Here is a 130,690-nt window from a genome sequence, read left to right on the forward strand (position 1 = left end):
AGACTCTTGTGGAATGATCGCCTCGTCTACTTAGTAAAGACTTTGGACCCTTTCTTGGGGTAGAATGTAAGTTTCTTGAGGGCAGGGACTACTACGTCTATAACCAGTGTTTGAAACACAACAGTTACTTGATCTTGTGCCTGTAGCCTGATTGATTAGACCCTTTATGGACTGGGGAGCTTCCTTACCCACAAGCCCCAGTACTGATCCTTCCTTAGCTCAGCCCTGGGCAGTTTACTTTGGCCCAAAGGACCACACCCTGAAAGACCAAAGCCGGTACAATGAAAGACTTTTAGCTGTACCACACCTTTAGTCCCATCCCTGGACTACCTGGGATTGTTTTCTTTTAAAATTGGTGTCTTTTGTTAGCACATGCAATCATTTCCCCATACATCCCTTCCCCACTTCCCTACCTATTGAGCAACCTTCTATAATTATGAATTTAAAAGAAGGGACCAGGGAAGAAACCAAAATTCTGACCCTGTCTGATCATACAGTCACTCTGCAGATGCTGGGCACATAGTAAGTACTTAATAAATACTTGTTCACTGATTGATTCCATCTCCACATTCCCCCATCTCTATCATGAAGAGAGAAAGTTACATTTTCTCAATTTTCTTCCCTGGCCAGGTTTAATCATCATAATTATATTGGGTTCAATTTTGGCTTTTTTTTTTCTGTTGGGATCATTGGTTAATTTTTTTCTTTGTTTCTATTGAATTGAAGAAGAAATTGTTATAGACACAGGGCCTGAAAAGAGTGCTTTTCCTTCAATCATTATTAGCTTTTTATCAGCTGCATATATTCAATCATTGTCCTGAAATTCTCTCTCTCTCTCTCTCTCTCTCTCTCTCTCTCTCTCTCTCTCTGTCTCTCTCTCAACACACACACACACACACACACACACACACACACACACACATTTAGTTGTTTCAGTTTTCCACTGCTAAAGAAAACCAGTCCATTTTTTTTTCTTCTGAAATATTGCAAATTCCAAGCCAATGAGTCCAAATGACTTTTGTTAGATTCCAGGAAAGAAAGATAGCCATGGTATTTTTCATGGGGAAAGGGTAAGGACAGAATCCTTATTCTTCCTGAAAGACTCAATGTCCCAGAACAAGGATCTGATCCAACATTTATTATTTCTAGAATACTACAAATTTCCACAGGACTTTTGAGGTTATTTCCCAAAATGCTTCTATGATGTCATGAAGGATCCTATCTTACTAGTCTAAGAAGCAGCCTGAATTCTAAGTAGGGTGTCAGAAAATTTGTACCCTACTTTCAGTTCTCAGTGTTGTCTGCATAATCTTTGGCAAGAACATTTTCCTCATCAGTAAAATGAAGCACAGGAAAAGATCTCAGGTGCCTTCCAACTTTGGTCCTATGATCATTTTGTTGCTTGGAAAATCACTACCTAAAGGTCAAGTGGCTTGTCCAAAGTGACTTAGCCAGTTGCAGGTAGAGCAGGTGGATGGACTTGTATATCCTGACTTCCTGAACTATAGTCCAGTACAGAGACTTGCTCTTACCATACACGCTGGTGGAAGTGTCTTTTTATCTAATTTCCTTTTTGGTTGTTGTTGTTCTTTTCTTTTCTTTTCTTTTCTTTTCTTTTCTTTCTTTCTTTATTTACTATGCAAACCTTCTCTGCTCCATTCAACAATGCAATTTTGCAAACTTTGTTTAAGGGTTTACTATTTCCAGATATTATGTTAAGATGGGGGATGCAGAGACAAAAAAAGAAACATTTCTGATTCTAAAGGAACCTACCTTCTGTGAAGGGGTGATACAAAGTCAAAACAAAAGAGATTCCAAAGGCTCCCAAAGTTACCTCAAGAAATCAGGGTGGGGAACAGGAAAAGCCTGATCCTTTGGGATGAGAGTACCAGACTGAATTCAAAAGTTTTCTTAAGAGGTGGAGATGAGGAGAGACTGCAATTTAGACTGAGGGTTATAGTCCTGGGCATCTGGAGAGAGGAAATAGAATGTTGTAAATAGGAGACAATATAGTTTGGGCTGAAATAAATTAAAGAATCAAAGATTCTCTGGAAGTCCCTTTATTATCTTTCAAATACCCAGCAATCACACATTTCCTAAGTAAGTCTTCATAGCATCCAAAAAGCTGGATAATATTTGGAAAGAATGAAAGAGAGTTGTGGCTTTTTGAATGAAATCTGTGATGGGTAGGGGAAGACTAATGTGGTGAGGGAGGGGGAATAGTAGGGATTTTACCTTCTAACTCAGGTGGAAGAAGCTGGACCCTCAGACTCGAGTTGTAATTCAGCGAGGGGGTTCCTCAGAGAGAGCACTGGATAAGATCTCCGGAAATACCCAAGTTCAAATCCAACCTCAGACACTTATTAGCTATGTAAGTAACCTCTGCCTCAGTTTCCTTCTGGCTGAATAATGATAGCACCTTCCTCCTTTGGGCTGATCAAATTCTGTATGTGAAACAGTGTGCAAAACTCACAATAGTAAAGAGGCAACATGGTATAGTTGAGAGATGATAGTTCAAGTCCTGGCAGTTGAATGACTTTGATAATGTCATCTCCTCTCTGTACAATGCTTTGTACAACTTAAAGCACTATATAGATTCTGGATGTTGTTTTGGTTGTTGTTACTCGTACCCCAAACCTTGACCAGATTGCAACCTCATACGTTTTAGGAAATGGTTTTTGAGAATGGCTCTGCAGGCTGATTTTAGAAAAACCTGGAAAAGTCTTACATGGACTGATGCTAAGTGAAGTGAGCAGGAACAAGAGAACGCTGTACAAAGGAACAACAAGATTATGTGATGATCAATGTGATGGATGTGATTCTTTTCAACAATGAGATGATTCAAGGCAATTCCAATAGACTCATGATGGAGAGAGCCATCTGCATCCAGAGAGAGGACAATGGAGAATGAATATGGATCAGAACATAACATTTTCACCATTTTTTGTTGTTTCGTTGTTTTCTTTCTTTGTGTTTTCCCCCCTTTGACATAATTTTTCTTGTGATGATGTGAAGAGTTGCACATGTTTAACCTATGTTGGATTGCTGGCTATCTAGGGGAGGAGAACGGAGAGGGAGAAAAATTTGGAATACAAGGTTTTGCAAAGGTGAATGCTGGAAACAGCTTTGTGCATGACCTGATGCCTGAGGAACTTCTTAAAGGAAGAGAGAGGCCATGGAGGTAGAGGTAAGGTAATGCATGCCAGGTGTGGGGGATAGACTAAAGCAAAGGCAAAGAAATGGGACCAAACTCCTGTCATAAACAAATCCAACCTCCTCAGTTTGTGCATGAGGAAATGGAGATCCAGGGAAATTAAATGATCTAAAGTTACACCAGGTAGCAAGAGTCAGAGCTGAGATTCAGACCCTTGTCTTCTGACTCCAGGGTCAGTTTCATCTCATTGTACCATATGTGATATATCATCTGTCACTAGGTCCATTTATGAAGCCTTTCTGTTTCTTTCTTTCTTTCTTTCTTTCTTTCTTTCTTTCTTTCTTTCTTTCTTTCTTTCTTTCTTTCTTTCTTTCTTTCTTTCTTTCTTTCTTTCTTTCTTTCTTTCTTTCTTCCTTTCTTTCTCTTTCTTTCTCTATCTCTATTCCTTCCTCCCTCCTTCCTTTCCTTCCTTCTTTCCTTCCTTTCTTCCTCCCTTCCCTCCTTCTTTCTTTCCTTTTTTCTTTCCTTCCTTCTAACAATCAGTTGTTCAAGTTCACACAGGATGAAGCTTTTCTAAGCTGAAAAAACTTACCAGAGCTTGGATTCTACTGAAAAAGCTAGAATGGCCTCCAAGTCAGATGAACCATGGGAAGTGATGGAAAGAAAGGAGGGAAAATTATTGAGAGGTTCAGTCAATTCATGAACAAGCACTTGTTAAGCACCTACTAGGTACCAGGAACACAATATATATGTGCTAGGTGCTGGGGACAGACAGACACACACACACACAGACACACACCACACACACACACACTCTCCCCAAAATGGGATGTTTCATCTCTCAGGAAACTGTGTGTCTATCCAGAGAGACAACTAGCAAAATTATAATAGAGATTGAAACTATGGTTGCATTGCCACAGGAAATTCCCGGATGAGGAAACCCTTTACTTTCCCCACAATTTGTAGTCTTAGGGAGTTAATTTAGACATGTGACTCACCTACGGTCACATAGCCATGAGCTTGACTAGGAGTCAGGACTTTCTGATTTCAAGGCCAGCCTTCTAGGCTAGCCACAATACCCTCTCTCTCTCTCTCTCTCTCTCTCTCTCTCTCTCTCTCTCTCTCTCTCTCTCTCTCTCTCTCTCTCTCTCGTCTGATCTTCTCATTTAACGGTTGAGAAAACTAGAATAGAGAATAGAGAGGTGAGCTGCTTTTCCTGAGGCCACAGAAGTAGCAAGGGGGGAGGAGGAAACTGTCATTTGGACCTAAGTCTTCTGACTCTCAAAACCAAGGCTTTTTCAATGATGTTACATTTCCTTTCTTTCCCATGAACCTCCCCAAAATGATAATGGGTTATGTTATGACTAATTAGCTAATTGATTTGTCATTTGTCTGGAAGATATGCTCCCCAAAGAGCATGCTATTAGTGCTCCTTCCTGACAATGCTCACAATTGTTGACACCATGTGCCTGAATTTTACAGTTTGGTGCTTAAATGGGTGACTTGGGCTAAGTGACTGAGTTGCTTTCTGTATGAGATGCCCCTCCTCCATCGGGTTCAATAATAAAGTGAGAAAGGGGAGTGCATACAGATTGCCCCATTTAATTAGTTTGAGGCTATGTGTTTATCCATCTTGATTCCCACAATTCAACAAATAGCTATAACTAGCAATTCTGGTACCCTAGAAAAAAATCAGTTAGGGGATTGGAAGAAGGGGGGAATCAAAAAGAAATTAGATGGAGTCATGCTGGGAATAGAGACCTCTCATCTGGCTAAGAATCTGTTCCCACACCTGGCCAATAGTCTTCAAATCCCCAACACCTAAAAGGAGGTAGAAAATAGAGAGAATTATGGGGGATATAGCTGGGGTGGAGGGAAGATAGGACCGTCAAGGTTACAAGATCAGAAACTGAAAAGAGATTTCAGGGATCATCTGGTCCAGGACTTTTTAAACTTTCCCATTCATAATTCCTTTTCACCAGAGAAATTTTCACATGACCCTGAGTATATAGGTTTGTAAAACAGGTATACAAATCAAACATTTACTGATAATAAATCATAATTCTGTGGCCTCCACATTCAGTTATGAGATCCTCTATGAGATTTCGAATCACAGTTTAAGAAGCCGAGATTTAGTCTAACCCTCTTATTTAAGAGTTGAGGAAATTGAGGCTTTAAGTGTTTAAGACTGAAGGTTATTATACATTATACATTATACATTATACAAGTAATAAAGTAGGTGAGAGGATCATAGATTTAGAACAGGAAGGGACCTTATAGCCATAGGATCAAGCTCTTTCCTTTTACATCTGAGGAAATAAACTAAGGCTTGCTCAGGGAAAGTGTTTGAGGCAGAATTTGAACCCATCCATCCATCTATTTATTATCCATCCACCCAAATATCTACCCATTCATCTATTTCTTTATCCATCCATACATCCATTTACCTATCTATGCATCCATTATCTATCTATCTATCTATCTATCCATCCATCCATCTATCTACCCACCTATCTATTTTCCATCTTATTAATCATTCTTTGATTGCAGGCATAGGATTCTGAGCGCTTGCTCTGTCATTACAGCACACAACTCCAAATTCAGGGCTCTTTTCCTTGCACCCTGTTGCCTGCTTAGAAAAGGGGATGCCCAGAGTCAACCTAGTCAACCTATTACTCCCGCTTATCTCAAGGCTACTTCAGCTCCTGTTTGATCTATGCTCTGGCTTATTTACAGCCAAGAAAAAGGTCACTCAAATCTGAAAGGTCCCTCTTGAGACCAAAATTAGACAAAATTAAGTCTTTCTCTGTGAATGGTTGTAGAGGGCTGAAACTATTGAATCAATGCACTGAGGTCAAGACTGCTGAGCACTTGAGGCTAATTGCGGATTGGACAATACCCTATGGGCATATGCTTGGAAAATGGTCCTTTCCACTATCCGTACTGACTCAATGATTGGTGTATAGGGGATGGTAGGAGGGACTTGGGGGTGGAGTAAGATGAGCTAGGGACACACTCCTGGCGGTAGAGAAGGGAAAGGTGGTTGCAGAGATTCTACTTCCATCTTGTTCAATCCTGAATCTGGGGACCAAGAATAAAGACGGAGGACTTTTGCTTATCCTGACTCAGGCTGATTCTGGGGCATCCTGGGTGCTAGGGTGGGAACTGAGGACCCTAACTTCACCGAAGAAGTCTCTGGTGACCAGGAAATAGGGTGAGTATTTAAATAGACAAACAAGGAACTTAACTTTGTTAAGGGCTAAACTAGTATCCTTTTCTAGCTGCAATGGGGCAGATATTAGGAAAAGATTTTCCCCCAGCCCCAGCCCTACCCCGAACCCACCCCAAAGGAGATCTGCAGGAAGCATACTCAGACTGATAAAAAGACAGGGCATATTTGATGGATTCCTGGATATATTAGAACGTATGTCCCCTTGGTTCTTTGAGGAAGAAGAGATAAACCTAAATAATTGGAAAATTGTAGGAGATCAACTTTGCGAATATCATAATGGTAATGGTTCCAAGTTACTTTCCAAAGAAACACTATATATATACACAACATAATACAATTGGCCTTAAAAAATCCTGCAAGTTATAAAAAAAAAGAAAAGTTTTCAGAATGGCCAGATGCGGAAGTATGAGGAAAATGAGGAGGACAAAGGAGGGATTAAAAGCAACATTACCAGAGGGCATGGGTAGTTAAGTGAGGATGAAGGGTGGGGTGAAGGGCAATGATTCTGGCTCTCACAAAGCAGCTTCAACCCCACCTACACTGGAACTGGTTCTTGACACTCCCCCATTAACTTCACCTTCCAGGAGGGAGGGGAGAGGAGTAGTAGGAGGAGCTGTAATACCACCAGCACCTCCCCCCCCCCAAAAAAAATCACCTCCTCCTATGACTAGATTGCAAAAGGTAGTACTTAAAGCCAGGGAAGAAGGCCAGAATTTAAGTGATTTGCAACTGGAAATGTATCCAGTGATTCAAAAGTTTGACTTTTCAGGTCAAGAAAGTAGAAGACACGCTCCTTTTGATATAGAAATCCTCAAAGACCTGAAAAAGGCTTGCACCCTTTATGGGGCTACATCAGCTTATGTTAAGATGTTATTACAGAATTTGGCTTATGAAGTCTTAACCCCTAGGGACTGGGAATCTATAGCAAGGACATGCTTAGAACCTGGACAAAACTTGTTGTGGCTTTCTGAATATAGTGAGCTCTGTAGGATACAAGCCCAACAAAATAGGCATAGTGGACTTAATCCTCCAATCACCTGTGACCAGCTAACAGGTGTAGGTTCTTATGCAGAAATTTCAGTACAGATTAATTACTCCATAGCATCATATGAGCAAATTGTTGCTAATGCTATCAAAGCATGGGCTTCTCTCCTCAATAAAAACATAAGGGTGAGGCCTTCACAAAAATAACACAAGGGCCAAAAGAACCCTTTGCTGATTTTGTGGGATGTTTGCAGACAGCTATCACAAGAACTAATGGAGAAAATGCAGTAACAGACATTTTGATAAGGCAACTTGCTAAAGAAAATGCTAATGAGGTTTGTAGAAGAATTATACTAGGACTGTGCAAGGATGCTCCTTTAGAGGAGCTCATAAAACGCTGTGCCACTGTGGGCACAAATGCTTTTTATAGCCAGGCTATGATGCAGACTTCCCAAGATCCAAACATGGGAAGACAGGGTCCCTTTTGGAAAGGGACTTCCAGAGAGACTTATCAATGCTTTCAGTGTAGTAAAGTAGGGCACCTGAAAGCTCATGTTGGCATAGAAACAGAGTGAGAAAACAGGGTGGGAGAACAAGACCCAATACCTCATGTCTAAAATGCAACAGAGGCTTCCATTGGGCCTCAGAATATAGACTGATTCAGGGAAACTGGATGAGGGCCCCATGACAAAAAACACTTGGGACATGATGGCAGCCGATGCTACACCCAAAGAGTGCCTAGAAGTCCAATACCCAGACATGACCAATCAGCCAGGAAGCCATCTGATGGGAGAAGGGAATTATACAATCAACTGGCCAGAAAGCAACCTGATGGGAGAAAGGGATTACAATTGGAGAGAATAGAGTTGTATGCAGCTGGGACAACTGAAATACCCCCTGGAGAGATGAGATCTGTTCCTCTCCAGCCTATGGATCCCTTGCCTCCAGGCACAGTAGGCTTGACCATTTCACCTCCTGAAAGTGCTTACAAAACAGTGTCCATCCACACACTGATGTGGGAAACTGGGGAATGTATAGATAATATCCCAATCACTAATACAGGTAGATAATGTGTGACTTAACATCCAGGAGAAGTAGTAGCATCAGGTTTACTCATACAGAATCCTAATAAGCAACCTGGTGATAGTCACCCAGATTCTGACTCCAGACCACAAAATCCAGGAATTTACTGGACAGCAGCTGTAACAGCTGACCGACCTATGCTCACGATCTATATAAATGGCATACCATTAGAGGATTGGTAGACACACGTGCAAATTATACAGTCATTAGAGTGTCAACTGGCCCAGTCAATGGCCAAAGATTAAGGCAGACACCTACATGTCTGGCGTATGAGGATCAATAGCAGCTGAAGTTAGTGCTGCCCCTTTGAGATGGATTTTTGAAGGTGAAACAGGAGTTTTTCTCCTTTTATAGTTGAAAAAAATCCCCATCAATCTGTGGGGAATAGACATTTTACAACAATTAGGATTTAAAATGAGTACTTTGGTTGTTTAGGCATGGCTGCTGTTGAAGGCCTGCCAACATTTACACCAGTGTGGATAGAACAGTGGCCCTTAGGAAGTGATAAAATTCAGGCCTTATTAAATATAATACAGGAGCAACTTGACCAAGGACACTTACAATCTTCTCTAAGTCCTTGGAATTCCCTAGGATTTGTTATTAGAAAGAAATCTGGAAAATGGAGGATACTCACTGATTTAAGAAAGGTAAATGAACAGATGGAAACTATGGGAACTCTTCAGCCTGGGCTTCCATCTCCTACTCAATTGCCTAGAGAATGGCCTCTTTGGGTTATAGACATTAAGGATTATTTCTATTCTATCCCTCTGGATAAGGAGGATATGAAAAGATTTGCCTTTTCAGGCTCCAGTGTTAACTCAACTGAGCCTTATAAATGATATGAATGGACAGTTTTGCCACAGGAAGTGAAAAACAGCCCTACTATGTGTCAAATGTATGTTGCTGCTGCTCTTGCTCCAATAAGAAAAGCATTTCCAAAAGTTATGCTATTACATTATATGGATGATATATCAGGATGTGCACCTGAGGAACAAATGCTAAAAGCATGTCTACAAAAGACCATAGAAACACTAAGATACTACAAATTGTACATAGCTCCAGAAAAAATTCAAAGACATGCTCCTTTTCAGTATTTAGGATATGAAGTATATCCTAAGGTGCTTACAGTACAAAAACTTTCCTTAAGAACAGAGAAGCTAAACACCTTAAATGACTTTAAGAAATTGATAGACGATATCCAATGGATGTGTCCAGTGTTAGGCTTGACTACCTACAATTGCAACCATTATATGATATTTTAAGGGGAGACAGTGCTTTAAATTCACCATATCAGTTTACAAAAGAAGCTCAAGAGGCTTTGAGAGAAGTTGAACTGACTTTATCCAATGTGGTTGAAAGAGTTACTCAAAAACCTTGGAAATATCAGTTTTTGCTACTTACAAGAGACACCCACAGCAGTCCTTCATCAGGGAGATAGTGTGATAGAGTGGGTGAACCTCCCGGCACAACCAGAACAAAGCCTTACTCCTTACCTAGTGCTTGTGGCTAGAATTGTATTAAAGGCCATTAAGGGAGCAGTACAATTATCTGGGATAAGACCTGACAAGATATACACCTTTTATACTAATGCACAAATTAATGTATGCTGTGAAACCATTCCAGAGTGGCAAATTTTATTGGCCACGGCTCCAAATTTTGCACACGGGTCTCCATTAAAGATAACCAGACTATGACATAGTTGGCAATGGATTCTTAAAGAAAAGGTTTCTAAAGTTCCTCTTAAAGGACCAACTATCTTTACAGATGCATCCAAACATAATATTTGTGCTGTATAATCTCGTGACTTAACTATAAAGAGAATAGTTAAAACTCCTTTTCAGTCCACTCAGCAGAATGAATTGTATGCGATCATTCTAGCTCTTACTTATTATCCAGGAGATATAAATGTAATATCTGATTCGGCCTATTCAGTAGGTGTGGTACAAAGAATTGCCACAGCCCAATTAAAATCTGTAGCCTCTAATATATATCAGCTCTTCAAGGAACTTTAAGAGCAAGTGAGAAAGCATCCAGGTAAGGTTTATATCTTGCATGTCCACTCTCACAGTAGACTTCCACGTCCAATTTTTGATGGTAATTCAAAGGCAGATAGCCTTCTAACTATGCTAGCCAATAGTCCTTTATTTCAAGAAGCCCAAGAATCTCATTTTAAATATCATCAGGCTGCTCGAGCTTTACGTTTACAATTTGGAATAACAAGAGAGGAAGCAAGGAGCATAGTAAAAGCTGTACAGCCTGCCTTCCTTTCCATGCTCCTACACTGCCTCCATGGAAAAATCCTCATGGTTTGAGACCCAATGAAATTTGGCAAATGGATGTGACCCATTATAAATCTTTTGGTCATCTGTCTTTTATCCATGTTGTAGTAGACAGTTTTTCAGGATTCACTTTTGTGATACCAGCAGCAAAAGAGACAGCCCAAGTGGTCACTGAATTCCTTATACAAGCATCTGTAATTATGGGTGTGCCACAAGCCATAAAAACAGACAATGGACCTGCATATACTTCTTGCACACTTTTGTGCAAAGTATAAAATTTTACACACCACTGGCATACCCTTTAATCCTCAAGGACAGGCAATAGTAAAGAGGAGAAACAGAGAAATTAATTTGCTCCTCCAAAAACAAAAGAAAGGGGGAGCCACAGGTAACCCTAGAGAACTTCTAAATCTAGCTCTTTATACTATTGATTTCTTGATTTTTGACCAAGATGTGCTAGCTCCGGCAGACAGGTTTCATAACCCACCAGAAGGGCAGTGTCCAGTGCGAGCAGCTCCACTACCTTTAGATAATTGCCAGGTGATGTGGAGAGACCCAGAAAGTGATGAATGGAAGGGACCAGATAGGTTAACTGAGTAGGGGAGAGGGTTTGCTTGTATTTCCACAGGTGGAGAAGGAATCAGATGGGTGCCAATGAGCCGTATTCACCTCGTCCATTGGAGAGAGACGGAGCAGATCCTTGAAACAAAAGAGAAGACCCAAGAAACATCGGGTGGTTCGATTGCTGATTGTGCCCACTGCTGAATGAACATGACAGTTATGGTGTTTGACTCATGGACATCAAAAATTGTTGGACTTCAAAACCCTTAAGAATCATTGGATTCTCTGAGACATGATAAGATTGTTGTAGGACTTCATAACTCTCAGGAATCATTGGATTCTCTGAGAAAGGATAAGATTGTTGTAGGACCTCAGAACCCTCAGGAATCATTGGAATCCCTGAGACATGATAAGATTGTTGTAGGACTTGAAAACCCTCAGGAATCACTGGAATCCCTGAGACATGAAAAGACTGTTGTAGGATTTGAAAACTCTCAGGAATCATTGGATTCTCTAAGAGATGATAAGACTGTTGTAGGATTTGAAAACCTTCAGGAATCATTGGATTTTCTGAGAAATGATAAGACTGTTGCAGGACTTCAAAATCTGCTGGGATCATTGGATTCCCTAACACATAAAAAGACTGTTGCAGGATTTCAAAAACTTGTGGGGATCATTGGATTCCCAGACATGTGAAGCAATAGGCAATAGATTGGTTTTGGACTATCTCTTGGCTGCTGAAGAAACTGTATGTTTGACTGTTTTACATACCCTCCTTCTAGGACTTCTGGAAATCTCTTACAATACCATATTGATTTATATTATTTGTTATATCACTATTTGCATGTACAATACATGTTTGTTACACCACATCAAACCTGCACTGGTTGTGGGGAGAGTCATCACTAATAGCCTCTGTGTTATTGCTGTGTGCTCGTGTAATACCTCTAATGCTGATGGGTTTGTGCATACCTGTTTCTCATAAGAGCCTTCAGCCCAGAAACCTGCTAGCAATCCCACTTCCCTTTGGTGCTTTTCATCTCCTTTCCTGAGAAATCAGGGAGGGTGTGATCCCCTCCTTTTTGGTGTTTTCACCTCTTTTCCTGAGAAGTCAGGGATGGCGTGACTACCTGTGTTCTAAAACAAAAGAAAACAGGAGATGTAGAGGGCTGAAACTATTGAATCAAGGCACTGAGGTCAGGACTTCCAGGCACTTGAGGCTAACTACCAATTGGACAATACCCTATGGGCATATGCTTGGAAAATGGTCTTTTCCACTATCTGTACTGGTTCAATGATTGGTGTATAGAGGATGGTAGGAGGGACTAGGGGGTGGAGTAAGACAAGCGAGGGACATACTCTTGGCGGTAGATGAGGGAAAGGTGGTTGCGGAGATTCTGCTTCCATCCTGTTCAATCCTGCCTCTGGGGACCGAGAATAAAGACTGAGGACTTTTGCTTATCCTAACTCCGGCTGATTCTGGGGCATCCTGGGTGCTAGCATGGTCATTACAAATAGTGTCCTGGGACTCCTGAGCCAGTTCACCCAAATTAACTGTTGCTAACTCCAGTCTAAATACAACAGGTAAAAAACTATCTTGGCTAAAGGTAGTACAGTAGCTAAAGTGCCCATCCTGGAATCAGGAAGACCTGAGTTTAATCTGACCTCAGAGACTTACCAATTGTGTGAACACTAAGCAAGTCATTTCATCCAGTTAACCTCAGTTTCCTCATGAGTTGGAGAGGGAAATAGTAAGTTACTCCAGTATTTTTGCAAAAACGAAAAAAAAAAAAACATTCAGATGGATCACTAAAAGTCAGATACTACTCAAATAACCAAAAATTACTGCTCCACACTCTAGAATAGATGTGCAGTCTACAATTTGATTTCTGTGCATTTACAAGAATTTCCTTCTGAATACATCCTTGGACTCTTATTGAAAATGATAGAATTAATCAGATAGTTGTTTCAGCATGATACAAGACTTGGCCAATATTCTTGTCTCCACTACTTTTACTGACCTAAATCTTAACCATTCATTCATTCAAACCATTTATTAATTATCTACCATCTTCAGAGTACTGAGCTAGGTGCCAGGGGTAGGGTGGGGGAGATGAGAGAAATAAAAAAAATATTAATTCATAGTCCCTGTTCTAATAGAATTTATATTCCAGTAGAGAGATAGAACATCTATGAGTGATTTTAATACAACATAATACAATTCAGTAAGGGAAGAACTGTTTGTTTTTTTTTTGGGGGAGGGCCAAGAAAGAATAGGGGATTTAGAGCCAGATGATCTTGTTTCCATTGCCAGGTCCAACAACCAGAAGCTATGTGACTTTGAGACTCCATAATCTGGATTCACCTTCCCTTTCTAGACTTTATGTATTCTATATTCCAAGTGTATAAATCGCTTCAATTTTCTATATCTCACTATCCTTATTTATAAAATGAGGAGGGAGGGTTCACCTAGATTTCCTCTAAAGTGCTTTTTAATACAAAGTCTATGATGCCATGATCCAATAGAAGTGAAGTCTAATAAAGTAGCAGAGAAGAATTAAGGAGGGCTTTGTGGACCAGATAGCATTTGAAGTGGGCTTTGAGGCATGAGGAGATTTTTTGAAATTCTACTTCATAAATAATATTTGAATTTTGAACACTATGCCCAAGGCTCTACATATATGAATAAGAACAGTGAAAAGATGGACACGCTAATCTCAAAGCAAAAACAAGGACAATCACAAAGACTTTAGAGAGGATTTCCACAATGGTGGGAGAGAAGAGACTCAGGAAGTAGGGAAGAGTACAAAGAAAGGGGTGAAAGCAAGAGAACTTGGGGGAACATGAACATGCTTGGAGGAGAAAAATTAGTACTAATGAATTCCTACTTGAATACAAAATGCATAAAGTGGACAACATAAAATCAGTCTGGAAAAATAGTAAAATGGCATCAGATTATAGTCTTGAATCCTAGGTAGAGTTGAATTTTAGTCTACAGACAATAAGAAGCCACTGAGGATATGTGAATGGAAGGTGAATCTGATAGCATATTAAAGGCTGTTTTAGAGGGAAAAGATACCGGGAGTGGGAAGCTCCCCAGCAGTCTATTATTGGTTTTCAAACTGGTGGTGATGAGAAATTCAACAAGGTTTTAATAACATCCCAGAATCTTAAGTTTTATGGTCCTTAGAGGTCAAGAAATCTCCAAATATTTTAAACCATTTTGTGTGTTCATGTCACAGGTCCCTTTGGTGGTAGATAGGGTGAAGGTTATGGACCCCTTCTCAGAAAATTTTTTCTAAATAAAATAAAATGCATACAAAGGAAACAACAAAATGTTTTTTAGAAGTTAATGGATTTGGGGCAGCTAGTTGGCATAGTGACCCTGAAGTCAGAAGGACCTGAGTTCAAATCTGGCCACAGACACTTGTGTGATCCTGGGCAAGTCATTTAACCCCAGTGGCCTCGGGGGGAGGGGGGGGGAAGTTCATGGATCTCAGGTTTAAGAACTCCTAACTTAGATTTAAAAGAGATCTCAGAAGGTATCTCATTTTTTAGATGAGAAAAACAAAAATTTGAGAACTTCATTAGTTTGCCCTAAGTCACACGAGGGAGTAAAAGTCAGAATTCAAATGCGGGCCCTCTCCAACCTGTATTTGGGACAAGCTGGGACAAGCTCTTCATTCCTTCCATGGAGAAATACAAAAGGGAAGGACAGTTAGCATGCTCTGGTCCCTCATTCCAGATAGAAGTGTCTGGGGAATGGCTAGAATGTAAATTTCATAAGACCCGAAGCTTCTTTCCAGCTGCTCGATCATGGTAAATGGCTAATAAGTGCTCAAGGAATTGAAGTGAATTGAATTGAAGTGCTGCTTCTCCCCACGGGGAAACTGCTCATCACCTCAATCCCAGGCTGGAAACACAACATGGCCACTTTTTCCAAGTCGACATGACTGCTCTGGGTGGCCATGATCATCAAGGAAGCAAAGGACCACAAGGGGCATGTGGATGCCATTGCTCTTTCCCCTTTGGGGAGGAGTAGGGGGACACGGTCATGAGTTCTTTATGGTGGCTGGAGACCAACTGTTGGGCTCTTAGTTCCTGTTTGAGGAGAATGAATGGAAGTATAAATTCCACCTGCCACTGTGCACCTGGACTCTGGATTTTAAAACAGAATGGTACTTCATGAAGAGGCACCGAATTGGGAGGCAGAGGGCCTCTGCTCTTTGCTAGTTGTGTGGGCTTGGGCAAATCACGCGATCTCCCTAGACCTCAGTTTCCAAATCTGTAAAGTGAATGGATTTGACTACTGAGATTTTTTCCAGTTCTAGATCAATTATTTTAAATCATGCAAACACCCCTGAACCTCAGTTTCCTCATTTCTAAAATGGGGAGAGTTGACTAGTTGCCCTCTGAGTGGGAGATTGGACTAGCTGCTCTCTGAGATATTTTCCAATTCTAGATCTATTATTCTAAATCATGTAAACACCTCTGAACCTCAGTTTTCTCATTTTGTTTTTATTTTATTTTGCTGAGGTAATTGAGGTTAAGTGACTTGCCCAGGGTCACACATCTAGGAAGTGTTAAGTGTCTGAGTCTAGATTTGAACTCAGGAAGACTTCAGGGCCGGTGCTCTATCCATTGGACCACCTAGCTGTCCCAGTTTCCTCACTTGTAAAATGGGGGGGAGTTGACTAGTTGCCCTCTGAGGTCTTTTCCAGGTTTAGAACTATTATTCAGTATCTCCAGAAGTCAATTTCCTCATCTATAAAGTGGGGAAATTGGACTACTTGCCCTCTGAAGTCCTTTCCAGTTCTAAATCTATTATCTAACCCATGTAAACACTTGTCGATCCAGTTTCCTTATCTATAAAATGAGGAGACTTGATTAGCTGTTCTTTGAAGTCTTTTCCAGTTCTAGATCTATTATTCTAAATCATGTAAACACCTCTGATCCTCAGTTTCCTCCTTTATACAACGGGGAGATTGGACTAGCTGCCCTCTGAGGTCTTTTCCAATTCTAGATCTATTATTCTATATCTCCAGACTCAGTTTCCTCATCTGTAAAATGGGGAGGTTGGACTAGATCACTTCTTGGGATATTCAGGACGAACTCTCGGGGAACAAGGACCGGACCGCTGCCACAGCTCGCGAGTGGGGAGCGATTCCTGCTTCTCAGAGACTCCTAGGGCTTTATTCGATCCTAATCTATCCGTGTAGCTGCCTCCTGGGGAGCAGTGTTCGATAAGAACTCCATACCCTCGGTCGCAAACGCGGGCGCCGGGAGCCCCGCCATCTGCTCCTCGCCGGCCGCCCCCCGATTTACAATCTCGTGCTACTTTAAAGCGAGCGAGCGAGCGAGCGAGCGGGAGCCGGGAAGGGAACAAAAGAGTTGTGGTGCTTCCTTAAAGCCCCTGGCAGGCTGCTTGCTTAATCATACAACTGCCCTTCAGCTATCCACATGGGTGTGCCCTCGCGCTTATGTCCCTCCTTCATCAAAACTGCAAGTAAACTTCCGAGCCCTCACTCCCGGCCCGCACATCCTCCTCGGCCGCGCTCGCTCTCGGCCGCCTTTGTCTCAGCGCCCAGGGCCGCTTCCGACGGGACACGCGATGGACGGCGCGCGGAGCCGGACGCTCTGGGGCTTGTTCTTGGTGCAGCTCAGCCTGGCCCAGATCGGTGAGTGCTTCTGAATGAGAGGAGCGGCGGGGCTGGGTGCTCCGCGCCCGGGGGCGCGGGGGCTGCCGAGCCCGCGGCCGCCGCCCGCTTCGGGAGCCGGGGGTCCCCCTCCTCGGCGGCTGCTGCCGGCGGCTGATCACCCCGGCCTCACCTCCCCCTCACCCGCCGCCTCCCCCCGAGCGCCTTCGCCTAAACTTTGATCCTTTGGCAATAACCTGTGGGAACGGAGAAGTCAGAAGTTTGGGGTTTGCCTCCTCTGAATGAGAGAGCACAAGGCGCTGACAGGGAAACAGTTGTTTTAGAGCTCCGTTGTTTCAAATTCCCTGCTGAAAAGAATTCTCTCTCTCTGTCTCTCTCAATCTCTCTTTCAATCTCTCTTTCTTTCTCTTTTTCTCTCTCAATCTCTCTTTCTCTCTCAACCTGGCTCTCTCTCTTTCTCTCTCAATCTTTTTCTGTCTCTCAATTTCTCTCTTTCTCTCTCTCTCTCTCTCAATCTCTCTTTCTCTCTCTCTGTCTCTCTCAATTTCTTTCTCTCTTTTTCTCTCTCAATCTTTCTGTCTCTCAACCTCTTCTCTCTCTCTCTCTCTCTCTCTCTCTCTCTCTCTCTCTCTCTTTCTCTCTCTCTCTCTCTCTCTCTCTCTCTCTCTCTCTCTCTCTCTCTTCTCTCTCTCTCTCTCTCTCTCTCTCTCTCTCTCTCTCTCTCTCTCTCTCTTTCTCTCTCTTTCTCCTTGTCTCAATCTCTATTTGTCTCTCTTTCTCTGACTCTCTTTCTCTCTGCTCTTTTATTCCTTCTTCTTTTTCTTCTTTTTAAAGATTGGGGGATCTCTGAGAAAGAGATCCCCGAGCCTGGGTATCACTCCATCCCCAGCGGCTCAGACCACATGGTAACGCAACTGACTAACTGTCCTCGTGGAATCCCCTAGCCTGCTTGGAGTTGAGTAAGAAGCCCATTGCCGGGGCTGGGCAGGGCTGGGCAGGGCTGGGCAGGGCTGGGCTGCAGTAGCAGGCTCAGATATGCCCAAGGCAGAAGAAGCTCGAAGTGGTTTTCAGAGAACCCAGTTGAAGACTCCCCATGAAGCCTTCCCTGCCTGCTCATCCCTCCCACCCCACTGATTTTACCTGTCCCCGAATTATTAAATTAGGAAAGGATTTTTGGGGTCTACCAGCTCCCAATAGATTGCATGGAGTCTTGCATTGTTCTCTAACTGGATTAGAGCTTTCAGATTGGGAGGCTTTGTGGAGCCATTCGGTGGAATATTGGCTCACAGAATCAGAATGAGGATTCCCGGAGGACTCAATCACTTCATTTTACAGAAGTGGAAACTTCCCTAGATTTAAAGCTGGAAGAAACCTGAAAAATCACGAAGCCTTCCCCTGTCATTATACAGAAGTGAGGCTCAGAGAGTTAAGTAACTTTAAATCCATACCTTCTGAGTCCCATATTTCTGGTCCCCCCTCACCCCACCCCAAAGAACACATTTTCTCTTGCCTGTTTAATGGAGACTGAGCTTCCTTGGCTCATCCCATATAAAAAGTGGGCACCTCAAGAGTGCTTTAGACAATAGGAGCTTAATACAAGAAATGCTTCAGTTGCCATACACTAAGTGCTTAATAAATGCTTATTGAATTGGCTTTCGCTGGGTTTGACCCAGAAGCTGAGAGTCCTCCGGAGAGACGTGAGAGCATGGTCTGAGTAGGCTGCTGTAAATAATTCCTTCCAGCAACCCATGTCCCTGGGGGAGCTGAAATCTGTTCCTGCCCACTCCCCTTCCCCCACCTCCCCCAACTGTCTATAAGCCCTCGCTCTCAGGAGCTCCTTGGTAGCTTGAGTGAGTGTTTGCGGGAAACTGGAAACAGCCTCACTGCCTCTTCCCGAGCTCCCCAGGAATAGAAATGGTCTGGGGGAGGGGGAAGCAGAGAATCAATCGCCCTGCTCCCGGCTGCCAGTACCGAGAGGCTTGTGGCCATCCCCAGGATGCTGATGTTTCCGCCCGGGCTCTCTAACTTGCCTGGCCGAGCGGGCTCTGGATGGCACATGTACAGGGGACCGAGGACCGGGGAGCAGTCCTGCTGCCCCCTTGGCATGAGGAGGGCCACAGCTTCAGGCTAGCCCTCTCTGGTCGGGGGAGGGAGGGAGGGATGTGGGATGCAGCCCTCCTCCGGGCCGCTCTTCTTTGTCTCTCCTAGCCTCAGTGGATAATTACAGAGCCTCTTGGCTTATCTCTAACTAAATTAATTTCCTCTTTCAAGAAGTGCCAACGGTGTCATTAAACAGAACCCAGCTGAGGATTCAATTCAGGGAGGATGTAGTAAGGACCTTCCCAGCTCTGGGCTGTCCTATAGAACCGGGGAAAACTGCTCTCTTCACAGCAATCTTGGGAGGCAGGTAGCCTGGCACTGGGTGACAAGGGGAAGACAGTTGAGTTCAAATGTCGCCCCAGACCCCAGCGCTGTGGGGGCCTCCAAAGGATGAAACACAGGGTTGGGATCTGAGAACCTTTAAGGCGTTTTCTGAATCTGAAGCTGCTTCCTCATTTCATGAGGAAACCAAATTGGTTAAGTGGCTAGGTGAGCCCCAAAAGGAGAGCCGGGATCTCTTGCACTGGATCCCCAGGTTGTTCTGTTATTTTATACAGTTAAAAATTCTCCTCTGGAGACTTATTGTCTAAGTGGGGAGATGAGATATGTACCCAGCAAGCTGGAGGCAGCGTGGTCCTAGGATTAGAGATCCAGGATTGGAGTAGGGAGGATCCAGATTCAGATCCCACCTCTGAAACTTACTGGTTAGGGACAAGTCAACCTCCCTGAACCTCAATTTCCTTTAAAAAATGAGGAAGCCGCTCCAAAGGATCACTAAAATCCCTTCCAGCTCTAACTCCTCTGCTCTATGATTCATTTAGAGGTTAATTTAACAGTTAGGTAACCAAGCCCTAGATTATGTTGTAGACAAAAATGCCTAAGAATTCAGTGGCCGAATAGATTGGTGGGAGCTGGAGCAAAGTGGATGGAGAAGTGTTTGGGACTCTGGAAAGCTGGGGAGCTCTGGGGAGGGGAGAGAAAAAGAATAGCTCAGTGAATCAGCAAGCATTTTATATCGAGCACCTTCCTATCCAGCGGGCACCGTATGAAAGACGCAAAGACAAATATGAAAGTCCCTTCCCTCAAGGGAAGGAAGGAAACAACATGTTTCTATGGGAGGAAACAATGTGTACATATGTTTAAGTGAATGAAAAAAGCGACACACTATACAAATAGTCTGCACCAATTTCTGGTGGAGATTCATGGGACACGATAGGAAAATGTTCACGTTCACTTTTTTTTTTAATAGCTTTTTATATACAAAACATATCCATGGGTAATTTTTCAACACTGACCCTTGCAAAACCTTTTGTTCCAAATTATCCCCTCCTTCCCTCAACCTCCTCCCCTACATGGCAGGTAGTCCCATACATGTTAAATATGTTAAAATATATGTTAAATGCAATATATCCCATTCACTCTTGACTTGAACTTTGAAGGCATTTAGGACTACTGAGTCAGGGACGAAAAGGAGGTGCATTTTAGGGATGGCGGAGAGCCTGGACAAAGGCATGGATGTAGAGTTTTAGACACCAAGTGCGTCTGGCCTGAAGAGTGTGTGAAGGAGAGGAACAGAGGCAGTTTTATTTTAATGATCAGAGAATGATCCCTTACTTATTTGTAGTTCAGGAAGGTGACTATATTGAATTTCCCAACTGGCTCTAAGGGAATTATTTAATAACTTTGCACAGTTCTAAACTGCAGCTCAAAGCATCTTGAGTCCAATTGTCATTATCTTAAACCCAGGGATATTTATTAAGTACCCACGGTATGCTAAGTCTGGCCAGCAAGACTAAAAATGTCCAGTAACTTGTCTGGAAGCTTGCCTCTTCTCGTATGGGGCTCACCCCTCTTTTTTTCACAGTTCATTTTGGGTGGGGTGATTCACATGATGAAATCAGTAGCTACTTGGTCCCAGTTGTCCTGACTTTCATGTGCTTGTAAAGTTGTTTAGAAGGGGGGTGAAGGCTTGAGGTGAGGTGAGACTGAGGAAAGGAGAAGATAGCAGGAAGAGAAGGAAGGTAGGGGAGAAAAATGGATGGGAAGAACATGGTGAAGGAAAAGAGAATTCTCTTTAAAGAAGGAAACTTGGGAATAGTTGGAAAGGGATAGTGATTGGGGGTAGGGAATAATCAACGGAGAAATAAGGAGGAAGAGTGTGGGTTAGAGAGGAAGAGCTGGGTAGCTTAGATAGGGGCGATGGTTTTAAGGAGAGAGAAAAAGGAACTGGAATAAACATGTAGGAGTAGAATTAGCAGGGCATGTATTTCCAGATTGGTGTTTTAGTTTTGTTTCTGGGGAGATATTATCTTGGATAGTGCTCAGAGTATGGAGAGCCGATATTTTGGGGGAATGATCTCAAAGCCCCAGAGAGTCAATGGATGTTGTTACAATTCTCCTGGATGTCTGGTGCAAAGGATTTTGGGTGATGATCTTTCCTTCTGTGAATAGATGAGGGCGCTGGTACTTCATTCACTCATTTTTTTTTCATTCATTCTATTCACTGAATATTTACTGAGTCATAATTGTGTGCAAGGTCTTATGCTAGGGGTTGTTTTAGATAGGCAAATTTTAATTATGCCCTAGGAGAGGAACTTGCAGAGAAGACTTTTCCTTTCGCAAGCACTTATGAGACACCTATGATGTACAAGGTGCTAGGGCTAGGGATGCTTAGTTTTGGCCCAGACTTGTCATCTCATCGGTGTGGGGAATCTACCTTCACTGTGCAATTACAATAGTCTTGGAGAGATGCCTGGGGACGCTAAGGGATGAAGTCATTTACCCGGGATCATACCGCTATGAATGTCAGAGATGGGACTTCAATTCAATTCTGATATAAGGATTATCCCTTTGGCCACAGCTATGTCATTTCTTGGGGGATATTTAGGAAAAAGAAAAAGAAAAACCTCCCCATTTTAGCACAGGACCTATGATTTCTTCATATAGAGAAATCCAAGGGGAAGAACTCTCCTCTAATAATTTAGTTCATATAGTCATGAGATCTCAGAGAACAGACTGAAGCTTAGGTCTTGATGACTTCAAAGTCTGCCCTTTATCCATGATACTACACGGTCTCTGTATACAACTTAGGAGAGTGACTAATTTTCTCTTCTAGGACAGCTAATGGACTGGCCCTCAGGAGGACCCTGGAAATGGGTTGGAGGGAAATCAGTCTTACTGGGTTCCATTTTTGCCTGCCTGAAGAGCCAGGCTTCAATTTACCCAGATGCCCACAGAATGACTACCTCCACTTCTGTCCAGCTGCCTCCCTGGACTTCTTCACTCTTTGTAGGGGATAAATACAAAAGCTGAAAAGAGGCAGTAGGATTGTGGGCCGTGGAAGGCTGGGACTTCTCTCAGAGTTTTCTGAGGTTGACCAGAGGAAGATTTTGAATGGTTCTGCCACAGAAAATCAGTCAGATCACATGTTTGGGGAAGGAGTGAGTTGTAAACATTAAGCATTCACCGGCTCACCCTGTGGCCCCAACCAGGATAATCCATAAATCCCTTCTCTCTAATCTCTCAAGGAACCAGGGCAGCCTAACTAAGGTAAGAAGTTTTGCTTTCTGAATGTCCGGATCCCAGTGGAATTCCAGATTCTGCCCCTCTCTTTGTTACATGCCGGTTCCCTCTTGGTTTTTGTCAGCAGTGACAGGGAAGGTGGATTTATTTGACACGGACTCACATGGTAGCCCCTCTCCAATCCCTAGTAGAACAACAGAGAGGGGGATGAAACTTTATTTTCTGAGAAGTTGAAAGAGGAGGCGGTATTTCTCTGACTCCAAAGGGATGTTTTAAGGAATTGACCCCCAAACTGGGAAGGTCAGGTGTGAGCTTGACCCCCATTCATTTCTCTCCCTCCAGTGATCATCCATAGAATCTGCCTGAACCTTGCAGTCTCTGTGTGTGGAGGGTGGAGGTTTAGAGAGGGGAACAAGAAGATCAGCCCCAGCTGGATATTTTCAGTTGTTCTTCCTCTTCCTTTTTTTCCCCTTAACCCCCTCTAATACCTCAGAAGGAGAGCAGGACCCATGAAAGAAAGTAGAAACGAGCAGATGGTGCCAGACAATGAGGCGTTTTTGGAGGGACTGTCTTCTGTGTCAGAGAAATTCTGGGACTCTGATCGGCAGGGATGTTCATGACTCAGTTTCCTTTTGTACCTCAGCCTGAATGAGAGGAGGGAAGGGAGTGGGGGAGAGAGAGGATGAATGGAGGAACAAATGAATGAATGAATGAATGCTAGATTAATCATAGGAGTGCTCAGAATGTTACTCATCAGGCCCAGGGCCTGAGTCTTGGAAAAGCTTCATGGAAAACTTTATAGTTCTGGGAGCAGGTTTTAGCAAGCCCTCCCCCAAGTCCCCACTGAAGTTCTCTGAGTTTCAGGAGGTGTTCAAGAGCAACCCTCTCATACACTCATTGTTCAGACAGAGAAGGAAACAGACTTGTCCAAGCTCACCACTCATTAAGGGTGGGGCTGGGACTCAGGGCCTAAAAGTAGAAGGATGAGTCCCACACTTAGTGTGAGTATTTTTATGAGGAGAGAAAGTTCCCTCCAGAGGGAGATATGTAGATATAGCAAGTCTAGCCCCCTCATCTATCACAGGGGAAACTGAGGGGGAAGTGACTCTTCCAAAGTCATGTAGCGAGCAAGGATTTGATGCAGGATGAGGACCCGGGACTATCCTGACTTTAAACTGAGGGACTCCATACTGGCTCTCCCCAAACCTCTGAGGAAGGGCTGGGTCAGGGAGGCGCATCCAGGCTACAGAGAGCAAAGTGACTGCATAGTGCAGTGGATAGAGCTGGACTTGGCAAGTCATTAACTTCTTTTTTCCCTCAGTTTCCCCAACTACAAAGTGGGGAAATCAGCAGCACCTCCCCCTCCCAGAATTGTTGTGAAGATCAAATGAGGCAGAATGTATACAGTACTTAACACAGTAGTTGGCATACAGTAGGAGCTTAACAAATGCTTTTCACAGCCTCCCTTCTAAAATGGAAAGACCACAAGAGTATCCAAATCACAGGCTGGTTAGGAAGATGACTAAGATAGCTCATGTCAAATATTTTGCGAAACTTTAAAACTATAACTAAATAGGAGCCATTATTTTGAGAGGCAGCTAGATAATGCAATAGATAGAGTGCCAAGCTTGGAATTGACTCAGCTTCGGGAGTTCAAATCTAGCCTCAGACCCTTACCAGCTGAGTGACTCTGGGCTTGTCAATTTACTCTGTTTGCCTCAGTTTCCTCTTCTGAAAAAAGAAATAGCAAATCCCTTCGGTATTTTTGTCAAGAAAACCCCAGATGGGTCACAAAAAGTCAGACACAACTGGAAAGACTCAACATTTTTATTATTATTTTTTATGAGAGGGCTTTTTAAAGGAACTCAGTCTCATGCAATATTGCAATCTCCAGGGATGATGGTATGAATATTCCATCCACCTATCCAGATTGCAGCTCCTGTGACTATGTCGATAGTCTTTGGGAGTCCCTGAGGCAGAAGTATGCACCCCTTGGGGCTTCCTTCAGTTTAGCTGGCCTGGTCTTCAATCAATCAATCAATTTCTCAATTAATGATAAACATTTCCTTAGCATGTATTGTCTACGTCTGAGAGGTGCTCCAAAGCTGCTCATGTGGCGGTCCCTGCCTTCAGAGGGCTTCCATTCTATCCCACTCTGCATCCATGATCCCTTGGTGTGCCTAGGGAAGGGGAGCATGGTGGGATTTCCTGGTGTGACACTGAGCAAACAGCCCCTCTCCGATCTCAGCCACTCTTGCTGTAACTTGAGGGAGGTGGTGCTCCATGGCCTTGTGGCTATAAATCCAGCTCCTCTGACATCATGGCATGGTGGCCAGGAGAGTCAGCCTTGGGGTCAGGATGCCCCGGACCCCATTTCTGCCCCTGATTCATTTTACCTGGGCAACTATATCCTATCATTATTTGAATGTATGTGTGTTTCAGAGTCCTGAGCGATTGATCTGTATAAGTAGAGGGGGCTTCCACACCTGAAGTATCCCATTTGGGTGAAATCACAAATCACCCTCACGGGCAAACAGAACAAAACAAAACTCATGACTAAAATCCTTTTTTTAATCAATAAAATAGGAATTAAAATAAACCATACACCACTTTTTACAAGTTCACTGTGAAGAACAAATTTTGTAAAAGTGATGATATGGCAACGTGAGCCAGTCCCTCAATTTGAGCTATTCATTATTATTATATTTTATACATATCATATATAATGTTATTATATATATGTGTATATATGTATTATATACTATTACTTATAAGAGAAATCACCACCAGTCTTTTCTGCTGTTTGGAGCTCTTTGGAACTGGTGTGTGTGAAATGATTGGTCCCATGAAGTCTGTGTGAACTTCTCTTCCTCATGGAACCCCTTGGATACTTATCAAGCATGCATCTGTGGGATGGATCATAATGGGGGGAGTGATCCTGGGCAAGTCACTTAATTCTCTTTGCCTCAGTTTCCTCACCTGTAAAATGAGCCAGAAAAGGTAGTGGCAACCCCCCTCCAGGATCTTTGCCAAGAAAACCCTAAACGATGTCACAGTCACACAACTAAAAATGAATGAACGATAATTCTACTTCTAGGAACCGTTGCCATCGCAATGTGTATTTCTCTGTTCTAAGGGATAGTTGCCCAGTTCCGATTTGCCCCGTGACTGGAACCCGTCTCTTTTGTGGGTGGGAGGGGGAGGGAGAAGGAGTTCTCCCCTCATCAGCAGAAAGAAGGACGGCTAACAGGTGGGAAGGCCGGGCCATGGGAAGCTCATTTCCCTGAGGTTTCAGGGTGATCGGTGGCTGGCTGGATCCCTCTCTTCTAAGACAGAACTCTACCCAGACTTGTGGGCAGCTGGGCTCCTTACAGATGCATCTTCTGCAGCATTTCCGGATGAATCTCAGGGAGGGTGTGGAGAGACTGAGTCATTTAAGGAAGTGATTTGCAAACCGGAGGCTTGCAAAGCCCTTCTAGATTTTGGGGTTTGTCCCAGATGTGCTTCTGGGAAACTCCTTGTACAATCACAGATTCGGGGCCCTTGGAGGCCCTGGAGTGTAACTCCTTCTCTTCACAGACGAGGAAATTGAGACCTAGAGAAGAGAACTTAACAGCTAGTAACCGAACTGGTAATCAAACCCCCGTTCTCTTATTCCAAGACAAGATCTCTTTCCAATTTGTTTTTGGAAAGTAAAGCTGATTGCAAGACTTTCCAGATGAAGGAAACGATTTGTTACCTTTCAATGGAGTCGTTATTTTGAAAATTTATTAACTATTTTTTGGCAAAAGGTACGTTTCACTGGGGCATAGGGATCTGTCCCTTTCTCCTGTTCTTCCTTTATGTTGATCTGTCCGGTGTCTTTGTTTTGAGAACATAATGTGGTGTTCCCCTAAATCCAAACTCCTATCATCTAGATGGTTTTTTTCCCCTATTGTTCTGATCCATCAATGAGAATATAGGGCTTTTTGTTTTTCCACAAATGGAGGTGTGTCTTCCCTTTATGTTGTGTGGCTGGAGAATGGAATTATAGAAATGAAGGGAAGGAAAAACATGTAATTGGAGTTTCCTCAGATGAATAGTTGGGGCAGCTTATTCATTCCAAGCTATGAATGGAAAGGAGTTGGTTCTCTGCTGTGTGGTTTTGGGGGTGGGGAAAGAGCAACCTTTGCAGGTTTTTGTCTATAATTTCATCAGCGGGGACCAGGATGCGAGGCAGAAGTCTCCACTACACCTACACACAAAAGCAGCACTCAATATATGGCTCTTGATTGATTGTTTGAGAATCAGAAGAAATCTTAGTGTTGGAACTCTCATTTTATGGATAAAGAAGCTGATATCCATAGATTGAGTAAAAGCCAAGATCACACAGTTAACAGAGCTGGGATTTGAACTTGGGTCCTTTGGAAGCAGCATGGCCCAGTGCAAAGAATTGTGATTGTGGTTTCTAATCCCCCACCTCTGCAGTTTTTGTCTATAATTTCATGGGCAAATAAGTCACTCTTCCTCTCCGGCCTCCTTTTCCTTGCCTGTAAAATGGATTGGTCTACATACACTCTGAGGCTTCTTTTAGCTTTAAATCTGGGACTCTCTGGTTCCAAATCCACTATTATTATCAGTGCAACATTCATTTCTCATTGGGAGTATTAACCTTCTGGGTCAGGGTTGGAGGGGCAGCTGGCAGACTCAATTCCTCTGTCTTTATATTTGGTCAACATCAAAAGAATTCTTTACTTTTTTTGGGGGGGGCAAGGAAATCGGGGTTAAGTAACTTCCTAGGATCATACATCAAGGAATAGTTAAGCATCTGAAGCTGAATTTGAACTCGGGTCCTCCTGACTCCAGAACCAGCACTCTATCCAGTGCATCATCTAGCTGCCCCAAGAATGCTTACCTTAAAGCTTCTCTAAGATTGTCAGGTCCTGGAACTCCCTCCTGGATGAGACTGACAGGTGAGGGAAGGAAAGCTTTGGGACTAATAAAGTTTTGAAAGGAGGTGCTCTTCTCAAAAAATGGAACCTATGGAAGGAAAAGACCCAAGGGTGGGAGAAGAACTTTCTTCTTACTGGCTTCAAATTCCTCATTTTACTGATGAGAAACTTTAATGTCTCTAAAACTATGTCTTTGAGACTTTAATGGGGGACTCTCACTTGTTATTATTTGGGTATTTATCCAGTCTCTTCTATAATCTCCCTGACTTTCATCTTCTTTAGAGAAATTTACGTCTTGTAGGATTTCTGTAGCTACCACAGCCCCTTAGCACAGTGCCTGTATTTAGTTGCTATTTACATTAACTAATTTTCTAAATACATATTTGAGGCATGTGAGAAGTACAATGGATAAAGCATTAGCTCTGGAGTCAGTGAGATCTGAAATCAATCCACCCTCAGATACTTATTGGATGGATGATGCTGAACAAGTCTTCCTCATCTGTAAAATGGGGATAATAATTACACCTTCCTCTCAGGGTTGTTGTGAGGATCTAGTAAGACAATAATTGTTACGTGCTTAGCATCATGCCTAATACATAAATGTTTGCTGTTATTATTTTATTTATTTATTTTTGCTGAAGCAATTGGGGTTAAGTGACTTGCCTAGTGTCACACAGCCTGGAAGTGTCAAGTGTCTGAAGCCAGATTTGAACTCAGGTTCTCCTGACTTCAATACTGGTTCTCTATCCACTGAGCCACCTAACTGCCCCTATTATTTTTAAATGAATAATTTAAATAAATATATTGAACAAAATGGACAGTAAAAACTGAGTGGTAGTACACTTAGATCAGTTTGGAACCTTTTAAATGACTGGGCCCAAAGAATGGTTCTGAATGATTCTGTGCCAATTTGAAAGGCGGTTTCTGCTAGAATGCCCCAGGGATCTATGGTAGGTCTGATGCTGTCTAATATTTTTAGTGGAAACATGGCTGTAGATATGAGGTGACAGCTAGAGGGTGAACACATGTATCAGATAACTGAGTCAGGACCCCCCCCCCCCCAAAAAAAAAGAGATTTTGACAGGCTAGCGCTGTAAAGTTTCATGCTTGGATTTTAAAAAATCAAGTTATTATTGAGAGAAGACTGACTCCACAGCATCTCCTCTGAAAAAAAGATCTTCGTGTGTTTCAGTGGACTGAAACTCATCAGGTGCTAGAGCAACCAAAAAGCTGATGTGGGCTTGATCTTGGCTGATTGTCATAACTTCCAGGAATCAGGTGATATTCCTGTTATAATCTACCTCAGTGAATGTACTGTACTCACTTCTGGGAACCCCGTTTTAGCAAGGTCTTTGTCTGAAGAATTGAAATGTCCATAAAAGGGCAATTGAGAGAGTGAAGGGCCCCAGATCCTTGCCTTTTGCTCATCTAGTGAAAGTACTTGGGACATTTTGCCAGGAGAAGAGAAAATTTGGGGGGGATGTGATGATGTTCTTAAAGTAATAAAGAAATATGACAAAGACCCAGTCTACCTGGTCCCAAGGACAAAACTAGAAACAGTGGATGTGAAAGGACCATTAGGATGGATGATGGATGTAGGATAGATGAACCATACCAATGGGAATATTTAATTAGAAATTGCTTCCTAACCATTGCTCTCTAAAAATAAAATGGGAGGGGCAGCTAGGGGGCACAGTGCATAGAGCACCAGCCTTGAAGTCAGGAGGATCTGAGTTCAAATCTGGTCTCAGACACTTAATACTTCCTAGCTGTGTGACTCTGGGCAAGTCACTTAACCCCAATTGTGAAAGGAAGGAAGAAAAGGAAAGGGAAGGGAAGGAAGGGAAGGAAAAGAAGGAAGAAGGGAGAGAGAGAGAGAGAGAGAGAGAAAGAAAGAGAGAGAGAGAGAGAAGGAAGGAAGGAAGTAAAGAAGGAAGGAAGGAAGGAAGGAAGGAAGGAAAGAAGGAAGGGAAGAAAGAAAGGAAAGAAGGAATGAAAGAAAGAAAGAAAGAAGAAAGAAAGGAAAGAAGGAATGAGAGAAAGAAGGGGCTTCATTACTTTGGAAGATAATGAACCCCTATACTGGAGACCTTCCTTCAGTGGCTGGGTGACCACTTGATTAGTAGGTTGCATGTGATATAGTCAATAAACTCAATGGTGCCCAGTTATCTCAAGGATCAAATATAAAATCATCTCTTGGCAAAACATTTGATTCAAAACCTTCTCTAACCCGGCCACTCCCTCCCTATATTATGCTTCTGGTACTTCATATAATGGAACCCAGAGCAGCAGTAATATAATGACAGAAGGGCTTGGACTCTAAGCTCTCTCTCTCTTGCAATCAGCCCTCTAGAGTCTCCATCACTGGGATTGTCAACAACTCCAAAAGAAGCCTCAGGAAACAAGAGGGAGCCCAACAGCTTCTTCAGGGTAAAATATTTGGCTCTAAATAAACATGATGACTCAAATTCTAGTCCAATCTTCCTGGGTGGTGGGTGAAAAACCTTATCATTCTAGACATCTCCCGCTTTGTCAGACTTATCAAACCTCAGGAAACATATGACAGGGGCTGGAGAAAGCCCACAGAGAGCCAACTTCAAGGCTATGGAGATAAAAAGACAAACTTATTTGGAGTCTTCAATCTGAAAACAAAAAGAAAGAGATAAAAATCACAGAAAATATAGATCAAATGAAAAGAAATGTGTTCACCAGATCCCAGAATTCTATTGTATTCATTCATTCACATCAGAATACCAGAACTCAGAGTCCAAGGCCTGCCCAAATAAGCATCTTCTTTCATCAAATCAAGTCAACAAACATTTATTAAGCACCTTATAGTTGCCAGACACTTAATTAAGGTCTGGAAAAACAGTTCATGCTCTGAAGCAGCCCACATTCTAATGAAGGAGGAAATATGCAAATTTGTGTAAACAAGATATATACAGGAGAAATTGTAGAGAAAAAAAAGTTTTCTAACCAAGAGAAGCAAAAACAGTCTCTGTTCTTCAGAAGCCCACATTCTAATGAAAGAGAAAATATGCAAACTGTACAAATAAGATATATACAAGAGAAATTGTAGACGTAAATGCTTCCTAACAATAAGGACTATTCAAAAATGAAATGGGGTTTCTTGAGACATAGATAGAAGATGGTAATATTAAGGCTTCTAGTAGAAGGTGAGATCTTAGCTGGGAATTGAAGGAAACCAGAAAAGCCAGGAGGTGAAGAGGAGGAAGAGTGTTCCATTCATGAATAAATCAGTGAAAAATAACCTCTTTATGCCTTAAATTTCCTCATCTCTACAATGAGAGGGGTTAGCTTCCAAGATCTTTTATCTGTGTTCTTAATCTATGATCCTTTGAAAGGGCAAGAAGCTGGGACTGGTTATTTGGGTTGGGATCTGTCAAGTGTTGGGAATGGCTCCCAGACTTGAGCTGTGATTCCCCTCCATAATCCTAGAGTGACTTCTGTTTCCCTTCCTTTGCCATTCTAGTCAGTCAGTCAACAGTAATTTTAAAGTGCTTACTATGTACTAAGTACTGGGTATACAGAAAAGAAAAAAAAAATTCTAATCCTAAAGGCAAGGGTCAGAAAGATTTAGGATGTGAAGCAGAAAAAACGAGATCCTCTGTCCCTTTTCTGACCTCTTTCTAGGCACCCACCCAAAGTTCTTAGCGGAATACAGTCCATCCTGGGTGTGCCCATTTCATGCCCTTTGGGGATCTGCTGACTGGAGGTTCAAATGGTCACCTCATGAGCTCAGTTCGTGTTTCTGGTTCAAAGTCCCAGCTTCTGCTGAAGGAAACTAGGGATCACACCCAAGTACCACCAGCTGTTCACACTGGGCCTTCATGGAAAGTTGTATGGTGTGGGAGGAAAGGGGAATCTCTGAATTACTGGATAGCCCAAGAGCAATACGAATATAGAATCAGAAGGCATGGGTTTGAAGCTCATGATACCAGTAGAGGCCCTTGGAGAGATTCCATTGTGTTGGTGTGGGAAGAGAACAACAGAATAGAAAATACTAAATTTGTGCCAAATAAATGTAAAGGAAGTTGGGTAGTTGGGAAGCTCTAACAATGTGGGGCATCAGCGGGTACCATTTGAACTGGACCTTGAATGGAACTAAGAGATAAAAGAAGTAAGAAGATTCTTAGAGTCTATTCTAAGTAGGAGGGACAGTCATCAACGCAAAGACAAGAAGGAGATAGACTACAGAATTCAGAGAACATAAAAGTTGGTCAGTTTTGGCTGGAGTGTATGATGGGAAATAAATCTGGGAATATAGAATAGGGGCAAATTGTGAAGAGCTTGAATGTCAAACAAATGAGTTTCCATTTTCTCCTAGAGGGGGTAATGAACCATTGGGCTTCTTAAGAAGAGGTCTGTTTAATTTGCTTAAATTAAAGCATTGTGCTTCATTGGGCCTTAGGAATTATCTCTAGGCTTCAGTTTTTTTGTCTGCAGATTTAGAAGGAAGAACCAGGTGACCTCCAAGGTCTTATCTGGACCTAAGACCTATTTCTACAACCTCATCTCTACTATCTACTATTCTTACTTACTTTTGGAACATTATTTAGACTTACTTTAGCATATGACAAGACTTCTCTGGCCTCTGTTTGCTTCTCTGTAAATTGAGGTGTTTAGACTCAATGATTCCTAAGGTCCATTCCAGCTGTAATAATCTAAAGATCAGCTTCCTCATCTATAAATTGAGAAGATGGGACTATGTTAGTTCAGGACTTTAAGTTCATATCGTGTACATCCCTAGTTATTTATACCTTGATTCCTTCATTAGAATATAAACTCCTTGAAGGCAAGAGTGATTTTGTCCTTTCTTTCTCTCCCAAGCACTTAGCATAATACCTGGTTTTAATAATAAGTGCTTTAAAAATGAATTTAATAAGTGCTTAATAATCGCTTATTGACTGACATATTGGTCATGTGATCCTGGGAGTGTTTGTTTCAGTATCCCTTTCAACGATCCAAAACATTTGCTATGAAGGATGATGATTTTTTCTAGTGTGAAAACCTAGAGGAAATTATTGTGAGACACAGCAATTAATACAGTTAAGATGAGAAACAGGGTATCTATCCTGAATCTAATCAGGAAATTTTCAGATCTTCCTTCTTCATCATTTTCTCCCAACTGTAAACCACAGAAAAATGAAATTATATGGAGAAACACTGATTTTGGAATTCAAATCCTATTTCTTCTGCTTACTACTTGTATGTCCATGGGAAAATTACCTCATCTGCCTGGGTCTCGGTTTCCTCCTCTGTAAACTGAGAGGATTGGAATTCATGCTGTCTAACCTCTCCTCCATCTCTGAATCCTATGATTTTGTGTTTTACCCATGGAGGAGTAAGACAGGGGTTGATAGAAGCATAATTAGCTAATGTCAGTGTTGAGCTTTGAAGATGAAAGAGTTATGAACATATTAATTAGGGCTCTTATCTGGACCTGCAACCTCCTATTTTCAGTCCTCTCTTGACCTCCCAAGTTTGCATAGAGATTTCAGGTCATGAATTAGTCCTACCAGGTACTATTGGCAAAGGATAGGTTCTTCACTCTAACCATGGGTAGAATCCTGGAATTGTAGTCAGGAAGACTCATCTTCCTGAGTTCAAATCTGACCTCTGTTAACTTCCTAATTATGGATCTGGAGTAAGTCACTTTACCCCATTTGCCTCAGTTTCTCTTCTGTAAAACGCATAATGAACTGGAGAAGGGAATGGCAAACCATTTCAGCATAATCCCCCCACTTTCCCAAAAACAGCCAGACCACGACTGAAACAACTGGACAACAAAAACAAATCAGTTCACATGTTCCATCCATCTCTAATTATTATGGCCAAGGCATGAGCCGAAAAGATAAAAGGAGGAAAGGGGTGTGAATGCTTCCCCTTAGCTAGATTACTAGAGATCTTAGATTAAAGACTGGTCACTATGGTTCTCTTAGGGTTTTATCATCTTCTTGTGAAAAACACTGATATAATAATGCCAGTTTTCTCTGGCATGTGGCTATCAGTAGTCATAGGACCCTGGTAAGAAGATAGAGTGGATAGAATGCTAGAGTTGGAATCTGGAAGACCCTTGTTCTTGAATCCCTTACCAATACTAGCTGTGTGATCCTGAGCAAATCACTTAGTTTTCTCAATTGTAAAATTTGTAAAATTAAGAAAATAATAGCACCTCTATCACTGGGTTGTTGTGAGTAACAAATATGGTATTTGTAAAACTCTTTGCTGATCTTAAAGGGTTATATGTTAGCTATTATTCATGTTGATAATACTATTTTCCAAGAATATTATCTCCTCATTGTACACGGTGACCACAAGATTATATGATGATCAATTCTGATGCAAGTGACTGTTTCCAACAATGAGATAATTCAAATCAGTTCCAATAATCTTGTGATGAAGAGAGCCATCTGCACCTGGAGAGAAGACTGTGGGAACTGACTGTGGACCACAACATAGCATTTTCACTCTTTCTGTTGTAGTTTGCTTGCTTTTGTTTTCTTTCTCAGTTTTTTTTCCTTCTTGATCTGATTTTTCTTGTGTAGCAGATAACTATAAATATGTATACACATATTGGATTTAACATATGATTTAACATATATTTTAACATATTTAACATGTATTGGATTATCTGCCATCTAGGGGAGGGGTAGGGGGAAGAAGGGGAAAATTTGGAACCAACATTTTGCAAGGATCAATGTTGAAAAATTACCCATGCATATGTTTTGTAAATAAAAAGCTTTAATAAAAAGAATATTATCTCCTAACCAGACAATAAGTTCCTTGAGGATATGGATTATTTCTTATATCTCTTACATTTCCCTTAGGATCCAACCCAGTAAGTTCTTTAAAAAATATTATTCATTCTACACTGATTGGTTCCTATGCCTTTTTCTCTATGAAAGCTGGCCCCAGGACCAATGAGCTAATGCGTGTGAAATGCATAGATGTTGTGTAATGAGGGTGATAATGATTGTGGTGGTGATGATAATAATAATAATAATGCCTTACATTTCTATAGATCTTTCCCATACATTACTTCAGTTGACCCTCACAATAATCCTGTGAGACATACAGGACAACTATTATTATCTCCAAATTTATGATGAGAAAATTTACTTTCAAGACAGTTGTCATCTTGCCTACGGTCCCAGAGCTAGTAAGTGTCAGAATAAGTACTAGAGTCCAAGTAGGCTTTATTCTCCTCCTCATCCTCATTATTACTTGTCAGGCCATATGCCAGTATGGTGTGATGGAAAGGGTATAGTAATCCTACCCCTCATGGCAGCCTTCAGCTACATCTTTCCTTCACATAATCAGACCGTCTATAAATCACTGAAATGATATTCTTTGGGGAACATATACACTGATTCCCATGATACCCCTTTCCTCCCTAACATTCTCATTGTGGGTAAAGACTCAAAAGCTCACAGATCTAGAAATGAAAATAACCCCAAATCCACCTAGTTCACACCTCCCCTCATTTACAGACAAGATCTATGGTCATACAACCTTAGACTATAAATTTATATTTTTATTGACTATAAAACATTTGAATTTGAACTCAGATCTTCTCCCTTCACTGTACCAAGAAGGCTCAGCATTTAGAATCCAAAGTCCTGACACTCTAGGCCAATGGATCTAAACTTAAAAAAAAAATTGATTACTATATTTCAATATAATTGGTTTTCTTTGCAATCCTATTTTATTCTTTATTTACTTATCCATTTAAAAAGCATTATATCAAGAAAGCTTCACCAGATTGCCAGAAAGACCCATGACATAAAAAGATTAAGGACCCCTGTGATTTAGGCTAAAGCTTCTTAAACTGTAGGTCACAGCTCCATATGGGATCTCATAACGGACTGTGAAGGTTGCAAAATTATGATTTATTATTGATAAATGTTTGATTTTTGTGTATGTATATTTCTGGGATTGTGTAATAATTTCTCAGGCAAAAAGGAGCCACGAGTGGAAAAAGTTTAAGAAGTCCCATGAGTCTAGCCCAAGGGGAGCAGTGTTATTCATTGAATAAAATCACTAGAGAGAACTGGAAGATTCCTCTGGAAGGCTTTAAAATAAAGGGATAACTTTTTCATGTGTCCAGTATGTTTTAAAAATACCCTTACCTAAAGTTAGTGATAGCACACATGCTGTTTTTCAAAGGTCCTTCTTCATGTTAACCCTTTGCTCTGGGGGAAGGAGCCATTAGAACCTCCCCAATTCTGTGATTCAAAGAGAGACTCTATGCTAAAAAGACCCAGACCCAAACCAGGGTGGGGAAATTGTGACTTTTTCCTAGAGTTTTCAAACTTAAGAGTGTCATTTGGCAGGCACATGCAAGGTGCTGGGAAATCTAAAACTAGATAGTTCCTGCCCCTCAAGGAGCTTACATTCTATAGATTTAGATTCCATGCAGTTTAAAAACAAACAAACAAAAAAAAAAAAAAAAAAAACACAGGCCATATTTTTTCTTCTGGCTTTGTTTTCCCTTTGTCTTTCTTCTGCCATCTTTCTTTTGTCTGTGTGGATGATCTAAGAAATGGTGTCTTCCTGTTTCCTTTAAAAGAACAGCCCGAGAAGTTATATGTTTTGTTAGAGCACTCCCTTTCTAAACTGGGCGTGAAAAGTAAAGAAACCTGTTCATCACTGAGAACCGGAGGGGACTTGGTCATGCTTGGGAAGTCTTCTGGAGACGGTGTTTCCAGTTGCACTAACTTTAGTTCCGGCCATCATCCCTTTGCTCTCTGCTGGCAGTCAGCAAGAAGAGCCGTCCATGTGGGTCCCTCCCCTGAGCATGTCAAGAGCAGCCCTCTCGTTTTTTGTTTTTTGTTTTTTTAATAAGTGCTGCCAGACAATCACTAGCCTTTGTCACCCAAAGAATAGGAAAGAGCTCCTCTGTCTCTCTTTGTTTTCTCTTTCCTTATGGAGTAATGACTTGGCCAGTGAAAATCAACAGCCCGTTTTGTAGCTGGCAGACATCCTCTCTTTAAGAAAACAAAAAGCTTTAGAAGATAAAACTCCATGTTTTTTTTTTTTTTTAAATTTATTTGTTTTAATGAGCCTCCCAGGCACTCTTGGCCTAGCTGGAGCTACTGAGTTCGGGGTTGTCTCAGAGGCAGAGAATTAGAAATGTGGGGTTGAGTTTCCGGAGAGCACATTTTTCCGTCCACTTCTAACGTGATTCCTTAGAGTCTGGACAAAGGGAGTGGGAATGAGGATCGCTGGAAGGGGGAAAGGGATGGATGCTTCTCTAATCAGTTCAGAGCAGGCTGCTATTGCACCAGGGTCCCAACTGATCTCCTCCTAGATTTCCACTCTCCCTTACTCCCCTCCTCTCCCACCAGTCACTTTGTGTTGTCAAACCATGATTTAGGACTCGAGGGTTCCTATTCTATATTGTCTTCTATTATACTTCTTAAGTGGATTACTGCCCATAAGATCATAGGAAAAGAGATGGAACCCTTTCAAGCCCCTTACTTTACAGATAAATAAACTGAGGCTCAGAGAAATGATTCCTCATAGGATCCTAAACTGATTCTGCCGTACAGTTAAATCGCCTGCTGATGCATCCTGGAGATTTTCATTCTATTTTTGGGCCAAGCCTTGGCCAATGAGATCATGTTAAATTGAGGAAAGGTTGAAAAATGGGGATGGGGGGAGGGAGAAGGGAAAATTGGCGGGCTGGAGTTGTGACATCCTTATGTGTTTACCCGAGCAACGGTTACCAAGTGTTATAAGCAACTCACGGATGCATCATGAGCCACATTTTTTTTTTAAACTACAGCAGCTGGTAAAAGAAAAAGGGAAAATCCCCTCGAGGTTCTGTCCTTACTTGTTCAATTACAGTAAATCAGCTCCGCTGCCTGTCTGGGCAAATATACTCCTTCCTGCCTCATGAAAAAAAGGGCATGAGAGGAGGGCTCTCAGCCTACAGCAGGTCTCAGGGTGAGGGATGGTGCCACCTGTGACTCAGGGTGGCAGAAGCAGAACTCTGGGAGTGGAAGGGACTTCAGGGCTCCTCAAGTCCAGCCCTTGTGTTTTACAGATGGGGAAGCTGAGGCTCAGGGAATTTCAGTGACTTGTAATCGATCATGTAGGAAATCCAAGAAAGACAAGATGGTGCAGTGGGAAGTGTGCTGCATTTGGTTCCCGAACTGCTCCCTGTATGACATTGGGCAGCCTCAGTTTCCCACATCTGTAAAATGCAAAGGTTGAATAGGGAATCTCTGAGGTTCCTTATATCTCTAGGTCAAGTCTTGCTATCTTTCACAGAAGAAAAATGGGGCTCAGAACTCAACTGCTCCAGTGATTACTCCGGTGATTTGGGGTAAATGGCCTCACTGTTCTGGGGCTCACAGGATCCCCAACTGAAGAAGAAAAGAAGCTTAAGGGCTTGTATCAGTGGTAGGAGTTGGGCTTCTCAAGGAAAGATCCAGGATCCAACATGGCGAGCATTGCTAAGGTGCCTCAAAAGACAGGGAGGATCCCTTGGGGATCCTGGGTCGCTTTCCCCCAAAGGGAACCTGCTAAAAATGGGGATTATATTACTAACCTCATAAGCTGCTTCATGGCTCCCCCAGCCCCTCCTGGAGATCCTTCCAGGTTTCTGGAGGACTTTCAGCAGCTTCATCTACCTCCCTTCCTGGGCAGGGCTCTGGAGTGCAGCTCGGTGAGTGCAGCTGAGGTTTTTAGTTATAAATTGGGTGTTCCTGAGCTCATGAGTGAACTCCTACCCCCGCCCCCTAATTAGCAAATTCCTTTCATAGCAAGACCCTTTTATAGCTTCTTAATAACCCAAACATCCATCCCCTGGTAAGACGGTTTCAGTTGTTCAGTGTGGTCCTTGCTTTGCTGAGTCCCGATAATGGAAGGTCAATAGTTCCAATGTGTGAGATCAATGGGCATTTTAGAAGAGTGTTTACACTATATTCTACCCCAGTCTGCTGGATAAGTGTGCCAAAGTGCCCTGCTTTGATTGCAATGAACGATGGACAAAGGGCTTTTCACTGAGTGTAGATTCTTTAAAGCAGAGCAAGAGGGTCTTAGTGGACCCTGGCCAGATATGTCCACAAGGGAAAGAATCCTCAGATTCTGAGCTTGAAGAATCATGAGGTTGAGACCCTTGGAGACCCCTCGCCTAAGCCCTCTTTTTTTTTTAAACAAATGGGGAAACTGAAGTCCAGAATATTATAATCAAAAACATAATTTTTATGTAAATAAAAGGTCAAAAAAGAGTACATAAAGGAAATCTACCACCCTGTTGTGACAGAAGCAACAGTATTGCATCTGGAGGCACCAGCCCTAGATTGCTACTTTCTTAAGTGGGTCATTTTTCTTGACCTCAGTTTTCTCATCTGCAAGATTAGGGAGGTATCCTCTCATCCCAGAACCAGAGGACCTGCAGTCTCTGGATCTCCTCTCTTGCTCCTGTGCTTTGGGCTCCCTTCCCTCTTGGGCTTTAAGGTGGGCTACAACGCTTTGATGGTTTGAAGCTTGTCTCGTCCAGAAGGAAGTGGCCAGAGTGCCTGTACCTGCCTTGCATGCAGCTCTCCAAGATCCCCGGGCCTGTTCTCCAGACCCTAGGTCACCACGTAGAGAAGAGCCCATCTGGTATTGCTCAGCAGCTCTTCAAAGGGGGATTGTCTCATCGGCAAAGAATGGCCCTGTTGGCCAAAGCTCGTGGCGGGAGCACAGGCGTTGTTTACAGTAACCCTGTAGGACCCTCTCCGAGGCAATCTCAGCTCCACCGAGATGCTCTTTACAGAAAATGGTCCCTCCTGCACTCTCCCCCTGCCATCCCCGGCCCTCAGTGGCTGCCCGGTTCTCCAAGGGAATGCACCTTTTATAGAGCCGCTAATCACCCAGTGCTCCCCATTCTCCCGCCCTTTTGCTTTTCTCATTTCCCCTTTGTGGGCCTGCCTGCTCCTATCTGATGAATGAAGCCTATTCCTAGCACAAGCCATGCTACGGAAATGGGATCCTCCAAAAGCACAGGGGGGAGGGACTCAGCTGGGCTTGTCTGGCTGGACCGTAACTTAGAAGGAGGGTGGGGGGAGAAGGAGGAGGGAGGATGAGAGGCAGAAGGAGAGAGAGAAAGAGACAGAGAGACAGACAGACAGATAGAGAGACAGAAACAGAGAGAAAGAGACAGAAACAGAGGGAGAGACACAGAGAGAGACAGAGAGAAAGAGACAGAGAGGGAGAAGGAGAGAGAGAGAAAGAGACATAGAGAGAAATAGAGACAGAAAGAGAAAGACAGAGAGAGATAGAGATAGAGACAGAGAGAGAGAGAAAAAAGATAGAAAGACACACAGAGAGAAAGAAAGACACAGAGAAAGAGAAAAAGACAGAGAGAAAGAGACAGAGAGAGAAACACAGAAACAAAGAGAGATACAGAGAGAGACACACTGAGAAACAGAGACAGAGAGATAGAGACAGAGAGACACACAGAGACAGAGAGAGAAAAAAAAAGAGAAAGAGAAAGAGAGGAAGAGAGGGAAAAGAGACAGAGGCACAGAGAGACGGAGACACAGAGAGAGGGAGACAGGGAGAAGAAAAGGAAGAGAAAGAGAAAGAGGGAGAGGGAGAGGAGACTCTCCACAGTCCCCCAGCTATCATCTATCCTGGACTGAGCACAACAGGCCTGTTTCCTACCTGATGCTGAAGGCTGCATCTCTCTTACTGCAAAACAAGATCACTGTAGCTTTCCTAATCACACATGATAGTATTAGCTCATCCTGGGCTTTTAGTCCGTGAGACTGTCAGAATTGTTTCAGACGAACTGCTGTCTCCCTCATCTTGTCCCCATGTTCTAGTGAATCAAACACTGGACTGTGGGTCAGGAACATCTACTAGGTGTATGAGCCTGAGTCAGTGTTTTTACTTTTTTGGCTCAGTCTCCTCGTCTGTACAATGGACATTATACAATCCCTCCCAGGTATATGTTACATCTGGGGGATAATAAGCTAAGCTACATGTGCATTTGACATAATTTATTCTTTGCTATATTATACTGAATGCACTTCCATATTTTCTTATGCTCCAAGATCACAATTCTGAATATCACTTGTCATTTATTCCACTATTGTATTTTTTAACATTATGAGCTGTGTGGCTCCCAGAGCCAAGGCTATATGTGTTGTTTCCCCCCAAATGGATGTGATCATTCCCGATCTTTACCATGAACTCACTGGCGGCTTACTATTCCGGCAAGACAATAGTCTCAGGTTCTTACCAAGCCTAAAGCATGTCGGAGAATGGAATAACTCGGTAGTAAGGTATCCATTGCGAGAGGTTTCCCTTCCATGGAGGATAATTTTATAGAGGAAATTCCTACTTTGGTTTGTGACTCCTTGGGTCAATTCCAATTCTTGGAGTCTCTGGTTCTGTGGTTTCCAGATTAGCAAACACTGATTGTGACTTGGATAGAACAGCTGTTCCTGGTCTTAAGTCATTTCCATTTCCATGGTCCTGGCAATCATATTTCTAATGCTTCTATTAGTAAGGCTGGGCCCAAGGCTGACAAATAGACCTTTTTCCTTGGGTGCACAGAAGGTGAAGTTTTATTCCTACTCAGTCAAGAAAGCCCCATATCCCTTCGCCAGGTTGGCCCTGTCGCAACACCCAAAGGGAATAAATAGGTCTTGATGGACAGTAGGTGACTTGAGTTGACCCCTTGCTCTGGGACTGCTATAGCTTTTTAAGCAGTAGGAGATATAGAATTCAGAGGAATTCCTCTTTTTTTTTTTTTAGCTGATCTCTGATAAGTATCTTTGCAAATGGCAGAAGTGCACAAGACATGAGCGGTTTGGCTAGCTATGAGTTTCCATTCATTTTGAGGAACTTGAAAGGCAAATACAATAGTCTTTCTTCAACAAAGCCCATTGAAAGCTGCTCTCCCGGCCTTTAGACTTCTTGCATGAATGGGCTGTCCTTAGAAGCAGAAAGTTCCATCTGGGCGGTCCCAGCTGAACACAAAACAGGGGGAAAAAAAGAAAAGACTTTTGCATGAGTCGGGGACTTGAGCTGGATGGAAACTCGTCAAAAATGCATTCCCCTGGGCTGGCATTTGAGGCATGCACTGGCTCCTCCGGATGAGCTATCGTGGAAGGAAGAGACGTGAACTACAAATCCACTGTTAGCTCTGAGAACGTCCAATTTAGGCTGATTCCCCAAATCGGCTGGTGGGGATTAAAACAACAAGGGCAGCCCACAAATCCCCCTTTGCCCATGTGCTGCCCTCAGTTATTGGTACAACTTTATATTCTCTTCACTATGGTAGAAAGATCATAGCCTGGGCTTGGTCTCAGAAGAACTGGATTCTAGTCTGTCAGAATATATATCTATATCTATCTATATATGTATGTTTATATATGTATATATACATATATACACACATATGTACACCCCTATATATACACACATATATATACATATACATATATATGTATATATGTATGTATATGTGTGTGAATATATATATACACCAGGCACTGTGCTAAGTGTTAGATATACAAAGAAAGGCCCCCTGGGAGCTCATATTCCTGGTTCCCAAATGTAAAAAGCATATAATTCAGTTCAACATTTACTAAATGTTTATTATGCACAAAGAAAAGTCTTTGTCTCTGAGGACAAAAACAGGGAAGCCTTACATTCCCCGTGGGCCTCTTCAGGGAATTGTGAAAGGAGAATATTGGGATCTTGAGAGCTTTGCACAAACCAGAGCCAGAGGATGGCAGAATACAACTGAAAGGGGAGCAGATTTTAACTGGGAGGTCTAGGGTTCAAATTCTGACTCTGCTAATTATCTGGATGACTTTATGTGAGTCACTTCTCCCCAGCACTTAATTTCCTTATCTGTAAAATCTTTTCCTTTTGGAAGCCTCCAGCGGGGCTTGAAGATCCCTTGTCATTTGGAATCTATGATCATTTTGTCCCTAGGGTCAGGAGCTGATCCACAAAAATATAACCCTAGAGTTCTTTCTACTATTATATGAAACTTTTGGCCTTAGGGTTTGGGGTAACTGTGGGGATGAAAATTTCTTCCAAATAAGAGGGATGCTAAGCTCTATAGGGGCTGGTTCAGTTGCTGACTGCAAGGCTTTCGATAAGTAAAAGCTTTCCTTGGTTCCAGTTTGTGTCTCTGTAAAATGGAGATTATTATACAATAATTGTTGGATGTAAAATGGAGATTTTATGCAATAATTATTTTATATAAAATGGGGATTACGTAGTGCAGTAGATAGAGCACTGGCCCTGGAGTCAGAAGGATGTGAATTCAAATCCAATCTCAGACACTTACTAGCTGTATGATCTTGGGCAAGTCACTGTTTGTCTCAGTTTCCTCAAATGTAAAATGAGCTAGAGAAGGGAAGTATCTTTGTCCAAAAAAAACAAACAAAAAAAAACCAAATGAGGTCACAGAGTTAAGACATGACTGAAAAACAAGTGAACAGCAACAGCTCCAAAGTGTACTTCTTCTATGGGATGATTTAGGAGATTATCTATATGCAGAATTTAAATTGATGTAGACTTTAAGTTACTAATCCAATCAAGAATTGAAAAATTCAATGATTGGGTAAATGCTTATAAAGTACTTATCATCTATATATGATAATCATGAACACACTACCTGCCATGGCAGGTGCTAAATGAAAGTTTACTGATTATTAAATGACATCCAGCATAACTAAATTTGGGGAACAGATCTGGATGTGGTCTTCTGTCAGATCTTCTGACTATAGACTGTGCTCTTTCTATTATATCATATATATTATATTAGACAAAAATATATTATATCTTCCTATTATATATATCTATTATATCTTAAGTGACTTATCCATGGTCTCCAGCTGTTATGTGTTGGGCAAGACTTGAGTCCAAGCCTTCTGTCCCCAAGACTGATGATAATACCCTTATATATATACATCTTTAGAATAAATTGAATTTTTTTAGTAAAAGATTTAAATTTTACCTTGGAATAACTGGCATTCACCCCACCCTTGGTTTCCTCCATTGCTTCCCTGAAGGTAACTCATGGCCAGGAATAGAGAGAGAGGGCACAATTATGGAATAAACTCCTTAATTAATTAGGAGACACAGCTCTGACCAATCATGTAGAAAAGTACTAACCAGAAAGCTTCTTCGTGCCAAGAAGTACACTGTCTGCCTGGGTCTCTGAAATCTAATTTTTTTTGGGTCAAGTTGCCACATCCGGGGTTCATGATCATCAATCTGCTACTCTCAGAAGAACCCCTCAAAAAAGATTGAGAGAGGAAGTTGCTATGAGCTTCCTGATCTCCATGGTGACAAACAACCCTATACATTGTGGTTTTCCCCCAACTGTCTTCCTTGGGGCCTTGGTGTCCAAAAGGCTTTTGACTTCAAAGGCTCCTTCAGAAGTGAGACAATCCCCCTCTCAGCCTGTATCTGGTTGCCTTTCAGGCCCCTCAGCCTGCTGGGGTGAGGGGGTGAATAAAGCTGGTGGTCCCAGGATAGGGGAAGAGCAAAGACTGGGTTACACTTCACACTTGCCAAGGGCACAGCATCCATCCATCCTGTCAGGCTGACCCAGGCTCAAGGTCCTGTAGGTCTGAAAACAATTACTTGGGTAATCCAAATGGAAATACTTGTTTTATTCTATAAAGTAAAAAAAGAAGCAACAAAGAGATTCAGTATTTCCAATTCCAGTCTAATTAGTTGGGGGTAGAGTCTCCAGGAAGACCGGACTTTTTAAGAAATTGGTGGCGGTTTTTTCAGATTATCTGAAGAGATAATATCTCTTAAGAAGGGGGAAGAGGCTCCAGGAGATAAAGGCTCTGTGTAGAGTTATGTGTGGTCATTTACCATACTTATTCAATCTTTAACTTTTGGGGGGGCACTATTCTTATGGATGGAGTGAGTCATACAAGACTCATGGGATGCACCAGCAATCCCGTCCTAGCGTGTGATTTCTCTGCCCCGGCTCAAAAACCATTGCCAGACAATGCATTCTTTCACACAAGTCAGTCATATGGGTTTCCTTCCGGGGGTGAGAAGCAGGGGGACTACTATAAACTCCAGAGGCCTTCTGGGTAGATGGAATGGTGATTGAAGAAGCAGAGTAAAGGCCAGAGCAGATAGATGTTTTCGATTGAAAATGTTTATTCTTTGGAGACATTCTTAGAATCAAAGATTTCAAAACGGTAGGGCTTTGGTCCTAAAATCCTTAATTTATAGATGAGGAAAATGAATTCCAAAGGATTGAGTAATTTACCCAAAGCATCAGGGATGAGATTCTATCCCAAGGATTCAAATCCTGTTTCTATCATTTAAATAAGGGAGTTGATTGAACCAGAAACCCTCTCAGATTTTACTCCCAGCTTCATATTACTTTTAAGGGCAGATAGGTAAATCATCCAGTTGCCCTCAAAGTATGTTATCTTCCTTAGTTTCAGTTCAGCCTCAGATACTTCTTGGTGGTGTGACCTTGGGCAAGTCACTTTACCCTGCTTGCCTCAGTTTCCTCCTTTGTAAAATGAGCGGTAGAAGGAAGTGGCAAACCATTCCACTATCTTTGCCAGGAAAACCTTAAATGGATTTACCAAGAATTGGATATGACTGAACACATACGACTTTACAACTTTAAAGTAAAAACAAGGGAGCTATTATACCCAAATAAAATGAATTCCAAACACCGATCTTCTGAGCAGTAAACAAACATTCACCAAAGTATTGTCTTAAGGGAAAACGACAAGAGAGAATTAGGTATTGTTTTATATTGGAAAGAGCACTGGATACAGAGGAAGAAAGACTAAACTTCAGGTTCTATTTCTAAAACTTGCTACTTGTGTGACATTGGCAAATCAACTTCATCTCTGGAATTTTTGCTCATTCTTGACCACAAATCTAGTGTTCTTGTTAATTAGCCAAGAAAGGAATGCCTTTTTCTATGGATCAGAGGCCAAAGATTTAAGCTTTTTTTTTTTTTTTTGGAAAAAAACAACTTGACCTAAATGTAGTGGAAATCGCCCTGAATCTGGGAAATCCAAGCTCTGGGACATGTTGTTCCTCCCTGTAGAGGGTAAACTCCCTGAGGGCAGATGCTCTTATTTTTATCACTTTCTTCTCAGTGTCTATTAAACTAGAATAAGGTACATAACAGGGACTAAAAATATGCTTGTTGCATGCATAAATGTGTCTCAGCTCTGCCCATGACTTAATACATAAACTTGGGCATGTGTCTCATTTTTCTGGACTAACCTGTTTTCTCTTTGGAAAAAGGGCTGAGCAAGATTACTCCTTATGTCCTTTCCAATTCTAAAGTTTTCAAAAGAAGCAGCTTTGGTTGAATTTGTTTTGCAAACTATACTTTTACTCTGTTTCTTCAACTTATTTTTGGTACAATAACCAACCAAGCTGGGTTCTTATGTTGTGTACTCTTTGGTTCAGGATATGAGCTCAGCAAATTTCATTCAGTCGGGCAACAAGTATTTCTTAAGCACTTATTACATATATGCCAAATGCTAGGCTAATTGCTGTGGATATAGAGACCAACTTCTTAAACTGTGGGTCAAGACCCCATATGAAGGATTGTCACTGAATGTGAGGGTCATGAAATTTGACCCATAAATTAATGTTTAATTTGCATATCTATTTTATAAGGGTCTGTAAAAATTTATCAGGAGAAAGGAATTGTGGGGAAAAGTTTAAGAAGTCCTGATATAAATTGAGAAAAGCTGTAGAATTCGGATTTTTTAAAAAAATGATAAATTATCATAAAAGTGAATATAGACAATTTGAAAATCTTTCTTGTCCTACAGCTCAACCTCCCCTTCCCCCTCCCCCCCAATTTCTCTTCTATAATCTATGGCCTTGGGATCTGGATCCAAATGAACTGAGGTCTGGGGAAATTAAGCTCAATGTCCCCCGTACAGATGTAGCACAGTTGTATCCGAGCTTCTCTTCTAAACCTTAAAGTATTTAGTAATTATTAGTTGTTATTGCTATTGTCAAATAAGCCCCTCAAAAGATCTTTAGCTTCAAACCTCTCAAATATTCCAGGACCTTTTATTGTTTAGAAATGATGCTTATTATCTCTCAAGAAGACGTCGGTTTATTGCTTTTCATTTTTCTGGAAGGAGCTTTGATAATTGTATTAATAAAAGAGGCAAATACATATCAAGATAGTTTTCAACATTCATTTTTTGTAAAATTTTATGCTCTAAATTTTTCTCTGTTCCTCCTTTAACTCTCCCCTCCTCAAGACAGCAAGCAATCTTTGATATAGGTTAAATATGTGCATCCCTTTTAAATATATACCTGTCAAATCATAGAACTTTTAAGGGTTAGAAAGGTCCTTCAAGTCCAACCTTCCACCCACTGTTAGCTTTATCACTATCACTGTGATCTTGGTCAAGTCATAATCATTCTCTTTCTCACTTTTCTCTTTAAAAAAGGACTATATTATATTATATAATAAGTGATATTATGTAATATGGAGATAATATATCAGAGAATCTGCACGGTGATTGGGAGTGGTGGTGAGGGAAAGGGTCTTGTTGCCTCCTCTTTTTATTTATAAGAACCAAAGGACAAAAGTCATGAAAGACAAGGAGGGAAATTCCCTCACTCTAAACTCTCCCCCCACACCTAATTTCTTCCTGACTTACTTTATAGATATATTTTTTATTTGTTTGTTTCTGGACTAAATCTGAGATTTAATTGATCTAGGGAATTCCCAGTGATGAAATTTCCCTTATCCATGATCTCTTACCCTGCTGCCACAGATTGTCACTTGTTCCAAAATTTAGGGTTTTAATGAATCACCTGCTATCACTGAGAGGTTCAGCGTTTCACAACCATTGTGTATCAAAGGTGAGACTTAGCCTCCAAGACTGGGGACATTGTGTTTACTACACCATGCTGTCTCTCACATATATGTTGTAGATGATTTATTTGGAGTGCCATAAATGTTATGAAGCATTCTACCAATAGAAGGCATTCTAATCCCAACCTTTTTTCATCCATAAAGGCAGTATTCTGTCATAGGTGGAATTTTGGGTCTAAATTCATGAAAGACTAGAGTTTAAATATTGGCTCTGAGAGTTGTTAGCTATTGACTTTGGACAAGTCATTTAAACTCTGTTTATCCCTGGAAACTCCCTAGGATTCCTCTAATAAACTGAGAACAGTTATCTGTACTTGATGGGAGTTTTTTTCCTGATGAAATCACAGATCCTTCTCATACATTTCTATACAAAAACAGTTAAAATCACAAAATCATTTGAACCTTATCTTGGTCTATAACTAGTTTCTGCTAAACCATTTTCTAGTTTTTCCAGTAGTCTTTGTCAAATAATAAGTTTTTGTTCCAAAAGCCTGGATCTTTGGGTTTAGTATATAATAGATTACTATGATCATTTATTACTGCATCTTATGAGCCTAATCTGTTCCACTGATCCACCACTCTATTTCTTAGCCAGTTTAGCAGATTGTTTGGATAATTGCCACTTCATGATATAGTTTGAGATCAGGTATATCCAGATAATTTTCTTTTACATTTTTTTTTCATTGTTTATCCTGATACGTCCTTGACTTTTTGTTCTTCTAGATGAATTTTTAGGACTTTTTTCTTGCTATATATAAAATAACTTTTGATAGTTTGACTGAATATATAGTTAATCTAGGTAAAATTTTCATTTTTATTATTTTGGCTTAGTGTATCTATGAACAATTAATATTTTTCCAGTTGTTTAGATCTGACTTTATTTGTATAGAAATTGTTTTGTAGTTATGTTCATATCAGGTGAGTTCAGTTGCATTAAACATAAATAAATTTCTCAAATAGGAATGGGTTACCTAGGGGGAAATAGGCTTCCCTCATTGAGTTCATCAAGCCAAGGCCGGATATTTACCTGCCAAATAAATTATAGGGGGGAATTCTCATTCATGTGCAGGACAGAGAGTTCAGTACTCAGACCCCTGAGGTCTTTTTGGGTTGGAATTCTAGAATTCTGTGGCTATAATTCCACCAGTTAACTTCCCCTTGGCATACATTCAGGATGTATACCAAACTGTGTTTCAGCAAATATTCTTGCTGAACTTTGGGGAGCATGTTATGTCATGCAAATTGGAACTGTTCCAATTGCTGTTCCAATTGCTGAGTTAGGATTCAAAGGCTAACCTTTTGGTGAGCCTGGAGTTCAGGGCAAATGATAAGAAATTTGATGAGATGACAGCTTCATGGACCCTCAAGCTTATTATTTCACATCATCCTTAATGTTACAGGAATTGTTTTCCATCTTTTTCTGACCTGTAACTAGCTTCTTTCCTAAACTATGGGAAATAATGTAGATAAAGGCATGGAGGTGGGAAAGTACGAAGGATATACATACAAGAAAGGTCAAGTTTGGTTTGAGCTTAGAATAATACAAGACAGTGTCTTGGGAAGGGAGGATCTTGGGAAGGTTCCAAATTGGCTAGAATCTTAAACTCCAGGTAGGCAAATCTGACATTTAATCTAAAGACCAAGAAGGGAATCTGTCTGCAGAATTTTGAGCAGAGGAGGGATGCCACCAGATCTGAACTTTAGATTTCAAAAGGATTGCTCAACGATACATTTTCATCAGATATTTTTACCTTGTGCACGGCTTACCTCATTAAGAGAATACATTAAAAAAGTGAAAAGACATTTTGAGACCAAAGTTCTCATTAAAACAGTGGGACACTTTCCAGATATAATCAAAAAAGATGAAAGATTCTAAATTGGTTTATTTTCTTGAAGCTGCATTTCGGGTTCCTTATCCTGACTTCAGAACCAAGCCCATCATCCTTATTTGCTTTTATCAGACAGTGCTGACAAGTTGTTGGGGCCCACAGCCATAATCTGTGTTAATGAGAATTATCTCTGTGGTTATTTAGTGATTTTTGTAAGCACCATCCCCAATCACTCAGAAAGATGAATAAATAAGTGAAAAAAACTTTAATCACTTACTAGGTGAAAAGCACCGTGCTAGCCACTGGCAATAAAAATAGAAAAGCCAAGTAATATCTATTCTCAAAGGGCTTACATTCTAATGGAGGAAAAAATAAATTGTAATAATGGAGATGACAGTAACAAGAACAAGCATTTATGCAGCATTTGAAGGTTTGCAAAGTGCTTTACAAATGTTATCTCATTTGATCCTTAGAAGATAAGTGGTATTATTAAGCCCACTTTACAGGGAAAAAACTGAGGCAAATAAGATGACTTACTCAGCTACTAAGGGTCTGAAGTTAGATTTGAACTCATCTTTCTGAATTTCTATCTAGTAGCTCTTGCTACTGTTTTTGCTGCAAAATAGATGGAAATGCTCCATAGCTATGAGAATATAGAGGCAAATCATATGGGAATATATTTTCTTTCATGTCATTTCAATTAATATTCATATTTCTCTTTCCTAATATTGTCAGTTGAGTAGAGGGAGGGAATAGCTCTTGGTTCTGAATGATCTGGTGAGGAAGCTTAGGGTTGGGTTAGGGTTATCTCTGGGATGAGTTTGGGGGTTGGGCATTACGGATAGCCAGAAGCATGGGAATAATAACTTTCTTCTTCTTTTCCTCCTAATCCTATTGTCTTAACCCAGTATACCTTTCCTGTGAAAAGTAGGAAAGGCAATTGATTGAGGCAGTCGACCAGAATGGTTTCTAACTATAGAATTACCTTCAGCTTTCTCCTCTAGATCAAGGACTGAGTGCTATCTATCTAATTAGTGTCAGGTGTGAACTCAAGTTCAAAATGAAAAACAAACAAAAAAGGATAGAACATAGAGTATCAGGGCTGGGAGAGACTTTGGGGATAGCATCTAATCCAACCTTTAATTTTAGAGATGAGAAAACTGAGCACCAGAGAAAGTAAAAATCTTATATAGTTAGTGTGTAGAGAAGGAAATTTAGCCTAAATTTGGAAAGGGGCTGGAGAGAGGGCTGTTGGAATAGAAAAGACAGAAAATGGACAGAGGAACTTGATATATTTTTCAAAGTAGGTGAAAATCTATGTTTCTGAGCTCAAGTGAGAAGTGCTTCATCCCTGTGGGTGTTTTGTGATTCCCATGCGTTATTTTAATCACTTCACCTTTCTCTGTCTGAGGTTACTCATCTGTAAATTGGGGATAATATGCTACCTGAGGAATAATGAGGTTATTTAATAATTAAGGTTCTTGAAGTCTTCAGAGATTGCGATATAAGATCAAGTATAACAGTATAATTTTCTGCTGCTCGTTGAGACTACAGATTAATTTCTGCAAAACTCCTAAGAAGTCTTGTGTGCATTTCCACATCACACACTAATTACAGAATTTTTTATCTCTTAACATGTCAGCTAGACTTCGGTCTTTTGGTCAGCTATTCTATGGGTCATTTGGCCATAAAAGCAGACCGCTTATCTTGGAAATGCTCAGATCAGTGTTTGATGCCTTCCGTTTTCTAGTAAGGGTTGGGGGGTAATGCCCCTGCAATCTGGCAAATCTGTGCAAAAATTTTTGGCCCTCCCTTCATATCAGAGAAGAAGTCTAAATTTTTTCTTTTTCTTTTATGGGACATTGATATTATACTATACATATATTTTATGCATTTCTGAGTTTCTAAACTTTTTTTTTGTTGTTGACAGCTTGTTGTCAAAATCTCCTCAAATAACCATTTAATTTCTCATGTTATAAAATATCAAAACCACGATGGGGAAAGTCTCAGTGTGAAAGGGATTATTGTAATTGATAGTTGACCAACGTGGTTTCATTCATTCATTCAATGACTGAAATGAAGGTGAATTTTAAAGCTCTGAGTGACTTGTCAAAATCTCACATTTGAAATCAGAACCAGAATTGAAGAATCAAAGAAATGATCTGAAAAGGATTAGAGCGGACATCCAGTTCAATCCCCATATGAATAGAAACTCAGTCTACATCATGCTTGACAAATGGACATTCTTCTCTTCCTCCCTTCTTCCTTTCCTCTTTCCCTTCCTTTCTCATCCCACCTTTCCTTTTCCTCCTTCTCTCCTTTCTCTTTTTCCTCCTTTTCCCCCTTTCCCCTTCTTTTCCCATTCCTGCTTTCTCTTTCCTCTCATTTTTTTCTTCCTCCTTTCTTCCCTTCCTCTTTACCTTCCTTTTCATTCCTCTTTCCCTTTTCTTCCCTTTCTCCTTTCTCCCTCCCTTTTTACCTCTAGAGGCAGCCTTTCCTACTTTTATTTGGCTGTCATTGTTACAAAGTCCTTCTTTGTGTTCAATATAAATTTACCTCTTTGCCTCATTGCTACCTGGCTCTGGGAGTAAGTTTTGGGGCCTGACAGAACAAATCTAATATTTTCTATATGACATATATTCAAATATAGCTTTTGTGCCCCAATCCCCAAGTCTCTTTTCCGGCCCAAAAATCTAATTTTAAGAACTTTTATTATCAAAGTCAAACAAAGCTTCAGAAGACCAGTCTTGGGGCATCCTTCAGGTCTATGCAATAGCTAGGTATCAGGGGTCACTCACTCAGAGGTTTTAAGAACAAGATTGCTTTGCCTTATGTTTTCCTAAAATCAGACCCTATGTGATGGTGCTTTGGGGGGCTTTGCTTGTACTACAGTGGAAAGAGAACTCAGCCATGAATATTCAAGCTATGATTGAGTCCCATATTTCTGTGGGACACTGGGCAAAGCACTGTATCTTGACAAATCTCTGTCTTTTCATCTTTAAAATGGGGATGATAAAATTGGCTCTTCCTCAGAACTGACACTCCATCCCTTGCTTTTTCACTTGATCCCATATAGTTAAAATACTATCAACTTAACCCATGTGTCTAACCCTCTGTTTCTTGGGATCCTTAGTTTCTTTCAAAACTCAGGTCAAGCTTTTACATGAAACCTTTCCCAACCCTGCCTACCTGCCTTGTATTTCGTTGAACTGCCTTGTATTCACTTTATATATATTCTGTATAAACTTGTATATGTACATATTATTTTCATCATTAAGATGTAAGCTTCTTGAGGGCAGGGACTGTTTCACTTTTATCTTTATATCTCTTCAGTATTTAACGCGTCTGGCACATATTAATTATTTATTAAATTCCTGTTAATTATTTAAATGTTTTATAAGCTTTTAAACACTATAGAAATGTATTGCATTTCTATGCATTTTTTTATAAATTTTTTTTAATAAAATGTTGCTAAAATTCAATGTAATATGGTAATGCTATATTATATTAATATGCCATGTTATATTAATATATTATAATAATTACATCATAATAATATATAAATATTATATTGATGTATTCTATTATGTAATTAACATGTATTATATAATTTATAGTAAATGTCAATATAATGTGTTATAAATTAATTTAATATAAATTATAAATTATAGTTTCAAGACTAAGTTAATTTTGATGGCCTAAGATTCTGTAGATTATTATCCTTTAAGTGGGACTAACTAATAAATTGATTTTTCTTCCTTTCCTTTTTCAACCAACAGAACTGAATATTACCTGCAGATTTGCAGGGGTTTATCACGTTGAGAAAAATGGCCGATACAGTATTTCTCGAACAGAGGCTGCTGACCTTTGTAAGGCTTTTAATAGCACCCTTCCTACCCTGGCACAGATGGAGCAAGCATTGAGCGTCGGGTTTGAGACTTGCAGGTAATGATGACTATAATAAAAATATTAATTATGTGTTATTATACCCATTTTATAGATCAGGAAACTAAGCTTCTGAGAAGTGAGGTTGCTTGTCTTAACTCAGGTAGCATATGGCTAGTAAATAGTGGAGGCAGGGCTTTTACCCCCAGTCTTCTGACTTTCAAAGCTCCTTCCAACTGCAAAGGGGGCAGTTTCCCTGAGGGAAAAAAGGGGGTTAGTCATTGGAGGGCTGGCTGTACATGAGGTGTGGGGAGGTTGGGAGGGTCAGAATGACAGCTGGATGGGCATTTTCTTGAAGACTCTGATCCACCTATTAATTTGTCAAAGTAAATTTGAAACTGGTGTGACAACTGGAATTTAGTCGGCTTAGTTTTCTGTGAATCATAGAGAGGGGAGGCCTAGAGAGGCCATCCAGTCACTGCCTGTTCAGGGCTGAAATGCTTCCCAGCTTGCTCCTGCCTTTGAACAGGATCCCAATAGAATTGTTTGAGCCACAAGAAAGCAATAAATAGTAGTGTTTGAGATCGATATGTGGTTCATACTCTAGGATTTGAATGTCAAGAACCCTTTATTTTTCTTCTTGTTTTACCATAAATCTTCCTCTTCCTTCCTTCCTTCTTTCCTTCCTTCCTTCTTCCTTCCCTCTCACCTTCATTCTTTCCCTCCCACCTCTTTCCTACCTTTTTCCTCCCTCCCTCCCTCTCTCCTTTCCTCCTTCCTTCTTTCCCTTGCCTTCTTCCTTCCTTTTCTTTTTTCTTTATTTGTTCCAATCTGGAAAGGAAAACAAAATATCTTTTACAATTTTTTTTTTTTACAAGATACTAAAAACAAAACAAAACGGAACAAAACTCTTCTTAGGCATTAACACAACAAACACCCCTCTCACATATTTTCAAAAGCACCAGGAAGAACCCCCAGAGCATCACTCTTTCACTGTCTCCTCACCAATACCTTTTATTCCCACAAACCTATCTTATCCTGCTTCTCATCAGCAAAACAGTCTCATCTGTGCCTCTGGTCTCGTGGATAGCAGTGTCTGATAGCAGTTAGGGACAGTGCTGACCACAAATGGAAAGTTCTCCATTTTCACTTGAAAGTTTCTATGTAATCTCCTCATCGCCTGCTCTGCAGCTTCCGACATTGGTCCACCGCTTCCCCTTCTTCACACACACACACACACTGCAGAGATCACCATGGAAACTTCAGAAAGTCTCCATGACAGTCAGGATTCTCCAATACTTGGACATCAGGGGGTCAGTTGGGGGACTTGATTAGAGTCCGAGCTTTTAGCTAGCCAGATCACTTTGCATCTCTCAGATTCACTTTCTTTACTGGTAGGAGATGAGGATGGATTAGATACCCTCCAATTTAGATTGGGATTTTGGCCCCACCACTTACTACCTATAGGACATTGTAAATTGCGAGGACCAGGCGGGAAGGTTTCCAAAGTCCTTTGAGCTGTAAACAATCATTATTCCATCTAGATCCCAGACACTGAGCCCCACCTACAGAATGGACTCTGGTTGATTTCCAGTGGGCAGGCTGAGCCTTCTCTGGGATTCTTAAGGGCTTTAAACAGGGCCACTAATAAGTGCTAGAAATCGTGTCTGGCGTGGGCGGTAGAAACACTTTCATATGCTGATGATCCAAGTTCATAAGGAAGTTCTTATTGAAATAACAGGGAGAGTAATAATATTTCCCAGTTATACAGCCTTTCCCAGGAAAAGTAATATGCTCATTATCTCACATGGAGCAAGAAAAAAGCAAAGATTCGGGCATTAGCAGACCAACTGGACCATTTAGTATCTGTGTGACCTTTTGGGACTTCAATTTCCTCATCTGAAAAATGGCTCTAAATCTGTGATTTTTTCATTTTCTTAATAACTCCATGAAGGACAAGTTTATTGCCTTATTATTATTATATAATTTTCATTTTGCAGTTAAGGAAAAAGAGACTAAGATACATTAAGAGATTAAACAAATTGGGAATTCAAACCCTCTGACTCCTACACACTGCCACAAGGGAGATTTGGGGTTCACACAAAACAAGATGGCCCCTAAGGAACAATCCATCTTTTGTCCCACTCACAAATGAGAGGTTGAGTTACAAAATCTATTTCCATAGTTTGGGAATCAGATAGCGGCCACATGACAGATGCCAGAGATAGACCTGGAGTCCCAACCTTCTCTTGCCTGCTCCTCCCTGGTAAATAGCAATTTTCAGATATATAGAACTTATTACCACTAAACGTTCCCCACCCCACCAAGCTGAGGAGACTTCAGAAAAACCAGTTGGTCCATTCAAATGAGGAATTAGTCATAGAATCTCTAGTTGCAACAGACTTTTAATTAGTGCTATGTGTTAAGAGACTTGAAAATCTGTATAAATGCCAGTAGGTTTTGGGGGGTGCAGTACCTGAGGCAGTTTGGCTTTTTGGCATGAAGTTGCTGAAATATGAGAGACGTGATTTTAGCCAGGTTTGCATTTTAGAAATACTGCTGAATGTGAAACTTTTTTTTTTCTTTCCGAGCTCAATTTGATTCAATTGGATTCAGTCAATAATATTAATCAAGTTCTTAGGTATATGATAGAAAAAGCAACAACAACAAAAAAAGGAGCTTACATTCTGTTTCAATCTAGTACAATAGATATTTATCAATCTCTTATTATGTATGAGAGTTAATGTGTCCTCTGAACAGAATACTGGACTCAGAGATGGGAAAACATAATTTTAAGTTAGGTTTCTATGGGTAACTCGATGCCTCAAGAAACTCTCTAAGACTACCCATTAAAGAATAATTTATTTGATTTGCATTTCTTTTATATATTCTTATGTGTATGTTGTGACTCTTCATAGAGAATGAAAGCTCTCTGAAGGCAGGGATGCATTCATTTTTATCTATCACCAGTGTCTTGGATACACTTGGCACCTAGAAGGGGGTTTAGCAAAATGCTTGAAGCAGTTTCTTTATAGGAAGTTCCCTCTACCTATGAAGCACTGACTCTTTATCTTCTTCTCCACTTTTACTCCATAAAATGGAAGGTACTGTGCTAAGCGATAGAGCTAGAAAGACAAAAAGGAGATAGATCTAGCTCTCAAAAAGGTTTCATTAAACTAGGGCAGCATTTCCCTATTAACAGACCACATCTCATTTGTCATTTTGTGGACATCAAGTCTTAGGCCACAGAGCTGGAAGGGATCTTAGAGGCCATCTAGTTCAACTGTCTCATTTTACAGATGAGGAAACTGAGTTTCAGAGAAGTGACTGTTGTCAACCCAGATAGTAGCAGATGCAGGATTAATCTCAGATGTATTTATGATTCAGTTTCCACTCCCCTTCCCATACTAACTTTGAACACATTCAATTTAAGAATAAGACAAAAGTTATTCTTCCTCCCTGCTTACCCCCAGTCTCACTTCTACTTTCCTTGTCACATAAGTTCTCCTCTTGAGAGGCATTGAAAAAAATTATTTTTTTCTTCCATTTCTTCTTCTCCTTCTTTTCGTCTCTCTCCTCTTCCTTTCCCTTCATTTTTTGCTAGTCAATTAGTCCAAAAATTTATTGGGTGCCATAATGTGTCATACATTTTGTACTAAGGATACAAAAAAGCAATACCTCCCTCAAGGAGATTAAATTTACTTGGATTTGGAATATGGAAAGTTCTCTTTTTGTCTCTGAAAATGTAGCTCCTTGTCATTTCTGTGATTGTTTTCATTTAACTAATACTTCAATTTTCAAAGAGATCCATGATCTTATTAGTAGACCTTTACTTTAATAGGACAAATTACAACCCATCTCTACTTGCCTATGTGACTCTGGTCCATGTCCTTCCATAAATTTGCCACCAGGTTTCCAAATATCGTACTGAGAGCCTTCCTTATAATCTTTCAACACTGCCTAAATCTGGACATCTCTTCTCTTCACATAAATAGCCTAGCATTTTTGCTAGTCATACATTTACTTGATTCTCTCTTTTATTCTATTTCTCTCCATAATTCTTTATTTAAAATGTATTGTAACATAACCACATCCAGCTTGAACCATTCTGAAATGCTTTAGGGCTACTTTCAATGAAGAAATAAAGAATAAATAAATAATTTGGTCCAGCACAATTTACTGAGAATGTTCGAACTGTTGGATTGAGAGAGGTACAAAGACAAATTCAAAATGGTCTCAGACCTCAAGTAGCCTTTGATCTCAAGCTATTCTCTGACACTTCATCATAGTCCTAACAGGTAGATAATATTGTCTTCTTCTACAGGTATGGATTCATAGAGGGACATGTCGTAATCCCACGAAAGACACCCAGGTTTCTCTGTGCAGCAAATAACACTGGGGTATATATCCTTGCCTCAAATATGTCTCAATATGACACCTACTGCTTCAATGCCTCAGGTGGGTTGACATTTGTTATTGTTTGTTTGTCATTTCTTATTGCACTGTTTATGTCAATCAAAATTGATATCATAGCTTAGAGAAGACTTACCTGGGTACAAAGTAGGGATGAAGAAAGCACTTGATAATGGGTTAAAGATAAGAGATCTACACTGGCATAAATAGGTAGTTATCAAGAAACTACCATATACAGGGCACTGTATGGAACATATGGTTATTATATAGAATTCAGGTATTTAATTCAGCAAACTTTTATTAAGCACCTACTATGTGCTAGGATTCTAGAAAGAGAAAAGCCCCTAATCTCTTGGAGCTTGCATTCTATTGCAAGATTCCAACATGTAGAGATGAGTACATATTCTATATTGTATAAAATATATTTATTTATATTTAACAATATATTATTTATAATTTATATTTATTTATATATTATAAACTATCACACATGCCTTCCCTGTCTGCTTTCTCAAGGTCTTTGTGAAGTGTCACTGAATGAAGCAACAGCCTCCCTTTTCCCTAATTCTCTCCAGACCCTCAATGCTCATTAAGAAAGGAAGCCTGACTAATGAGGTTCCATTATTGGAGAAGGGAGGGCAGACCTAATTGAATGTCTTTTGAGGTTATCATCCTCACTGTGTGCACACTGCATTGGACCCGAGGAATGCTAAAAACAAACAAATACATTAAACATTCTTTAGAACAGACATGGGAACACCAAGTATGGGTCCATCATTTTGGGGAAGTGATCTTCCCTTCCTCTTAACGTTTTTGAGTTTATCTGCCCTGAATGAAGTCGAGGGTAGCTCCCAGCCCAAATCTGAATGGAGCTTGGAGATTAGAAGCATGGGAACTGCTTTTGCCAAGCCCAAGGATGAATGAGAAGGTATTGAAAAGGCCAGTTTTAGGACAAATTTAGCTACTTTTATGACATGGTCAGAGCAAGGGTCTTGGCTTGAATGTATTATTGATCAGGCCCAATCTAGCATTTATGTTGTACTTTTATCAAATACTTATTGAGCAGAGAAGAAACATTTTGGGGTAAATGACAATAAAAGTCATATAACTGGTAAATATCAGAGGCTCGAAATGAGCTGGGTCTTCCTTTCTGCAGAACAGCCCCCCAAGTCATTGTACCAGGCTACCTTGGCAGGGAAGGCAAGGAAGAGAATAAGCATTTATAGAGCACCTAACTGTCTCATTTAATCCTTCCAATGACACTGTGAAATAGATGCTGTTATTTTCTTATACAGATGAGGAAATTGAGGTAAACAGAGTTATGTGACTTTAGGGTTAGGATCATATAGTTAGTAAGTGTCTGAGGCTGGATTTGAATTCATCTTCCTGAGTTTAGGCTCTCTGAATGACATTAAGGAGCTCTCTTGTTTGATTCTTGTCTTGTCTGCTTCTAAATGTATGGTCCTATGATTTTATCTTTATTTTTCTCCAATTTGAATATTTTTATTGCAGCCTGGATGTTAAATATGTGGATTTTTTTTTTTTACAGAGGAGTGGGAGGGTAGAACTGGAACTATAATTTTTTTTATTAAAGTTTTTTTATTTTCAAAACATATGTATGGGTAATTTTTCAACACTAATCCTTGCAAAATCTTGTGTTCCAATTTTCCCTCTCCTTCTCCCAGGTGGCAAGTAATCCAATATATGTTAAACATGGTAGAAATATATGCTCAATCCAATATATGCGTACATATTTATACAATTATCTTGCTGCATGAGAAAAACCAAATCAAACAGGGGAAAAATAAGAGAAAAAAATGCAAGCAAACAACAACAAAAAATGAAAGCTATGTTATGGTCTACCCTCAGTACCCACAGTTCTCTCTCAGGATGTAGATGGCTCTCATCATCACAAGATCATTGGAACTGTGGATCTATAATTTCATAGGACTATTTTTTATTGTTGTTCAATCATTGAAGTCAAGTCCAACTCTCTATGACCCCTTTGGGGTTTTCTTGGCAAAGATATTGGAATGACTTGCCATTTCCTTCTCTAGATCATTTTACAGATGAGGAAACTAAGGGATTAAGTAATTTTCTGAGGGTCACAGAGCTTATATATATCTGAGGCCAGATTTTCACTGAGGAAGATGCATCTTCCTGACTCCAGGCCCAGCACTTTATTCACTAGCTGCCAACTGACAAAGTTGGAAAATAACTCAGAAGCTTATAGGTAACTCCCAGGGAAAGATCTCTGCTCCAATATAAAGAACCAGCCATTCTGCAGCTCACAGTCTCAGAGAGATTATTATCTAACACACATCTAGGATGTATGTGTAGGATTATTGGGTTTTTTGGTTTGTTTTTAGTTAAATGAGCATTTTTCTATTAGTTGAAAGGCTTCTCCTCTTAAGAAATCCTCAATGGCAGCACGGTAGCCTCATTTACTGTATTTGCTAATATAATAATTGCCTATTTCTCTCCCTCAAGAGGACTAACACTGAATTTATGAAAGCCCTCTTACATGATTAATGATAATAACAAAAACTGCCATTTAGGATTTAGCACTTTAGGAATTACCAGGTATTTCCCCATTTCACCTCTAGAGGAGGGAAATCCATTGGGATTCTCCCCATCTTAAAGATGAGAAAACTCTTCTTAAGAACTTCTTTTGTCTTTAAGTTCCTAATGGTGATCTTTACTTTGAGTTTATTTAAATCAATCTGTTGGTCAAAAAAGCACTGCCTTCTATGTATCAGCCACTAAGGAGACAATGGCAAAAATGAAGATCTCTGAATTCAAGTCTCTTAAATTCTAAAATATCTTGTGAAACAGAAAATAGATGAGTAAATATATATATATATATTAATATTTATTTATAATATATAAATATAAATCAAATATATTTATGTAGATATATAAAGTTATAAATATATTATACATTCATTTATTAAGTGCCACTATGTGCAAAACACGATGTTAGATGCTGGGAATATGAAGATAAAAAACAAACTGTTCTTGCCCTCCCAGGACTTGTATTTTATCAAGGGAAATTTGTGAAGTATGTATAAAACAAATACAGTATAATTTTTTGAGGGGAAGGTATAAGAATGTCAATTAATCAGTTCGTTAACAAGTATTTGTTTATTAAGTACTTACTATATGCTAAGGATTGTGATAAAGCTTAGGGATAGAAAAGTAAAATTGAAATAAACCCTACCCTCATGGAATTTACAATCGAATAGTTGTCATGGTAAGTGAATTTACGTAGAAGGTTAGTCATTTCAGGCCTCCTCTGGAAAATGGGAAGGAAAACTCCAAACAAGGAGAAAGAGAAGTGAGTTTTGAAATATTGGTCCTTCCAACTATGATACTGAAGACTGATGATTGAGAATGCTACTTAATCTCCTGATGGAGAAGTGATAGACTCAAGATGCAGAATGAGAGTTTTGGGTGTGGACCATGTGGGTATTTTTTCCCCTTGACTATTAGTTCTTAGAAGCATTTTCTTTGTCCTTAAAATAGGAGAGGCTGATGAGTGAGAAGAAAAGGGAAATAGGAATAAAACTCTCACCTTCCCTCCCCAAAAGAAAAGAGAACAGAAACAAGACCAGAAGGTGTACATAAATAGGAAAGCTTTGAAAATGATCTAGTAAATTTACAGAATACTTATAAAAAGCACTCTATGTAATAGAAATTTTAAGTTTCAGATACAATCCTTTCCTGTTATAGAAATATACTGAACTGTGACATATTTAACATGTATAGGACTGCTTGCCATCTGAAGGAGGGGGGTGGAAAGAGGGAGGGGAAAAGTCAGAACAGAAGTGAGTGCAAGGGATAATGTTGTAAAAAATTACCCAGGCATGGGTTCTGTCAATAAAAAGTTATAATTATTAAAAAGAAGAAGTATATTGAGAAGTTTGTTTCATTTGGAATTTGTTAGATTCAGAGTAAAACAAATACATGAAAGGAAAATGAACAAAAATAATCTTTGATGTCTCTATAGCACTATGCTGTGAAGTCCCAGGTTTTGTTGCCAGGATACTGAGAAATGTTCAAGATGTCAACTAAACACAAAAACATGTTGACTCTTGGCACTGAAAGGAACCAAAAGTCGGCATGAAATAATCAAATACCAAAAGCCAGAAGAAAAAAATCCATGTGGATCTAATGTCCATTAACAGCTTCAAATAAGAACATGACTCCTTATATTTTCAAGCTCTTGTCAAGTCTTTAGATGGTCTGAGAATTTTGAGCTAATGTGATGTTCTTTTCTTCAATATTCTTGGATTTTCCCATTTTAGTTGAAGAAAGGAATGTGATACAGTGGAAATTGAGTTAGAATCTCTGACTCCATTTGAATCGCTACCTCACTTTTAATTTAACCTGTGAATTATACTCATTTTCACCATATATTTCTGTCCCTATGAAAGAATTTTGGCAAAATATTCTCTTTCATAATATATGTGTTGCTGTGTGCATGTATTTGTGGTATGGCATGTTTTCCTATGAGTATTTGGGAGGTAGAGAAACCTGGGAAATAAGTGATGACAACAGGCTTTACATATCTGTGGTAAAAGGACAAAACCAGACAAGTTCTTCTTTTGGGAAATTTCTTAGTTATATTTATTTTTTCTTCTGTAAAATGGGAATGGGCTAACTAGATGATTTCTAAGATCTCTTCCATTTCTAAGATCCCATCTGAGGTGGAGAGAAAAGGACAGGTGGGTTGGAAAGTCCAGATTAAGAATCATATTGGGAAGGGTAGGGAGATCATCAAATTCTAGGGCAAAAGAGTAAGGAATGATGAAAACATTGTCTTAGTTTATTTTTTAAAATGGGACTAGCTCTTGACTAATTTCAATGAAATTAACCCTTTACATTGTTCTTCTTCCTCACAGCCCCACAGGACAAGGAGGATTGCTCATCTGTCACAGATATACCGAGTATATTTGAAGGACAAATCACCATAGGTATTCTTTCCCTCTAATTTTTATTATATGTTCTTATTGTAAGAGGAGTGGAGATCAAAAGTCCTGCCTGTTTTCAGTACTATGTTAAAATAACAGGGCCAGTTCAGAGGCAATGGTTTATTATGCTCACACTATCATTTTTGTCTTTCTATATGGATTTTGGAGTGACCTAATTTGTCTTACTTGGAGAAGGAACCTATTAGAATCCCTGCCAGAACTTTATGGGAGGGTTGGGGGAACCAACTCTGGTTTTTGATCTTTGGGATTTGAATCCAGGTCTTCCTGATTTTGAGGCTGACTTGTATAAATATGGGGATAAATAGACATATGTGTATATATATATATATACATACATATATATATATATACATATACATATGTATGTATGCAGTGTCCATTCTATAGACCCATCCCCATACACACATGGATAATATGTATTTATAAATATTCTCAATCAATGTGTATTCAAAAGCATGTTAACATATATACACGTATTACATACATACACACATATATATTTGTAAAACTTATATTGTATGTATATATGTATATATATATAAAGGCATATATTTATATACAGATTTATGTAGATGCAATATTTCATAATAGAAGAGGAAGGAATAATTTCCAATTCTATCTCTGACATTTACTGGTTGTGTGAACAAATAACATTAACATGTGTGTTTTGAAGGCAACTCCATTAGGATGTTTTTATTACATCCAAAATGGATTACAATCTTTTTTGCTGGAGGGAATTCATATGTAGGGAGTTCTCTATTCTAACAACATCACAATCAGTGTAGATGTTCAGATGCACACCTGAATAAATCTTTATGTGTACATAGATACAAAACGCATATTATGTATGTATATACAAATAGCTACAAAAATACACATAGTATCTTTGGGGTCTAAACAGCTACTTTTCTACTACCAGATGAATATTTCGATGTGATTCCTAGTCTCATAGTGAATATATCCCAGCAGTGTCTGTATTGGATAAGAATGTCTTTACTACTTAAAACTTTTCCCCAAACTTGGGTAATCAGCGGGGTGAATTCCCAGCCATAATGGTACTTTCCCTCTCCTTCAGGCATTGTAAACCCCGATGGAACTCGCTATACCAAGAAAGGAGAATATCGGACAAATCCTGAAGATATCAACCCCACCTACAATACAGACGATGATGGGAGCAGTGGATCTGCGGGTGAGAGGAGCACCATGGGAGGCTCCACCATCATTCAGACTACATACGATGATGTAACACCTACTGCCTTCAAGTACCCCAGCTCTGATGGTCATGAAAACTTTCCTTCAATCACCAGTAAGGATATTACATTTCCCTTTTCACTAGTTAGAAAAACCCCAATTTTACTAGTTCCTGGGTAGTTCCTCCAATCCTTCTCAAAACAGGGCACATCATTAGGAAAGACAGAGCATTTTTGATATAATCTTCTTTAGCCAAGATATAATTTAGATATATACCCTAGCTTTCAGAATTTGGGTTTTGTAAGTGAGAAACACAGCATGTGAACCAAAAAGAAAACATGGAAACTCCAAAACACAGTAACATATGAGCAGATATTCATAGTTGCTCTCTACTTTCTCCCACTTTCCTTCCTTCAATGACCAAAATAACATATCACAAATTTCAGAATCGGAAGTGGTCATTTACATGTTGTATTTGCCTAATAGAAGTAAGTGCCTTGAAGGCATCTTGTAATTCATGCCAGCACAGAGCCAGCATATAGCTGATTGTTAACATAGAGTTGATAATTAATAAATGTAGATTGGATTGTGTAAAACTGAATGTAGTCCAAACCAGCTAAAAAAGAAATTCCTTTATAATATCTCTGGCAAGTGGTCATCCAGCTTATGGTAGAAGACTTCTCATGATGGAAGACCTTCTTTCCTTTGGGAAGGCAAGAATTACAATGCGAGGAAACAGTTGCTTTGTACAGTTTTGGCCCGTGGCTTCCTACTCCTTAGCTCTGGTTGTTTTTCCCATGGCCTGATAGGAAAAGTTTCCTCACTGTGTTACAGAATTATTAATGACCATCTCCAAGGAAATAATTGAGAATATGGACCACAAGTGACACAGGTGCTAATGGGAACAGGATGCTCTGGGCAAAGGATGCCCATGAGGTCAGGTTATCAAGGAGAGTTGTTAGGTGTACTGTTCATTTTATACTCTCTCAAGTATTCTAAAATGGATAAAAGGAACTGGAGGAGAAGGTAGGAGGAAAAAGAGGAGGAAAAGGAGGAGGAGAAAGAGGAAGAGAAGGAGGAGGAGAAAATCAATTAATATTTATATAGTAATTCAAGGTTTGCAAAGCACTTTACAAATAGTATTTCTTTTTATTCTCACAATAACCCTGGAAAGTAATTGCTATTAAATTAGACTTATCATTTATTATTAGGTGAAAGAATAGCAAGTAAGATGATAACTAAAATTTAAGAACCAGCTCTCCTGGTTCTTCCTGTTTTCCTGAATCAGAAGAGGGCAATTAGAATGGGGAAGCTTGTTGAAAGTGACATGGAAGAATTGACTGAAGAAACTTGGAAGATTTCATTTGGAGACAATTTAGGAGAGATATGGCAGGAAGTATTCAAGGGGTTGCCTTGTGAAAGGATTAAGCTTATCTGTTTAGCCACAGAGAGCAGGAAAAGGAGCAGTATGGGAAAGTTAAAATGAGGTAGGGGGAACTTGCTAACCATTAATGAAAGCCTGTCCCCCCAGTCTTAAAGTAAAAATGCATGACCACTTATCAAGGATACCATAGAAGGGGTACATGTCCAGCTCAACTGACCCAGAACTCGCTTACTTCCAAGTCTCAGATTTTGTGAATTAGAGATAAAGTAATCCACTTACTTAAAGAAACTTAAGTGACCAGAGTGTATTAAGATCCAAAATATTCGAAAAGACAGGGTCATCTGGATTTACTCAGGATTATATATATATTTTTAAAGGACCTGTTTCAGCAACACTTTAGTTAACTTGAGTGTTAATAACAAACTCTTCAGGATGGAGAGGATGTCTTAAAATAAAATAGTCTACCTGCTGTTTTTGCCTGAATGGGGCAGGATGTGGGGACAGCCTTCTATACTAGTTCTGGTTGCTTATATTACTATCTGATTCTGCAAGAGAGAAGATAAATGGATTCCATCTTGGGTTTTTTTTTTTTTTTCTTCTCTTGGTGCTTTGTGTTGGTTGGGAAATTTTCATCCCTTTCTTTTGTTTTCTTTCCTTTTCATTTGGTTATTTGGGAATCATGATTGCTGATTGGTTGGGATAGTTTCTTAACAAGGAATTATTCAATCTTAAGGGTATCTTTCCTTGGGCATTATGTAGTGGGATTTTTCCTCTTTACTTATACACTTTCTTGTTGAATGCCAATAGCAGGTAGAGTGTGAGAGGTGAGAGTTGGGCCAAACTCTCCAAAGAGGATGATAGAGACTCAATGGTATATGCATTTCTTGGGCAGAGGCCTTTTAAACTTTCTTTGACTCTAACAAATGAGACAGTAGCAATAGCACAGCCTTTGCATTCATACTTGTCTTATGCATGGATTTCTGGGGTTAAGATTTGGTTCTGTCTGAACTTAGGGTATGGGCTATTTTTTCATTGACAGAAATGCCTCATCTCAGTGATGATGGCCAAAATGTTCCAACTCTTCCATGTTTCCTAATATAATTTAGCCTTTTGGAAAATTTACTTCCATGTTTTCCAGTAGGGTTCAGCCTTCTTGAAAATTCATATTTCTTACTAAAGGACAATGAATCTATGCAGAACTTTATTGCTGACAAAAGAAATTAGCAAAACAGATTCTGTAGTGGAAAGCTTATAATTTTTAAGACTCTCAATATCTTACCCATTTCAAGATCTCAAATAATTAAGATCATGGAATTTAGGGATGGAAATGGACCTTGATGCTAATTTAATTTTACAGATGAAGAAACTGAGGCAGAGATATAGCAGAGAAAAAAAGCAGAGGCTATGACTAAATCCACATAGACTATGAGTAGCAAATCAATCCATCCATGAGCTTATATTTAAGGGACATTGTGCTAAATAATACAAGGAGGAAGAAGAGGAAGAGGAGGAGGAGGAGGAGGAAGAGAACAACAAACTGCTTTTGTGTTGTCAACTTTAGTATCAATATCAGGATTAGAACACAGATCCTCTGAATTCAAATGCCCTTTGGGTTTGAATCCTTCCCTTTCTAACACAGGGTCTCATTATGTTTTTCCAGCTCTTGAGAGGATAAGTGACCTCAGTCTCAAACACACAGAGCTGGATTACTGTAAACGTGTTTCCCTAACATACGACAATCCTGGTAAAATATTTACTGTGGGAATTAGGCCAAAATAAAGGCCAAACCAATAACACATGCTTAATGGTAAACATGGGTCTATAGCGTAATGAAGGCACACTTTATTACCCAACCCCAGCCACGTAGGGATGACTTGGCTTCCCAACTCAGGCTTTTTTATCTTTGAGAGAAAAGCAGAAGGGCAGAGGATTAGAAAAACAGAGAAAGCTAGTTAGAAACAGATGAATTGTCACAAAAATGAAACATTATAAATCATATCTTTAAAATCTCTCAAATGTAGGGAAGGAAGCTTTAAGAAGGATTCATTGATCTTTCTGTAAATAAGTTAGCTGAATGATGTCTCAGTAGCTGAAGATAAGAAAGGTGAATTGCTAAAACAAGGAAGAACCCAGGAATGAGTATCATTGAAATGAATTGAGAGGGAGAAGTTCTGGGTTCAAATTTCAGTTCTGCTACTTATTACCTATGTCCTTTCTATACAAGGTTTTAGTTTTGTCAGCTGTAATATTAAGGTCTTGGACTAAATAAACTCCAAGGTTCTGATAGTTGACTTGGTAGGATCCAGCAATGTCAATGATAACTTAAATGGAGACCCCTTCATACCCAGAAAAGTTAAGAATTTGGGCACTTAGTCAATAAAATTATTAAATGCCTACTATGTGCTGCCATTGTGCTAAACTCTGGAGATACAAAAAAGGCATAAACTAGATCCTGCCTTTGAGGAGTTCATAAACTAATGGGACAAAATATGTAAACATATGCCCAAACTAGTACATATAGAATAAATTGGAGGTAATTAATGGAGAAAAGCTATGAGAATTAAGATGGAGGTGAGAACAAAGCTAGAAAGATTTCTTCGTTAGCTCTAGTAAAAATAAAAAAAAATCCTACTTTTTGTACCAGTGTGGAGATTTTCCCAAAGTTCAAGGTTTTCAGAACAATTTCTCTTAGGGCCTGGACAAAAAGCCACACAGGTAGCTAGGTAGTGCAGTGGAAAGAGCACTAGGCTTGGAATCAGGAAGATCTGATTTCAAATCTTGCCTCAGGCACTTATTAGCTGTGTGACCCTGGGCAAGTCACATTATCACTATCTGCCTCGGCAGCAATAATAATAGCATCTACCTCCTAGGGTTGGTATTAAGGTAAAATAAGAAAATATGCATAAATAAAATACTTGGCCAATTTAAAGTGCTATAAAAATGACAGTCATTGTCATTATTAAGGTCTATGGTTTACAAAACCTTTTTCCTTTCTTGTTGCTTTTGACTCTCACAACAAACAATAAAATTGTCCCTATTTCCATAGAAGAGAAAACTGAAGTTCAGAGTGGCAAGATGATTTAATCAAAAACTGAACTGTTAGCAAATCTGATCATCTGATCCCAAATCCAGTGCCCCTTTTACAACAGCCCAGCTGCCTCTCCTCGCTTGCTTTTGTTTTGGTTTATTCCTGATGTACTGTTGGGAGAGGGTCATGATGATCTGGCAGTGGAGAATAACAGTGGCAGTAGATGATGAATTTGAGAGATGCTAATTTGTTTCAACAGCAGAATCTTGAAGGTTATCATGCACATTCTATTTTTTCTTGACTATCATTTTTGCTCCATGGCACAAGTGAACTTGGCAATTGGAGTTTTTCCTATCTAAATGTTGATCCTTTTTTATCTTATTTCTGAAATCTTCTCTCTGACTGACCTGGGTTTCTATCCCTATAACTGCTCCAGCTCCTCATCATACTCCTTTCCCATTGAACTCAATGGCAAACTGAAAAAGCCCGAACTCTTCTCTAGCTTGAACACAGATTTTCAGATTTCTATGATTTTAGTAACTGCATTCACAACTTTAAAAGGTCAGACCATTGCTTGTAAAGGGAAAGTTTTGAATTAGCTTCATTCTAAACACACTTGTTGGTGATAAATGCTCAAGCCACATTTAGAAAGTGAAGAAAGTGATGTTATGGATCATTGAAGGGTTTCATAATCCATGAGTTTGATAATCACTTTTAATAGAATGTATGTCCCATTAGAACACAGTGATAATTATGAGAGGATAAGTGTGAATGAACTCTAAATATATACAAGGATATCCTAGCTTCAACCTTCTTGACAGCTAATGAGGATACTGAGTCATAAAATGCTAGTAATAGCACCTCCATTCTCAAGTTTGGGTAGAAAAAAGAAATATGCAAATCTCTAATATTCACATTGAAGAAAAACAAATTCTAGTGAACCAAGTCAATTTTGAAGTCAGTGAATCATGACTGATTTGTTGAACGCCATCATTTCCACTACACAGCACCAAATAAAGGAGCCAAGGAAATCCAGTTTTGCTGTAGATCAACGGCTTGATTCTATTCTGAATTCCTAGCAAGAGGATGTTAATTTGTTTCAGCCAATTTCTACTCTAAGATGTTCATTTGGGAGGAAAAATGACATCTAATTATTGTCAATGAAGATTTTGTCTTTCTGTCATTATTAAAAAGCATAGGAAGTTTCCAAGAGACCATTGTTGGGACTTCCATTATGATAAAGAAGCAGACTTTTTTTTTTTTTAAGAGAATGAACATTATATAGAGAAAGAACTTTATCCCTGGGATGAGGACCCTACTAAATAACTTTTCTGTGATTGATTTACCACCCTTGTGCACTTAGAGACTCATTCCATTCCTGAAACAACAGCTCAGGAGCAGCATAATTGGATGTGGTCGTGGTTTGTTCATTCACCTCCTAAGACTGAGTATCTTACAACAGCCAAGCCAGGTAACAAGTCATGTGTGATTTTATCAGCTGGTCTTATGGAAAGTTAGTCAGATCAGAGAAAAGAGATACCCATTGTCTATGCCTAAGCTTCCAATTAATGCTCTTCATCTTTCCTGGTGAGAAAAGGGCTTGGTCCCTTTCTCATAAGGCAACCTTCAATTCTTACTAAGGAGATGATTATAAGTTTACCTAGAGTTTTTTTTTCCCTTTCCTTAAGAGAGTAGCCCATGTATAATGAGAAAGAGGCCATTTTCATTCAGAAGTTTATGCTCATGTGTTCTTTTCAAATAAAATATGTTGTATTTGATTACATCTAGAAAATGTAATTCTGAAATATTTTTCATATGCTTTCTCCCAAGCAAGTTAGATTCACAAAACTCATAGAAAATGATTTGTTCTCTTACGAGTGACTGGATTTATTAAACCATCTTTGTATCTCTACTGTTTAGAAAACACTGAGGAAAGATAAGTTTAGGGGTCTTCATTTGGGAAGGTAAATGGAAGGTAGCAAAATGAGGGATTAGGAATAACTTAGTTTAGTCAATTTCATTAAAGGAAGCATCATTTGTCTATGTATTACTAGTGTATTAGTAGAGAGGTAGCAAGAGAGAGGTTGATGTGGGGTAAAAACCATGATACATGAAAAAAAAATTTATAAAGATGGTCTTTAAGGGCAAAATGTGCACAGAAAACTTGCTTTCTGGTGTGCTTCTTTGTTGGGTCTTTCTAGGGGTTTTTGGTAATTAATTTGGAAAATAATCATCCTTTGGGATTTAAAGACTTTATAACTACTTAGCTTTTCTGTTGGGTTTTGCTTTTAACGTGTCTTCTGATGGTATCGTTCTTTGGGGGTGAATCTGCTATCAAAATGGCTTAAAAAAGGACAATCTCTGTACACTTCTTAATGATCCAGGATCCTTTTCATTCTGGTCTTGTCAGTGGGCTAGTCATGTCATTAACCTTTACTTAGCATTTCTTGTTGGTATTCTCCTCCTTGAAATAAGAGTCCTAGTGACTCACCATACAGTCTTAGTGCTTACTTAAAAATGGTTGTATATAATGTTAGGGAATTTTGAGCCTATCATGGTGGTTTTTCAGCATCTTCTATTTCTATCCATCTTTGTCTACCTGAAATTCTGTGTTTGGGTTATCTGGCTACAAATGTTAGCTAAATCTCGATTTCTAGGAGGATGTCTTTGACTATCAGATCACATTGGATGGTTTGAAATCCAATGATGATAATGCAAAATAATATATGGGTTTCTGGGCTTTCCTTTCTTTTCTCTCCATTTATAAAAAAGTATAAATTATGATATCGAATCTTTAAAAGAAGAAAAGCATACACACAAAAAAGCTGTTCTCTGGGAATCAGCAAGTAATGCTTTCACCATTGATTCAACCACCCTTGTAACAGCATTGACCAGCTCTAGTGGTACAATCCATGAGACAACAGCAAAGAAACAAGAAGACTCTGACTGGTTTTCACAGTGGTTCTGGCCTTCCAAACGTGAGAGGCAGCTGCACACAACCACAAGGACAGCTGGTAATGGGCTCTGACTATCTCTCTTCATACACTTTCTTACAAGTCGGCATTGGTTCTCTTTGGCCTTTTTGGGAGGTTGACAAAAGCCATTCTCCTTTTGGGTCTCAAGAGTATTTTAAAAGCTGAAGAACAAATCACTGGATTACCAAAGGGGAGTAGGGGAGATCAAGGTGGGCTTTGTAATATGTAGAGTTAGGTTTTGTCTGCTGTCTTCCAAAAAACTAATGTAATATGAAAGGAGGCCCTAATAGAAGGTAATTGTACAGATTGATAAAAGAAACATTTCTTGAAAATTGATGTGATTTTTTTAAATTGCATTTTTTGTTTCTCTAAAACATCCTTTGCAGTACTATGAAATATTAAACTAATAAGTTGCTCATATTTCCTTTAAGACATATTTTTAGGAAATTTGAAGGGGGTAGAACCCTCAATCCCTAAGTAATCTGTTGCAAACTTGACCCCCAAAAAAGAATTGAACAAATTCTTTCTCAGTCAATGAATAATAAATGTGATTATGCTCACAATGAGCATTTACTTGAACCTCCATATGTATGAACAAGCTGATGAGATTAAAGTTACTCTACAAAGCTGCTTTCATATGGCATGATGATTTTTATTAATATAAGCATCTCATAGGGTATTATCATGTTAGGTATGGCTTGACGGTTCTCCCCCAAAGAAATGTATTTTGAACAAGTTACTTTCAGTCACAGAATTAAAATAGGCTTTTAATTTATATTTTTAGAACAACAATTTTTGAAACTTTTCCCAATGTAATTGGAAAGACTCTTGCTTGGTTCTAAACATGTTGCTTCCTCTGACCTTTGGGAGGTCAGTACTCATCACAGGGATAGATAATAATATGAAGTTCTAAAATAAATGGAAAAAAAAAACCTAGATATATACCCATGTGTTGAAAGCCAGAATACTTTCCAGAAATAGTTTGTAGTCTATTATTCGACATGTAGGGAACTTATTCCTGGGGATGGACATTACTCCAAAAGTCACGTGAAAGTGATTTGGAAGACTGAGTCTTTTCTTTCTATGAATCTGAATTGTGTCTCTCCTTAATCCCCAATGAACTAAAACCACCACTGATAGATAGTGCATGATATAATGAAAATAAGCCTCTCTCACACTAAGAATGATAAATATGCATTATCTTAATTCTGAGTTCTAGATGAACTTTTGGATTTTGTACATCTCTCTATAGGACTCACCTTAATCAAAATGGGGAGTGTTTATTTCAGATAGGAATATGCTATGAATATACATGTACATTGTCTATATGTATATCTATAACTAAATCTATATAACTGTTTATACATCTCTCTATGTATCTATATATACACATACATACATATATGTTTATATATATTCATGTCCATTTCTATATTTGTCTATCTATCCATCTAATCATCTATCATCCATCCATCTTTCTACCCTTCCATCCATCCATCTATCTGTTCATCCATCCTTCTTTTGCTTGTTTTGTTTTCTTTCTTTTTTTCTTTCTTTCTCTTCCCTTTTCTTCCTTTCTTCCTCCCTCCCTCCCTCCCTTCATCCTTCCTGCCTCCCTTCCTTCCTCTATCCCTCCCTTCCTTTCTCCCTGCCTCCCTTCCTTCCTCCCTCCCTTCCTTCCTCCCTTCCTCCCTTCCTTCTTTCCTCCCTCTGTCCTTCCTTCCTTCCTCCCTCCCTCCCTTCTTTCCTCCCTTTCTTCTTTCCTCCCTCCCTCCTTCCCTTTTCCCTCCTTTCCTCCTCCCTTTCTCCCTCCTTCCCTCTTACCCTCCTTTCCTCCTCCCTTTCTCCCTCCTTCCCTTTTCCCCTCCCTCTCTTCCTTTCTCTCTCTTTCCTCCCTCCTTCCCTTTTCCCCTCCCTCTCTTCCTTTCTCTCTCTTTCCCTCCCTCCTTTCCCCCCTCTCCCTTTCCCCCCTCTCTTTCTTTCTTTTCATCCATCCCTATTTGAAATAAACAATGGTGTTGATCAATTGATTTCCTGGTTCTTTGAATCCCTTTGCTTGGTGACTATTTATCCAAATGAACACTTGTAAGAAAAGGAAGCGTTTGCAGCATTACCAATTACTTTGTGTACTTTAAAGACAAGTAGGTTCATGATACTCTATGAATTGATGATGTGTGTTTGAAGTCATAGCTTTTCTGAAGTTGACTTGGCACACATGAAGCTCTTCTATTAATTTCCCCAACACATTGACATAAATGTGTTTGTTTACCCTAAGCAGCAAGAAATCTATTTAAAAATCCCAGTTTGAAATAATATCTTCTTTCTTGACTTTTTGGGAATATCTGTAGTATGACTTATTTTTCCCTTTTGCTGTCTGGTTAGTTTACAAAACATTGTTCTTAATAACAGAGTTGTTTAAATTCATTTGGGGACCAGAATTTAGATATCTTGGGTAATGTGTCTGGACTTACTACTTTCTTCTTGTGATATCAGGCAATTGATTAACTCAATTGTGCCTGACTTTCCTCTTCTGTCAAATGGGGTTACCTAGGTTTTTGCTCAGTCAATAACAACAAGTCATCACAACAGGTATCGACTCAACTTCTACCCCAGCAGACCTGGAACCAAATGAGGAAAGTGAAGAAGAAACAGGAAAATTCCCCAGTTATTCTGGATCAGGCATTGATGATGATGAAGATTTTATCAGTACCAGTAAGAATAATAATCAATTACAGTAGAATCATTTTCTGGCAATAAAACTCTAGGCACTCAATGGGCCAGGCCTTGGGAAAGATTGAATATGATCCAGGACTGTGATTTCACAACACAATCCTTCTTATAAGTTGGTGAATATATAGAGCAAGAATTAGTATCATTTTTATAACAACCAAAATCTTTTTTTTTTTTTTTGAGGGGGGGAATGGGAAAAAAAGGATCCTCCTTTATAGAACTTCCATGCTTCACAATTTCTTAACTCTCTTTAATTTTGGTTCCTATGTGAAAAGCTTGGTAAGATTATCACCCCACCCCCACCCCCAAATTTTTAATATCATTGTGAGTAAAAAGAATTAGTTCTTATAAATGTAGTTTACAATCTTCAAAGTATCTTTTTTAAAATTAATTGGTAATAGTTAAAAGTCCCAAAGTTTTTTTTAACATATAAAATAGAGATGATAACATTTTCTAATTTGTTGGAGTGATTAATTGAGTTTGAAAAAAATTAGTACTAAAAAGGATTGTGAAGCATTTGTGGGTGGCCCTCTTCCAAAATACACTGATACTGATCATATCTCGATTTTCCCTCATGTAGATATTTTATATGTCAATGCTGATGTTTCTTTGGATAAATAGTATTGTGTTTGGTGGATATCTAACTGTGCGGTGAGCTGGTGTGGTGATGGTTTTCTTACGTCCCTTTTCTATTGCTCTTTTCATTGGCTCTGGTTGCCTTGATCTTGGTGTGTTTTGTATATTGTCAGAAGATTGTGTATTTGGCAAACAGAAAATAATTTTGAGCTATTGGAGATAGAGTTTCTTTTGTGTCATTATCAGTAGGAAAAATCTTGCTCCTGGCATTTCTTGCCACTGCTATTCTTGATTCATTCAAATGATCATTTCCAGTGACCATTGTAATTTTTGTCATAATTGGTACAACCTTCTGAGCAAAGAAATACAGGCTACCTGCCACTGCTCTAGATTCTTGGTCTTTTTGGTTATGGCATTTTGTGGGTTATTCTTGGCTTCTTTCAGTCAGTCTTGGTGAAGGGCTGATATTTTTCTGGTGTTCTTGTTGCCATTGCTGCTTTGGCCAGAGTACTTGGGATGCTTTTTCCATGAAGATCTCATGTCCTGAAGACCCAGACAATGAGACAAGATGGCAAGGATTCTGAGATCCTTGGTAATGCTACTGAACCAAACCAAAGACCTTCTCTGCTTTTCTTCCTCCTCTTCTCCAACTCCAACCAGATGTATATGTTTATACATCTTTTGGCTTGTCATGTGTATAAAATAAAGAGAAAAGTTAATTTAAATCTGGAGTGGAAGCTTAGCAAGTAGTATTTTCATAATTTCTTCAACCATCATTATGACAGCTTTAGCTACAACACGTGCTACAAGTCAAGAAACAACCCAAGGCTGGCAACACTGGGCACATGGTCATCCAAATCCAGAAGAACAACCTCAAACAACAGCAAAAGTGATTGGTAATGGTTTATACATATTCAATTAAATGTCCTTGACTCAGAGATGCTAATGCAGCTGATGTAACCTGAAGGAAAGAGTAGGAAGTTGGGATAATCTTTAGTCAAATGACCTTAGGGAATTTCATAACTCTCTTTGCAACAATCATTGAGATATTTGAGTAATCATAAAATCTCTTATCCCCAGATTTAATGGGATTTTCCAATAAAAGTGAATGACTTAAAGTGGCTTATTCTATACTCCATTAATAATGAGTAATATTTATATATCTTCATTAAAGTCTTCCTCCAATGCTTCATTATGGACATGGATGTGACCCTGAATTCTGAAAGCCTATGTCAATGGAGACAAAGATTTGGAATGTCCAACCAAGTTGAAAATGCTTTGACGGTGAATTTATATGTCCCATGTGAGGACAACTTAGTCAAGGTTGGAGAGGCTAATACCAGTTTGGCCTCAGAGTGATTAATTTTTCTGACTCAGTTAACTAATAAATGCTTTATGTTAAAGTACAGAAGAGATTGATATGTACCAGGAGAAGAGAAATGTATATGGTAGAGTATATTGCTGAATCATAGATATCTGGATATTGAAATATATTTTCCAGTTAGTTTAGTGAACTAATTCAGGCATCATTTCCCCTGTGACATATTGGCAGTAGTCACTGGAAACTCATTTGTGATAGATTCATTTGGGATAAATTTACTTCCTCTTGAAAGAAGAAACTTCAAAGTATCTTCTCTAAGAAAATTATTATAATGGGTGAACAGGGCACAGTATTTTGCAAGAAAATGATATCAAGCATTTGGCCAACCAAGAATGTATTTATAATCATCATCTATAATCATCAGCTGTTGTGGACATGGACAGACGTGATGATAGGGCTCATGGTGAAAATTCAACCCAAGAATCACATCATCTTCTTATTCATGGTGGGAACCATGAAGATTATGACGGACATCATTCTTCAAGTACAAGTAAGGAAGCTAACTTTCAACACTTTTGATTTAAAGATGAACTGGTAGAAAGATCACCAATCAACATAACTGGATATGTACAGAAGGAAATTTTGGAGAAGTCCACCAAATAATTTCCTTCCATACACTAATTTAGATTGGGAATGAATGGTATTGATTAAAGACTTTATTATTAGAATTTTCTAAAGTGTCATCTTATTGGGTTGCAAAAATGTCCAAAATATCCAAGATGGTGGTCTAGATGTGGAATTCTATTTAAATTTTTTAATGGAATTATTATCTTCAAAGTCTTTCTTAGTTTTGAACAAATAATGCTGTTACTACATCTTTGGAAAGAAAGCTGGATGAATATCTCTTTCTTTTGCCATCCTTGTTTCCAACAAAAGCTTGTGTTTCCATCTTTTGTTTCCTTCTTTCCATTGTATGAAAAATGGTGCACTAGATGGTTTGAGGAAGTTGCCCAAATTTTATCCTTTTTTTTTTCCATTCAACTGCTTTATTCTTTCTTATAACATTTGTCAACCCCAAAAGTGACCTGCTTTTTCTTCTTTGGTTCAAATGCCTTGTGTATCTTCCCTTAAAACATCATATCCTGACTTCTAAAATGCATGATTAGATAATTTTTGGCATGTTTCTGAAATATTAGGATTTTAGAAAATAAGATGTGTTTTTAATGTCATCTTCTATTGCTACCATCTATATATATATTGTGCTTAGTGAAACTAACTGGCCTTTGTGGAGTAAAAACAAAAACAAACCAAAACACCCCATAAAATAAAAGATGTTTTATTCTCTGTTATTGATGAGAGTATTAGATAGTAATATTCTCACAATTTATTTAGTTATGATTCTAGTAGCTTTAGATCTCTTTAGTAGTACAATTCAAAAACAACTATCTTAAAGCAAAGCTAGTCTGGACATAGGTTTCCTGAGAGAAATCCTCAGTCATCAAAAGAAGAAGCTCTTGCAACAACTGAGGCACTGGGTAACAGTTATAGATTTTTCTTAGTGAACATCCTCAGCGTGTTGATATCATAGTCATTTTTTAGGGAGATTCAACCCATGTACTGAGATGCTCTAAGTAGGGGAGACAGAGAAGACATCCAGATCGAGTTCTATGCTGTTTTCCCTTTGAGTGAGTCTTAAAAATCATGGGAAAAATATATAAAAAATGTGAGGTGAAAATTAATACCAAAAAAAGGGAAGATAATTCAGTTTTCATCCAATCAAATGCCACAATTTCTCCAGTTATCATTGTGGCAGATTTGGTTAAAGATGTGAAAAGGGTATATATAAGTTGGAATCAATCTGGAAATTCATCCTGATTGAGAAGGCTAGCACTTATTGCAGAAATTATCTGGAAAGTGCTATTATGTAATATGAATTACTATTCTTTGATGGAAATATTGGGGTGAGCCTTATCAAATAAGCATGTCAAATAGAGAATTGCATCCAATGCATGTATGGCACATAGGGCATTCACTGAACAAATAGTAGTTTCGGATCTGTATAAGAACTCACAAGTGTAATGAAAAGAGGACCAGGTGAGGTGGAAAGGAGACAGGGGTTCTCTTCCTGGGCTGCCATTAACTCACTGTCTGACTTTAGATAATCCATTTTTGTTTTTTGAAACTGACAAGGTTGGATTAGATAATTTCTAACTCTTTCCAACTCCTCCATTCTCTGTCTCTGATTTTCTTTTGACCATTGATATTCCTTCTGGATGGTCACAACTACAGAGATGTGAACATACCAAAAATGGCTTCTTTCCTTTTTAATTTCTCTGTTCATGTGACAATTTACTGTTGTTACCATTTCTTTGGTCAAAATTCCAACAAAGTTTTTTTTAGGAAAATCTAAAATTTCAAATGAAATAATGAAAAGAAATAAAATTAGAAAGATGCTAAGATGAGAAGTTCAACCATTAGCCTTGGGAACTAGAAAATGTTTGTCTCCTTTTCTTTGCTCCCCTCTCTAGCATCTGTCCTTGGTACAACTCTGGTGACATAAAGAAAAGTACTTTCATGGTATATGGTGGGGGGCTATCAGCTGATAATGCTTTTACCGTTGATTCAACAATCATTCTCACAGCCTTGGACACACCTAGCAGTACAACCCAAGAAACAACAACTGATGAGCAAGAAAGGGGATGGTTTTGGTGGCATCCGAAGCCACCAGAAGAAGATGCTGAGACAACAACAGAGACAACGGGTAATGGATCATGGATCCTTTAGGAAGTCATCTTGATTAGAAACTTCCTTTATTGATAAAGCACTAAGGACACTGATCAAAGGCCAGTCTCTAAAGAAGTGCCATAAGATATCAGGATTACTTTATATGAATGATGACAGTACTCAGGCTACAGCTTCAAATAACTGTCACATGTGAATAGCAGTAAGTCATATGGCAAAAAGCCCCTTGAGTTTTACTGAAATACAATGGAGTTTAGTGGTTAGAGGATCAATGCTTTGGATTTGAATCACAAATGCCATGTATTGGTTGTGTGACAATGGGCAAGTTTTTGTTTTTGTACCTTGGGAAATGCTCTAAAACAGTGCCAAAGAGTTGCTAATCTATGTCAACAAAGGAGTTTCCATACTAGAAATACTCCATAATTTTTTAAAAACGCAAATCTCCTCCTCTTTCTCTCAAAAGAAAGAAAGAAAAGAAGGGAAGGGAGAGAGGAAGAGGGAGGAGAGAGTGAAATAGATTGAGAGTAAATGAAGGAAAGAGGAAGAAAGAGAAGAAAGGAAAAGAGAGAAAAAAGAAAGAATGAGAGGAAGGAAGGGAGAAAGAAGAAAAAATAAATAAAGAGGGTGAGAGGAAGAAAGGAAAGAGGGACGTGCAGGAAGGAAAGAAACAAGGAAGTCCTAGTTTCAAATTACTTTAACTCCCTAATCCTCAGTTTTCCTAACTGGAAAAAAACATGGAAGAGAGAATGGATTGGATGCTTTCTAAGATGTCTTCCATCTCTAGTATTCTGTAATTCCAATATTATTCTTGTTTGTCAATGTACAAAGTGGGGGAGATTATCCAAGGGCAGGCCCTTGTGTGTCTCCATCTCACTCTCATTCTTTCTTATTTTGAGATTTATGGAAATTTGTAAAAGGGGTTTGTGTCCCATCCTTTCGTAATATTTGTTGACTCTATATGCTTCTAGGAAAACTGTGGGAAATAAGAGGATTAGTTAAGGGCACTGTGTCCTGTGTAAAGAAACAGAGCCTAAATATTAGGAAAAGTTACCTTTCTTTAGACACATTAGTTTCCTTGATGCCTTTTGGCCCTTTGGTCATGTCTGCTGTCAACTTCTTGACTTCATCTTGGATATCTTTCTTGGGTGGAGGAAATATCTCTTCTATCCTCTTGGACTGGTTAGCGGGAGAAAAATCTCATTGTTCTCATGGTGGCTTCTTTAACTTTGCTTAGCCTTCTTCCTGGGTAAAAGAAAGATGCTAATGTTTCCTGATATGTGAAGAATTCAGAAATTCTTCATTTGCATCGGTGACATGGCAGAGCATCTTGTTCACGGGGTTTACAATAAGGAGCTGATCTTTCCTTTTCTTCACCTGCATTTTGCCTTCTAAATGCATAGCATTCTTGGCAAAATGGTACACTTGATGTCTGTGTACTCAAGATAGTTGATGTGGCAGGACAGTTTCCAATAACTTTTTAGTCTCTGTGTTCCTTGGTGCCTGATGGATTGGGGAAGTGCATGGTAGCTTGGATTTTACAAAGACAAAATGGATGTCTTTCTTGCTCGGGTGTCCCTTCTGCCATCAATATGAATGTCAGAAGCAATGCTTTTTAACAGATGCTCTGTAGACTTCAGGGATGACCAGATGTCCATTCATGCTCATCACATCAAGAAGCTTTCCAAATCTTTGCCAACTCCCTTCTCTGAGACACAGAACATCTACTTCCAGATGATGCTGCAACATCTCAAAATACAAATGTATTCCTTTGGCTCTCCCTTTAGGATACTGGAACTTAATTTTTTTAACTGCTATGCTGTCTATTCTTTGCTCCATTTCTTGAACTCCAGAGCAAATAATTCACAAACTGCTGACAAAAATGAGCATGAATGAGCTCCCCAAAAAATATTAGGCATCAAACGGAATCCAAACTTTTTCTTATCTGCCATCTCTTCTCAACTTACCACCATCTATACTAAGTATAGATGATCAGCAGAAGGAAAATTCTAAAAATATGATGCTTAACACATTACCGACTGTTAACTTAAAAAAAAACAACTATTGTTTAACCACATCATTATTAACATCTGCAGCTCAGGACACATATTCCAGGCAGCAAACAACATTCCAGAGGCAAGATGATTCCTGGATAGGCTACCTTGATCCAATTTCCCATCCAATGGAACACTACAATCCAACAGGAAGGAACATGGGTAATGACTCCCAAGAATATTTTTTGTAGCATACTCAAAGACACTATATGGTCTCACTACTTCTATTTGTGTACTGGTCGGTAGTCATCATTTCTTTTAAGGTTTTTTAAATGTTAATCGCCTTTTTAAGTTGGCAAGAATTGTTTTCAGATTCTAATTTCAGCATTGGAAGAGGGGAACCATGAATTAAGGGACTGAAGGAGAGTCACCTTTCTGGAAGAAAAAATAAGAGGAGTTAATCCTAGAATAACTATGGACTCTATAACCAGGAATTAAAGGGAAAAGTTTCTAACTTAATTTTTTTTTAAGTTTACATGTCTTAGACACAGATAAGTAAATGGAGGCACATCTTATTGCTTGCACACACACATATTAGGGATAAGGAAATGAGAAATGGGCTTGATAAATTGTACTAAAACATCAGATTTCAGTTAGTAATTATTAAGGATTCAGAAGGGAGCTTCAATAGGAGAATTTCTCATCTTGGTATTCAAAACTATAAATTGAATTGAGGCTAGGACTAGTATACAAAATGTGCCTTAGGCAAGAGGTACAAAGAGAGGAAACCCAGTCCTGGAAAGGGGATCAGAGACCCCTGAGTGCCAAGCTTGAATGAACTCATGGGGACAGAGGAACAGCTCAGCTTGATGTCTTGTAGATTACTATTTTAACTAATTATTATTACTCAATAATTGCTAAATTCTCCAGCTCTACAATGCTGAAAGACTGCATGCACTCCTTTTTCAGCCTAGGGTCAGGTCTGTGGGGCAAAGCTGCAGGTCTCCCAACCCTTGTTATTGCTCTGCCTTTCATTTTTAGCAAGGGAATCACGTTGATATTTCAGAAGGCTAAAAGCTCTGATTTGGGCACTTCATATGACTCTAATTTTCTTTAATACATTTCTATCTTGCATCTAGCAGACAATGTAAATGCAATGCACAAGAATAGACTTTTTTTTACACAAACATAAGATAATGATGATGCTCTTTCCTACTTTTGTAATCACAATTACTTCTCATCTTATGACAGATGGAAAACATACTGAAGCATCTACCCATGACCCAATGGGAGATGGTACCTCTTTTTTCTCAGACTTAAATGAGGAACTGCCCCCCATTTCACCTTCTACCCCTCTGAGTACTGTGACATCTGGAGTTACTGAAGTTATCTTTCCAGGAGGTTTTGATTCTGAAAATGAAAAATTCCAAACAGGTAATTAGGCCATTACCAGCAATATGGGAATGAAAATGATCAGTTTGCAGCAAGCATGTTCCAAGAGCAATGCAACCCCAATACTAAGGAGGAAATCATTATTTTTGAAGACACATATGTATGTCAATACATATATATGTGCATACAGAATACACATACATACACAAACATATACAGAATATATATACACAGAACCTGGAATATATTGACATAGATTCTAAGATAAGATGTATCCTAGTAATGAGTAATGGTAGATTCTAAATCTTTTCTATCATCAAACCCCAGCTCCCAACTCTTAGAGCAAATAACAATTTCCTCTTCATTAAGAAGACTTGATGACATCTGATGGGGTTCCTCCAACAATTCTTCATTTCTCAACACTTCTCAGCATTGCTACCTTTTCTGCCCATCTCCAGAAGAAATAATTTATACTCAATTCTAAGAATAGTTTCTATATCTGTATTTTTTATCCCAGCTCTTCTCACCTCTTTAGGGATCTTGTTGCTGCAAATCCATTCCCTTTATCCCATGAATCTTCAGCCATAGCCTTTCCACTAGTTTCTTCCCATTTTCTGACTGATATGCTCAAGTCTCTCCAGTCTTAAAAAAAATTCCTTCCTTTGACTTTTATCTATTTGCACTCCCTTCCCTGTCAGATTTCTCTATCAAGATGTCAGCTACTATGCATAGAGTCAGAAAGACTCCAATTCCTCAACTGCTAGCTATGAAACTTGGGCAAGTCATTTAAGATGTCTGCCTGTTATTTATCTGCAAAATGGGGATAATAATAGCACCTACCTCCCAGTGTCATTGTGAGGGATAAAATAAAATTTTATTTATAAATTCCCAAAATATTTTGAAAACTTTTCTAGAAATGCTAAAAAGGGGTCCTCAAACTACGGCCCGCGGGCCAGATGCAGCACCTGAGGACATTTATCCCCCTCACCCCAGGCCCTGAAGTTTCTTTATTTAAAGGCCCACAAAACAAAGTTTTTGTTTTTACTCTAGTCCAACCCTCCAACAGTCTGAGGGACAGTGAACTGGCCCCCTATTTAAAAAGTTTGAGGACCCCTGTATTAATACCATAAATAATAACAATTAAAAGGTGAAACATACCTGCACACCACAAAAATAGGAATAATTTTCTTTTAGCTATTATATAATTTCCCATGGGTTGAATTAAATACCTCTAAAGTTCCTTATAGTTCTAAATTCTCCAAGAGAGTAACTTGTTTAGACTCTAGTCTCTGATAAAAACCTAGGCTTCTCTTTGGTAGAACTTCCTTTCTTGATTTTTGGTTGTTGAATTGGGATTAATTGAGCTCTTGCTTGAAGCTACATTTATGGTCTATGGGGGAGATCTTGAGTTTCTCCCTTAAGTTTTATGTAAATTACTTTAATGCAGAAGATAGTAGGCAACCTCCATGATCATATTTAAATCAATTTGTAAATGACTAACTTCTAAATTCAGAAGAAGTGGTAATTGTATAACTTAGTTGAGTTGTGAGTCAAAGAATCTCACAATTAGCCAGGACACAAAGAACAAAGAGATCTAATGACATTTTCCATGAGATCCATGAGATTCAAGTATTTAACTTCTCTGACTTTCATCTTCTTCATCAGTAAAATGAGGAGGTGGAACCATATGACCTCTAAAGTCCCTTTCAACTATAATATGATGATCCAATGATCCTATGGCCTCTTTTTAATATCCCCAACAAGTGCTTTTTCAGGTTTCCATCTGAAGACATTCCCTTGTAGCAACCTGAAATCCATCTTCTTATTACTTCTATATGTCTCCTACTTTTGTCTTTTTTCATAAGCAGATCCAATTCACCTTCACAGGATAGGTTTTTAGATTATTTATCATGCCCTCCTCTTCAGTTCTCAGTTTCTTAAAATGATCTTCATGCAGCCAACGTGGGTGGTGATGGCATTTGTGGATTGATCTTGCTCCCTTCAAGACTCATTCTATGCTTTCCATATGAAATATATTGCCCTGTTCTCTCAGTTACTGTAGATTTTGCCACAGGTTCTCAATGTTTTTGAGTCTTCGTGAATCTCATTCCCCTGGGGTGTCTATGATCATTTATAAGGTCCTAGTTCTTTCATAAGCTGCTGAGTACCTTTTATGCACTCGCTTAGAACAGTCAGAAAAAATGCCGTATAAAGGGATGCATTAATATATTTATATAGAAAAACAAAAATAAATCTGAGGCACAAAAGGTTTGGAAAGAAATGTTCAGGAAATAGATTATTAATGCTTAATTAACCTCTCCAGATACAGCACCTCACCACTCAACTGCAGATCCACAGGAAGGATGGACAGAAGACAATGATTTCACAGATTACCCTACAATGGTCACCCGTAAGGATAACAGCTTTCAATTCCCTTTCCCCCCAGCAGTCAATCTTCCTGCTTTAGTTCTTGTTTAGACTATGCTTGGTGTTGGATCTTGGTGGAGGAACAGAACAAGTAACCTTACTTCTGGGGCAGGGATTCCGTTTTGCATGTTGTTGACCTGAATTCGGTGGGTGCTTCAGCTGTCTACTTGGCTTCTGGTGGATTAGGTTCAATCCCCTCATGGTTTTTCTATCATTCTGTATGCTCTAGAATCAATGACTTCATATGAATAATGTCAATGCATGCCTTAATTCTCTAAGGAATGGCTTCTCTATAAAGAAACCAGACTCAACTATAAGAATGGTTTTCAAATATTTTCCCTTGGTTTTCCCCATTTTCTTTTGGGTCCATACTTCTGAATTCATCTATGTTGAGAATTCTTGGTATTATGAAGAAGAGACAGGTATTGAGGCTTTTTTGGAGGAAAGGGGAGCAGGTAATTTTAATCTAGAAGAAGTTGGTACATAATCATGGGGATTATAAAAATCAACCCAGTGATCATAAGAAGAAAATTATCAAGTATTATTTGGGGCCTAAAAGTCAATGTAATAGAGATAAATAAAATCTAAGGAAAGTAAACAAACATGAAAATAAGTAAGTATAAGGATGTACACAAAATAAATGAGAGGCAATCCCCTAAAGGTGTTGATAGCTAGAGGGAATGGGAAAGTCCTCTTATAGAAAGTAGGATTTGAACTGAGACTGGCAGGAAGCCAGACAAGCTAAGTACAGTGAATATAAGGACAACGGACAAAGGAAAAACACCTTCCCTTCCCTTCCTTTCTTAAGGAGCTTAAATTCTATTGAAGGTTGGGGGGGAAAGGAACTTACTACCTTTTCACAGATAAGTCCATTATGATTATTTAAGGAAAGAATGTGCACTAACCTAGGCAGTCCACATTCAGAGATAAGATCTGAGAATCAACTGGCAACTGCTTGGTGGAATGGGGTTGGTGGTAGGGGAAGGAGGGTTCTGAACCACGTGTTTCTCTGAATTAAATCCACCTGAAGCTCACATAAGCTGGTTATTCTTGCTGGTCCTCTTCCTCTCTTGTGGTTATTCAGCATCTATGACTGTTATGGTGGCGTTTGTGTCCGTTACAGTCATGCTTCCTGAGTAGCAGCAAGACCTTCATTGTCGGCAGTAACTGTTTCACAATGCCATGGGTTCCTTTCCTGTTTTCCTTGGTGGTTGGTTTTCTCATGTGTTTTCTGTGATCAGGGTCAAGGCCAATTCAGAGCAGATGAAATGGGGTTAAGGTCGGGGGGGTCACAGCTCATCTCAAGCTCAGGTCACCTTGGTGGGGAAATGAGAGTTTTAATGAATTTTATCCTTAGCCAGTGGAGAGGAATCCTTTGTTTTCTAGTTTTGCTCAACTACTTTCTTACTCACCTGTGGTCCACTTGTGTTTGGATTTCCCACTAACTTGTAAGAGAAGAATTGTACCAAAGTTTCCAATTGATTCTGAATTCATCCCTTATCCTAGCAGAACAGAATCACCACCCTCAGAGCACCTCCAGACCACATACAGGTCTAGAAGATGATCACACGCATCCTACAGATCCTTCTCCAACATCTCTCAGTAAGGATGACAACTTCTAATGGCTTCCCTCGGTAGATTCGTTGTATTGGCTTTAGCTTTGGGTCAATGGAAAGCATGTGTAGTGTCTGTGGTGGAGGAACCAGCATAATCAATTGGCGACCATATTGCTATGGGAGCTGGTGATCTCTAGTCATGGAGGTGCTTCTGGTGATTGTTTTCTGCTTTTTCTGCTTATCAACTCCTTAATAAAATGTATCTTTCAAATACAAAATTTGATTTTACCCCCTTAAACGCTCATGTCAATGATATAATTTTGGCCATAGATAATGATAGGTGTGCTGCTTTATCTGGTTCATGGGTCAAAGCTCCAGCAAATTAAATGATTCTTGAATAATACATGCACAAAGATGCAGCTAATTCTCTTCCTGGCTTGATAAACCTATGATGATCCTGACTATGTTTACTTAGCTGATCCCAGAAATCTATTTGTTCTCTTTCCCTTTGTTCCCTTGCCAATGACTTAAAAAAAGTTTGATATCAGAACTCATGAATTCTGTGCATGGGGTAGTAGTCTTGCAAATGCCGAGGTTACAATTGATTCCACCTTGCAGTAGATGCAGATGATGAAAGCTTTCCTGAAGACTCAACCACTCCTGGCGAAGATTCTTTTAACTCAGTAACAAATGAGAACTCAGCCCACTTCTCAATGACCCCTATGACTACTGGGTTGCCAACTAACCCTACTGTTTTTGGAGGTTTTATTCCTGATAATGCACAGAATCCTTCAGGTAATTAAGGTTGTTTCTTACTCAATTGCTTTTTCTTTAGGAATGCTCTTAACCTTATCTGCGTCACTGACTCACCTGGGAGATTGATCAAGTTCTTAGAACAATGCATAAAAAACACAATTACAAAAGAAACCAATTATATTGAAATACAGTTGTGTATACACATATACATATAGATCTAAGGATCCTGTTTATAATGATTAGGAACAATATTCTGTTACTTTAGACTTGATTAAGCTTTGTATGGTCCGAGAAACACTTTTGATACCTTCTATATCATCTTAGATTTGAACTGAGGCATTTCAAAATCTTTACTTTTGCTGTTTGTTAGAGGTGCCACAGTTGAATGTGTTAACTTCACTCAAGTTTCACTTTCTTCTTCTGCAAAAATAAAATAATAACCCTCAAGCCACTTACTTCACACTGTGGTCTTTGAGGTGGGATTCTTTTGAAAGCTGTGTGGAAATGCATGATGAAGTTGATCCTCAGTTGGTTGTCTATATAAGATCTACTTTCTTCACCTGATGACAGCCATTGTCTTGTCTTTCTGGGATCCAAACTCCTCATTCTCTCATGGTGCTTTCTGACTACACTCTGCATGTAACCATGGTTCTTCTGCCTACAAGAATCTTCCCTTTGTTGGTTGTGGCAATTAGATCACTAGTATTTTTTTGGTGTTGGGCTAATCTTTTTTGGTGATGGTAGAACTCACGAGCATTTCTGAAAGCTTCTCTCTGCATTTGTCTTAATTATCAAAGAGCTTCATCTCAATCTCCTCGATGTTTTTTTTTTTTAAAGGCATTTTTTGTTCAAACTTTGTAAAGCAATCCAGCATCAGCTGATTTTCAAGACTACTGCTTTCTACTTCCTTTCCTGTCTTACCTCTCAGTTCTCATTGAGAAACTAACATGGTAGAAAAGGAGGATGAAAATGTGAAAGATTTTAGAAATTAATTATAAGAACTGAGTCATCCCCTCTTAATATTAGGTGAAATTGTCCTTCCCAAATCTTTTAATCTCTCAACCATTGAAACATTTTGTCTCGGTTAGGGCACTTCTGACTTTGTTTCTGGAAACTTGTACTTTGACTAAAACAGTATAGGTGCTCAAAATATGTTTAACTGACCAACTCATAAGTTAAGAGGCTGTACCCAGGACAAGATGACCTGCCAAATCAAGTCAAGATTCATCTTTAGCCTCTTGCTTGATACTGTTTGATATTAATATATATTATTGTGACCTTTTGCTACTGCTTGTAATTTTTGGGAATTCACCTGGAGATATGCTCCAAGTGCATATGGAATTATTTAATTGATGTTCTCTATAGCCAGCCAGAGAGTTGGGTCTTTCTTATTTTGGGGATGGAGGGTGTGATCATTTGGCAATTTATATCTTAGTTTACATTTTAAAATGATCATTTAAATCATTATAAATGCACAACCAATACTGCATGATTGTTACCTTATGCTTATACATAAACTTGATGTTCACAAATTCTGATTATCACCCAATCACATTTATTCTAGAGTAGTAAGAGCAGACTTTCCATAGTCTATATAAAAGAATTGTTAACAAAGCTTTGAATCCGGGATCCTGTGGTGCTCAAAATCACTCTCATGTAAAACTGATCTCTTCCAGTAGTTTGTTCTTTTTTACAATATAAAAGCTTTTTTTGGAGGGGAAGAAAAGGGGAAGCTGCTGTCAATGGCTACATTTCTGTGAATTTTAACTTTTTCATAGATTTGACCAATGCTATATGGATGTGAACAACTATAGTGATGATGTTCTTTGTGACAATTTGGTGCCAATGGAAACTTGGTCTTCTTCAAAAGGATAAAATCAATCCATCAGTCAACAGGGACTTATTAAGTACCTACTATGTGCCAGGCACTGTGCCAGAACAGAAATCAATAATCATTTTATGAAACCATTTGTCCTTACCAATTCAAGAAGATTTTAATTATTTGGGAACAATTCATTTTCGTTTTAATAACCTTAGCATCTATTATAGCACCTGAACTTTTAAGAAAAATAGACTTATGATTTCATTACTATTGTAAATTCCCAGTGCAGAATATCTTTTTTTTTGTCAAAGGGCAGGGATTAAATAAATGCTTATTGATGATTTATTATATTAAAAACATCATAAAACTAAGAAAAATGGGGGGGGGGAATACCTGCCTTCAAGGAATTTGCAATAACACAGCATATAGCTGTTCTCTGCGAATTCTCACTCCATGTTTAAATAATATTTCTAATATGATATTGGGAAATATAGACAATGGGGTTGTTACTAATATTCCAAAAATACTTAAGACCAAAGATTCTGATTCTTGCAATCCATGAGCCAATCTGTGTCTCAGAGTTATAGTTGGTAGAGTGCTTTCAGATTTCTCTATTATGTTGATTCTTAAAGTATTGATTCTAGAGAACTGATGAGACAAAATTTTGATCCTGACCTTTATGTTTCCTAAAATGGTTTTCAATCAATTGTGATAACAAAACTCCTTCAGTTCAGTTCACTAAATATTAAACTTGGGCTTAAACTCTAGGCTTAGCTCTATGAGCACTCATCTTCCTAGATTTTCCCCTTGCTTTGATGAAAGTGCTTGCTTTCCAAACTTCAAGATGGTCATGCTAGTGTACACTATTGGTTTTTCTAACGAATTCTTTCCAAGGTAATTTCCAATAGAGACCAGGTCTTTCATTATTCCCATCTTCTCAAATTGAGTCACATAAACTTTGATGGTTTGGGGACAAATTTGTTTGACTTAGAAATGGGAAGCGGCAGTTGAGTTTCCATTAAGGATACTTTTCTCTTGATGTATTGTCTAATCTTTCTAAATTTTGGTTTCATAAAATGTAAACCCACTAGCCTGATGGACTGGAAGATGAGGGATGAATGACGGTGACTAATCATTATTTTTGGGTCCTTTTTTCTCTTTCCAGTGAGCCTAGAAGTCCACAATAAGGAAGATTCAGTGGGTGGTCTAAGTACAAATGACTAAATCATTATTTATTGATTTTGACAGATCGTGATGACTCCCATGCTAATGAACCCCACAGGCCGGCTGTTACAGGTGAGTTTCTACCACCTCCATCATTTCCTAACAATAGTAACAACAAATAGCAATAACTCATATTTTTCACGAGGGCTCAAGGGCTTACAAAGCATGGTCCCGGTGATAGTGGAAAAGTTTTGGAATTAAAGGAGCTGGGTTTAAGTATTGATTGTATTTCTTGCTATTTGCATGATATTAGGGAAGAATCTGAAAATCTCCACACCTTGGTTTCCTGAGCTGTAAAATTAGGTAGCTGTACTAGATGACATATATATATATACACACATATACATATACATATATACATACACACACACATATATATGCATATATATATATATTTAAAATTAAATATGCAACAATAGATTTCCATTTCAAGAAAGTATATATAATAACAGAAGAGATTTGCTTCCTTGTAGGTTTTCATTTGTTCTCTGCTGTGTACTTTTTACTTTATTCTTTTTCTCCCTTTCATCCCACATTCCACTTCCCCCAAGCAGACTACAGCTAAGCGTGGATATATTTATACATACATAGATGACTTTTAAGATTTCTTCTAGCTCCAAACCTATAACCCTCTCTGACATGTTTTTCTCAGAGTTGAATGAAGACAGTTATCTCTATTATAGTATCCTCTCTTCTCCTAGAGATTGTTATCTTCCAAATTTCAGAGTCAAAGGCCCCTGATTAGAAACCTGCTTTCCCAGCTGGTCTCCCATAACTTGATTCAGTTGGCTTCCTGATTATGAAGCAACTATTGTTTTATCTCCTCCCTTATCTCTATTCTTGCCTCAAGTGAAAGTCAGCTTGGTGGGAGTTTGCTCTTCTTCAGGTCTGTTCCTTTCTCTCTAAGCAACATCCATTGTTCAGTAGCCGAGTTCTCCACTGAATACACACCCTGAGATCTTTCCCTGCCTAGGCAATTGTTTTGAAAAACAAAATAGGGAGAGTAGGCCCCATTAATTTCCTCCTCCCATTCAAATATCAAAGACTAACCGGAGTCAGAGAGACTTCAAGAAGAGCCAATGGGTTTTTCAAGCATTCTAGGACACCCAACAGGTGAAAACCTGCAAATGATGTGGAAAACTGCATTCTAGAGTGGGAGTAAACGTAACTCTGGCTGGCTGATTTAGATTTCTGTCCAATAGACAAAGTTGTCTAACCGTAGAGATGGAAGAAATTCCGTTTCCATCTCAGAGGGATGAGGCATACTATAATGTAAAGCCTATTGAGGGCTTTGGGAATCAAGTTCTATCTCTGACACTTGCCATATGTGTAACCTACCTCCTTGGGTCTTAGTTTTCTAACCTGAAAAATAAGAAGAATTAGTTCCTGAAAATGCCCTGAGTTCCAGATCTAAGATAATAGGAATTGAGTGGATTTTTTTGGGTGTCTCTTCAGAAAATTACTGAATCCTATGTTGATACTATAGTTTTCTACTTTGATCAAATGGTTGATTGGCTGACCATAGAAGATTTCATGGAGGAGGTACTAACCCGAGTCTTGATGGAAGGAAATGTGGAACCTAGAAGGAAATATATTCTATGCCATGGTTTGGGGTGGTGTCCACAAATTTCTGGGAACAGGATAGATGAAGACTTGCATTCAAGAACAACTGGCCACTATTTTATGGAATTAGTTGTTGCTCTTCATCTAAGATCAAAATGACATCACTATTTTTAACAGTTTAAAAACTATATTTATTATATTTTTGGCTTAGTTTCCCTTCTGAAGGAGGAAAGAAGGAAATGAAACAAGCATTTATTAAGTACCTACTATATGCCAGGGATCACCTAAACACTTAAAATTATCACATTTGATCCTCACAATAACCTAGAGAAGTAAACACTATTATTAGCCTAATTTTCCAGGTGAGGGAACTAAGGTATATAGAGGTGTAGTGATTTGCCTAAGTCACACAGCTAGTTTCTGAGGCTAGATTTGAACTCAGCTCTTCCTGATTCCATCCTTAGTACTCTATGCCTTGTGGTACCCTCTAATTGCTTCCAAGTACTAAGGCAAATCTAAGTGTTTACTAATAAATGTAAAAACTAATAAAAAAAAACCTAATAGAATGAGAAAACATTCACTAGTGCCAAGCACTATCCTAAGGCTTGGGGACATAGAGAGAATGAAGAAATTCACTGTTCTCAAAAATCTAAATTGGGGGGAAAGCCCTAGAAAGGGAGGGTCCATGCTCATTTTCAACTGGACCAGTTCAATGCTTAAACAGGGATAGTTACAGGGAAGATGGCAAGATCCAGAGGCTTTAGCAGAGCAGTGGTGAAACCATCAGCATGTATAATATTTATATAACATAATTCCTTAACATTTGGAAAGCATTTCATATATTTACTCATTTAGTCTTCACTACATCCCAAGGAAGACAGATGCTATTATTCTCCCTAAATTAGCTGACATCTACGGTCTTTTCTAGCTCTGACATGCTAGGACTACATTTGCTCATTGGATAGACTGGAACAGCAAGGTTGGAGTCTGGGGGATTGGAGGGGAATAGTAGTCAAAGGTAACACTGTAATCCAGAACTGATTCTGGATGTAATCGAGTTTTCATGTTTCGTTAGGAAGAGGGAATGCTATCGCAAAAAGCCCAGCAATGGTCAAATTGAGAGCAAAGCTAAGAGTTATTTTTTTTTTTTGGCAGAAATATTACCTCAAATGATGTAGCATAAATCTATCAACATTTTTATTGTGATCTCTCTAAAATAGTAAAAGGTTAGCTCTTTCCTGTATGGCTCAGGATGAGCTCACGGTGAAGGAAATATTCCTCAATAACAGTTTTTAATGGGTGCCAAGGTAAAATGCTTTGTTTTCTTTTCTAGATCATGCAACGCCATCCCACGAAGGCAACCAAGGCCTCTCTGAACAAACTCCCAACCCTAAAAGACACCCCAAAATTCCAGGTATGTTTCAATTTAGCAGAGGCAGATCCCCTTATGCATTTTCACAAAAGCTCTCAATCCTGATGAATCACAGAAAGAACAGTCGAAAAGGATTGTATAAGATTGGTCACCAAGGTTTATTCTTATTGTCTTTCAATTCTGTGGGAGAAGATAGAGTAGATTTCATTATAGCTGGATAGCTTAATTCCTCTCCCTGAAACTATGGATACTATAAGTCATATAGTCTCTTAAGTGCAAGGTACAGAAAGATGAAAACACTTTTTCCTTTTACTAGTGAGCCTAGATTGACTTGATCAGACTTAATCCCTGAAAGCCCCAGAAAATCATTTCAGCACCATTATCATTACAGCTGGGAACCTGGGTGTGAGACAGCTAGCAAGAGGCTGATTGAAATACTTATGCGTCCAGTTCTGGACTCATTTGTCCACATCCTGAATTCTGAAAAATGGATTTATTCTGCAACATTACCATAAACTGACTATAGGTGCCCTGAATGGGGGGGGGGAGTGAAATAAAAATGTTTTGGGGAAACCATTCAGAAAATAGATTTTCTTGATTTCTATGTGTCATCTCCATATTCAGAAAGAATGGATCTTTTTGAGGGGATGATACATTTGTAGTGGTCAGCCATGTCATTGTCAGAATTAAATTATTGAATAAGAAGCATGTTATGATAGGGAGTATAGAGGGCTGGCTGTGGATTCTGGGGAACTGTGGTTCAAGCTTAAGCTCATTCTCTGCCACACCCTAGCTAAATGACCTAGTGTACAAATCACTAAACCTCTCAGAGCATAAGCTACTTTCTAAGACTATAAGGAGTGGACAAATTGTTGGCCTGCATTGCTATGAATTTCCATATTGGAAGTTTCCTATAAGAATAAATTAATTGTAAAATTTTTAAAAATGGTTTAAATCTAATTAGAATTCTTATCTTTAGGGTTTTTATTAAAGCTTTTTATTTTTAAAACATATATAAATAATTTTTCAACATTGATCCTTACAAAACCTTGCATTCCAAATTTTCCTCTCTTTCCCCCATCCCTTCCCTTAGATGTCAAGTAATCCAATATATGTTGAATCCAATATATGTCAACATATGTATACAATTATCTTGCTGCATAAGAATAATCAGATCAAAAAGGAAAAATGAGTAAGAAAACAAAATGCAAGTGAACAACAACAAAAAGAGTGAAAATGCTACATTGTGATTATCATTAGGATTTAATTGAACTTGAGATTTTCCTTGAATTGTAATTTGATCTATTTCAATCCATATTCACTCTAGGAGGTTACAAGATTATGTCTTTTTAGGTAAGGGGTCTTAAAGATTTTTGTGTGACATACTCCCCTTTCACATTCAAGTGAAACCCATAGAATTTTTTCAGAATAATATTGTAGGTTTCTTTTTACATTTATAATTGAAAAAAATACTAAATTTTTCTTAGAGGTTAATATTAAGATGTTTTATTTTCTTGCGCAAGTTCATGGACCTCTTGAAATCTATCCATGGATCCCTTAAGAGGGGGCTTATAACTTGGGTTCAGACTCTTGTTATAGTGGTAAGGAACTAAGGAAAAAATTGAAACTCCCAGTGATATCATTTTGCCTGAACTCTGTTAGAAGACAAAGTCCTTTAAGAGTAAACATATATGTTGCTTAAAGAAATAATTTGCCATGTATTGGCCATTCAATCAACCACATACAAGTCGATGCTTGAGTTGGGGGGGGGAAGGGACAAGAATTGATGCTATCCTTCCTTCTCCCCCATCTCCCTTACTGCCTCCTATAGGTCTTTCTGACTCCTTCCCAAGATATATTTAAGTAAAAAAAAAAAAAAAAAGAGTAGAAAGTTCTCATAATTACTTTCACTCAATTGGTATTAGCATTAAGATGAAGTCTTTCAATCAATCAGTAAGTTAATAAATATATATTAAGCACCTACCATATGCCAGGCATTCTGTTAGTTACTAGGAATATTAATCCAAAATTATGAAGCAATTCCTACTCCCAAGGAGCTTACCTTCTAATGAGGAAGGAACAATGACTAGAGTTGGAGAACCTGTGTTTACATCCCATCTGACACACATAATTTTTTCCTCAATGAATAAGCATTAGGACATTTAGGTGGCTTAGTGTTTAGAGCACAGCTCCCAAATTAGGAGGACTGGAGTTCAAATCCAGCCTCAGATACTTATTAACTGGGTGAATCACTTAACCCCAATTGACTCAAAAAAAATTAATAAGGATTTATTTCTTCTCCACCCCCTTTCCCAACTTTCTCCTCTCCAGGGGATGAGATACGCACAGGAAGGAAAAAAAAAAAAGACTATCAATTTATTTGTTAAGTCAGTGGGTTGGACTAAGTGGCTTTCTAGGTTCCTTCCAGCCACTGATCTATCCAGATCTCTGAGCCCATAAAACCTGGAAAAACTCCTGGCCAATGAAACAATTCAATAGATGGTCTGTCAGCTCGGTTTAATCCAGCAGACAAACAAAGCCTTTGTATAGTTTTTCTTCAGATAAGAGAATGAATAGAAAGATTTTCTTTGAAACACTCAGTCACAACCCTCCAGCACAGTTCCTATCCTGTAATGGAGAGCCTTGTTAAATTTGATTAGGCGAGGTTCATTTCAAGCCCTTCCTAATTCCCATGTGTTTTGGCTCACCTAACCAGAATGGCTGATCATCCTCTCGGCTCTCTTGGCGCTGGCTCTGATCCTAGCTGTCTGCATTGCGGTTAACAGTCGGAGAAGGTAAGACAAACAGTGGTCATTTTCATGCTGTTTGTGGAGGGCTATCATTCAATATCTATTAAAGGTTGCTGTCTTTAAAGAAAGGAACAATTTTGAACTCTCTACTTGTTCGAAATTCTTAAGAGGTGCTTAAGTGTGCAGGAGGGACATTCTTTGGGTAAATTGACTTTAGATGTTGGAATTATTGAAGTTAGTGAGAAGGGAGCCCTTTCTTGTCGTGTAGGATTATGAAATGCTCACAGATTACTGAGTCTCTTTTCCAGAGAGTTTTGAAAAGAGAATAAACATCTATATAGAGCAATTAAAATTGTTGTCAGTGGCCAAGATGGTCATCTACTACTACTATTACCACCACCACCACTATCATTACTACTACTACTACTTCTACTGCTATTGCTATTACCACTACTACTATTATTATTATTCCTACTCCTACTCCTACTACTGCTACTATTCTACTACTACTCCTTTACTATTTATATTACTACCATTATTACTACTACCACTACTACTACCACTACCACTACTATTACCACTATTACCAGTACTACCATTACTTCTACTTCTACTACTACTACCATTTATACTATTACCACTATCACTACTACTACTATTACTGTTACTAATACTCTACTACCACTTATGCTACTACTATCATTACCACCACCACTACTATTACCACTAGTACCATACTTCTATCACCTACTTATCACCACCACTACCACTACTACTACTAACCCTACTATTACCACTACTTCTACTACTATTACTACTACTTTACTACCACTTATACTACCACCACTAGCACCGCTACACTACTATTACCACTACTCTACTACTACAGCTACCATTACCACTACCATTACTACTAATACCATTACCATTGCTACTACTATTACCACTACCACCACCACCACCATCATTACTATAATTCTACAACTACTACTATTATTACCACTACTATTACTACTATTACCACTACCACCACCGTTACACTATCATCACTAGTGTATGGCCATTACTACTACTACTACTACTACTGTTGCTGCTGCTACTACCACTATTATTATTCTACTGCTACTTCTATTACTACCATTACTATTTCTACTCTCCCATTTTGACTACTACTATTACTACTACTACCACCACCACCACCACTACTACTACTACTACTACCACTACTACTACTACTATTACTAGTACTACCACCACCACCACCACTACTACTACTATTGCTACAGCTACTACCACCACTACTACTACTACTATTACTACTACTATCACCACCACCACCACTACCACTACTACTACTATTACTGCTACAGCTACTACCACTACTACTACTACTATTACTCCTATCACCACTATCACCACCACCACTACTGTTACTACTGCTGCTACTGCTACAAAAACTAGCATTTATATAGTGCTTTAAGAGTTGCAAAATCTTTTACAAGTTCTATCTTATTTTATATTTACAACAACCCTGGGAGTTAGATGTAATTATTATCTTTATTTTACACGTGAGGATACTGAGGTAGAATCACACAGCTAGTAAATATCTGGGGATAGATTGACCTCTGGTCTTTCCAACTCTGTGTCCATTGATCTGTCCACTGAACTACCTCTAATATGTATATGATCCAGGGCAAATCAGTTTAATGCTTTGGGCCCAGTTTTCTCATCAAAATAAAAAGAAATTAAACTAGATGAACTCTAAGCTCCTTTCATGCTTCAAGTCCATGTATATCTATGAAAGAAACTACATCACATATTTGGCCTTTAGAGAATGAAAGGAAAAAAATACCTGGGAAAGAGAGTAGAAAGAATGCCAGACTTGAAATCAAGTGAGTGCTGGATTCAAATCTCAGTTTTCAATCTTGTGACCCTGGTGAAGACACTGTCTACCTCAGTTTACTCACCGACAAAATAGGGATAATAATAGCATCCACTTTTCAAGTTTGTTGTGAGTATCAAAGGAGAAAATATTTGTAAAGCATTTTGTAGATCTTAAATCACTATATAAGCACTGGGTATTATTATTTGTCAGGCACTGTTTAAGAAAATACAATGATTAAACAAATATGAGATAAGGCCTCAAGGCACTTTCTATTAGAAGAAAGCAAAACTGGTTTAAACACATACATATCAAAAAGCCTAATCCTAGAGAGATATGAATATATGGAGAGAGAGTATTTTAGCTGATAATTTCTCTGGAATAAGGTCTGCCAAGAAGTCACCGTCTTTCTTTTTCTTTTTGCCTCAAATTATTTTTTAAAAGTGAAATATAGATTTCTCATCATTTGACTGCCAGGCCGTTGGCCAATTCTCAGAGTATGTGGTCTTCACTCCTGATTAGATTTCAATAAGTCATTCTTGGCTGATGTCAGTACAGGAATGTCAGAGCTCAAGTGCTGAGCACATGGTCAAGTTCACAGTGACATCCATCCCAGGGGTTCAGTAACTCATGATACAGTTTCTATTGTGTCTATTAAAAAAAAGGAAGACCACCCTTTTGTTCCTTTCCCCATCCTCCACATGAAGTCATTTGCCATGGCAACCGACAAACAGGGATAGTCTGGATACTGGGCAGCTTGCTGGGAATGGGGCCGCCTGGGTGCTATGAATTACCCTGTATTTAATAATTGAAAACAGATTTCCAATCGTAACTGAAGGCAGTTAATAGAATAGTAGGCTAGATAAGTCTATAGATACACTTTTCCCTTTTAAATTCACCAGCCTAATACTATTCTTTTTTTAAAAAAAGGCTTATCTCTGTCTCTCTCTGTCTCTTTGTCTCTATCTGTTTCTCTCTGTCTCTGTTTCTCTGTATGTGTCTCTGTGTTTCTCTATCTCTGTCTCTTCTCTTCTCCTCTCCTCTCCTCTCCTCTCCTCTTCTCTCCTCTTCTCTTCTCTCCTTTTTTCTCCTCTTCTCTCTTCTCCTTTCCTTGTGCTTCTCTTTTATTCCATCTCCACAGACACACACTTGCTTTACAAAGAGATCCAAAATCCACTAGGTTTCACTAGGAAAGGCTGGGATGGGAAGGAAGCATCATATGGACAGCCTCATCCAGGAAAAAAAAAAGTCCAGTCCATTGCTACTGCTGAGATCTTCATGTTCTGTCCCTGGTTAGGGATTCACTTTGAGCTTTAACAGAATTCAGTATCTTTCTCTTTGTGTGTGAAATTAATTTTTTTAGGTTCTTAGTGCTAGAGTTGGAAGACATCACAAGAGGCTAGCTAGTCCAAACTCATCCACTATATGACTTCTTTGACTTATCACAAAACTTAGTGTTCTTTCCATCACATCACATCTACAAACATAGATTAAGCTAAGTACTGATATTTCCCTACCCTCCTCTCAGCATCCCAGTAGAATACAGAACTCCATGATGACCAGATTCTTGGAAATCAAAGGGATCTTAGTGGTCATCTAGTACAGTTTCTTATCTATAATGCAGAAATTAATTTCACTCAACAAACATTTAGTAAGTGTAAGGCACTATGCTAAGCACTAAAGATCCAAAAACAAAAATAAAAGTCCTTGCCCACAAGGGGTTTATGTTTCACTTGAAGGATCTAATATAAACAGACAAGTATAATTGGAGAAATTTAGAGAAATTTGGTTGTCTCTTTCATATGCATAAGACAATATTTTTCTTTTTCATGATAAAAGGGGAAGCATTTAATCAGGGTAGTCAGTAAAGTGAGGCTACAAGATACTCTCTATAGAAAGATAAGATTCAGGACTTTCCCTTTACACAGGAGTGATGTAAATGTTAGATGAAGTAACATACAAAAGTACTTTACAAAGAGAACTGTGGTGCAGTAAAATACATGCTCAGTTGAAAATTCACAAGATCTCAGCTCAAATCCTGACTCAGACACTTATCAGCTGTGAAATCCTGGATTATATCGCTCTCAACTCCAATTTGCTTATCTACAAAATGCTTACACTGCTTAGTTCCCAGGATGCTCAGGAAAGAAGTACTCATAAACCTGAAACTATAGCCTAGTGCTAGATTTGAAATCCGAGTCCCTGATTCAAATTCTGACTCTGCCATTTACTGCCTGAGGCAAGGCACTTGGCAAGACCCTCTGGGCTTTAATTTCTAAGGTATTGGATGGTTGTTTGATGGTATTGGATGGTTGTTTGATGGTATTGGATTGTTGTTTATTCATTTCAATTGTCTGACTCTTTGTAACCCCATTTGAGCTTTTCTTGTCAGAAATACTAGAGTAGTTTGCCATTTCCTTCTCCAGCTCATTTTACAGATGAGCAAACTGAAGCAAACGGGGTGGAGTGATTTGCCCAGGATCACATAGCTAGTAAGTGCTTGAGGCCTTATTTGAACACAGGAAAATGAGCCTTCTTGATTCCGCGTTCAGGGCTCTATCCACTGCAGTCCTAACTGGCTGCCTCTACTTCTTTCCAATTCTTGACCTATGTTATCAAGATTGAGTGTATAGTATTTGTGGTAAAAACTCTTCAATCTAGATTAACCAGTTTAAAAGAAAATCTGATTGAATGAAAAAAGAAATGATATAAAACTAAACTTATATCATTGACTCTTGTTTGGGGAAAAAAACACTTTTACATTTCCATGGACAGATAGTAACTCAGACTGGACTAGAAGGTGGGATAATGGTTGAATTTGTGGATCTCCTTTCTGGTTGCCAGCCCAGATCCCTCTCTTTGGTCCCATCAACCCTCTCTTCTATTATTTCTCTCCTGACTAGGTGTGGGCAGAAGAAGAAACTTGTAATTAATAATGGTAATGGAGCAGTTGATGACAAGAAGTCCTCTGGACTGAATGGTGACGCCAGCAAGTCTCAGGAAATGGTGAATCTGGTGTACAAAGAACCATCTGATGGCCAAATAGGACAGGATGAGTACATAAATACTGATGAGACTCGGAACCTGCAGAACGTCGATATGAAGATTGGAGTATAAGACCAGCCAGGCCTGCTTGTCAAATGAGAGTTGGGACATCACCATTACATGGAACTGGGACTAACTCAGATGCAATGTGCTACTGATAGTCATCTTGGCTTTTTTTTTTTTTTTTAATCAAATTTTTTCTTGTCCTTTGGGTTTTGTTGTCATTGGTTTTTTGTTTTTTTTTTAAAAGTCAAATCCAAATTACCAAAATGAACAGTTGGGTATGAATTCGATAATACCAGTTCCTGCCTGGAGGGCTCCCACTGGCCATGGTTTGTGATGGGTGGCTGCTAGCTTGAACAAAGATACATTTCATTTTCTCCTGTCCTTCTATTCCTTTCCATTCCTTCCCACTTTCTCCAGTATCTCTCATCCCCATTCTATTTTCAAGATCTTTGCAAATAGTGTTTCCTGTGTCTAAAGAGAGTTCAAGGAGAAAGGACATAGGTGATTAACAGGAAACATGAAAGGAAAAACAGACAAGGTCTCATGGGGCAGGGATAGAAGCACTATCCCCAAAATTCTGGTTTTCAAAGGCCAGCTGGTTACCCATCCACTTGAAGCCTGGTACTCTGGAAAGTTACTATGGCTCATGGGCCATACCTGGAGGGTGAAGCTATTTAATTCTAGTAAACTATTTAACTCTATTTTGACAAGCCCAGCCCCGGAGGTCCAATGATCACGGTGCCTTTGTTAGAGAAGATAAAAGGCTTTAAAGGTCTATATTTCTCTCACCAGTATTTCTCTGTTACTTTCCTTTAGTAACTGAGTTCTCCCTGTGGGTAGACCAGAAGGCCATTCAAAGCCATCCCTGGAATCTTCTTAGAGATAGCTTAACTCAATTCAAATTTCACAAGAGATCAAAGAAAATATCAGTATTGTCTCTCTGAGGCCTAAGAAGTCCCACTCTCCTAAAACTGTAATTTTAAGAGGCTTGGCACTATTAATGTTCTCATTCCCACCTGTTATATTGCCTTGCAGGTAACTAAAATCATGTTAAATATGTATAACATACCGTTTGCTGAGGTGGAAGGCAGGGTAGTTGACAGTTCATTTGCTATTCTTTTGAACCCTGGCCCAGCTAATTTAGTAATGTCCATGAAAATTAACCTATGCCCCTTCACCCGCATATCACATACAATGGAAAAAAAAAACAGCAAGAAAATGAAAAGGAAAGAGGATGTAAATAGTCACTATCCAACCTAAAGATTGGAACAGGATTTTTTATTTTTATTTTTTGCTTTTTTGGGGGGGGGAGGGAGTGGGGGTGGAGAAGGGGAAGGGCTCCTGTGCAAGTGCTTTTTATTAGTGTATTTATTTTTATTTTAACAAGCTATTGGAATTCATTTTGCCTAGGGCAGGTCATACAGTTCTGGATCAAGTTTAGATCTCAAACAGAGCCAGAACGGACCTCAGAAGTCATCTTGGTAACCTTCTCTGTCCCATTTTACATATGAGAAGGAAAATGGGGCTTTCTTAGGTCAGTTATCTAAGGGTTCTCTGAAAGAGTAATGGAATTTTCTCCATTTTTGGTCCTGGGAAAACTCCAGTTCTATGTATAAAGTACTTAGTTCCCTAAATCAGTCATAGCTCCTTTCTCCTCTTCCATGATACCCAGTAGCTGAAGAAGACTTTCAAAACTTCTCAAGTCCATTTGAAATGAGTCACCAAATCCATAAAGTGGGTCTGTAAAAGCAAATCCACTTTCTGAGTCATGGTGTCAATGGGAACCATGTGTCAGGGAGAAAACTGATCTCTGCTCTACTCATCAGGCAATGCTTTTGATATAAAAATATCTTTTAACACAAATGTCATTTAAGGCTTATTCACAAAAATGTCTACTCTAAACCAGTCTTATTTGGCAGATAAATAAAGGATAAGATGGCCTTTTGTGGATCTTACACTAGGGCCTTGATGAACATTCAATGCTTTTGTTTATTTCTGTCTCCATCCTGGGCCAGTTCCAGATTTAACTCTGGACCTTTTTCTTTTAAGTTTCTAATCAATGAAATGTCATCTCATGACAAAGATCCCTTTTATTTCTTTCCTATGATCATCCCCAGAAGCAAAAGTTGATTCTCTAGCTACTCGGGTGATCTTCACATATGTACCACCAGATTTAGACTAACATGACCCAAGAAACTTTAGGCTATGGACACTCATATCCAATATGGACAAAGCTAAAGTATTCTCAAGCCTCATTGAGTCCTAATATCATTTTGTTTTCTGACATATTGGTCTTTCACAGGCCCATTGCCATCCAAATAATATGTCTGATGAAAATGATTTCTTTGGGAAAAAAAAAACCTTAGTTTTCATAGGGTAAAATTGTTTTCTACTCAGAAACCACACACACACACACACACACACACACACACACACACACACACACACACACACTTTGTGTCCAGGCTGTAGATATAATTCCCCCCTGCCATCCAAACTTATGGATCCCCTGAAACCGATTCATAGATCCTTTGGGGATCTCTGGATGCCAGATTTAAAACTCCAGATCTAGCACAACCACCTCATTTTATTGATAGGGAAATATAAATTCTCCCAAAGTTTCTTTCTTTGCCTTCATATCTCTAACTTCTACTACCATTCCTGGCACATAGTAAGTACTTAATAAATGCTTGTTGAGTTGGAAAAAATTGAGGGAATGTAATTTGGTCAAAATCAATTGCAATCTAGTAAGTATGAGAGTCAGGATTCAAACATGAGCTCGTCTAGTACTTTTCTCACTATGCTCTTAAACTCTCAGCAATCCAATTCCCTGATGCAATCTTCTCATGAGATTTCTTACCTCACTTTAAAAAATCATGGCAGGTCTATGATATATTTCTTAAAGCAATGATGGTTTCAAACTTGCTGGACAACCTTAAACAACTACTTAACATCTCTTAGACTTATGGCAAAATAGTGTTGCTAGCATTGATTTCCTTGCAAAGCAACCCAACTTTAGAAAATAGTGATCCTGCCATTGCCAATTTTCTCCTTCTTCTAAGGGCTGCATTGAAATTTAGCATTATATTAAAAAGTAAATGGGTAAATGATCACTTTATATCTACCCCTTGATATGTTTTAGCCAAGGAAACCAGACTTCTCTGATGGGGCTTCTCCTCTCAGAAAACTGCATAGCACATAGTAGGTGCTTAATAATTGAATATTGATCAATTAGTCAATGATAGATAATGACTTTGCCAAGATATTAATTGATATATTGAGTCAGGCCAACAGAATAAAGTGACTCCCAGTTTCTCTTGAGGAAAAAAAAATTTGATAATAATACGACTTGTTGTGCAGCTGAGTGGTGCAATGAATAGGGTGCCACATCTGGAGTAAGGAAGACCTTAGTTCAAATCCAGCCTCAGATATTTCCTAGCCATGTGATTCTGGGAAAGTCACTTCACCCTATTTGCCTCAGTTTCCTCATCTGTAAAATGAGTTCGAGAAGAAAGTGACATAACACTCTACTATCTTTGTTGAGAAAACCTTAAATGGGGTCGTGGAAAATCAGACATAACTGAAAAACAACTAAACAACAACAAAAATATGACCTGTTAAACACCATATTGTGGGTACTATTTAGTGTGACAAGTGTGTAATGTTTTCTTGAAAAAAATATATATTGTTGATTTATCTCTGCATGTAATTGGTTATCCTCATTTTTAAAAGTATTATCTGTCTTTCCCCAGATATTTGTTTATTTATTGAGAAACTGCTTATACAGAGAAAAAGCATGATTTGTATATTGCCCTGATGGAAAGGACTTATTGGAAAACATTAAATGGTCAATGGAACCCACAAGGAGAAAATTGTGCTGTGATCTCTGATTGAGGGGGAGGGGGGCTTTTTTGATTGGTTGACAAGGCTGCTGGAGGGGTAAATAACATGGGTTTCATCTGCCTGGGTACATTGAAAGGATAAACTCTAAAATTTAAAGATAAAAGATTCTTGATGAACAGCAGGACTGCGATGTCTGCCACATATCCCCAAATGGGGGATTCTCATCAACTTAAAAGGATGAACTGGGATTTCCAAAAAAGATAGCACAGGATATATTATTCAAACTCTATAACAGTAATTGGGAGGTCAAACAATAACCCCCCGCCAATTTTGTCAAAGGCATGGTTTTGCCCAGATAGATGCTATATGAATAAAAGCATAATAGATAAGATTATGAATGGGTATATTTCCCTTTTGGATGTCAACTCATATATACCATCTCATATAGTACCCATATTATCCATATTCTTCCAGGCGCTTTACACAGAATATACATTCACCTTGTTGCTGGGAATCCTTTTGTGGCTATCTATCACCACTCACAGAATACAGATCTCTAGGATTTTTTTCCTCTTTTTTAAAAATAACTTTATTGACAGAACCCATGCCAGGGTAATTTTTTACAACATTATCCTTGCACTCACTTCTGTTCCGATTTTTCCCTCCCTCCCTCCACCCCCTCCCCCAGATGGCAAGCAGATGTTAAATAGGTTACAGTATATCCCAGATACAATATATGTGTGCAGAACTGAACAGTTCTCTTGTTGCACAGGGAGAATTGAATTCAGAAGGTATAAATAACCCGGGAAGAAAAACAAAATTGCAAGCAGTTTACATTCATTTCCCAGTGTTCTTTCTTTGGGTGTAGCTGCTTCTGTCCATCCTTGATCAATTGAAACTGAATTAGATCTCTTTATCGAAGAGCAGATCTCTAGGATTTTATAATTTAAAGGACTTGAAGATCATCCAGTCCAACTCATGCCCCAAAGGATGCTTGAATTTTTTAGCCACTGCTTGAATATCTTCAAAAAAGGAGATCCACTACCTGCTGAGGCAGCCAGCCCATTTCATTTTAGAAAAGTTTAATTCTTTTAAAAACTTGCCAATGAGTCATACAAAAATTTATCTTTTTTGGGGGTGCCATATCCATCTCTTGTTTCTGATTCTGCCCTCAAGGAACAAGGACAACAAATCTTGAGTTATTTATTTTTTTTTTTTTTTTATTTTTTTAATACCAGAGCTATGTAGATAGCTCTCAGTGAGGAAACTCTCTTTACCAATATGAATCAACACCTGATTATCAAATTCTAGTTTCAAAAAATTGCTATTCAAGTTCAGAAGACAACAGAATCCTAAATTTAAATCTAGAGAGGAAGTTAGAGATTATTTCACCCAAACCTTTTGTTTTATACATAAGGAAACAGAAACTTGTAAACTTTAAATGTTTCATCACATAGTTGCAGAACTAAAATTAATGATTTTATGTTATACTATTGTAATGCTGAATCACTATCAGACTAGTGTCTAGGAAAGGGTTTGTTTGGAATAGCCCAAGTTTATACTGATTTTCATCCTAAAAGTGTAGTAAGAAATTTTTTTTTATGAAGTCCCCAGTTAGAAAGCAAAAACAAAAGACAAAAAACCAAAAAACCAAAATAAAACAAAATAAAAAACTCCCAGTCAAATGATGAGATGGGGTAGGTGGGTGAGGAGAGGGGAGGGATTGAGATCCTAGCCCTGCTCTAGGAATGCTCTTTCCTATTTGCTTCTCGAGCTCTTTTTCATCCTTGTTCCTTGAGCAAAGGGATTATCAGACAAGGTAAAAAAAGAGTCAACCATGGCTACTTATGATAAATAAGCTTGAATCTGTCAAATATAATGTTTGAAAGAATAAAAGAAAAATAGAAATTGAATTACACAAGAGATAAGGTAAGGATCACTTTTCCCTATGACTGTTTTTTTTGTTTGTTTGTTTTTTTTGTTTTAGTATTCCAGTTATTGAAACAAGAGCCCATGATAAAAGAAAAATAATCATCATCATCAATATGTCCACTTAGTGGTCAGGTCTTGTGATTTTTTCTGGAAGTTTTATGTTGAAAAGGGGGACCAGAGTTGTAGCTGCCATTAGATCACAGAGTGGTTGCTCTATGAATATGTGGGGAAAAAAGAAGCTAGCAGCAACTTTTTCTCCTTTTTCTTTCAAGACAAGTTCAACATTTCCACTATACTGGGAGAAACCCTGTTCTCTTCTTTCAAACTTGAATTAACTTCCACTCTTCCCATGTTGGGAAGAAATACAGCTTCCAGATTTTTAAAATTATATTAGTAATCTTTCACATGGTGACACTTCAAATACTCCAAAATTATATTTCATAAGCCTTTCTCTCACCAGATTAGCTATTTATAGTTTTCTTGATCAATCCTTAAATTGATATTTTATGCAAAATCCATGTATTGGATAAAAGAATAATCTGGATGATTTCTGAAGTTTCCTCTTATTCTGAGATCTTGCAATTCCATAACCCATGGCCATCAATAGTCAAAAAAGGAACGAGGCTATTTGTTTCATGGTTTTATCCAACTGACAAAGGATACAAAGTAGAAAAAGATGGAAAAGAGAGAATAATAAGATTTTTTCCCCAAGTTATGGTGTCAACTTAGAATGGCATTGACTGTTGTATAATATAAACTCCTTTTATAAATTAATGAAAAATAATTTATTAAATGATTATGAGACAAATGCTAAGGATATAAACAGAAAAGCAAACCAAAGCCAGGATGGTTAAATAGTAGAAAGAAATGTAGTGAGCCTCTCAACAAATCTCCAAACATTTAGAAAATATATCAGACAAACTGATTAAGGTGGAAATTCAAGAGAGAAAAGTAATCATAAGTCATTTTCCCAGTTCAGGTCCACAAAAAGAGATAGATAAAGAGTTCTGTGATATTGTGGATGGAATCTGGTCAGGAGTTCAATATATAAAGTGAGAACCTGCATCCCCAGTGTCTGTCACAGAGAGGTGTCTGAGACTAATCAATAAATCACCATTGTGCAAATGCTGGAAAGCAGATGCTTTCTGCTCCTCCCCAAATGCCCCAATTACATCATCTTCTAGATTTGATACAACACCAGCAATGACCCAGAATCTGGGAAGTCTGAGATAGAAAACTCCACCATGGGATGAATCCTCCAAACCAATATGAATTCAATTATTAAATCAATGTGGGTCTTTGCACTTCAATGGATGAGGCCATGGGAAAGAACCCATGTATTAGAAACCACTTAGCTTTTTAGAATGAGAAAGTAAAAAAATAAAAAAAAAAACCCATCACCATTACCAACTCCTAAGTGGAATTTCTTTTGGTCCTGAGCAATTAAACTGAGAGCCAGAATCAAGAGGAAAAAATTAAATCAAAAGTGGTTTTTGTTGTTGTTGTTGTTGTTTGTTTGTTTGTTTTTTTACCATCAGAGAGAGAAATTTTAGATATTAAGAGGGGTCAATCCCTGTCTGGTTGTGAGGACTTTAGAAATTCTGGTGGAAATATAAAATTTCTGTTTTTTTTAATAACTGACAAAATTAAACAAAACAAAACAAACAAAAAAGCAATGCTTTCCAGCTTTTTCTTGCTCCCATCTACCTATCTTTAAATGACCTCTGAGATGCTCTCTAGCTTTCAGATTTTTCTAGGATTCTGTTGGCTTCATAACTGAGTTTCTTCATTAAAAGGTAAACTTCCTTAGGAATGCCAAGATAAGAACTCTGAGTTCTCAAATAGGTAAATACTGCATTGGATATGGGATTGAATTAATTAGCTTATTTCCTCCAAAAGCAGAATTTGAACATTTCTTCCTGTCCATCTTTTTGCCTGTCTTCCCATGTATTGGCCACTGAAAGTTTAGTCAATGCATTGTAGTTATCCTAAAGTTCTCTGGACATCCATTAATTTACCAACTACAGGTCCCAGGCCAAACCCCAATTTGTCATTGAGCCCTGAGTGATTCAGAGTAAATGTAAATAACAACTTTCTGATTTTGCCAGAAACCATGAGGAATGATTTTTTTTTTTTTTTGGACTAAGAGATCATTCTCTGCCCTTTTTCTTACTTAGCCTTAATCACTGATTGGGCACTGTCTCAGTCAAATTGAGACCTGTTAAAGATCTTGGCTTAAAAAGGCTAAGATTTCCTTAAAGGAAAGGGACTCACATGTGCAAAAATGTTTGTGGTAGCTCTTTACATTATGGTAAGAAACTGAAAACTGAGTGGATGCCCATTAGTTGGAGAATGGCTGAATAAGTTGTGGTACATGAATGTTATGGAATATTATTGTTCTGTAAGAAATGATCAGCAGGATGATTTTAGAGATGCCTGAGGAGATTTAAATGAACTGATGCAAAGTGAAATGAGCAGAACCAGGAGATCATTGTACATGGCAACAAGATTATACAATGATCAATTCTGATGAACATGACTCTTTCCAATAATGAGATGACTGATGCCAGTTCCAATGATCTTGTGATGAAGAGAGACACCCAGAGAGAGAACTGTGGAAACTGAGTGTGGATCCCAACATGACATTCTCACTCTTTTTGTTGTTCGCTTGCATTTTATTTTCCTACTCATTTACTTTCCTTTATTTACTTATTTATTGATCTGATTTCTCTTGTGCAGCAAGAGAATTGTATGAATATGTTTACACATATTGAACTTGACATATATTTTAACATGTATAACATATATTGGATTGCCTGCCATCTAGGGGAGAGGGTGGGGGGAAGGATGAGAAAATCTGAAGCACAAGGCTATACAAGGGTCAATGTTGTCAAATTATCCATGCATATGTTTTGAAAATAAAAAGTTTTAAAAAGAAAAAAATAGAAGGCTCAGCTCTCCCATTACATACAAGGCCATAATCCTGAATGGAAAAACAAAAGGTCATCCAATGAACTTTTACACTTTCAGGATTTTGTTACAAAAGGACCCAAACTTGATAGAAAATTTGACATACAAGATCCAAGAGAAATATAAGGTAAACATCAAGTATTAATTATAAGGGACTCATAAAAGACAAATTATTGTCTTTATCATACATAATTATGTAAATTGTGTATTCAAGATGGCTCTGAAGGAGAAAGCGAGGCTAGTGACTTTGCACAGTCTTCCCTCACTGAAATGCTCACTTACATGTCCTGGTATCATCTCCCTGATGTCATGGTTCTTCCTCTGCATGAACAAAGGACAACCAACAACAGTAACAACTAGAGGAATATTTTTCCTGCCTATTATTTACCATTCACCTTTCCCACATGACCTGTCTTTTCTTCCTATTAAATGTTTTTTTAATGACACATTTTCTTTTTATATGAATGGCCCATATATTTTAATTAAACTTAAATTTATTTATTCTCTTTCTCTTTCTTTTTTTTTTTCTTTTTGCTGAGGCAATTGGGTTAAGTGACTTGCCCAGGGTCACACAACTTTTTAAATGTCTGAGGCCAGATTTGAACTCAGGTCCTCCTGACTTCAGGGTTGGTGCTCTATCCACTATGTGACCTAGCTGCCCCAATTTATTTATTCTCAAATTTATTTTAGTCTAACCTAAAACACTAAAAAATATTTTTACATCTACACAAAAGAACACAGAGAATAACATGAACTGGGAATCTCAATTTCATACTATTTGCTTTAAAATATAGTTAAAATAATAAAATGTGTTTATGAATTATGATGGGTGATAAAAATATATGATAATGAAATAAAAAGATAACATATTTATAATCAATAAAACAAATGTATAATGCATTTGAATATATGTGCATAAATAAATAGATAAATATAAATTAGACCCTTTATTTTCAGAATTTATATTCTGAACTGTCCTACTTATCTATGCCTCCTTTTGAATTCCTTCTCTTCCTTTTTATGCATTTTTAAAAAAAAGTTTTTCTTTTTTTTTTTTTTTTTTTGCTTATTGTTGCTAACTCATCCTCTTCCCCCCAAACCCTTCTTCAATTAAAAAAGCAAGATGAAGAAAAATTTAAACCTTTATAACAACGCAAAGAATTAAACCAAATCTATACAAAAGCCATGTCTAAAAATGTTTCTTTCTGAACCTTGAGTCTACCACTGTCAGGAGGTGGGTAATTTATTTCATCAAAGGGGCCTCTGAAGACAAAGCTGGTCATTACTTTGATCAGAGTTCTTAATCTTTCAAAGTTGTGTATGTATATATATATAATTTTGCTATCTTTGTGTAACAAGGCTTTCAAGCTTAGCTGATACCACTTCCTTATATGAAGGTGCCTAGGGATTCTGCCTCTGGGACTCTGGGAGAATCATGCTACCATAGAATAGAATTTTCTTGGAAAGACTGTGGAAAATAAATAAACATTCTGTATCTGGTTCCAACCTGATGAATATGTGGTTAGGAGGAACCTTTTAAAATTTGCTGCTTCATTGGACCTGGGGGCTTCTTCACAAAACCTGAGTCAGTCTCTTTGGCCGTCTTCCTAATATTTGGTGGGAAGACTGCTTTGCCCACAGCACAGTGGTGAGACAATACTAGAAGAACATTCATGGAACCTTTTTCCCTTTTGATGCCTTTTGAAAGACCTTGGCCCTTGCATTTGTACTTCTCTGTTTTGGGTGAAGGTTGTTATTATTGTTTGTCTTTCATTCTTGAAGACCATCATGAAATCGGGGAGGTAAAGGCCATTACCCTCAGAGATCAGGACAGAGAGCCACAGAAATCTGGGAGTTGAGTTCAAGTTGGGTTTTGCAGCCAGCCCATCATCAATACCCAGAGAAGCAAAGAGTGGCCTTTAGGAGTGGCCATCAGAACTTAGTCCAGGAAAGCTAAATAAAAGTAGAAGATTTATCCAGCTGCATCCAGGCCACAGCATCTGGACATGAATTGTGCTAAGAGTGAGTGTGCTTTCCCTAAAGATTGAGATAGTAAAAAGGAGAGTTTGGGGAAAATGTTTGGGTTGAAAAGTAAATACCCTTTTCAAAAGCTAATTGATGTTAAGTAATTAAATCGAACTAGAGCTCAAGTCACTTTTACTTAATGAAGAGAGGAACCTTATTGATGGGGCTCAAGTCAATGGCCCAAACCCAGTAAAGTATGCTAGATCCCTGAGGGCATATGTGGTTGGTCTAGTTCAGTGAAAGCCAAATCAAATTCACTGATAATGGTATAAATGCTTATATGGTATAAATATATTTATATAAACTGTTTCCTTGCTTTTCTTTCTTTTTTTCACTTGTATGTTTAGAATATTTGAATTTTTCCAAAATATTTTCTATCATAATTTCTTTTAAAAAATATTTCATTAAAGAAAATAATTCATTATGTGGAGCCTGAATGTAGATTAAAGATACTTTTTCTTCACTTTGGTTTTTTTTTTTTTTTTTTAGGCTGATATTTTCTTTTATAGCACGACTTACATGGAAATGTATTTTGCATGATTACAAGTATAACTCATTTGGAATTGCTACCTTTTTTAATGAGGGAGAAGAGAAGAAGAAGAGAGAATTTGGAACTCAAAATTTTTTTAAAAGTATGTTAAAATTGTTTTTACATGTAAATGGTAAATAAAATATAAAAGAAAAAAAGAAAAAAAATCATTACATTCATATATCACAATTTGTTCATCCCTTCCTCAATTTGTTAAATTTTAATTCTTTTCTTTTTAGAATAAGAAGAGAATTTAAGGTTATGCTCCTTTGTATTCCCACTATTTTGCAGAATATCTGGCACTTCATGAGCTCTTGGTACATGCCTTTTGATTGATTAGTCCCTTAAATCAACCCTCTCCTTGGAGAGATGAGGACATGGAGAGCTTGAGATGTGGAGTAACACCATAAAGGCATAAATAGAGTTAGTGGTAGAGGTAAAATTAGAACCTTTCTCCTGACCTTTCTGCACTAGGTCTCCTTGAATTTAACCTGAAAACTATGTAAATATTTGTTTTTTGACTAGGGAATGGTGCTCACCTAGAGGATGACTCAGACAAGGAAGAAGGTTTAACAATCTCCAGCCTCTCATCAAGGAAACCAACCCTGAATCTTTTACATCAAAGATTTTTTTTGTACCCTAACCCAGAGTTCAAAGCCCATAAAACACATCAATTTGAATCTGGATGACCTGATTGATAGGGTTCTAGCAGCCCAAAGCAAGGGCATAACCTCTCAGAAGCATGCTGCATGTTTCTAGCTAGAGCACCCAGTCAGAGCTTTAAGGTGACTACAGATCTCAGAAAACCATTTTCTCAGAGGAAAGGGAGCAGGTGTGCAAATTGTCTTTCTCCCCTCACTTCCCCAGAAATGAGATACTAAGACCAAACATATGAAAAACAGGAAGTGTTACAGCAAATGTCTTCGTCATTGTGGTGTCCTGTCCATTTGTTCACTCCTTATTCTTACTTGTTCATCTGTCAGTATTTCGTATCCCTGTAACACAAGAACCACCCTCCTCTGACCTGTGTCGGGAATCACTTGGCTTCTAATTTGATAACAATTTTCTCAAAAATCTAATCAAAGCAGTCTCTGGTCTTCTATTTATTTACCCTGGAATAGGGCACTGTGATGAATTAACCCATATAAAGAACTGACCTTTTTTTTCCCCCCTCATGCCCAATTCTCCTGAACTGAAGCTAGATATCTTCCAGATTTACAAAGTCAAATGGGCAGGAGCTTGGGAGTCTGGGTGGCTTGGCTGTGCTACTAATTTTGACACCACACGCCCTATAAGATTCGTTTTTCACAATACCCTGTGAGGTGGTTAGTGAAGTGTGGTCATCCTCATTCTACAGATGAAGAAACAACCAAAGGCTCAGGTTGATGTAGTGGAAAGTGTGCTGTATTTGGAATTAGAGGGCCTGGATTTCAATCTTTCTTTTACCATTTTCTATGTGTGTGATCTTAGAGAACCTATAACTGTTACCTCCTTAAACTTCCTTTCCTATCTGGAAAATCAGGTGACTGAAGCACAGCACTAGACTCCAAGAAGACTGTCCATCAAAGGGGGAATGGTTGAACAAACATGATGGAAATTATCGTGAAGTAAGAAATAATGAAAAAGATAACAGATTCAGGAAATCCTGGAGAGTAAAAATTGATGCAAAGTGAAGTGATTAGAACCAGGAGACCAATGTATAAAGTAACAACTAATGGAAAGTGAAATGATTAGGAGTCCAGTATATCAAATAACAAGACCAATGAATAAAGTAACAAGACCAATGTGTAAAATAAATAACAACAATGTATAAAGTAACAAGATCAATATATAAAGTAACAAGACCAATGTATAAAATAAATAAAGTCAATGTATAAAGTAATAAGACCAATGTATAAAGTAACAAGACCACTCTGAAAGCCACAAGAGCTCTGATTAAAGTGATGGCAATTTTGCTTCCAAAGAGCAGGTGATAAGTATTTAATCTCCTGATATATGTCATGGACTTTAAATGAAGAAAAAGACAAATATTTTTGGATGTGGCCACAGTAGTAATTAGTTTTCCTTGACTGCTTTTTTTTTCCTCCTGAGGCAATTGGGGTAAAGTGACTTGCCTAGGGTCACACAGATAGGGAATATTAAGAGTCTGAGACCAGATCCTCAGGTCCTTCTGACTTCAGAGTTGGTTCTCTCTCCACTGGACCATCTAGCTGCTCCCATTGACTGCTTATTTTCTAATAGATTGCAAGTTCCTTGAAGATAGAAACTGTTATTTTCCTCTTTCTGTATCCCCCACAAATAGTAGTGGCAAATAGTAGGTACTTAATAAATATTTATTGATTATAATAATAATATATATATAGTCTTAATTGGTGATTTTTGTATTTGTATTGTTGATGGTTGATGTTTATAAGATTTTATTCTTTAAGTTTGTAATTGGGGATTGGGAGTTTGAAAGGGAGAAGGACTCAATAGTGAAAACAATCTTTTAAAACACACAGAAGAGAATGGAAATAAATTGAGAATAAGTACAAACAAGCAGGACAGTTTTGAAAATGTGGAATTTATTATATACTTTTTTTTATAAAAAGGAAACAACATGAAATGAAGATTCATGACTTTACAAATCTTTTTGCATTCTACTGTGTGTATGGAAATACTCTTTTTACAGTGTTCAAATTCAGAATTTAAAAAAATTAAATTCTAATTATGGAATTGGTACATAATTTTTTCAGATCCTTTACTTGTATATAAGAGTGTTTTCATAGCACTTGTCTCATAAGTTGCTGTAGATGTCAAATAAGATTATCTGTGCAGAAAGCTTCATAATTGTCAGGTATTGTTACTGTTGTTCCTGCTGTTATTACTACTCATCCTAAATTTTCTTTACTATAGGCAAGATGTCTGCTGAACCTTCAGCACTATCTTTGCACTTGATTAAACTCACCAATGAGTTAATTAGCAGTTACTATGCACCTATTATGTGTCAGGCATTGTGCTAAGTGCTAGGGATACAAAGAAAAGCAAAAATAAGCCCTTGCCTCCAAGAAATTTACAATTTAATGGAGGAGACAACATGTAAACAACTAGATACAGACAAAATCCATATAGGATAAATGGGGTAATCTCAGAGGGAAGCCTGTATGGCCTCTGGCTATTCTCTGGTTTAGAAATATCCTTCTAAAACTTGTCATCCAGCTATTTTCTCCCTCTATTTATGTCTCTTTTTCTTCTATCTCATTTTCCATCTAGCTCCTATTTTATGACTCAAGCAGTAATTAATCTTCCCTTTCCTTTTCCCTGGGCAAAGCCCCAGATACACCAGCTCTACTTATGGCTCTTTTGGATACTTTCAACAGTCACATGATTTTAACAGTCCTTCTAGAATTTAGTGCTGGAAGGGACATTATGGATGATTTTGTCCAACTCTGTCATTTTCCATATAAGGCAAAGTACTTTATGTGAGCCACATAGTAAGTAGCAACTGAGCCAGGGTTTAAAATCAGGACTCAGGATTACAAATTCTTTTCCCATTATGCTACATCATCCCCAAACTTTGGAGATGAAAAGTCACAACTAGGTCATATTTTAAGCATCGGTAAGTCAGGTTCAGGAATATTCGAAGGGATCGTTTTATTTGCTAAAAATTAATCCCAATATTCGTCGAATGGAATAATAATGCTGGTAGTGGGAATGGTGATGATCATGATAGTGATGATGAGGAGGCTATTAATGATGATGTTAGTGGTGGGTGGTAATGGTGATGAGAACTTATATTTTTGTAGCACTTTAAGGTTTTCAGAGTACTTAATGATTCTCATTTCAATTCAGGGATATAGGTGCTACTATCATTCCCATTTTCCATGTTCTAGGAGGTACAGTGGAGAGAGTACCAGGCCTGGTATTTGGAAGACATGAGTTCAAATTCTGCCTCATATACTTAGTAGCTGGACTTTGGGACTTTGGACTTCTATTTAACTCATTTTCCTTATCTGTATAACAAGGATCATAATAGTATCTGCTTTTTATTAAGGATAATAATAATTACCTCCAGGATTATTGTAGGGATCAAATGCAATGTTGTAAACTGCTTAACACAGTGACTGGGACATATTGGGTGCTATATAAATGTTAGTTTTTTCAAGGACTTGCCCAGGAACCTATCGGTAGGAAGTGAAAGATTGATATGTTCATCATTTTCCATTTTTTATGTCTTTGTTAGAAAGGAAAAAAAAAATAGTGACTGCAGTAACATTGGACAAATAACTAAAATGACTGACCTTTTTGGTATTTTTAGAAAATCTTTTACTCAAAGCATTTGGACAATGATGAATTCTTCATTTTCTTATTTTGGATTCACAGAAATTCATTCACTGTATCTAAATGTGGTAGAAAGTGGTTCCCACTGAATGACCTCTCCCCCCTCCCCCCCGCAAATGTTTGCTCTGTGTTATTTGGGAAGCTGCAAAATTGTAATTTTCAGTAGTTTTCATTACACACCAATCTTCAGTGATTGGTCTTAATCCCTTTCTTCTGCTCCCCACAGCTAGGGGTGAAATAATGTACCTCAGCATCTCAGGCCCAAACCTCCCATTTTTTAGACCATAAACATATAAAAAGCACTAGTTTAAATTTGGCTTCAGATACTTCCTAGCCATGTAGTGACTCTGGGCAAGTCATGTCACCCTGTTTGCCTCAGTTCCTCATCTGTAAAATTAACTGGAAAAGGAAATGGGAAACCACTTCAGTATTTTTGCCAAGAAAACCCTAAATTGGGACAGCTGGGTGGTACAGTGGAGAGAGCACTAACCTTAAAGTTAGGAAGACCTGAATTCAAATCTGACCTCAGACACAACACTCCCTAGCTGTGTGACCCTGGGCAAGCCACTTAACCCCAATTGCCTCAGCAAAATAAAACAAAACAAAAACCCTAAATTGGGTCACAGAGTTGGACCCAACTGAAAAAAAGGTGTAAACATATATACAAAAAAGAGCAAAAAACAGTTCTTTCCTTCAAGGAGTCTATAATCTAATGGAAGAGATAATATGCAAACAGCTGTAGTTCTTCTTTCAGTTTTGAAGCGGACCAATGACATCATTGATAATGTCTTGATTGGCCAATGAATTGGATTTAAGTAAGGCAGATTGAATTTAGGCTGTCTAATTCTTGACTGTTTTACTTAAATCCAATTCATTGGCCAAATTCAGGTGGCAAGACAAAAGTCCAAACAACTGTAAGGAATGGCTCTGGATGCAGTGGATGACCTTGATGTCTTCCATGTCTTACCAAGCTCTAAGTAGAGGAGCAGCCTTAAAAAGAGCTCAGCAAGCCCTCACACCAGAGGTGCTAGTTCCTCTTGCACACCTCATTTGATTCTCATAACAATCCTGGCAGATAGATAATATTACTATTCTCATTTTCTATTGAATAAACTGAGGCAAAGAGAAATTATGTGACCTGACCATAGCAAGTAAATGCCTGAAATCAGATTTGAATTTAGGCTGTCTAATTCTTGACTTAGCATGCATTATTAACCACACCACCTTTATTTTTTCTTCTCATGTTTTTAAGAGCCTTTGAAGTTTTCTGAGGTGCTCCGGATTAGCAAAGAGTTTCCTTTTCTCAGGCTTAAATATTTTGTTAAATAATTTAACCTGGTTCAGGATGCACCGGAGAGTGTTTCGGGGTTGCCATCTCCCTCATTTTACATGAAACCTGGAAAGATACAATGATTTGTCTAGGATCATTCAGCTAGTAAGTAGCAAAAGTGAGATTTATCCAAATATAAAAATATATAAATATTCATTATAGATCATTAAGTCTGGGCATTAATATCTCCTATTCCGACTCCATGTTGATGGTACAGTTTGCTTGGAAATACAGATGAGTACATTGCATATTTTTCTGTATATTCTTAGCTTTGTCACCTTAGGCAAGCATCTTACCTGCTTCATCTCTATAAGAGTTCTATTCTTCTTTCCTGGGCACATTCAGGATACATCATGGCAAGTTGATCAAATAACCGAAAGCTACCCTGTGTCTTTAAGGAAGATGCAGTCCATTAGGGGATTTAATTTCTAATGGCAGAAGGTTCCATTGCTGATGAATAGAGCACAGAGGTCAAGAGACTGTATCTCACAGGGAAATAATGTATGTATGTAGGAGAAGAAAGGCCTCCTTTGAGAGCAATGGATTAGGAAAAGTGATGGAAAAGGAGGGAAGGAGGGAAATTGTCCCAAAGAATCAGGGGGATTCTATTAGTTCCAGACAAACTTTTATATTCCACAAAAGCTGTCACTTAAAAAACATTTTTCCACTTGAATTTGTAATGTAGAGAATGATGAGTCCAAAAAGGGGAGAAAAAGGGATTTTCCCCTTGAATTCTGCTCCCAACAGCAAGTTTCCATGCAGGTTCTTGTCTCTGACTGGCTTCGCTGATGATCAGAGAATATGTCCAGAGCAACCTGACAGCTCTCATATCAGAAGACCAAAATGAGTCAGATTCTCTCAGAAGCAATGACGTAGAAGCAAACTCTCTGGCAATGAGTTAGGGCCCATTGATGGCTGTGATGGCTGGGGGACCAATTTAAGAGAATCAGGCTGATGGTAATGGGCTGAGGGTATCATGGGAGAAACCTTAAACCTAGAAGACTTGTGATATTTCCATTGGTCTCAGCTATATACTCACTGAGCTACATAATAACATTGTCTTGTCCAAACCACTCAGCTTCTCTTTGACTCAATTTCCTTAACTGTAAAATGAGGGGAATAGAAAGGACGGTCTCTGAAGTCCATGATTCAATCTGAAGAAAAGCCAATTCCATTCAGCTTTAAAATTCAAACTTTTCACCCCTGCATTCAGGCTGAAGTGGACTATCAGCTTTCTTGTTTCAGTCTGTCTTCTCCCATTTCCATGAACATATTTTCCTCCATTCTTGGAACACATCCTATCCCCTCTACATCTTTCCCTTCATTTCCTCCATGAACTATAAAGATTTTAAAAGTCATCTATCTCAACCCTCTCCTCCCATTTTACAGATGTGGAAGCTGAGGCCCAGTGAAATGACATGATTTACCATAAGGAGTAAGGGGCAGAGTCAGATACAAACTCATGCTCTCAAATTCAAGTTTTTTTAATCTTGACATCTTTCTGCCTCCCAGAAATCTCTCCTTTCCTGATCCCGTATGAAAATGGTTTGTCCCACTTCAGATTTTCCTGGAACATTTAGCCTGGATAAGTCCTTTGCTGTTGCCCTATTCTGTCCAGTACAGTACTTGTTTGTGTGACTGTGAGCTAGCTCCCTGTAGGCAAGAACTGTGGTATTTTCCATCTTCATCTTCTTCCCAACCCCAACCCCAGAACTCGCCACATCTAAGGCCCTTCCTACTTTGTTGAATTGAACTCTATGTCCCTTTCATCGAAGTCAGGAGGGAGCTTCAAACAGGGAAATGAAAGCAAGCCTGTGTGAAGAGACTTTTCCAAGTGAACTTTTAACTGGGATGAGGGCACTTGAGACACTCTACAGCCCCTCCTTCATGGCAGAGACTGTTGTGTAAGCCTGGAAAATGTCTTGGCTTTGACAATGGGCCTGGGGGAATTCCAGGACAGTCAGCCATGTAGAAAAAGAAGGGAAGCGCATTCTGGAGGACAGAATGGCTCCCTCCTAACCTCATATCTCTTCCCCCTTCCCTACCCTGGCCTTGGTTTTCCCAGACCCCTTCCAAAGAGCTGAAACTCAAATGATTTCAATGACGAATTGGGAAATTTTTGAGATCTCGCTTAACCACCTGACCTGCAACAAAGTTGGGAGGACAGTCAAACAGAGTTGATTCATCTAACTGAAGAAATCATTCTGGCTCTAAAACTAGTGACATTTGGAAGGTTGAGAATAGATACAACTTAATCTGATATATTTCATTACTCTTTTTTTGGACAACCGATGTGGACTAGCAGAGAGATCTTCTGGCTTTGAGTAGCAACCTTCCTGATTTTAAATATGATCCTGGGAAAGCCACTTCTAATTTGCCTTATTTGACTTGGAGGAACTGCAGGTCTTGGAAAGACCTGGCTTTGAGTCCTGGCTTTGTTTCTGACAACTATGAAACACTGGACAAGTTGTTTACTCCTTTGGATATTGGCATTCATAAGATCAGAGATTATAACTGAAAGACACTTTTGATGCCTTAAGAGGATCTCTCCTCCCTTTTTTACAGTTGAAAAAAAAAGGAACTTAGGTGACTTTTCCAAGATCACACAGAGTTGGTATTTAAATCCTGGGTCCTCTGACTCCAGAATTAGGGTACTTTCCAATGTACCACATTTCCCCATTCTCTGAGCTCAGAGTATTGGGCTATTTGGTCCCTGTAAGTCCGTCCATCTTTGCTATCTTGTGATTCTATAGAGATTACTTTATAGGGAGAGAGAATTCATTAATTTTGCCAGATCTCTTAGAGGAAAAAGCTCTAAATTACTAAAGGGAATTGAGAGGAGGGAATATATCTCATCCAGGGGTATAACTAGTCTTGTATCTGAGGAACATGTCACAAAATGCTTGGGACAAATGTTCTAGATGATTCAGGTGGTGGGTGCCAAGACAGTACCAGAATGGAGTTAGGAAAGCTTCAGTGGATGAGAATGGCAAAGCTGGAAAAGCAACCATCTGGGCTGAAATATTGGTAAGTGGGGGTAGAAGTGGAGAGCTTCCTAGCGTAATTAAATATTCTTGCTAATTTGCTAAACTCATTTGTTTTTAATACTTTTCAACTAATGATAAGCATGTATTAAGCACTTACTATATGCCAGACACTGTGCTAAGCACTGGGGATACAAAAAGAAGCCACTGAATTGTCTCAAAAAGCTCACAATCAATGGAGAGAGACAACGTGTGTGTGTGTGTGTGTGTGTGTATCAAGCTATATAGGGAATAAAAAGGAAATAATTAACAGAGGAAAGGCACTCAAATTAAGAGGAGATGAAAAAGGCTTCCTGAAAAAGATGAGATTTTTGTTGACTTAATGAAAGCAGTAGACTTGGGTTGAAAAATGCCATCCACAACCAGAGAGAGAACTATGGAAACTAGATGTAGATTGAAACATATTTCACCTTTTGTTTATTTGTTTATTTGATTTTCCCCCCTCATGTTTTTTCCCTTTTGGTCTGATTTTTCCTGCACAACATAACCAATATGGAAATATATTTAAAAGTATTATATATGTATAATTTGTATCTGATTAGCTGTTGTCTTGGAGAAGGGAGAGATAAGGGAGGGAAGAAGAAAAAAAAAATTGGAATACAAATTCTTACCAAAATGAATGTTGAAAACTATCTTTATATGCATTTAGGAAAAATAAAATGCTATTGAAAAGATTAAATGGAAGCCAAGGAGGTCAATAATTGGAGTTGGAGAGAGTGAGTATTTCAGGAATTGCGGGGCAGTCAGAGAAAATGTCTGGAGCCAAGAAATTGAGAGTCTTGTTTGTAGAACAGTGAGACCCATGCCATTAGACTGAAGAGGACACGTTTGGGAGTAAGATACTATAAGATTTTTCAATGTCTTCTAAATTTTGGGACCCAGAGCAAAGCCCCACTTGTGCTACCTTAGTTGCATGTCTAGATATAGTGCTTTGCAAATTTACCAATACTAACTGGCTACATCTCTAGTTGGAGTTATCTAATTTCAGTATTTTTGTTCTCATGAGTTTCTGCAGCAGGTCCTATTTTCAAAGTCTTTCACCATCTCCCCTGGTTCAAAGATAAGGGGCTCTGTCAACTTGCTTGTTCCTGAATTGGGCAAGAGTTGATAAATGATTCCTACCTTGGAACTGCTAGTCAGATCAGCAGTTTGTGGTTCACTGACTTATAAAGAGACCTAGTTTCCTGTCTGTGTCTCTGTGCCCAGAAAGAGAGATACCCAGCACATTTGGTGCCCATATCATCAGGTTCTTAATTTCTGAAAGTTGTTCTTTGTGGTTTACTTCTCTTCTGGGGGAAGGTGGGGAGAAGGGTACCTCATTGGTCCTTGGAGACTATCTGGTTTCCTCTTGTGACTTCCTCTTTTGAATAGTTTATGTCACAGCAGCCATCCTGCTAAAGTAGATAGTAGGGCCTCAGACTGTGGGAACCTTAGAAATCATCTGTTCCAACCTCTTATTTATAAGTGAGGAGACCTTGAAGTCCAGTGAACTTCAGTGACTTCAAGTGACCAATGACACAGGTAATAAATGTAAGAGGCAGAATTTGAACCTGAGTCCCTTGGCTCCAAATTCAAGCTTTTTCCACTCACCAGGATTCCAACTCAGGAGCATGGACCAATCCAAGATCCCAATTTTATTTACTCAGAAGAGAACTCGTGAAGGGGACATCAACTTTATTTTTACCTATTCACGTGATCTTCTTCTTTTAAAACTGAATAAATGAAGGTACAAAATTCAGAGCTGAAACTTGAATTCCTTCTATAAATCATCTATAAGGATGATCTGAATGTCCATAAAAGACTAAATGATCTGGAATCATAGCACCTTTATCTTGAATCTGCTACTCATTACCTGTGTGATCTTGGCAGGAGCATGCTGGTAAATGTTTAACAACAAGCTCTCCAAGATGAAAAAAAAAGGGGGGAGCGGGGGGGGTGGGTGGAACATAGAACACTCTTTTAAGCTTAATCTGCATGACTAACATTTTCCCATTACTTTCTTGAGTCTGGGCAATCAATAAAATAAATCAAGCCCTGTTTTGTAGCAAAGATTTGCAAGGGGGTAAATATTGGCTATGACAATTTAATTATCAGCTTATAGAGCCAATTCAAATCAGCTTCAGCACACCCCTGATAAGTGTCTTAATTTTTCTAGACTTTAGTTTCTTCATAGCTAAAATAATCAAGGTCAATTAGATAACCTGTAAATATGATTCTATGATGACCTCTTCCTTCTACTCTGGCCCACTTTTTGTTAGAGACTGCTGATATACTTTTTTTTGGTAACATTTATGGATTAATTTAACTGGAACAGGATTAAGATGTCTTCTAATCTAAGACCCTCAATTTACAAAAGAGGGAACAAAAACAGAGACAATCAGTGACTTGCCTGGGGAACAAAGTCGGTCTACTCTCCTTGAAGATGGCCGCTTTCAGGATGGAAGCATATTCAAAATCTCCATTTAGTTCAACTGAAAATATTAAGAAGCTTTCTGCTTAATGGCTTTTTAGACTTGTCCTTTTTTTTTTTTTTAAAGCTCTAATCCCTTTCTTTTAGGAAATAGCATGAAAGGGCAAGAATAGCTTAAGAGTGGCAAACAGAGTTAGAAATACCTTTGGGTTTGTTAATATTCATTCTCTTCCCATCCTGTGAAGAGATGAGAATTGTGATCACTGTAAGGTCCCTATCTCAACTCAACCACTGATCATTTTTATAAATATATTCCACAATGGCTTTTCAAGGAATGACAGACTTTGGTCAAATTTAGTATAAAAAAGGGTTTCAAACTACATCTCAAAACTGATTTGTGATGTTTGAAATTGAGAAGCAAGGTAAAATACAGAATATTTCTAAATGAGCACATAGTCATAATTTTTTTTTAAGGATTTCAATGAAAGGTAATATGTGAATGAGAGATATGTGATTGGATTAGTAGAGAGAGACTTGCACATGGGGCTAGTGTTAGCACAGATGGAAGGCAGGGCAACTGATAATTGTCAAGTTCTGAGAAACAGGATCACATAAGGAAAGAACATTGAATTTGGGGTCTGGAAGATAATGATTTAAATTTTGCCTCTGGTACCTATGAGCTATGCAATTGGGGACAAATCATTTACAGGTCAATTTCATTTTACAAATGAAGAAACAAGTAGATAAAATGATTTGCTTATGGTCACACAGCTAGCATGTAAAGCAGAATTTTGAACATAGGTCTTCCTGAATCTAAGTTCAATGCTCTATCCATTGTGTCACTGGACTTTTATGGGTCCCATTTCCTCATCTGTAAAATGGGAAAACAACAACAACTGTTGTTCCAATATCCCTGGATTGTGAGCTTTGGATGAAAAAATATAAAAAAACTTGAGAAACCTTCAAGTACCCTAGAAATGTTAGCTACCTATGGCTTGGGAAGGCACAGGAACATCTGGTGATAACCTGAAAGAAAACATGAATTTTCCATTCCAAAGCTAGTTATAAGCTGCTTAAAAGGCAAAGAGAGTCCAGGTTTCTAACAGGTATAAATTATCTCTTATTCTCTGACCTACAGTTGCATGTTTTATGAGGGTAAGCAAGAGATCCATATGAGCCTTTCCCTTTTATGGGGGGAGCAAAAAAGTGCAGTTCTAAGGAGTATGGGTCACCTGGGTGGCTTTCCTCTGTGTCTGTTTGGTTCCCTTATTTTGTGTGTCCCTGGAGAAAATCTTGTGTCTTGTTAGAAGTCACTGGAAGCATTAATACCCTAGAGAACGGGGAGTAGTGAATGACTCACAAAGCAACAATGTCTATGTTCTTGACAATGCCTTCTGCACCTCACCTATTCTCTCTCTTTTTTCAGGTAATAGTCTTTTTTAATTTAAAATTTAAGTAGAAAATATAAAGAAAAGAAATTAGAAAAAAAGAAAAGAAATAAAAAAAATATCATGTGCATAGCTAAACATCAGAGAAGATTCAAAATATGTAGCAATAAATTTCCATTTCAAGAAAGTGTATGTAATAATAAAAACACATCATGTTCAGAATTGCCCATCTTTTCTTTGCTTCCTTGTAGATTTTATTTTGTCCTCTGCTGTGTACTTTTTACTTTATCTTTTCCCCCTTTCTTTTCCTCTCTCCTTCCCCAAGTAGTCTAGAGTTAAGCACAACCATTCCCTATTCTCTATGAAGTATCTGTACCAGAAAACACAGGGCAATGGCAGCCAATTGTCAAACTGGAAGGAAAACTCCATATTTAGAACTTGGGTTTTTACTGGTAGTGAGAATAAAGTAATTATCACTCTTATTCCAGAGAAGATGGGGGACTTTCCATCTTGTGTATGTGAGTGTGATGTGCTCTAAGAATTCTATTCTTGGGATATACCCAATGATCCCATAATGTTCGTATGCAACAACCATAGTCTAAAGTCCCAAAAGCCTCTAGTAGGGATTAAAATATATACATACACACATACAAATAATCACGAAATTAGGAATTCACATTTATTGATGAGATATATACATAAGAGATACAAGACTTAGTGAAATATCGGGTCTGCTGGTTATTTCCAGTATACAAAGAATGTCCAGTTGTTTTATACAAGAAAGGTTACAGAAATCAGTCCACATAGAAAGAAATCTTGGAAAACTAATGGTGAAAATAGAAGACCTCAACTACCCAAAGATATCCTTAGTCAAGAAGGCAATCCTTGTTACAATGCCTAGGAAATAGCCTCCAGGTTAATTGAAGTTTTATTGTCTGCATTCATTTGTCTTTGAACACTAGTACTAGCAAATCTGTACAGCACATCACTTTTGATCCTCACCAGGCATTTGGAATCTAAGGGGGAAACTGATCTTCTTTTCTATTTTGCATTTATAAGAAGTGTTCTTGGAGAAATCCACCTAACTGCTGCTTTTTTCCCCTTCCAGCAGTAAGCAATTACCACTTGGCTTTAGAAAGAATTGAAAAAAAAGACAGGAATGCTATATGTAAAAGCAGATGTTTGGATGGAAACATCTGTCCCCATTCTGTACTTTGTGGCCTCCCTCTGCCCCACTACTAGGAGCCAAAGCTTATCCACTCCAGGTAAATTTCATCTCCCACTGGGGAATCTTTTGAGTTTTTCTTCATTGGAATAAAGAGAACATCCCTTATGTGGAATATTTAATTCTGCATTTTCTCACTCTGAATGAGAATTCCAGATCCATTCTTATAGATACAACGATCACATATATCTCACAATCTATTTTTCTGTTTACATAACACATCTTCAAATACAATCAGAATTACTATACCAAACAAATACACTGTTCTGATCACACTCTTGTCACATATTTGGGTTTTGTGCATTGTTTTACTTCTTCTCTCAGTGACATAATCCCATTTTGCATTTGTACTTGTGCTTTTATTACCATCTTCTTCAAAGACAGTTTGTGCATTGTAATCTCCCTAGAAGGTTCAAGAGTGCAACCTGGGGTACAAAGGGGAAATAGGCAGATTTGTGCTTTTGGGAGGATTGTGCTACATGGAAGATTTTGTCTCCATTCTGAGACATCATCTTTCCTACACTCTGAAACCACATAACAGATATATTTCTGGACTTGTATCAGTCTTGGAGTCCTGTTCTTTCCATGCTAAGCTGGGTCAATGCCACAGTCAGAAGTAGGAGTTATAGTATCCAGGTCAAACTGCATGTCCTCAAATAAACCATAGGAGTGTAGACCCCAGAATATTGGAGGATGACAGCGACCCCAGGACACCAAGAAAGTTAGAGTGAGGAGCTAACCTGATAAGTTGGGAAGGAAGAGAATGTGGGCTACTTGGGAGCTTTCTAAATTAACAAGTTATTCTTGCTAATGAGTATATCTGCTGCCAAAGGAGTGAAAGTGTTATTAAAATGAAAATAGAGCCAATTTTTCAAATAGAACATTTAAAATCACGGTTTCATTTTCCAGTACCTGGAGACATGAGGCTGATTCTTCCACTATTTACACTGGAGCTTTCTTTTAATTTCATTTTCCTAAGGGTCCAATATGCAGGGAACAAGAATTGTGGATTGCTAAATATAATTATTCTACACCTGCATAAATTGATCATCATGAAAAGTCCACACCGATGTTCTCAGTGTGCAAGATAAGTAGGGTAATGATTTTCACTAAGATGAAGGGAACATTCACAATTTGCACATTGACATCCACCAGTACCCCTCCCCCCCAAACACACATGCAACTTTTGATCAGAGAGCAGCAATGTAAGGTTCCCTATATACAAAGGAAGAGACTGGGTATAATATTTTGAACATTAATAGCACAAAGTCTCCATTGGCATATTCTTTAATTACATCTCATTACCAAATGGGAAAAGGGAAGGTGATACTTCACTATTCGGTAGGAAAGGAGAAAAAAAGTCTTAATCTATAGATCAACATTTCTACTCCATTTCAATGCACAGATTCTCTTTATCCTATTCCCAAATTAAATTAAATTAATTAAAATACAGCTATACAACATTTCACTGAAATTACACACAGAAACCTACATTATGTCTACACAAAATACAAGGAGGCACTATCCTTCGTTCATGAACAAAGGGACAAGATGTGGGCATGGCTAAAAAGCATTGAAAACCAACTAAACAAACAAAAAACACACCAGCTGTGGCTATTGGAACTCAGAAAGCCAACCGATATGTCCTGTGCCAGAGAAGAGAACATTAGATTGGTTTGCTGAGAACAGAGAAGAGTGAGAAAATGTACATGAATCCTAATGGTCATCCAACAGGGAACCATTTTGCTCAGAGAGGCCATGGCTGAAAACATTGGACCTAGACCCAATGTCAGAAACTTCATGTTTGGAACATTAACCCCCCTTCCCCAATCCCTCTTTTCTTTTTGAGTAAGCCACCCTTAGTTTGACCCTAGGAAGAGAAAATAATGGTATTTATATGGGCTGAGTTGCTTCTAATTATTCCCCAAAATTCTCCCCACCTCTCCACCCATCCCCTCCAATGAGATAGTGTGCTTTTACAATTGTGCTCTTTGAAAGCAAATGTTTATTCCCTGGCCAGATGTACTTGGCTCATAGAATAATGGGAAGTAGAAATGATATTGATCTGCTTAGCAAAAATGAATTACAAAACTCCTCCCTAGTTCTAGCCTGCATCTCCTATCCTTCATTTCCCTACACACGAACTTCTCCCAAGCCAAGAGCTATTGTTTGTTCTGATATGAAACAATTGAAAAATGAAGGGACAAAGGAGTGAGAGAAAGGGGAAGTTCAACCAATCTCACTAGTAAGGCCTTGGCCTTTGGGATTTTTAGCCGGGATCACAAGGGCAAGAGTAAGAACTAAAGGATCAGCACCACTTGTTAAAAGCAGGTCAAGTTCATTTAAAAGTTCAACTGCTATTGAACTGGTATTTTCTCACATGCTACTGAAGACAGCAGCATCTGCTGCCCATTGAGCAAGTATTTCATTCTAAAGTTCTCTCCCTCTCCCACTCTCATTCCCACCCCCACCCCCACCCTTGCCCCAAGTGATTTTAAGCTAAGTATGATTTGAATTACTGTAAAATTGTCATAAGAAAATTGTGCTCTGCTTGTTAGATTCCTTTTCATCTATGGTCATATAGAAAATATCAGCATAAGAAAATATGTGTGTCTGTAAATTACAGATACTAAATAGTTTAACTCTGCACTGTAGTTCTTTGTGGTTTCTGGAAAATCACTATTAAAAAGCTAAATTGACTTTAAGCATATAATATCTGAAAAGTATAAATATACTCTATAAATAATGATGAACGATAGGGTAGAGAGAAAAAGATGAAAATTTTGTTAGTTCGGAAGGCTGGATGAAGCTGGAGGATTCTAGGTTCATAGTTTTAGAATTAAAAGGGACATTGGAGGTGAGCTTATTTCACAGATGAGGAAACTGAGACTCAGAGGTTTAAAGTTCCCAAGATTTCACAGTTCAAGAGTTGAGACTGGGACTTAAGCCTTCTAACTCCCAATCTAAAACTCTTTCCACTAAACCATGAAACCGATGGATCTCAGCATTGTAATACTGATGAACACGGGCCAACTATTGCCCATGAGAACATACGTTCTTGACTAGGAATTCAGATTAGAATGGGCTGACAACAGAGTCAAATTTTAAACACATGCTATAAATTGTCTCCCCCAGACTATAGAAAACAAATAGAAAAAGTGTGATATAAAAATACCCACAGAGGTAAAATTCCTTATATATACAAAGAGTTAAAATGTGTCTCTATCAGACAATGCACATCCTGTTCCTTATTTTGAAGAAAAAAATGCCATTGCCTTCCAATGAGGTCGGGGATCATGTTAAAGTGATTTCAAAATAAACCTAGATTCTATTGTCAAGTCTGTAAGAAAAATAATCTTTTTTTTTTAAATAATAGATATTCAAAGAAGAGTTTTTCTGATTATGTACTTGAAGGAAAGGGCTCAGGCATGAAGACAGAATGAGATGATTTTATGTCAACAGCTGGTCTGTTAATTCATTCTCTGACAAAGGCAACAGACATTTTTGAGGCCCACTTGTTGCGCCACAGAGCAAAGTTCCCAGAAGACCTGGATTGTGACAACATTGTCACCATCTCCCATCAGGGAGAAGAACTGTACCAACAGTTGTTAGGCTCTGGTACCCCTTTGGGGGAAGGAAGAAATCCTTCCTGAGTGAGTAGGTATGTTTCTGGAAGCCAGCCTTGGTGTGTGCAATACTTAACCTGGCTTGCAGTTACCTGACCGGACTCGACTGAACCAGCAGCATCTAGTAGCTGATTTTACCTCTAAAACAAAGAGAGAACCTACCCAAGAAGACGGAGGATTTAAGAAGAGGTAAACTGGATCCTGCAGGAGAAAGCAATGGGTATAAAAAAGAAGGAAAATTTCTTCTAATGAAGACAACTCAGGAAAAAGAGAAAAGTGTTTGGGTCCTGGATTTCTCCATGATGTAATCTGTATCAGAACTGTACCTAGTATAGGGCAGCTAGGATTTTGCCCCAGGCTTCTAACATATGATGGGTGTGGGAGGATATCTCTTCTTCATAGTAATCCTCTGGGTTTTATGACTACCCCCATGTTCCCTTTCCAGATCCCATCAGTTTCACTCTCTTTTCTCTAATCTTTTTTTTCCTTACTATCATACCAGTATAGAATTAGACCTGGTTAAGGCAGACTGAATACATCTTATGGCTGAGCCTAGGGACCCTCACAACATGGGATCAGCAATCCAGGCTCACCAACATCCTCAAGAGAGGACATAGAATCTCTGTCTTTCCCCACCGATACAAATTGATTTTGTGCCCCAAGCTGGAATTCCTAGGTAGTTCTCTGATTACATAATGGCTCGCAGTCATCTTCAAGGGAGCCTCTTAGATAAAATTTCAAACAGTTTTCATTTTCAATATTACTTCAGTGTTTTGATGAAGCCTGATGATGATTAAAATAAAGATCGCATTGTTGATGCTTTGGAGGGCATAGTACACCCTGAGATAAATTTCTAGTTTCTCTATGCTAGGTTTTAAATCACTGAAGCCCAAAGGTACTTATACCTTAGAAAGCAAAACCACATTATGCAATAGTCCCCAGATCTATTCCTATGGAGAAAAAAAAGGGGGTTCAGGTATTTGGGATATGTACAATATATTCCATGAAACCCCATTTTTCTAAATCATCCTTTTCAATCTGATTCTCCAAACAAAATAAAAAAGAACAACACAAAGAAGTTAATGGGTTTAATCAATGGTACCCCATGCACCAACTTAGATAAAAGAGTAAAACCTCCAAAATGTGTACAAAATCCCACAGACTGGGATGTGTTTATCTGTGAATCAACAGAAATCTTCAAAGGATAGCGAGGGGGAGAGAAAAGGGGGAGGAAGGAGGGAGAGAAGGAGGGAAAGAGGGAGGAAAGGAGAGAGAAAGAGGGGGAGAGAAGGGGGGGGAGAGAGAGAGAGAGAGAGAGAGAAAGAGAGAGAGAGAAGGAGGAAGAGAGGGAGAAAGGGAGAGAGAGAGACAGAGATGGAAACAGAGACAGAGAGAAGAGAAGAGAAAAAGAGAGATAAAGAGAGGAGAGAAGAGGAGAGGAAAGGCAGAGAGAGATAGGGGAGAGAGAGAGAGAGAGAGAGAGAGAGAGAGAGAGAGAGAGAGAGAGAGAGAGGAAACAGAGAGAGACAAAGAGACAGAGATGGAAACAGAGATAGAGAAGAGAAGAGAAAAGGAGAGATAAAGAGAGGAGAGAAGAAGAGAGGAAAGACAGAGAGAAATAGGAGAGAGAGAGAGAGAGAAAGAAGGAGGAAGAGAGAGAGAGAGAGAGAGAGAGAGAGAGAGAGAGAGAGAGAGAGAGAAAGAGAGAGAGAGGAGAGAGAGGAAACAGAGAGAGACAGAGAGACAGATATGGAAAAAGAGACAGAGAAGAGAAGAGAAAAGGAGAGATAAAGAGAG

General features: G+C 38.7%; 1 protein-coding gene across 4 annotated transcripts; it reads left to right on the plus strand.

Moving 5' to 3' along the window:
* The first annotated feature begins 16,677 nt into the window (after nucleotides 1–16,677).
* Nucleotides 16,678–102,231, plus strand: CD44 (CD44 molecule (Indian blood group)). Of its 4 annotated transcripts, XM_051967536.1 has the most exons (18): nucleotides 16,678–16,971; nucleotides 53,006–53,171; nucleotides 57,436–57,569; nucleotides 62,429–62,500; nucleotides 63,594–63,824; nucleotides 73,686–73,808; nucleotides 75,188–75,298; nucleotides 76,148–76,273; nucleotides 78,365–78,484; nucleotides 80,559–80,678; nucleotides 81,708–81,890; nucleotides 84,172–84,258; nucleotides 85,782–85,877; nucleotides 86,450–86,626; nucleotides 89,658–89,705; nucleotides 92,530–92,610; nucleotides 95,285–95,363; nucleotides 100,104–102,231. In XM_051967536.1, the coding sequence occupies exons 1-18, from the start codon at nucleotides 16,905–16,907 to the stop codon at nucleotides 100,315–100,317; spliced, it is 2,235 nt and encodes a 744-aa protein (XP_051823496.1). In that variant the 5' UTR covers nucleotides 16,678–16,904; the 3' UTR covers nucleotides 100,318–102,231. The 4 variants fall into 4 exon arrangements, with proteins under 4 accessions (XP_051823496.1, XP_051823495.1, XP_051823493.1 ...); XM_051967535.1 differs by lacking the exons at nucleotides 73,686–73,808; nucleotides 75,188–75,298; nucleotides 76,148–76,273; ... (1 more) ...; nucleotides 80,559–80,678; nucleotides 81,708–81,890 and having other exon boundaries at nucleotides 16,684–16,971; nucleotides 86,453–86,626; XM_051967533.1 differs by lacking the exons at nucleotides 73,686–73,808; nucleotides 75,188–75,298; nucleotides 76,148–76,273; ... (1 more) ...; nucleotides 80,559–80,678; nucleotides 81,708–81,890 and having other exon boundaries at nucleotides 16,685–16,971.
* Nucleotides 102,232–130,690: the final 28,459 nt, after the last annotated feature.

Source organism: Antechinus flavipes, chromosome 6 (assembly GCF_016432865.1).
Source record: "Antechinus flavipes isolate AdamAnt ecotype Samford, QLD, Australia chromosome 6, AdamAnt_v2, whole genome shotgun sequence".
Lineage (NCBI taxonomy): Eukaryota > Metazoa > Chordata > Mammalia > Dasyuromorphia > Dasyuridae > Antechinus > Antechinus flavipes.

Excerpts from the sequence above, each read along its gene's own strand:
- CD44 (XM_051967536.1), top strand. The coding sequence starts at position 16,905 with ATGGACGGCGCGCGGAGCCGGACGCTCTGGGGCTTGTTCTTGGTGCAG. Across the intron at positions 81,891-84,171 it reads AAATGAAAAATTCCAAACAG|ATACAGCACCTCACCACTCA; the intron begins GTAATTAGGCCA and ends TAACCTCTCCAG. Across the intron at positions 85,878-86,449 it reads TCCTTCTCCAACATCTCTCA|TAGATGCAGATGATGAAAGC; the intron begins GTAAGGATGACA and ends TCCACCTTGCAG.